This window comes from Populus nigra, chromosome 1 (assembly GCF_951802175.1).
Source record: "Populus nigra chromosome 1, ddPopNigr1.1, whole genome shotgun sequence".
NCBI lineage: Eukaryota > Viridiplantae > Streptophyta > Magnoliopsida > Malpighiales > Salicaceae > Populus > Populus nigra.
Window position 1 is genome coordinate 9,910,712 of NC_084852.1, and position 123,962 is coordinate 10,034,673.

The 123,962-nt window shown below is 32.5% G+C and overlaps 12 protein-coding genes across 24 annotated transcripts in view; 10 read left to right on the plus strand and 2 right to left on the minus strand.

Moving 5' to 3' along the window:
* Positions 1-3,156: 3,156 nt before the first annotated feature.
* On the minus strand, positions 3,157-6,691 carry LOC133691960 (trifunctional UDP-glucose 4,6-dehydratase/UDP-4-keto-6-deoxy-D-glucose 3,5-epimerase/UDP-4-keto-L-rhamnose-reductase RHM1). Its single transcript, XM_062112591.1, has 3 exons — positions 6,533-6,691; positions 4,055-5,656; positions 3,157-3,950 (listed from the first exon to the last, which is right to left on the minus strand). The coding sequence occupies exons 2-3, from the start codon at positions 5,621-5,623 to the stop codon at positions 3,507-3,509; spliced, it is 2,013 nt and encodes a 670-aa protein (XP_061968575.1). The 5' UTR covers positions 5,624-5,656; positions 6,533-6,691; the 3' UTR covers positions 3,157-3,506.
* Positions 6,692-33,865: 27,174 nt separating this feature from the next.
* LOC133673200 (bidirectional sugar transporter SWEET2-like) lies at positions 33,866-39,903 on the plus strand. 3 transcript variants are annotated; one of them, XM_062093927.1, is made up of 7 exons: positions 33,866-34,164; positions 34,621-34,657; positions 34,759-34,975; positions 35,068-35,226; positions 35,310-35,429; positions 38,133-38,269; positions 39,482-39,903. In XM_062093927.1, exons 1-6 carry the CDS (start codon positions 34,104-34,106, stop codon positions 38,244-38,246), a joined length of 708 nt encoding a protein of 235 aa, XP_061949911.1. In that variant the 5' UTR covers positions 33,866-34,103; the 3' UTR covers positions 38,247-38,269; positions 39,482-39,903. The 3 variants fall into 3 exon arrangements, with proteins under 3 accessions (XP_061949911.1, XP_061949904.1, XP_061949897.1); XM_062093920.1 differs by having other exon boundaries at positions 39,537-39,903; XM_062093913.1 differs by having other exon boundaries at positions 39,541-39,903.
* Positions 39,904-52,261: 12,358 nt separating this feature from the next.
* On the minus strand, positions 52,262-52,834 carry LOC133704896 (uncharacterized). Its single transcript, XM_062129989.1, has one exon. The coding sequence runs from the start codon at positions 52,832-52,834 to the stop codon at positions 52,262-52,264; it is 573 nt and encodes a 190-aa protein (XP_061985973.1).
* Positions 52,835-58,805: 5,971 nt separating this feature from the next.
* Positions 58,806-66,695, plus strand: LOC133704783 (protein FLX-like 1). 10 transcript variants are annotated; one of them, XM_062129787.1, is made up of 7 exons: positions 58,808-59,134; positions 59,340-59,983; positions 60,063-60,226; positions 60,611-60,754; positions 60,859-63,551; positions 65,151-65,204; positions 66,247-66,695. In XM_062129787.1, exons 2-5 carry the CDS (start codon positions 59,376-59,378, stop codon positions 60,891-60,893), a joined length of 951 nt encoding a protein of 316 aa, XP_061985771.1. In that variant the 5' UTR covers positions 58,808-59,134; positions 59,340-59,375; the 3' UTR covers positions 60,894-63,551; positions 65,151-65,204; positions 66,247-66,695. The 10 variants fall into 10 exon arrangements, with proteins under 10 accessions (XP_061985795.1, XP_061985827.1, XP_061985804.1 ...); XM_062129779.1 differs by having other exon boundaries at positions 60,859-60,958; XM_062129834.1 differs by having other exon boundaries at positions 60,611-60,693; positions 60,859-60,958.
* Positions 66,696-73,418: 6,723 nt separating this feature from the next.
* LOC133700068 (uncharacterized) lies at positions 73,419-75,519 on the plus strand. The gene is made up of 2 exons (XM_062123634.1): positions 73,419-74,891; positions 74,993-75,519. Exons 1-2 carry the CDS (start codon positions 73,851-73,853, stop codon positions 75,044-75,046), a joined length of 1,095 nt encoding a protein of 364 aa, XP_061979618.1. The 5' UTR covers positions 73,419-73,850; the 3' UTR covers positions 75,047-75,519.
* Positions 75,520-78,234: 2,715 nt separating this feature from the next.
* On the plus strand, positions 78,235-83,322 carry LOC133705192 (protein SRG1-like). Its single transcript, XM_062130327.1, has 4 exons — positions 78,235-78,770; positions 82,045-82,292; positions 82,395-82,719; positions 82,815-83,322. The coding sequence occupies exons 1-4, from the start codon at positions 78,519-78,521 to the stop codon at positions 83,055-83,057; spliced, it is 1,068 nt and encodes a 355-aa protein (XP_061986311.1). The 5' UTR covers positions 78,235-78,518; the 3' UTR covers positions 83,058-83,322.
* Positions 83,323-87,612: 4,290 nt separating this feature from the next.
* LOC133705176 (probable xyloglucan galactosyltransferase GT17) lies at positions 87,613-89,539 on the plus strand. The gene has a single exon (XM_062130314.1). It carries the CDS (start codon positions 87,884-87,886, stop codon positions 89,345-89,347), a length of 1,464 nt encoding a protein of 487 aa, XP_061986298.1. The 5' UTR covers positions 87,613-87,883; the 3' UTR covers positions 89,348-89,539.
* A 12,152-nt stretch (positions 89,540-101,691) lies between these two features.
* On the plus strand, positions 101,692-104,847 carry LOC133705181 (protein SRG1-like). The gene is made up of 4 exons (XM_062130321.1): positions 101,692-102,298; positions 103,487-103,734; positions 103,839-104,163; positions 104,400-104,847. Exons 1-4 carry the CDS (start codon positions 102,050-102,052, stop codon positions 104,655-104,657), a joined length of 1,080 nt encoding a protein of 359 aa, XP_061986305.1. The 5' UTR covers positions 101,692-102,049; the 3' UTR covers positions 104,658-104,847.
* A 1,101-nt stretch (positions 104,848-105,948) lies between these two features.
* LOC133704977 (uncharacterized) lies at positions 105,949-108,509 on the plus strand. Its single transcript, XM_062130094.1, has 4 exons — positions 105,949-106,185; positions 106,793-107,425; positions 107,615-108,130; positions 108,209-108,509. Exons 1-4 carry the CDS (start codon positions 105,949-105,951, stop codon positions 108,344-108,346), a joined length of 1,524 nt encoding a protein of 507 aa, XP_061986078.1. The 3' UTR covers positions 108,347-108,509.
* Positions 108,510-108,887: 378 nt separating this feature from the next.
* On the plus strand, positions 108,888-111,760 carry LOC133683348 (ALA-interacting subunit 5-like). The gene is made up of 8 exons (XM_062106767.1): positions 108,888-109,148; positions 109,345-109,403; positions 109,518-109,592; positions 109,682-109,798; positions 109,901-109,971; positions 110,283-110,583; positions 110,681-110,970; positions 111,227-111,760. Exons 1-8 carry the CDS (start codon positions 109,016-109,018, stop codon positions 111,288-111,290), a joined length of 1,110 nt encoding a protein of 369 aa, XP_061962751.1. The 5' UTR covers positions 108,888-109,015; the 3' UTR covers positions 111,291-111,760.
* Positions 111,761-117,423: 5,663 nt separating this feature from the next.
* LOC133705061 (uncharacterized mitochondrial protein AtMg00820-like) lies at positions 117,424-117,765 on the plus strand. The gene has a single exon (XM_062130189.1). The coding sequence runs from the start codon at positions 117,424-117,426 to the stop codon at positions 117,763-117,765; it is 342 nt and encodes a 113-aa protein (XP_061986173.1).
* A 5,546-nt stretch (positions 117,766-123,311) lies between these two features.
* LOC133704765 (uncharacterized) overlaps positions 123,312-123,962 on the plus strand; it is a 2,179-nt gene continuing 1,528 nt past the window's right edge. Inside the window, exons 1-2 of one of the 2 annotated variants that reach the window (XM_062129733.1) lie at positions 123,312-123,588; positions 123,726-123,962. The exon at positions 123,726-123,962 is cut by the window's right edge and continues 348 nt beyond it. In XM_062129733.1, coding sequence (XP_061985717.1) covers positions 123,346-123,588; positions 123,726-123,962 — 480 coding nt within the window. In that variant the 5' untranslated portion in view covers positions 123,312-123,345. Of the gene's footprint in view, positions 123,589-123,720 lie in introns of both variants that reach the window. The other variant, XM_062129742.1, reaches the window with a different exon arrangement.

Here is a 123,962-nt window from a genome sequence, read left to right on the forward strand (position 1 = left end):
AAAACATGGGGAAAAAAATCATATGACATCTAAAAACACATTCCTAATCACAAAACATTTTACTTGAACAAAGAAATTTAAAATCAAACCAACATTTAAAAAAAAATAATAAGTCGTGTAGAAACTATATTTATTGAGTTTTTATCTTAAAAACGAATCCAAAGACATCAAAATTATAATTATTGGTGACCGGAATTTAGCTATCTTAGAGCTTACTTTTATTTTTTTTAGATGACTTTCTCTCTCATCTATAGACATCCGGGGATTGAAATGCAAAATAATAAACTTAAAGACCAAATCCTAAAAATCCTAAAAACAAGGATATGTATGAAAAAATTGAAACCTAAAGGACTAAACTTAAAGAATAGATTTCAAGTCCTATTTGATGGGACTTGATTTTTTTTATAAAAAAAAATTAGTCAGTTCAGTGATTAAACCTTTTTATATTATTTCTTTAATGAATCCATTAACAGAAAAAAAAAAAAAAAACTTTCTACGGTACATCAAAAATTCTAGCAAGGGTTCCAAATATATGAAAATAAATTTAAAATCTTTTTAAGACCTTATTTGTTTCTAGGAAAATCCCTTTCTAGAAACTATTTTTTTTATTTTTCTATATTTGGTAAACTTATAGAAAGTTAGTCGAAGAAGAATGAATTCTAGTCAAAAAAAAAGTTGAACCTTTATTCCAAGAAAGTGTTTTCATTTTCTTATTATTGGAAAACACTTTCTTTTCTTTACAAAAAAGAAAACATCTCATACGAGTAAAGTGTGGCTGTTGCAAATCTCTCTCTCTCTCTCTAATCTCTTTACTGGAACAAAATCATCATAATTTCCTCTTTTTTTTCTCTGCAACAATCTTCATTGAAGCTCATTGACTCCTTTCATTTCAGGTACCCATTTTCCTCAAATGTCGCTCTATTATCTACTTTATGTTTTCCTCTTTTTTGTTTGGATTTTTAGTTGTGATTGTGGCATAAATCTTATGATCTTGTTAATTTGTTGTGTTTTTAATGTTTTGTTTGGTTTTTGGGAAAAAAACACAGAAATTAGTCGAAGAGACACTTAAAGAAAAACAAGCATTCTTCTACCTTTAAAGCAAAATCTTTTATTAAGGTGACTACAGAAATTAATCAAAAGTTCAATGTGCAATGTGAAGCTAAGCTATTAGACAATCATCTCAAAACTATGGAAAAAAAAAGAGGAATAATAACCAAACTTTAAAATAAAAGTGGTTTTGGTTGGGATGATTGTTTGAAGATAATTACAATTTTGAAAGATATATATGATGAAGAAATAAAATTATGATAAATAGTATACTCTTTGTAATTTTTACATTTAATTTTGTTTCCAAAACTTTATACAAGGAACTAAAAAATTCATATTCTAAACTTTATGAACAGATACATCCCAATCACATCCCAATCAGGACAAGTATCTCAACAAAAAACTTGATATGTATCAAGCAATGATAATTGTTGTTAGAAAAGACATAACAACTGGAAATTATGCCAAATTATATATTGATATCAACTTGAAAGAGAACACTGAAGTGCAATTTATTTGAATTAAAAATGAAAACAAATAAGAAAAAACTTGAAAAAGAAAGAGACATCTTCCTCTAATGCACAAAAGAGACAACATAGGAAGATAAATCGTATGTTTGAAGATGATGATGTTGAAAAGTTATCTAAAAAAAGTTGGAGATGTAGCGTTTGTAATTCAAAACCTAAACAAAAATCAACTTGATATTAACGAGTTATATGCAGAAGTGATGAAAATTAAAGGTTTTGATGAGATCACTCTTGATAATGCTTTTAATTACTTGATCCAAAATAAAATGTTGGCAAAAGCATTTATGGCAAAAAAAATGCTAATTTGAGGAAAATTTGGGTTCAAAGTTTTGTGAACCAACACTACTATAGGTCTAATTGCTAAAATAATTTTACTATGATAAGGAAGTCTATGTTTATTATTTGACAAGTATGTTTATGTTTGTTATTTGATTTAGTATGTTTATTTTTGTTAATTTAAACTAATATGTATATGTATGACATCAAAACGTAATATTTATGCATTACTATGTTTGATGTAAGATATTTATATTTATTTCCTAATGCTTAATTGATATATATATTAAAGAGATATTAAAGGGATAATTACCCATACCCTTTAAAAAAAACAATCTTTTATCAAAAAAAAACCCATAAAAATATTTTTGTTTCTATTTATCTCTAAAAAAATCTCCATACCAAAAAATTCAAAAATCTAACTCTTACTTAATACCATTAACTAATTTGGCTTTTTTAATATGAAAAAAGTTATTAATAAGTTTTACTTAAGAAATATTTCATAAGGTTATATATCTATAATATTATATTTAAAATATTTATATTACATATATAGTTATATTTTATAAAATATGCTATATATAAAATTCATAATTACACTTTTTAGATCTCATTCTTTTATTATAAGTGATTAAATATTTTATATATATTCGATAAACTTGAAAAAAATTAAATATTAATAAATTATTTTCTAGTTTATTTTCTATAATATATCTAAATACTAGAAAGTATTTTTCAATTTATTTTTTTATAACACTATCAAGCATAAAAAAATCTTTTTTTCAAGAATTTATTTTCTAAAAACTAAGTTTCCTAAAGGAAACACTTTCAAGCAGAAGAAATTGGTTTCAAAGGGCAAAAAATCATATTTACTGTTTGACGGCTGCTAAAAAGAAAAAGAAATCCCAGCAATTAGGGGTAAAAAAAAAAGGCAGGCAGAATGTAGAATATCTTGACTCTTGTACGTGTGGTCCTAGAAACCACAGGTCCTCCTGTACTCCTTGTAGCCTTGAGTGAATTGGAATTTCGAACTCAAAGCATAGATACCCCTTTAAAGTATTTTTTTAATTGAAAAGCATCAAAATAATATTTTTATTTTTTAAAATTTATTTTCAACATTAATATATCAAAACCATTCAAATAAACTAAAACAAATTAATTAAAAATAAAAAAATTCAAATTTTAATAAAAAAAACAGATTTAACCTCAATTCCAACATGGAATTCTTCTACCACATGTTTATTTGCTGACTCCCAACTGGATGGAAAGTAATGATTCCTGTCAAATTTCTTGAAACCCGAGAGCATAACAACAACATAGTGCCAATCTTATATTGAGAAGCTCAGCGATAAAGAATCATAACACAAAACATTTGTCTAATATGCAAGATAGCATATGACCACAAATTTTAAGAACTTATTAAGAGTTTCCTGTGGAAAGGGATGATACTAGGCAAATAAAAATACAAACCGAGATAAGTAACTGAGATAAGTGTTCCTAAAGTAGTGATAGAATTAACCTCCTTCCTCTCTAACATGGCAGAAACAATGAGATGAATCTAATAATGAATGGCAGGTAGACCAGAAATTTTTTAATATAATTAGGACACTCGGAGGTAAAGCAATGCAAAATAGGGTCTGCAGCTGAATCTTTGGCTTAGGTTCTCTTGTTGGGTTCAAAGACATACTTGATTAATGACTCTTTGATTGGCAGCAACTCAGGGAACTCGTTCTTGAGCTTGGACGCATCCATCTCATTGTTGCTCCGGGGGGCAACTATCACCTTGGCTTGCTCCTCCAAGTCAAAGTTAACCCATGTAAAGTCCGGGTTGATGTAGTTCTTGTACATCTCCAAAATCTCATTATGGCTCACAACACCAGGGTTTGTGAAGTTCCATATGCCTCTCAAGTTCCTCTTTGCCATCTCAATTGAAATAGGTAGAAGTTCGTCCAGGATAGTCATGCTGTTTGGAATGTTCACCACCTTATTATAGCGAGAAATCTTTGTAATGAAGTTGCGTGGGTTGTTTAGGTCTGATGATATTGGCATTCTAACTCTGAGGGTGCACACATTGTCATACTCTTTCAAAAGCTCTTCGACCTGGTTAAAATTTCAAAGAAAATACATGCAAGTTAGAAATATAATTTCAAAAGAGAGAGAGAGAGAGCGAGAGAGAGAGAGAGAATCTAAAAGAAAATAATCACCATGGCCTTAGTCTTTGAATAGTAAGAACCAATGAAATTGGGCTTGTCTTCCTCGGTGAAACCAATGCCTGAACCTTCTGGATGACCAGCATTATACTCAAATATGCAGCCTGTAGCAAAATTCATCATCAGGAGGTTGTGCTCTCTGCAAAGATCTGCTAATGTCAGAGTTCCAGTAACATTGGTGCGTATAGTTTCTGTCTTATGGGATTCACACCAATCAACATTGGGTCTGCCAGTGACCCCGGCAGCATTAAAAACATGGGTAGGCCTAACATTCTGAATATCTGACAAAAGTGAGGATCGATCTTCCAAGCGCCCCTTTCCATATTCATAGGAAATTCCTTGTTTCTCACACAACTTCCCAAGCAAACCCCCAATCCACCCAGTCCTGCCATAGATCAGGAACTTAAGCAAAGGTTTTCGAGGAGAGCCAGAGCCGCTTCCTTTTGAAACTGGAATCACCATCCGGGTCTGATTTGAATTCTTTGAGACATAAGAGGCATCTTTCTCTTCAGACCCATCAAAATGTCTCCCACCAGGCATCATGAGCATTCTTGGATGAGGAAGCAGGGCTCCAGAGACATCACCCCACCAATCAGGATTTTGAGTGTACCACTCCATAGTCTTTCTCAACCCCTCCTGCCATGTAGTATGTTCTGACCATCCCAAATTATTCAGCTTCTGATCATCCAAAAAGTACCTCTGGTCATTGAACGGTCTGTTGTCTACAAACTTGATGCTCGTATCAGGGTCCCTTGAGAAAAGGTTGCAAATATCTTTGGCTACATCAATCACTCTCCTTTCCTTCTTTGTCCCAATATTGTAAACATGGCCTACCTCTCCCTTGTGAAGAATGACTTCAAAAGCCTCAGCAACATCTTCACAATACAAGTAACTTCTCACATTAGAACCATCACCATGGATGGGAAGATGCTTCCCTTGCATGGCTAAGAGAATAAACTTTGGAATTAATTTTTCAGGGAACTGATTGGGACCATAAACATTGTTCCCACGAGTGGTTATCACAGGCAGCCCATATGACCTTCCATATGCCATAACAAGCATTTCTGCTCCAGCTTTGGTTGCAGAGTAGGGGTTGGTTGGGAGAAGTTGAGAGGCCTCATGATTTCCTACAACTGCGTCTTCATCAGTCTCCCCATATACTTCATCTGTGCTCACATGGATGAACCTCCTGATCTGACCAGTGACTTTGCAAGCTTCTAAAAGGACATGAGTTCCATATATGTTGTTCTTGGTGAACTCAAAGCTGTTACCAAAAGAGTTGTCCACATGGGTCTGGGCTGCAAAGTGCATAATTGTGTCAATCGACTCCGTGATCAGGAGGAAGTTGACAAGGTCTGCACTTCCAACATCACCCTTGACAAACTTAAAGTTAGGGGATGACTTGGAAGGGAGGAGATTTTTCAGGTTTGAACAATAGTCAAGCTTGTCAAGCACAACTATTTTATAATCAGGGTAGTTACGGATAAGCCGATTGCAAACATGGGACGCGATAAACCCAGCAGCTCCAGTAATGAGGATGTTCTTAGGAGTATAGGTAGCCATGCCAAAACAACTTCAAAAAAATAGATCCTAGAACTGCAAGTTAAAAAATATAATAGTTTAGCCCAGAATTTATCTAGAAATGTAGATCTTGATCACCATATAAGACAAAGTAGAATGAATGCTATCAAATATGGGTCCACAGTTATATTTTTCGAGAGAAAAACAATAGCCAACCACCATAGCTCACATTAAGTAAAGAATAAACAGAGAGAGAATGAGAGAAATGGACAATAAATCCAAGTGAAATCTAGGGAGGACGTCCATCATCAATAAACCAAAGGAAAACTAAATCTCATTTTTCCCAGTTTTCCTTTCAATATAATGAAGCATTAATACAGTTCAACTAAATATAAAGCAATGAAATTTCCATGTCATCAAGAAACTACCTATATACTTCGGTTATATATGCAATCATCTCAAGAAAAGCAAACATTAAGAACAGTTAGCAAACAAGAAAGCAAGATGACAACAAGATCACCAGCCAATCATCAGAACTCATATATAGTAAATAAGGCAACAATACATCAAAGATCCACAAAAAATGGCACGCAAATGAATGATTCCAAGGGGCAATTTCAACAAAACATGCATAAACCTGATATTTTACAATAGTTCTAAATTATATATTCTTAGTACAAAAGATCCAGATCCAACTAAGCAACAAATGTGGATCATCCAAATCTAATAGCAAGCAACAGATAATACATAAAGGTTCCACCTTTATTACAGATCTAACAAACTGGAGAAAAACCAAGATCATAAAAAAAGCGTAAGCAGCTTGAAAACAACAACAACAGATCAAGATCAAAACTTGCATAAATCATGCTCCAATTTAGTAAAGAAAAAAAAGCATTTCAAGACCAAAAAAAATAGAACTGTTAACAGAGAGAAGTGACAGGATAAACTTACAAATCTAAATCACGTGAAGATCAAGCAAATCCCAGGAAAAAAGAATGGAAATTTAAGAGACAGGTGGATGAAATCGGGACAGAAATAGTGTGACAGAGAAGGATGTTAGGGAGAGTTCATGTATATATAGTGTATGTCTGTTAGCTAGTATTAAAAAATTGAGACAATTAAGGACGACCATTTAATTTTTATTACATGACTAAAATACCCTTAATTGTCAAGTTTTTGACTGACTAGTGTCATCACTGTATAGAGTGGATGTTGAAGCATGCTTGGGCTGGTTGAATATTCAGGAGAGAGAAAAGGAAGGTAAATTACCACTATGGCCTCCTAAGTCTTATATTTAACTCTTTCTACCCTAACTTTGTAACATGCATGTCCTCTTCTAGAGCTTTTAAAACGGTGAAATTTCGGTTCAAAATGCGTGTTTGTTGTGAAATTAGTATAGAATAAATATATTAAATTAGTGTAGAGTAAATATAATATACATTTTAAATGTTGTTTTTTGTAGATGAAAATACATTAATCAATTAAAAAGTATATGTCTAAAAACTTAAGTACATGTGATTTTGAAATTGTTTTTACCTTTAAATTAAACTTTTTAATATTTTTGCATCATTTTGATATTTAATATCAAAATTAAATAAAAAAAAATATTATTTTAATATGATTCTAAATAAAAAATATTTTAAAAAATAATTTTTATCATACTTCCAAACAGGTTCTAAAAGAAATCTTTTGTTTTTTTATTATAGGCCTTTGAGCTCTAACCATACTTTCAAACTTATGTGTAGGTTACACTAGGGGTGATTATTTTTGTTCGGTTCGGTTTTTATAAAAAAAATTTAAAAATTAAAAATTAAAACCGAACTGAAACCGGTTCAAACCAACCGGTTTTGGTTTGGTTTTTGGGACAAAAACCGGTTCAAAGCGGTTTGACTCGATTTTAGCTTGGGGTTTTTTCCAGTTTTTTTTGTTTAAGTTCGTTTTTTTAATTTCAAGCTTATAAAATCAAACCGAACCCGTCGATTTTTAATATGTTTAATCAGTTTTTTTCATAACTTGATTTTTTTTATTATTTTATTTTCTAATTTTCTTAATTTAATTAATTTTTTGATTTTTTTACTTGAGTTTACACAAAGCAGGTCTCATGAACAAAAATGGATGGAAGGAAGGATGAGGTATAATCACGGGGTAGAAAGTTGTAATATCCAAAATCTTGGTATATAGATATTCAAATTTAGAATTTGAGGGGCCGCAGATGTAAGAAGCTGCAAAAGAATTATTATCGTCAGCCTTTCACGTGAACATAAATGAATGATGATGTCCTTTTCGAACTAATGAGGTTCTGCATGATTGGTTCCTCCCTGAGAACACGAGAAAATGCCCTGTTTTTAGAACAAGTCCTCGTGCTAGGATTTCGTGCACTCATTATTAACATTAGTGTTATTATAGAGTGCTGTGAATTGTATTAGTGATTTTTTTTTATCCCCGTTGTCTCTTTTTTATTCTTTATTTTTTATGTGATTAAATTGATGGTTAATTATTTTTGATTTGTTAAAATAAAATAAAAAAAGAAGCATAATTTAAAGACTTTGGGTCAAAGTGGGGAAAAAAGTGTCGATCTCAAAGTTTACATTAGAAATTCACTTTGATGCTAAACTTTTGATCCCTTTAGCTTTCGAAAAAATAATTTTAGTAATTCTTTTTTTAATTACCAGTTTGTAAGAGGATAAAAAGTCATTGAATTCTAGTTAAAGAGAAAGAATATTTCAATTAACATCAATTCTAGTTAAAAAAACACTAATTTTAATGTCAATAAATTTCACTTGATGGGATTGGTTTTACTTAAGTGTTATTTTTATTTATTATTTAAAATGATAGATTTGACCTTGAAAAAAAAAATCAAGTTGATCTAGGGTTTTTTACTTATTTTTATAGGTGGTTTGATCTCTCCATTCACACACATCCCATGCATACCTACCCCCTCTCCCTCTTTATTTATATATATATATATATATAGAGAGAGAGAGAGAGAGAGAGAGGGGGGGGGGGGGGGTAGGTGTGAAATATAGCCTCGTTTTGTTTTGTAATATTAATGAGCACTTTTTATTTGGTAGCACTTGATGATTATTTTTTTTAGATTTTATTTGATCGTTTGATTGATTAAATACTGTTTGATTTTTTTCATGAAATTTATAACATTATTTATTATTAGCGGGGGTTAGGTAACGGTTCTGACTCATGAAAAAAATGGACCCACCATAAAAGAATTTCTTGCTCATTGCAACACTTTTTGTGTTTTCGCTACAAAAATTTTATACTGCCTGCAATGAACTAGTAGTGTTTAAACTACATCAAGGCGTGGTTCCTTGGGTAAAGTTATTCGGTCCATTTATCAAAAAGGGAAAATAATTTTGTGATCGATTTCAATATTTGGTTTCTCAAAACTATCCATATTTTCTAGATTTATTATTTAAAATGCTAATCTTCTTTTTTAAAAAAATAACATAAAATAGACTTTCTAAATTACTCATTATAATTTATGTAGTAACTTATTAGCAGCATTTTTCTTTGTTTTCTTTTATTATGGATTGTGAGATATCGTGGATTGCTATAATATTAACATGATTTTAAGTCTTACAATTCATTTCAATTCTTATACGAATTAACATGAAACATCTCAACATTAAATTAAAGGTCAACATTACAAAAATGAATTTAGTTTTATAATTTAAAAAATAATTAAAACAAAAGGGACCAAAGTTAACACTTATTGAAAATAGCTTTTTTGTGTGTTCATGGGCCTAAAAAACTATAGTTTGGCATTTGTAGTTTTAAATCTTTATATGTTTAGTCTTTGTTGTTTTAGGATTTTACATGTCAATCATATATGTTGAGAGATTAGAGAGAAATTCATCAAATAAAAAATAGGAGAGAGAAAGTGTTTGATTCATCCCATTTCGGTTATAAAAAGGAAAAATAATTTTTTGATTAACTTTATAATCAGAAACTATAATTATGTAGTTATATTTGTTTTCTCAAAACTATCCATATTCTAAAATTTTATTATTTAAAATTTTAATCTTTTTTTCTTTAAATAATATAAAATATACTTTCTAAATTACTCATTATAATGTATATAGCAACTTATTAACACAATTATTTCTTTTACTGTGAGATAATTTCATTATGCACTACTATAATGCACGTAATGGTTTCTGTCTCTTTTTTTGATCTGTCATTAAAAAATTATATAGTTATAATTACTGATTTTTTTTTAAATTTTATCCTCCTATATTCTGTTGACATGATTTTAAGTTTTATATAATTTTTTTAATTTGCATGCTCTAGCATATTCTTATTAGCGAGAAACTTCTTGAAATTAAATTAAAGGTTGATATTACAAAATAAAAGCTAATTTTATAATTTTAAAAACAATTAAAACAACAAGAACCAAAGTTAACACTTAAAAAACAATTGTTTTATTTTTTTTGTTCAGGTGCAAAAAACTATAGTTTGGTCTCTACAATTTTTGTTTTTTATGTTTGGTCCTTGTGTTTTTAGAATTTACATTTCAATCCTAAATTTTATTTTTTTATGCTTCATTCCCTAGATATTAAGATATGAGAGAGAATCATCAAAAACATAGAAAGAAATGAGAAAGTGTTTGATTGATCACATTTTGGTTAAAAAAAACCTATTTTGGTGTGAATAAATTTGTCTTGGAGTGGGGAGGTTTCAATTGAGATGGTGTTTTCCATTAAACATGCCATAATTTCTTATGTAAAGTTATTTGGTCAATTTATCAAAAAGAAAAAATAATTTTTTGATTGATTTCATAATAGAAACTATATATTATGTAGTTATATTTGGTTTCTCAAAACTATCCATATTTCCAAGATTTATTATTTAAAATGATAATCTTATTTTTTTTCTTTAAATAAAATAAAATAGACTTTCTAAATTACTCATCATAATGTATAATGAATATAGTAACTTATTAACACTACTATTTCTTTTATTATAGATTGTGAGATAATTGCATTGTGGGCTACTACAATGCAATTGTTTGTCTTTTTTTTGTCATTGAAAAATTATATGTCAACAGTAACTCTAATTTGTTTTTTTCAAATTTATTTTTCAACATTATATTGACATAATTTTAAATTTTGCAATTTGTTTCGATTTATATGCTCTAAGCATTTTTTTGTTAGCAAGAAACACCTCGACATTAAATTAAAAGTAAATATTAAAAAGTAGAATTTAATTTTATAATTTCAAAAACAATTGAAACAATAGGATCAAAGTTAACACTAAAAAACCAACCCTTTTTGTTTTTATTATTCATGAGCGCAAAAAACTATAGTTTGATCTCTGCAGTTTTTTATTTTTTTTATGTTTAGACCTTGTTGTTCTAGGATTTTACATTTCAATCCTAAATTATTTTTTTATATTCAATCCTTGTATATTAAGATATGAGAGAGAAAGTTATATATATAAAAAGAGAAAGAGTGTTTGATTAATTAGATTTTGGCTTCAAAAAAACCTATTTAGGTATCAACAAGTTTTTCTTGGGGAGGGCTCAATTAAGATGGTGTTTTCCTTTCAACACACCATATAAAGGTGCTTCTAATTTTTGCTGTGGTCAATTTCATGATCAGAAACTACATATTATGTAGTTGTATTTGGTTTCTCAAAACTATGCATATTTTCAAAATTTATTATTTAAAATGTTAACCTTCTTTTTTCTTTAAATAATATAAGATAGAGGTAATTGCATTTTGGACTACTAAAGTGCAATTGTTTATGTCCCTGATATTTTGGTCATTGAAGAATTATTTATATATAATCACTTATTTTTTTTATTTAATTCTATCCTTTCTTTCTTTAATATTACATTGACATGATTTAAGTCTTTTTTTTATTTGCATGCTTTAAATATATTCTTGTTAGCCAGAAACTTCTCAACGTTAAATTAAATGTCAATATTATAAAATAAATTTGAATTTTATAATTTAAATACAAATTAAAATAACATGGACCAAATTTAACACTAAAAAAATAGCTCTTTTTATTTATATATTTCATGGGTGTAAAAAACTACAGTTTGGTCTCTATAGTTTTTTTTTTAATTTTTGGTCCTTGATAGTCTAGGATTTTATATTTTAGTCCCAAGTTATAATTTTTTGTGTTTCATACCCTTGATGTTGAGAGAGAAAGTAATCAAAAAATAGTAAAGGAGAGAAAAAATGTTAGAAAAATTATTTGCTTCCTATAAAAAAGCCCATTTTGATGTCAATAAGTTTGTTTTTAGAGAGGAGGTTCAATAAAGATGATGTTTTTCTTTGAACATACCATAAAAAATAGACCTATGTTTTTAAAGTTTGTTTAATAGGGGTTTATTTTAATTTGAAAATGTTTTTTTTTCCTGAGGTTTTAAGGATGTTTTTTTGCGTGTTTTTAGGTAAAAACAAATTGAAAATTAGTTTTGTGGGATCGAAAACTCGGATTCTAACTTTTTTGCTATTAAAGATGGTTGAAATCTCAATTAAAAGATGATGTGTCATCTACCAAACAGGCAACTTATCATTTACCCAGGTAAGCAACTCGTCGTATGCTATAATTAAAAAAAAATAGAGAAATAAAATGAGTATTTATCTAATTGTGAAAAAAGCCAAGCACTTGGGCTAACTTTCTAAAACCATGCAAACCTAGACTTTTTGTTTAAAGCCAAATGCCTCTAGCTTTTTTTTGTTAGATGCCCCATTATTATTATTTTTGGATAAATTCTAATAAAATTAATTTATTAAAATAATATTTAAGGAATTATCCAATTATATCATTGTTTTTTAAGTAGGTTGGAGCTTTTTATGATGATATTAATAATTTATTTATGAATAATTATGTATTAACCTCATATACATATTTTTTAAAAAATAATTTGCTAATTAATATTAAATGAGAATAAAATATGTCTTTTGATTGTTTTTTTTATATAATTTTCCCAGATTTATTTTTTATATATTTTTCATAAAGGTTCATAAAAATAATCAATTCATTATTTTTTTTTATTTTTTTATTCAATCTTTCTTTCATTATTATAATAATTGTTTGCTTAAAAAACAATGCTTCTAAAAAACACATGTTTTCATCAAAAACACATGCTAATAAACGAGTCATTTTATTGTAAAAAAGAAAAAGAAGAAGAAAAAACCCATATTTAAGCACCGATTACTTGGTGCAAATCATGTAAACAGAACTTCAAAAGAATACAAAACCTTTACCTTGAAAACATGCTACCTTTTGTCTTTCTTCACATTGATGAATGACCCACCGTCAATGATTAAATATTTTTTTTTAATAATTTACAAAAACAAATGGAGGTGTAAATAATGGAGGTGGAGTTTGTGGCGCTCTCCACTCAAACTCGATCACCACAGATCTCTCCTCACCATTGTTTCTATCACTGTCAACATCTTAATGTTTTTTTCAAATCAAAATGTTGAAAATTAGGATTTTATCGCGTAATAAACTGTCAACAGAGAAGATGTAATCATTGTTTGGACAAGTTGGACTCCATCAAGTTTGTGATTGATTCATTCTATTTGCTTCACGGGTGCTTGATAGTTGTAAAGATTATTTTTTTAAAGTATTTTTTATTTATAAATATATCAATTTAACAGTTTTATCGATGAAGTTTTTTGTCTATATTTACACTCACAATCTTTCGGTAAGTATTTTACTAACGAGCTCATGGACGAAAAAGATCGTAAAAAAAACTCTCATCGGTAATTTCTACAATGTTGGTGAGTTCTTCGGTAGTACGTTTTTCAATGAATTTACAGATAGACAAAGCGCGCCAAAAAGTTTTTAATTTGCTTCATTCCTTCAGTATTTCCCTCAGGAAGTTTGTCATATAAACGACAGAATATTGTATGCAATTTTATCGGTGTTTATATTTGTCCATCTATAAATCCGTCAGTAAATATAATATATCACCAACAAAATACCATCTGTAATTCCGTTAGAGAGTTAACAGTAGCAATGACATTTGCAGTAATTCTTTACCAATTCTCTGGAATATATCGACGAGTGTGGTTTGTCGGTAATCCCGTCAGTAATATTTAAAAATATATATATTTTTGTAAAAAAAATTATTGAATAGAAGTAGAAAGATAAATAAAATAAATAAAAATCAAATATATAGAAATCAAATATTTATTCCAAATTTAGACATTTATTCATTCGAATACAATAAATCTAAAACAGATGCAGTGCTGGCGGAGTAGGTAGGTCATCGTTGGGACTGCGGGGCCAATAACGAGGAGCATATGGACCATCCATGTGTGATCTCATCTCCATTACTACTCAGTGAAGTTCTTCATAATTCTTAGTGAGTTGTTCATATTTTTCATTAAGATGGGTCGTCCGATCCTATACTCATTGGTCTAACATCACCTCGAACTCGGGAGTTTGAGTGCTCGGAACTGATTGCGAGCATCCAACGGTCAAAACACTATAGACCATCCGCAAGTTCTCAGCCATAGTTTTAGAGAGTCCGTCCACCCGATTTCTATTGGACCCACCAGACAATCCTCCCTTTAACCACAAATCTGGATCAAGATCCAGATGGGTCAAATGATCGTCCCTGTATCTATCATTCAAGCGATTGTTATATATATTCTGGAAAGAAAAAATAAATTCATCAAATTAAAGGAAATTATAACTTAATAAAAAAAATGATTGAAAACCAACATACCACAAAGTGCAAAGCTCAGCTATTTGCAAACTGCTGCACCCCTTTTTAGCGATCATCACTTTGTACATGTGTTTCAACAAAAAGCTCGGCTATCCGCAAACTGCTGCATCCCTTTTTAGCAATCATCACTTTGTACATCACTTTTTAGCAAAGCTTTGAGCTTTGCTCGCGTCCAAAAACCATAGCCTACAAGATTAAAAATAAAAATGTTGTCAGTTAAATATATTTATAAAAATTAACAAACAAAAAAAAGAAGTAATAAAAAAAATCTTACCATCCGCTTCGCATGTGAAACAAATGGAACGAATCTACCAGTATGCGTGGTAACAGAACCATGAACACATTGGTACTAGTTCTTCGCATCAGATTGTAACCGTCGAGTGAAACACGGATGTCACGTGTTAAATGTAGTCTGCCTATACATCTTCCGAGATATATAGCGGTCTAAAATTCTTTCAACTGCTATGTCATTCTAGGCTGAAAACTCGCTTTCTCTCACATATTCTTTTGCTTTCTTTTGCGCCTCAAACAAAAAATCACACAACCTATTTGTTAGTAAATGAAAAATAAAATTTTAATATTTGGAATAAAAAAATTATCTTGATTTTGATCTTACCCAGTTGCAGTGTGATTCTCCCAAACTCTCCTCGCAACATTATCATCAACTCTATCTCATTCAAATTTTCCCCTATAATAAAAATTTATAAAAGGAAAATTTCAGTAATTGTAATAAACCAACCAAATTAACATAATAAAAAAATATTTAAGTTAATACTAACCTTAAACCTTGAAAACTATGCAATGACTTGTGGTTTCCATTCAAGATATTTGGAAACCCAACTTTATTGAAATAATAAAATTTTCATCGATGATTTAAATGCGATGTTACCGTTCTTGTAGCCTCAATGTTTGTAAACCTGAAATTACATTTGTTCAATAAAATTATTTTAAAAAAATTATTAAACATGCTGTTGTGAAAGCAAATCAAACTTACGTTAAAAGGTCATCCTTTTACTGGGCCTCGTACTTATAGGTAAATAGATCCCACTATGAAGGGACCCCTCTTGATACTGTAGCATTGCACTCGACGACCTCGTGTTGTGAGTCGATGCATGTTCTTGGTCAGCACCTAAGAACTCATGGTTGTCAGCATCAGCACTAGAAGAATTAGAAGTGATCTTGTCCTCACGATGTGCAATAGACTTTCCCCTAGGCATTTACATAGATTACCAAAAAAAAATTAGAATAATTTAATTTCAAATAAAATTCTCAATTTCTAAGTGGTAATCTTTTTAATCCTAAATTTACAAAAAAAAATCTAAATTAAAAAAATTAAAAACATTAATTAAAATTAATCTTACACATTTAATTGAAATTGAACAACAAAATTGGAAAAAAAAATAACTAAAATTCTTAAAAATAATGAAAAAATTATTTAAATAACCACTAAAATTCAACAAAAAATTGAACAAAAATAATGCAAAAAAATAAAGAATAAAAAGAAATGAAAAAATCTTACTTTTATGACGTGTTTAGTGTTGACTAAGCATTAAAAAAAAATGAAAAAATGAAAAACATTCTTAAAAAAACCCATAAAAAAAAGAAAATAAGGAGAAAAATAAAAAGACAACATACTTTAGGATGAGAAAAGAATATAATGCTTGATTTTGGCTCGGGTCATGAAAAGAAGGAAGAAAATGAAGAAAAAGAGAGAGAAAAAAAAAGATGAAAAAAGAGGAATGGAGAAGATGAAACCTTGTCTGTTGTGCTAGTGGTCTTTATGTTATATTTTATTGACATAATATTAAATATTAATATCTTTAAAATTTCTGTCGGTGATTCCGTCTATGAAGTCAAGTTGAAATTTTCAATTCGTAAGAAAAATTTCAGAAACCCCTTTAAAAATTACTGATGACATTTTCATTTCATCGGTGATTCTATTGGTAAAAGAGTAAATAGTCAAGAGTAAAAAAGAACATTAATTACCAATGCTTTGGAATTCTCATTTCGTCAGTGATTTCATTGAGGAATATGTACCATAATAAAAAACATAATTAATTGTCAGCATGTTGGAATTCTCATTCTATTGGTGATTTTGTTGGTAAAAAAAACATTAGTTATCAGCGCCTTGAGAAGTGAACAATTCCCATCACCATTGGAATATATCAACATAAATATTTTATCGGTATATTTATGTGTAATTAACACCATGAAAAGTGCCAAGAAGAAGAGAAACAATTCCCATCACCACTGGAATATACCGATGGACACATTCTATCAGTATTTCTATCGGTATAAAACAATGTCTGATGTTAGAATGTATCTGTATTCCCTATCTATCCATCCTGCAAATACTTAAAACCACAGTTGCATGCATGACATAATAACACTAGTTCACATCATAATAATAAAATAAATTTTTTCTTGTCATTCAATAATATATTAACATAATTGTCATTATATTGAAGTGAATTTTGTCCATAGATATTACATTATAGTTTATGGCATTACAAATTCATGGTGTGAAAATTAATCAGAATTGTCTTCTTCTTCGTCAAATGACTCGTCCTTATCTTCATCGCAATCTTCTACGTTGATTTCGTCGTTATCATCATCTTTATCGACTTGTGTATGTCCATTGGAGCTCAAAACATCATTCAATTCCTCATTGTCCACATTAACAAAAATATTATCGGTGATGCAAAAATTTGAATTTTCTTCTAAGTCATTAGACGGAGCAACTTGATAGGGATCAACTAACTCACCAAGTTGAAAGACATCATCTTCCATAATTAATTCATCGTTCTCATCCTGAATAACCTTAACATGACCTCTAAGTTTGGTTTTCACTACAAATAACCAATCAACTCTTGAATGATCATTTTTAAATGAAGGAGTGTATGTGTAATAAACTTATTGGCATTACTTGATGAAAATAAAGATATCATCGACGTTGTGGAGTCTAGCCTTTGAATTAATTTTGACCAAACTATGATGGGGATCTGCTTTGATTCCTCTATCAGTGATGTCATACTAATATTATTTGAATAAAAAAACTATATTTTGTTCGCTATGATATTGCAATTCAATTATCTCTTCTAACTTTCAATAATAGTCAACTTCAAACTCATTAGAAGTCAATCTCTTAGCACAAACCTCATTGTTATATGTCTTTCTACCATGCTTATATTCTTCAGTATGAAACACATGTCCATTGAAAAAATAATTATTATAACATTTCACCTTTCTTTCAAGACCCAGACTTAGTAAAGATAAGGTAACATTAACATTCCTTCCCAACTGATAAATATAGTACATGAAGTACAACCAGGAACATTTAATGAGAAATGTGTAATAACATTAAGTATCTTGAGGGATGAAAATAAGTAAATAGTACTTACATATGTTCTAAACCATGTGGAAAATTATTCATTTTATAATTGAAAGATTTGAGATTCAGTAGCTGTGAGTCTTAGGACAATAATTATTGATGATGATGCCTTTAAGAAATTCAATAATGTATCATTTTATGATATTATAAGAGATAAATTGTTCAAAAATAATGACATGTTAAGTAGCATATTTATTGAATAAAAAGTCATAGTTTATCACAGTTAAATAACATATAATTATGTGCTTGTCTGAATTCTATTTCAGACAAATATCTTTCATTTACAATATTTTTTTGGTAAGTGTCACACCTGGACATCGTAGTAACCAAATAAAAATTTTATGATTATTGATTGGACAAAGAATGAAATTTGTTATCTCGTTCTTTGGGGGTATTGTCTAATTCAATGAGTTGTCACCTAATATTATAGTCACTAGGAACCTTAACTGGTTAACAGAGATTCTATGATATGAGACTGGTTACACGAAAGGGAAGATGTTATCACCCATTAAGCGTCTTATCTAAGGTAGACTGCATTACTGATTTTGTCTAAAATTACTAAGAATTTGTTCTCTTTTTTTTTCTTCCTATCATGTTCCTAGCTCTAGCGTCAGTGAACAGTACTTACGAATATTTTCAACTCTTGGTAAATATTGCACAAAGCCAAAAAAAAATACGATATTCCTAACTTAGACGCTAGTTAATAAGTTTTTAAAATTTTGAATTTTTAATGAAGAAAAAACAATTTTTCTATTCCCTTTTCTTTTTGTTTACCCTTTTTATTATTTACTCTTTTTAGACAATAATAAAAAAAGTATTGCATAATATATTTGCATTTAATAGTAATGGTTCACAAATTAAGTATCTAGCAGAAAAAAAACTCAAAGAAAAAAAATAAAATAAGGCACGAGAAGTCTACAAATAAATCAACTAAGATTCTCAAATATTTCTGAAATTTTTTTGATATAAAAAAAAACTATTTGGCTAGGTATAAAAATAAAAGGGGGATAAAATACATGGAAAAGAAATAACGGTTAGCAAACCTAATTTGAGCTGGCTGGGCCTAAGGCCCAGACCCACCCCAATCTTTTTTTATCATTGTGCATGATCCAGCCAACCTTGCGCGGCCAAGTTACGTGGAAAACAAGATCTTGCTACAGTGATAGTGAATTAAATAGGCAGGGAGGGAGCGGGAAACACTTACTTGTTTTGCAGATGGCCTTGGGACGAAGATCTTGCTCGACCGCCACTGGATGAAGCTTCTGTTCTTAGTTTCCCCTTTTGCTCCCTGGCTATTCTTGTTCTTCCTATTTTTTTGTCTCTCCTGATTTCTCTCTCTCTCTCTCCCTCTTCCTCTTCTCTGCCCTGTCTCTACTTTCTCTCCTTTCCTTTTTGTTTTTATTTTTTCTTTTTTTTTCGTCCTCTTCTCCTCTCTCTTTTTTTTTCCGTCCCCTGCGATAATTGATTTTCTTTGTATTTATAGGGATCCTTCTTCTCTGCCTCAGCCGACGTCTCTCCTCCTGATAAGCATGGCTGGGGAGTTGGTTTGCTGCAAGGACTCGGACGCCAACAGTCCCGCCACGGTTGGCCTGTTGGCGATAGGTTAAATCCGAACTCCAGCTGCGTGTTGAGGGAGACCTGATTGGTTTGGGATTCGTGGAAAACTGAACGATCTACATGTTGCCTGGGTTGAGTTGACACCGTCTAGGCAGCATTTCCTTTTTTTTCTTTGCAGGTCGTTTCCTCTGTTTCCAGAGGAAGAAGATGAAGAATCAGGAAATGTAAAACGACATCATTTTGGACTGAGGGTTATTCTTCAATTTGCCTCCTGAAGTATCAGCACCTATTCAATTTGGTCCCTGAAATTTAATTTCTTGCAATTTGGATCCAAATTGACCCTGAACTTTAATATTTCTTCAATTATGCTTCTGATTTCATTAATTAAACTAATTGAAAGTTTAATTAAGTCCCCAAACTTATAAATTCTTTTAATTTCTATCAAAATTGAATCCCAAATTTATAAATCCACCCATATTAGTCTTCAAAGCTTCCAGTTTGTGTTGTCTTGACCCAAACTTCAAGTTATTCTTCATTCATTTTTATTTCTCTCTCTCTTTTTTTGGTAAATTTATGTTGTCAAAAATTAGGTTATGATAGTACAGGTCGTCCATTATAGGAGAATATTGATAAATTCTCACTCGAAGGCACTTTCTCACCATCGTCATACCTTGGAACATGGTTGATTTTTTCTCTCAATTAAGACTTGAAATAGTACGAGATAAATGCTGAGATCTCTTCAATAATATAGGTCTCGTATATCGAAGCCTCAACATGCAACTTATTTTTTACTTTTCCTTTAAGGTTGAACAAGTGCCTGCATGAAATTCAATAAATGTTTTGAATTATGCAAAAATTGACAAAAAAAATTGTAATTATAATGCATGTGTAAACCCTAACCTCTCGAATGGGTACATTAATCTATATTAAATCGGGTCTCCAACTTTTATCGTAAATGGTAAATATATAAGTAGATGCTCCATCGAGTCAAAAAATGATTGAGAAAATATCATCTCAAGTTTGCATATTGTTTGGATGATATTCGTTTCAAGCCTCTTCATGTGTTATGTATGTAACTTCTTGGAGCATATATCTCTAAAGAAATTACTGATCTGCACGAGTGCATCCCATATCTCATTTGACAATGAATCTCAGTAATCTAATGGAATGAGTATTTGTATAAAAACATGGCAGTCATGGCTCATCATTCCATATAATCTACAATCCTCTAAATTCACTAACATTGATATGTTCGAGACATGTCCAATAAAAAAACACAGACTTTTAAGCTATTGGTAAACTAGTAATTGTGTATTTTTATCTAAGACGAAGCTGGCTTAGGGTTTTGAGACCTGTGACCTAACATAAACCGCATCCATATTTTTACAATAACAAAACAATGTTATATTCATTCTAACCTTGATGTTATCATTTGTCTTTCCCTTTACGTCTATAATAATGTTGAAAATGTTCTCAAACACATTTTTTTCTATATGCATAACATTAAGGTTACGACGAAAAATATTGATCTTCTAATAAGGAAGCTCCCAGAAAATATTTTGCTTAACCTAATTGTGGGTCAACCCAAAACTAGGAACTTCTGCTTACCAGATTGAAAACCAAACACAATGTCACCGTACTCCGACATCACACCATACAATTCCTCACCCGAAAAAAGTGGCAGTGTAAGATCCTTTTCAACTTTGCCAACAAACAAGTCCTTCTTGTTCTATCTGTACTTGTGATACATTGGCAAGAACCATTGATAAAAGTAAAAAAAAAAAAAGATGCTTTACCGACATTTGTTAATGTGAGTGCCTTGTTATTTTCCATACAGTATGGACATACTAGTTTTTCATGTGTGCTACAACTAAAAACCATTCATAAGCAGGAAAATCATTGATAGTCCACATCAAAGCTATTTTCATAAGAAAATTATGTTTTCTCGATTCATCATAAGCTAAAGCCTTGGATGACAACAACTGTTTCAACTTATTAATCAACGGTCGAAGACAAACATCTATATTCCAACCCAAACTATTAGAGGATTGATCATAGATAAAAACATGAACTACAGTCTCATATACATCCTCGATGATAAGTTATAAATTGTGAGCATCACCGGCTAACAAGAATAAAGAGCAGCAAATGACCTGAATGGATTTCATCTATTTGTATATAACCTAAGATGTAAGTTCCATGATTCCACTGAAAACTAAGGATGCACATTATTAAAGTGTTTCAAAGCTTCACCATCAAAAAGGTGCACCATTACTCTATCTACTGCATCATGTGATTGGTGTCATATTATGTGCTCAACAGTTTTTAGTGACATGAATAATTTCTGCAGTCTAGGTATGATTGAGAAGTATCTAATTTTTTTGTGTGCAACAAGAATCTTTTCTCTACCAGTTCTGAGTTTATAATGAGAATGCCCACATGTTTTGCATATAGTCGAGTCTGCGTTTTCAAAGTAGAACAACATGCAAAAGTTTAATCACATGTCAATTTAATGGTATCCTATACCGAGAGGTTTCATCATGGACGTGGCAACATAGAAGTTCTCTTTCATCTTGTTCCCTTAAAAAAAAATGCTTCTTTCCCATTCAACAATTCTATCATAATTGGCCTTACTCAACTCATGATCTGACTTGATGATGAATATGTGTGGAACGACTAATAATATATTATGATTTGTGCAACCATTTCATAATGGTTCGTCAGAATCTTTCAAAAGATTGAAAAAATTGTCTGTGTCTGTATTAGATTCTTTATCTATGATTGGACATTAACCGACATGACCCTGATTCATTCTCATCGTACCCAAAACCATATTTCTATAAGGATTACTATTATCATTTACAACTCTATGCACATTACTAACACTAGAAGTTGACTCAACCATCCACTGTATAATGATATCTTGAGAAACATATAGTTTTCTATGTTCATACCAATACAAGTATTTCTCCATGAACTATTTTTGTAGTAGATACATCGTTACAACATCTAGATCGATAAATTTTTTATTCTTACACATCTTGCATGAACATCTAATACCGCTTCCACTAATATTTCTAAGATTAGATAGTATTCAATTAATAAAACCCTGAATCTCCATCACGATAACTCATCTTCTGTAACCTCTAGGTAAATCTTGATACATCCATGAAACGATCATCCATTACTTATATCAAACCTATTTAAATAATGATGACAACATGTATTAATTAACTACGTTAACTACATAAATTTGCAAAAATATTGGTTTAGCTCAATTTTATTCAATCTATTTTAATAGTTCTCTTAATTCATTATCAATTATATATCTACATAAATTCAAATTTCTACATATTTACTGAACATTACAACTAGGCTATAAAATTGAAAAAATATAAAATGAACTTATTAAATAAGCCATTATTTATTTCATCACAAAACACCGAAGTTAAAAATTCAACATAAGTTCATCAATTTACAAACAAATAAATTTTTTAAAAAAATCTAAAACAAACCATAACATGTACAAATCATAAATCCATACAACAAAATTATATGAGAAAAAACTATAAAACAAATAAACATAAAAAAATAATACTTATACTACAAAAATATGCAAAAAAATTAACATTTAAAAATTATGTTCAAATAAAAAAAGGTAGAATTGCTTACTTGAGGTGGAGAATCCTCAATAAAATTTGAATAAGAACATAAATGTTGACAAACCAAGTGTTGTGGTGGCCAAATTTATTGTGGGAGGTTGAATTCTGTTGTGGTAGCTATTTGTTGCAAAAAAAAAATACATAAGAAAGAAAAGGAAATGGGGGACGAGGAGAGGAGGGTCGATTATCAGGTTATAAATTAAATACTACTAATGGATTTATCGATAAAATAATTCTATTGAGCATGCCATTGGTTATTCTATCGGTAAAAAATATCACATCACTGTATAATTTGCTTTTTGAATCTCACTATAAAATTATATGTAATTCCATCGGTATATACTGAGAGATTATTTTCATTGGTATATTTACAAACAAACTTTACCGTTGGGGGTTAAAACCGTTGGTAAAAGTTACACATCATCATACCTGATTTGATTTCATGGTTTTGGACTTTTTTGGGTTGATGGTTTGGTTTCTAAATGTTCTAAGGGTGATGGTAAGGTGTTTTTGGGTGCAATGTCTTGAAAACTAGGTTTTTAAAGCAAAAAAACTAATGCCTTAATTTTTTAATCAGCATAGTGGTGGCTGGAATGTAGGTTGGTAGATGACATGTTACATATCTTTAAAAAAGAAAAAGAAAAAGAAAAATAAGGGCAGATAACAAGTCATCAAATGGTTTAAATTTTTTAAATTTTAGTTTTTTTTGGGCGATTCCAACCTTTTAAGGCCAAATTAAAGGATAATTGACTCAAATTTATTGACAAAATAAATTATTGAAAGAAAAAGGATCAATGTGGAAAAGACATTAAAATAGGTGGTGGGAACTTTGAAAAGTTCAATTTAGTCATCTATCTTTCCATATTATACCCATTTAGTCCCTTAATTTTTTTTATAATTCGATTTTGATATAAAAATTTATTTTTATTATTTTTAGTTCCTGTTTTAAGAGAAGAGAGAGAGAGATATTGCTAGATTTCAATGTTGAGAGAGAAAGTTGTTGTTCACACCATTTTTACCACCAAAATAGTTGTTTTTGGTATCTACGAGTTCATGCGATGAGAGGATCTTAATGGTGGTTCTTTAGAACTTCAATGTTCCATATAAAAACAAATTTAAGTCATGGAAGACAAATTTAACCTGGTTTTATTTCAATTTTTTGGACCTTTCTTTTTAGGTTTTTGGGTTGATGGATTGATTTCTAGATGTTTTAAAGGTATTGATAAGGTATTTTTAGGTTTAAATAACTTAAAAACTAGGTTTTTAGGGGGGAAACCAATGCCTTGATTTTCTAACCACCATAATGGTGGCTGAAATCTAGACTGGTAGACGACATGTTATATGTCTATTTTTTTTTAAATAGGGTGGATGACAAGTCTTCAAACAATTCAAAGTTTTTCTATTTTTTTTTATTTTGACCTTCAAACTTTTTTTTCTAGCAATTCCAACCTTTTAAAGCCAAATTAAAGAATAGTTGATTCAAATTTATTGACTAAGGATAATATTGAAAGAAAGAGGACTAATGTGAAAAAGAAGCAGAAAATAGGGGTGGGCTCAAACTTGTGAAAAGTTTAATTTAGTCCTCTTATTTTCCATATTATACTCATTCAGTCTTTTATTATTATTATTTTTGCAATTCAATTTTGGTTCAAAAGTTTATTTTTATTATTTTTCATTTTTTTTATAAAGAAAAGAGATAAAGATTGTTGGATTCCAATGCTAAGAGAGAAAGTTATTATTCATACCATTTCTAACCACCAAAATGATTGTTCTTGGTGTCCATGAGTTTTATACGATAAAAGGATTTTGATGGTTGTTGTTTAGAGCCACCATGTTAAAAAAAAAATAACTAGGTTTGGTTTCGGGGTCCTGGATCATTTTTTTGAGTTAATGGGTTTGATTTAGATGTTTTAAAGGTGTTGATAAGGTGTTTTTGGATTAAAATGATTTAAAATTTGTTTTTAAGGGAAAAACCCACTGTTTTGACTTTCTATCCACCACAAATATGGTCAAAATATAGAATGGTAAACAACACGCTATTTTCTTTTTAAAAAGAAAACAAATAAGATCGGACAACATGCCATCTACCTTTTAAAAGAGAAAAAACTCACGCCCACACACGTGGGTCTAGGCTTGAAGGCACAAATGCCTAGGCTCTTTTTTTGCTCTTTTTTTTCAAAATTTCTTATTTGATTTTTAGGTTAAATATAAAATTTTAAAAATAATTTATTGAACCAGGTTAAATCCATGACTCAGATTACATGTTTGCCAGTTTAAGCCACAACGTCCGGGCTATTATTATTTTTTCTTTTTTTAATGCATTTTTGTCCTTTATATATATATATATATATATATATATATATATATATATATTCATTATTTGTTATCAATGATCTATTTTTTTTTATCTAACTTGAAACTAAAAAAAAATATAATTTCATATTTTATTATCAATTATCTAATTTTTTTGTTCCAATCTCACATGTTTGTCCTGATTTTTTTCTTAAAAAAATATTTCATATAAAAACAATTCACATGTGTTTTATTTTTGTATGATTAAATGAAAAATAATCTATGAAATAAAAAAAGTTATTGAACTTGATGACGTGTATGACTTGCGTCGTTAAGATAGTTGGTTGACTCGAGTTCACTTGTGTGTTTTTTTTAAAAAATTAAGTACTACTTTTTACCAATTTTATCATTTAATATTAAGAGCATGTTTAGGATTGAGATGTTTTTTTTAACCACAAGAATATAGTATTTGGTTATCAAATAAAAGTGTGGCTTAATTTGTGGGGCCTACTATTAAATGAGATCTAACCTAAGTTATGATAAATCTATTTTTTCATGCTTTTTATAAACCATAGTTATGCTTTTATTATCTTCTTTTATTTTTCTTACCATTAAAATATCCATTGAGCATTTTAAGCTTTGTAATTTAAATGCTCTAGCATGTGTTTAAAGAAACAAAAGTTTGGTTTTGCTTATAATAAACACTCCATTAGATCTACACAAATCATCCATATAAGGTTTGGAGAGTTTTCATAGATGGATCTTCATGCATGCTTGATGTGTAGTAATAAATAGTAATATACACATTTTTCTTATGTATTAATAATCATATGCTTCTTATTTAATTTGAAGCTATGAATTTACTACTTGTTCTTTTTAGTTATTTTACATTTAAAAATAGTTTTAACCAAACACGTTTGAACTAAACATATATAAAATTCAACTAGTAACAACTAAAAGTGCTTTTTATTAAACCTATTTTTTTTCAAACCGCAACTATAAAGGCTACTACAATGCCAAATACACCCTAAGTTAATTCAAATTGAGCTTCTATATTTGTTATTTGCAAGATTATTCCTACAGGTTTCTTAGGTCAACCCGGGTTGACTCAAGTAAATCCAATATGCTTCTGTCTCATGATGCAATCATATTATTCGATAGTTTCACCCACATTTAACTAATGTTTTGCCTATTTTTTTTATATATAAAATGCCTTGATATTCTTTTTTTTATGTTTTGAAGGCACTTTTGGATGAAAGATGCAAAAAGGAGTAAATTGGAGGTAATTGACAGATTTGACCTTCAGTCAATGTTTTGTGCAGAGCATGAGCTCTAGAGGTCGAAATGCAGTAATTCCAGTGGCATTAGAAAGCTAACATCCATACCTTTCTGGACATCTAAGGCAAGAAAATAAAATAAGGAAAAGCATGGAAATCGTAGCCTTCAAAATCAAATCTCGAAATCTGCTAGTGTTGACCTTCATCCATTCCGACTTGAATATCTGGAGCTACAGAAGTCCAATTGATTCAAACTCAATTTTGTTGGATTCCTGACTCAAAGGGTCCAAATTTCAACAAAAAAAGATGTTATATGAGGGAGATATGATTTTGCAAAGATGACAACTGAATTCTGCCAGCAAACAGGTTTCGTAAAGAAAGGAGTCTAAATTATGTTCCGAAGCATCTAAACCGATATCCAAGTTTTTATTTCAGCAATTTAGCTTCTCTAAGTCAAAACTTGAAGATTTCATGCAAGACTATTTCTCTTTTTTTAAAAAAATAGTTATTGAAGTACTTAAATGTAAACAGTCTACTTAAGGGAGGATTATTTTGTAAAATAGAGATTAGGGTTTCCTAGGATATAAAAAGAATGAGAGAAGAGAAAGGGGGCAGCCAGCCAAGAGGAGAAAAACGCCCCCTCCTCTAATAAACTCAAAATTATACATTCTTTCTTCTTTTTGATTAGTTGTTCAACAAACATGCAAGGCTAAACACATTTTCTTGGTTGCAAGGACACCAAAACCTTCAGATTTCAAGAACTGTGAGATTTATTTTACCTTTTCTTTTCTGTTTATATGATGAATATGTTTGTTCTTCTATGCTTATTTTTTCTATGATTGTTTATTTTAATTGCTGAGCGGGCTCTAAGTTATTATTGTAGACAATCCATTGCTAAGTTTGATATCAAAACTGGAGTTGTGGTATATGAACTTATGAAGCAATTGAGTTTAATAATTATGGTGAATCTACATTATTAATCTTAGGGAGAACATTCAATCAAATCAAACATAAACTGCGGACATTTATGTTCTCTTGATTAATCAACTTATCTAGTTCTTAAGGCTGCCATTGAATTAAATTATTAGTACGGACATTGTGGTTGTTTGATGGTTAGGGTTAGTTATACGGCGGATCCGTTAACTAACCAATGTTAAGAAGAGATAAATATTCAGAATATAAATTGATGTTTTGTTTCCATGATCAGTTTTGATTTCTGTATGTGGATGTTTACTTGCGACCAAGATTTGTTCTCTTGATAATTTTCTGATTTTATTAAATTTTATTTGATAGCTTTCTGTTTTCTTTTGCTTTAGCCTAGATAACGTCCAACCCCCCCTAAAATTGCATATCATCTAGCATAAAAATTTGACTTGAATCTTCATCGTGGGATCGACCCCTTGCTTGCTCTATACTATCTTGTGTGTTGTGTTTGAAGCTAGGGTAATTAATTTGTGCGACCCCGACATCACAACATCTCATTATTTGATAAAAGTATTGTCTATTATATAGTTGGTTTTGAATTCATGGCTAATATATATTTCTTTTTTTAGGAAACATGTTTGCAATGCCTCAACATTTTTGTTGGCATTTAAGGAAATTTTTCTCTGACTCGTGGCATAACGCGGGCAAATTCTAATATTGTTTGACTAAATAAAGAACTTATTATAAGATACAAAGTTATTAGACACAACTAAATACATGGCTCATGTTGCAAGATCAAATATCTCGATCTACATCTATCTCTTTATTTTTTGAGTTTAATCTTTAGTTATTTTTAACAACTTTTTTTTTCACATCTTATTAGTATGAATAATTGTTTGATTAGATAAAAAATTTATTCAAAGAAACAAAGTTATTGAACATAAATGGGTATATCGGCCACATGTTTTCTCAATATTTTACATTGTGATCCTCTCTCTTTTAATTTTATATTTCTATTATACTTCTAAATTTTACCTCATAAATTTTGATCATAAAAAGATTTAATTAAAAAATATAAAGATGAAAATGAGAGAAATATGCCATTTCTTTAGCACATCCTAGTTTGTTTGGAAGGTAAACATAAATCTTCATGAGCTTAAGTTAGTACAAGAATAACACCGACCAACCCCAGTGTAAAAAAACAAAAGTCTATTTATCGGACTGCTTCAATGATTAAAAAAGGAAATTTATCCAAAAAAGATGATGAGAAAATCAAAGTCCATAATGTTTGCATGATTTATGATGATCGATAATAACTCAACCCTAGTATTGTAAGATTTTATTTAGATTTATTTACTAGGTTTAGTTTAGTTATTGTTTTATTTAAGTTTATTTATTAAATTTAATTTAATTATTGTTGGATGTTTATAAACCCAATTATTTGTTGTAGTTAGAATTTTATTATTTATATTATTATTTTTTTAAATGTTAGACAATTGTTAATAACTTGAATAAAAATCATAAAATTGAACATTTTTCCACCTTCTATTCTTTCTGTTTCTCAACGTTTTCTTCTCTTTCTTCTGTAGCTTTACAGTGCTGCAATCGTGGTCCATAACAGGTGTAATAGGCCCCCAATTGACCCAAACCCTAGCCACTGGTTTGAAGACGGTTCAATTGACCATCGCCGATCCCCTGTGGCTCGTGTCCACAGAAAGCGAAATGACCCTTGCGTTCCCATCAAAGTACAACAAGACACCTGCCGTTTTTTTAAACATAAATTGGATTCCCACGAGCTCTATCCACTTGCCACCTTTGTAGCTTTGAATCTCTTCTGGCCCGCATCCATGTGTTAAATGCCTAAGATAGAGGACAGGTTAATTAGCAGAATCCTTGATTCCAATGAACACAGGTCAGGTAAAGGGCCAGCATCAATCATCAGTAAACAAAGAAGCAAAAGAAAAACATGTTGATTTGTCAAGTTTTGGGGATATTTAACAGTAATTATATTGCACTTTCGAATTTAATTTCTAATGAGAACAGTTTTGGCACCATCCTCTTGCGTATCTTCTGGGATAAGATTTTCTTGAACGATACAGCTCTAAGGTAAGCCACTTGCTGCAATTTGTATGATATCCAAGGTATATAATATAATATAAGGCCATCATTTTCCATGTTGATTACGAGTCGAGTTGATAGAAAAAAAAAGAAGAAGAATACTCCTACAAAGTTTACAAGGTCATCATTTTCTTTCTTATCTTGTCCAGAAAGCTCAACTTACGGGTCTCCTCGAGTTTCATGTATAACACGGCCAGTTCTTTCCCAAACCCTAAATACCTATATCATTTTCTTTCTGGATTGATTAATCAATTTAAAAATTGTGTAGAAATAGAAATCCCAAGTGTTATTTCATCTCTGCTGTGCATGAATGATAACTTTCTGCTCAGGTACAGAGGACAAGGTGAAGAAAGGTGTCCACCACCGACCAAAAGTAAGAATAAAGGAGAAGTAAGGCCTGGCCTGCACATGTTCTCTGCAAACTCGAAGCTGGAATTAAGCTTTCTTTTCTTTTTCTTCTTCTTTTTTCCCCTCTAATCTTAATGGTATATATCACTTTCATAGTTAAAAAATTAACACATATATATATAAAATTAAGCTAATGATCAGTCGTGCAAGCATACATTTTATTTTATTTGTTCTAATTTATTTCATTATAGGCGTTGCTCTAATGATGTCTCCTGTACACATCAATGAAAAATTATCATCGTGATTTATTCACAGTACAATTTTATTTTTTTTAAAATTAATATGGGTGTCTGGATTAGTTTACCCGTGTTTCGACTAATTCAACAGACCCTGAAGTTAACGGCTATGTAAGCCTCCAGTAGTCATCATATTAGCAATCATAAGGCTCGAACCTGAGATCACATGCGGAGCAAACCCTTTAGTCCCAAACTCTTACCACTAATCCTTAGTAAAAATTTATTTTAATGCTAGATGTGGTTGAAGATGCCCCCCCCCTTTTTTTTTGTAGAGAAAACATTATATTGACAAGTCTTATTAATTAACGAGATGACATGCCTACGCGCTGCCGCGGACTTATAAAACAAATGCATTTGATAGTGTTATAATTATGAACCAGCGCTAGATAAGTAATAAAAATTAAAGGTATGATGGAGCAAATATTTCATGATGAAAAAAAAAGTTGTGTTGGTGATCAAAAACTTAGAAACTGATCAAAATGATTTTTAGCAATTTACAGTGTTTTGTGAGAAAAGATACAGTGCTTTCGCCACATGATTTAGCTTTTCAGTTAATAAAAAGAAAAAAAATTACAAAGCTAAATTCTCTACCAACTTAATATTAAAAAAAAAACCAACAAAGATAATTTTGGAAGGAAAAAAACCCATGAGAAAAAATATTGTAGCAATTGACAATGTTTTGTGAGGAAAACTATAGCGCTTTTCCCAATAAAATAAAATAAAAAACCATTTAGAGAAATATTGTAGCAATCCATAGTGTTTTGTGAGAAAAACTACAACGTTTTCCTCATATGATTTAGCTTTATTGTAATTATAATTCTTAACCAACTCAATATTAAAAAAAAATTCGACAAAGATAATTTTGGAAAAAATTATAAAAAAATCACATGGAAAAACAATGCAACAATTCATAGTGTTTTAAAGAAAAAAATTATAAAGCTAAATTCTTAATCAGCTCAATATTAAAAAAAATCGACAGAGATAATTTTAGAAAAAAAAATAACAAAACAAACAGTAAAAAAAGAAAAACAAATCATGTTGGAAACATTGTAGCAATTCACAGTGTTTCGTAATGAAAGCTACAGTGCTTCCCCACATGATTTAGCCTTATTTGTAATGACTTATAATTGTAATTCACAAACAACTCAATATTAAAAAAATAAAATTGAAAAAGATAATTTGAAAAAAATTATAACAAAAAAAACCATGCGGAGAGATACTATAGCAATCCACAATGTTTTATGAGCAAAACTACAACGCTTTCCACATATGATTAAGCTTTATTACAAAGTTAAATTCTAACCAACTCAATATTAAAAAAAAATCGACGAAGATAATTTTGAAAAAAAATATCACAAAAAAAGAAAACACAAAAGAAACTGGAAAAAAACCATGTGAAGAAAAACTGTATCAATCCATAGTGTTTTGTGAGAAAAAACTTGTATTTACTTGTAATTGCAATTCTTAACCAGCTAAATATTTAAAAAATAAAATTGATAAAGATAATTTTAGAGAAAAACATAACAAAAACAGGAAAAAACCATGTGGAAAAAACACTGTAGCAATCAACAGTAATTTTCAAAGAAAGTTACAGTAATTTTCTCACATATTGTAATTATAATTTTTAACCAGCTCAATATTAAAAAATAAAATAAAAAGAAAGATAATTTCGGAGAAAATCATAAAAAAAATCATGCGAAAAAACACTGTAGCAATCAACAATGTTTTAAAGAAAAAAATTATAAAACTAAATTTTCAATCAGCTCCATATTAAAAAAAATCGACAAATATAATTTTAAAAAATAAAGAAATAAAATAAAAAAAATTACGTGGAAAAACACCGCAACAATCTACAATATTTTAAAGAAAAAAATTACAAAGCAAAAATTTTAACCAGGTCAATATTAAAAAAGTAAAATCAACAAAAATAAGTTTGGAAAAAAAAGAAAAAAGTAATTAAAAAAAAGTAATTAAAAAAAATAATTTTGAAAAAAAAAGAAAAAAAACAAAAAAAAAGAAAAAAGTTAGAAAAAAAAGGAAAAACAATATGAATTATTATTGTAATCCATAATATTTTGTGTGTGAGGAAACAATAATTCTTCAACAACACGGTGTAGTGTAGAGTATGTTGTAATAGTCCATATTGTTATTTGAAAAAGTGATAAGAAAGTTATCCTCTCCGACAAAAAAGAATAAAAAAGAGGAAGAAAAATGAGGCATGCAGTGGATCGATCATCATTGATAAGTAATGCAAGTTTATCTTATCTTTTCAGCTTGTTTTTTTCCAAAAAAACAAGCTGAAAGGTTAGGACAAACGGGCCCTTAATTAATACTGGTAGAACAGCAATCTATTAATTAATCCCATCATTTACAAACGTATGCATACATTGGAAAGAGGTAGTCAAGACGGCAAATACAAATTTATATTATTAATCATAATTCATGTATTCTATCCAGTATTCTGGTTTCGTATATCATAAAATGAAAAGCTTGCACATATATATTTTTATTTTTTTATTTTACCACGTATATTTTCATAACTCCAAGAAAATAATGTTCAAATATAAAATTACACTCAATTCATGGCTAGTTAACTCTTTTTCCCATCTTCATTGATACCTGAATATAGTATCAAAATCAACTCTTTCCCACCTTTGCAAAAATAAATAAATAAAGATTAATAAAGAGTAACCTCATGTTTTTTATATAAAAAGTAACCTCATATTAGTCCCCCATCTTTTCTAATTATCAATTGGATCCCTAACCTATACATCAATTCTCAACCATGTCCTTACATACAAATCTGAAAATTGTTTACGAAATTATTTGTTTTTTCAGCTTTGAATTATTTATTTTTAGTGTTTTTAGGTCATTTTGATATACTAATATAAAAAATAAAAAATATATTATTTTGATATATCTCCAAGAGAGAAATACTTTTCAAAACAACTGCTATCACACTCCTAGACAGCCCCCCCTCTCTCTATATATATATATAAAATGATTTTAAACAGAAGGACTTGATGGAGGATTGTTGATAGATTGGGAACCAAATTGATAAAAATAAAGTTAGGGGATCCAATTGAGAAATGAATAATAGTTGGGGGCACTAATATGAGATTAGGCGAAGAATAAAAAGTTAGAAGGGTCGGATGTTTGAATAGAATAGTAATAGAAAGCAATAGAGACTTGAGGAAATTTAGTGTGGAATCTATCTATGCCTAATTCCAGCTAGCAAAACAATAATCATCGAACAACTTTTCAAACTAATTATTGGAGTAAGGTTTGCTGGCTGAAGAATCTTCCAAGCACACTTCCTGTTTTGAAACGACCGTCCTACCAACGTTTCATAAATAAATAAATATATTTTTTTATTTTTTGATATTATTTTAATATAATAATATTAAAAATAAATTAAAAAAATTAAAAAAATTATTTTAATATATTTTAAATAACAAACATCTTAAAAAAACATACCATACCAGATTCTTTAAACCGTATCCATGAATTAAAAAGAAAAAAGAAAAAAAGGTACTGATCTGATGAGTCGTCATGATATGGATGAGGATGATAAGTGGATGAGGATATCACCAACCGGACCCTGCCAGCTCACCCCAGCCCCCTTGTCTGAAGGAAAGCAAGGGTCCCCTCTCTCTGACCTGTCTGCCTATTTAACAAAAATCTTACATGATTTGTCGTACTAGTTTTAATGGACTAGAGGTTGAGAATCCCCCCCCCCCCCTCTCTCTCTGGCTATTATTTCGAAAACGTGAAAAATTTAGAGAGATAAAGACTTTGCTATATACATATCTAAAAGAGAGGGAGGCGGGCTTTGTTTGTAAGGCTGAGATAAAAGCTTAAGGCTGGGTTTTAATTGGTGTTAAAGAAAGAGAGGTTGGTTGGTGTTTAGTGAAGGAAGGAAGGAAGGAAGGAAGGAAGGATTGATGAGTGACTCTGTTCATAATCCTGTCTGGACCTCTTGCAAAGATGCAGCAGGAATCGCCGGTACTCTTCTTTCGATTCTTACTTCTTTCATATGTTTCTTGTTTAAAGCAAATGGCCCTTTTGTTCTGTTTTTCGATATCAATTTATTAGATTCAGAAAAACAAGATATCTCATATGGTTGTATTTGGGGGTTGGTAACTGCCTCAGATTTCCCCTTTCCATCTTTATTTCTTACAATTTGGATTGCAACAGGAACCCATGTACAGTTTGTTCAGAAAGGGAAGGGAAAAAAAGAAGATATGTGTGATCTTAAATTCTATGCATGCATTGGATACTTTATTTTTGCTTAATCAATGTACCAGCCCCTTTTAGATGCTTGCAATTCCCGTTCTGGAACTCGAAGCAAATGTCAAATTAGATGATATGAAGTATGAAGTTAATGTATTTTGCTATATGAAATAGAACTGGAATATCATTTGAGAATTTTTCTTTGACACCAATACTTGATTGTTGCAGGGAATATCTTTGCTTTTGGGCTGTTTGTATCACCTATGTAAGTTGTTCTTCTGTCCTCAGTGTTCTTTCACTACAGAGATTGATATAATTCATCGCTTTGACTAGCAATTTTTTTTTCCTTGATGTTGAAAATCTCAGACCAACATATAGGAGAATCATCAGAAACCGTTCAACGGAGCAGTTCTCGGGGTTGCCGTATATATATGCACTAATGAATTGCTTGATCTGCATGTGGTACGGCATGCCCCTCATATCTGCTGATAATCTATTGGTTGTCACTGTCAATTCTTTCGGCACTGTATTTCAATTAGCCTACATTATCTTGTTTATAATATATGCCGAGAGAAAAATAAAGGTATTTATCCCCTTTTATTTGCAGAACTTATCAACATTTTATGGGTTCTATGTGCTCATTCACTTACATTTGCTATCACTTGTTGCCGGCAGGTTAGTATGTTAGCTTCGCTGCTAGTGGTGCTTGTCCTATTTGCAATCATAGTAGTAGGAAGCTTGCAAATCCATGATCAAATGATACGGTGGATCACTGTTGGGTCATTGACTGTTGTTTCTCTCATATCAATGTTCGCTTCCCCGTTGTTTATAATTGTCAGTAAATCAACTATTTCCTTTTAATTAAATATTTCCTTAAATTGCTTAATTTCTTATTGCTTTTTTACTTGTATCTCCAGAATTTGGTGATCCAAACAAAGAGTGTTGAATTCATGCCATTTTATCTCTCCCTTTCCACTTTCTTGATGAGCACCTCTTTCTTGCTGTATGGAGTATTGAATTTCGATGCCTTTATTTATGTAAGCTTCCTCTGGCACATGCATTTCCTTTTCGTGCAACCTTGACCTTTTCCCTCTATATTTTAACACTTCAGATTTAATGTACAAGCAGTTATAATTGTTGTGCAAAACCCAAGCAAACTAACTGATAACACAAAATAAAAAGGAGGGGTTCGGCAAAGTTACTCCACAAAACTTCACTATTAAATATTAGGGATTATAACCACTAATCAAGAGCACACTTAAATACCTCACTACCGAAAAAACTTGATTACACAAATACCACACTAATTCTGTTGACAAAAAAATCACAAACAAAGGTGGCTGTTACAAGTTACCAATTTCTGCAGCATAAATGTGTGCACACACACACACACGATTAAAGCAAGGTTACACAAGTCCATATCCAACTAGGAAACAAGTATCAAGCCAAATTCCAAAACTTCTTATAATTATACGAGGGTTTTCTTGGGAATGGAACAGTGTATTGTAACTGTACTTAATCAATCAACCAATCAATTAAAGCCACCTCATTATTCAATTTAAGCCATTAATTTTAACAAATCTCCACCTTGGTTTAAATAGGGACAAATCATCTTCTACTTCGACCTTGTTTTTGTTAAGTATGAAACTCCACTCTTCTTCACACACTTTCTTTTCCACTATCTATCAAAGCAAAACTAACTCTCTTGTTGGATGCTACCAAACACTGCTTTTTGTATATTTAACTACACACTTCATTACATGCTCCACCTTGAATTGCACTACCTATCAACTTATACAATTTATTATGCATAAGTTTTCCTTTTGTCACTACCAAAACACCGTGACTAACTTTTATATTGCCACCTTCAACTGAGCATAACCACGTGAATCAAGTTTCTCAATTGAAATTAAATTCTTTTCAAATTTTGGCACGTGTCTAACATCACCAAACATCTTCACTGTACCTTCATGCATCTTAATTTTAACAATACAAATTCCATCAACTTTAATTTCATTATCATCTACAAGCACTACAGAATCTCCATCAAATTCTTCATAATTATCTAACCATTCTTTCTTTGAACAAACATGGAAGGAGCATGTAAAATCTAAAATTCATGGAGTTTTCAAACTTCCTTGCCTTTATTAACCATGAAAGCATTGCCATCATGGCAATCGCAGCATCTCTAGACTTCTTGCAGTTTAGTTTCTAATATTCTAAGTCGGCTTTCATCTTCTCAAAATGATATTGAAAATGGCCTTTTCCATGACAATAAAAACATTCCCTGTTACTGCAATTGACTCTAGGTCTAGAATTTGATCTAGAGCTCTTTCTATCAAGTCTACCTCCTTGTTCCATATCTCTACCACGATAATCATAATTTTGTTTTCGAGACAACCAACACCTTATCATCTCTGACATTATTTTCTACTCCTAGGACCTATCATTCTCTAGTAAAATTGTACTCACATCATTTAGACCCAAAGTTGTACTTCCAACTAGCATTGTTTGTGCCAACGACTTGCACGACATGCGAAGATGATAGTAGAAGGAGGCATTGCTCTTCATTCTCAGTCTTTTCTCCAACGTTAACTACCTGCATCATCAACCTGTTAAATTTTGAAAGATGGTTGTGCATGCTCATTCCTTCATCTATCCTTAACGAATATAAATCCAATTTTAAAAGAAAATGATTAGTTAATGACTTGGAAGCATAAATACTCAAACTTTTCCTAGATGCCTCTATGTGTCGACTCGCCTAGGACATTGTACTTAACCTTTGAAGCCAAAGCCAATTGAATCTAACTTGCTGCTTTCTTCTAAATTAAGTTCCAATCAACATCCTTCAGTTGTTCAGGTTTAGTCTCTTCGACAACAATATCAAGTTCTTAAGTTGTTAAAACATCCTTTATTGTGCTTTGCCAAAAAACGAAATTGTTTTTCCCATCAAACAATTTGATCTCAAATTTCGTTATGCCAATTTATGTCCTCATCATCTTCATTTGATTTGCTTAAGTCTTCAATCAACTAGAATTTGATACCGCTTATTGTGCAAACACCTAAGCAAACCAAACAATTTGAAACCGTTTAAGTCTTCAATCAACTAGAATTTGATACCGCTTATTGTGCAAACGCCTAAGCCTACTATACAAAACTTCACTATCAAATATTTGGGGATTACAATCATTAATCAAGCACACGCTTAACCTCATTAACCAAAAACCCAATTACATCCAAGAAATCACTCACACGAAAATACTACGCTAATTCTGTTGATGGCAAAATCACAAACAAAGGTGATGGCCACAAGAAGTTTTGGCTATACTCCCTTTAAAATTTATGCAACATACATATGTGTATATATATACACATCAAAGTCAGGTTACACAAGTCAATATCCAACCAGGAAACAATTGTCAAGCCAAAGTCCAAATCTTAGGGTTTTCTTGGTTGTGGAGAAATGTATTGTAACTCAATTTACTTAATTAAATCGACAAATCAATTCAAGCCACGTCATTTTTAGTTTAAGCCATAAATTCCAACGATAATGTCCTCTTTATGTAACATAAATTTATGAGAGTGTTTTCATAACTATGTAGTTGTATATGAATGAATTTATATTTATGCTTTTCATTTATAAACTGATATATGTGTGTGTGTGTGTGTGTATATATATATATCATATTATCTTGGGTAAGTTTACCCACTAACAAGTTTGATTTCCATTTGAACTTCAGGTTCCAAATGGCATTGGTACCATTTTGGGAATTATACAGTTGATGTTATACCTTCACTATAAGAAGAAATCCGTACAAGAGTCCAAAGAACCCTTGATAGTTTCGCACGCATAAAATTGACATACTGGCAAAAGAAGGTGAGGAACAAGCAATGTCTCAATTCAATTGTTTTGTTATTTGTGATAATTTTCTATTGTTTGAGAGATGGATCTTTCTTGATGCTTGTGGTATATAATGCTGGGGTGCCAGGGCATGTTGATTTGCCTGGGCTATGCTTCAAATAGGAGTGTATTCATAACTTAGTCTAGATAATGGATGCTTTGGAACTTCTTGTTTCAAGGAGACGCCCAATCTTTATCAAAAAAGGGCACTTTGTGGGCTGTCTTTCTTTCCATATTTTGAATGATTTTAAATTGATATGAATCCATAGGTTTATCCAACTTCCTAATTAAATGATAATCTAGGCTTCTGGTGCAACTGATATAAGAAGAGTAAAGGCCCTAGAGGAACATATACATGACCAACATGATCCAATCTCATGCTCTTCGGTCACTTTTATGATCCAATCTCATGCTCTTCGGTCACTTTTGTGTGTGCACGCATGTTGGTAATCAAAATTCAATCATCCAGCACCGTTTATTTTTTTCTTTTGTTCATGTTTTCAGTGCACTGCTGGTGTGTGTCCACTATTTCTGTTCTTGCCTTGAATCTTCAAATCTATTTCCCTGCCCATCCTTTTGATATCAGGGTTGATACACATCATTCTAGCACATGCTTGACCTGAATATTCATATTTTGAACCTCTTCTGCTGTAAGACATATATGAGAAACACAATCCCCTTATCTTAAACCTGTAATTCTAGTAACTTTGAAAAATCCTTTATACGATATCACATGGAGTGAGATGTAACATTGAAACATGGAGTGACTGCTTAGAGGCATGTAGACAATTTTCTTCATTGTACAATAAGTCTTATTTGGCATATGAACAAAAAAAGAAGAAAGAAAACCAACTATTGTGTATTTTTTTTAAAAAAGTCAGACTATAAGCGTAAAATTTTTCTTATCCTTGAAATAAAAAAGAGGTTAAGGCCTCCATTGTACAGTCAAAAGTCCATTGGATTGCTGAATGCAGAGCAGAAAAGAAATCACCTTATAATTCTCACTCGCTCGACTTTCAAAATTTTAGAGAAAAGGATGCTAACTCATGATTTTAGTCGCTTTGCTCTCCAAGTTGGATAAATATGCCATTAGTTGTTGATGTTTTGAATATATATTTGTTTCATATCTAATGTTAGGAAAATCCAATCCATTAACAGCTGTTCTTCTTATTTCTGCATGGAATTCAGGGTTGAACTAGCAGTTAGTAAAGTTAACGCTTGTTCTGTTTGCTTGTTATCCAAGACAGTGACTTGGATCGGTTGCTGTTGGCTTTTTCAAGGTGACCGTGGTTTTCGAGATGTGCGCGCAAGAATCCTTGCAATTACTGTGTTTATTGGGAGCCTGGACTCCTGAGAATAATTTTTCTCCCTGGTGATGGCATCCATTTATTGAGGACTGCTTTCCCAAGTTGCAGCCTTTTCTCTTCGGTTACTCTACTCTTACCTTTCCTCCTGATCTCCTATTTTAATGTTGTTTGATCAGTTGCCCCTCCCTTGTTGCAATGTTGTTCCATTTGTGATGAGCATCATTGTTCTTCCAAAAATAAAATCTAATTTGATGCCCTAACACAGCACTGCTTGGCTCACTTAATAATGGTAGGTGTTCGTAATGTCTTCTTCTTCTTATTTTTTTTAATTTGAAAAAGTAAATAGATCATGCATTACACTTGTAGGAGTGTTAAATAATTAAATCTTGTGTAAATCAAGGTCGGAAAATAAATAAATCAATTAATAAAATTAAATAATTTCTTTAGAATGGAAAATAAATTTTCTCATTTCGTATTCATTTGTCAAATATATCGAGCCCTTCCCTCACTCCTTCGATATCATCACCAACGATACGGTTCCAATTCCAGAAAATGAAATTATCAGTAATATGTATTATATAAAAGGGTCCAGATGGATAGATTTTTTCGTTTTTTTGTGTTGGTCAGAAAATACAAAAACAAAAATCCTACATTTGGATTCAATTCCAACCACGCACCTAAAAGATGTTACAATTCAAATCTTCTGTTTCAAGGATTGCTGGGGAGATATGCATTGGGCTTGCACGAGAGGACTGGAATGTATTGATGATGAACACCACTGCAATCCAAAAGCTTAGACCATTGGATTGCATGACCATCTTTGTATATAAACACCTCAAACTTTTCATCGTTAATGATGTGGGATTCTCAACACTCAAATGTAGAACTCTACAAAGGATTTTACTTTTCATCATCACCTTCCATGAAGCTGACAGGAAGCGCTCACATTCGCACATGTCTAATAAGAAACAACTGCCAGCCCAATAAAAAAAATGCTAATATCAACACAAACTCACCAGTGCAGCTCAATGACTGAGGAGGAAAGTCACAATGAATCAATTGAAATATCCTTCGGTCTCTCTTACTTTTGTATAGTTATTATATATATCAGGTCAGAGTTCCATGTGCTTTTATGATGCTCAAAGTAGTTGCATTTCATGCCGGCAGAATCCTTGATTGTAAGTGTTTTTATAAATGAGGTTTATTAAATACCAGCAATCAGCATCCATGGATATTTTGAGGAGAACTGAGGAAGTTTATGGCTTTGCCTGGATGAATGAAGAGATCAGTTCCAAAAGCAAATTTTGGAGGGGACAAATCCTGCTATAAGACAACCACAAAAAGCAAAAGCTTAGCTACGGGTGACAGAACAGAAAACTGAGCTACTAACTACATAACCAACTGCTGTTCAAAAAAGAAAAAAAACGACTGTCAGCATTAACAAACTACATAAACAACTGCAGTTCTCCTCTGTTACCTAAGAAATAAATAAATACAGTCTCATTTCAAGGAATAAAATAAGAGATTGATACGTGCGTGTGCCTTCCAGAACAAATGGAGGTATCCAAGCAGGCCCTAAAGCAATAGACGAGCATATAATTGAAATGGAAGAAATAGATGTCAATCTACCTGTTGTGCCACAAGAACAGGATATTTCTGAGATCACCGAGGCAGATACAGAAACAATTGTCCTACAAGATAAACTGACCCTGGAGAATGAGATTGGGACTTGAACTCCACTGAGGCAGCCTTCCTGTCATCTACTTCCCTGCAAGCGCTATCTTTCTCATTTTTATGGCGAGCATTTTCAAGTGTGCATGCTAGGACAGATACAAGTGGAGATGATCCAATTACACGAGACACAATCATAATCACATGCTTTGTCAAGCAAATTATGATAGGCCAACAAGTTCAGCTCTGTAACTTTTTGCATTATAGCATAGCATTACTTGTGATTTCTAAATTACATATCTGGCATGAAAGCAAAACATAGATCAAAATGAAAAGGCAAATATGCACTTGGAATAACATTACTCACAGATGCACAGTAATTACGTATTCCCCGGATGAGAAAGCTGTGTAACATACCTGTAATATGCCAACAAAAACAGTTTAAACTCGATTCTGCAAGACCAAAACTTAATCCGATTACTTATGAGTAAAGAGCGAGTTTGGTCCTTCGATCATATAGAAACCACAATCCAATGCAGAAATTTAACAGCTTAGAAATGCAGCCAACATCACATAAGATTTAGTAAGTAGGAAATATATTGGTAAGTGCAGAAAAACAGCATTCTAAACTATATCGTTATCTAAGGATTTGCATAGAAAACTCGTACATGTGCAAGTGAAAGAAAAATATGCAATAAGAATTCAACTTAAAATAGTTGGCGGGGAGCTTCACCAACTAGCAAAAACGTATCGACATGGTTCAAGATTCGTCAAATATATGCACAACTTGTTATAAAAAGTTCTGTCCATGGAAATAAGTGAACTGTGTAGAGAAGCTAATAGAAAAAAGAAACAAGAACTAAAAGAAACAAATATATGCACAACTTGCTAGGGGTTTTAGAGGGTGATTTTTGTATAGAGTTTTTGTAATATGTCAATGCAATAAATGTTTACAATATGCAAGCTATACTGAAAGACAAACTTCATAGCATAAAAGGGGCAGCCGATTTGCCATTACATGTTATACAACATATTATCCCCACCCCCTACAGGGCTTTGTAAAAAATAAAGAATAAAAGGGAACACCAAGTAAATTACCAGCACTCCTACAACAATATAACCACTGATTTTGTTGCTGTTATTGTTGTTATCATGCAGAAAAAGACTACAGCTTCCATTATTCACACTGTGAAAAGCTTATTCTGCTTTCTGTTTTAGTCCCAGGTATGAAGACCTCACAGAACACAACTATGACGCAATCTCAAGCCTTTCAATTAGTCAAACGCCTTTGGAAGGAAGTCCTAAAACGAGATGACCTGAAGGCTACAATCAGGGAACCTACACACTTATTATTTGATGCAGAAAAAGCAGGGAACTTTCAATTCTTGGCCGAACTTACCTCTTCTTATCCTGGTTTAATATGGGAAACGGATGGAAAAAAACAAAACATATTTCATATAGCAGTACTGCATCGACATGCAAGTATATTCAATCTGATATATGAATTAGGATCAATGAAGGATGTGATAACAGCATATAAAGATCATATGGGTAACAACATGTTGCACCTAATGGCAAAATTACCAGATCAGAATCGACTGAAAATGGTTTCTGTTGCTGCTCTGCAAATGCAACGAGAGTCAGTGTGGTTCAACGTACATGCCACTTTATCAAAAATCAATCTCCATTTTCTTACTATTCCCCTTGAAATATTTTCTAGGTTCGATTAAACGAGTTAAAAGTTTCATTCCACAAATCACATCAATTAACATATACATTGAGAACTTCAATCCTAAGAGCTTGCTATATATTGTTCTAAGAATCTTTGTTTTTTAAATTTCAGCAAATTCAGGTAGTTTAACTGATCTTGGGGGGATTTCCTTGAAAAATCTTATTCATTTGCTTTTATGTTTCACAAAGATATAAAAAAAAATCCATCTGCTGATGCAATAATATAAATCCAATATGTAATAAATACAGTATTAATGTGTCATCCTTACTGTAAGAAATCAAGTAAATAAGTAAAAATGGAAAGAGTCGGGGACAATAAAGTTTTTCAAGTGTACTATAAGCTTCAATTAATCAAGCACTAGAAACTATATAGGAGCATTTGGTATAGTGTATGTATCATCTAACAAGTTTCAAAAAACTTCAAGCATATTAAACTATGCTGCAGTTTCCCAAACAAGATTTGAGAGCAAACATCAAGAGAAGAAAGCATTCTATTCCTGCTCTTAAAAATCCTTGTTTTCTTTGATGAATTGATTCTAGGTCAAAAGGAAGTAAGTGTTGGGGATTCCGACTCCCCTATGCGCGAACTGGTGGTCGACTCCCCCATACGCGGACCGGTGGTGTATTGATAGTTACTCATGGGAGGCTAAGCACACTGACACAATATTTAACGTAGTTCGGCAAAACCGCTTACATCCACGGAAGAGGTTCATTTTATTAGAGATTAGAGAAAGGATACAAAACAAATACATAGAGGAGGAGGATCACTTCACTCTAACTCAACTCATCAACTCTCATTGTTGCTCTTGCAGCTGCTGCCATTGCAGCTCTCTCTTTCTCTCTACTCTCTTGCACACACTCACCACACTCTCTCACTTTGCTCTCTCACGTATGCCTATTTATAGGCAAGTATGGTGGCTGCATTAATGGTGCCAGCACATGGGTTGCACCATTTTGTCAATGGTTGGTGCAACTACCATTGACAATGGCAATCCTCTCTTCTTAGGGTAGGCTGCACATGTTGTTGCCCAATAATGGCAATATCCCAACAATCACCCCCTTTACCATTCATGTGGGGCAACTGTCCTCTTGCTTCTTCAGCATAGGCTTGTATCTTGCAGCTCTTCCAAGCTTACCATTCTGAGAGTATCTCCGGTCAAGTTTAAAGACACCTTTCAATCACCAGAGTTACCAAAGCACACCTTTTCTCACACAAAAGGATCACTACAACCAGATGGTCTGCCACATCACATCTGAAGAGTGTTAATGCTTGTCTCTAGGACACAACATTCCCCTTGAGCGTATCAACCATGCTCAGTCCGGAATGATTCATCAACCCTCACACTAAGGCTTACAACACCCCCTCAAACAGAAATTTCTATTTCCAAGTGCGACAGTCATTATCTGAGTATCTCAATATGATCACGAGTTCACCACTCTTCCAAGAGTCTACTCATCCAGGAGTTGTGTCTGCCCTCTGTTCCACCCTAGGAACCACGCCTTATTTCTCCGTGAGTCTCTCGCTCTTAGTCCTAAGAGTCCAGGTAACTTTCCATCTTTACTTATGGGGACAACCTATTAAAGGTTGATCCATATATGTCTTGATACTCTGAGTATTACAATGCCTTTACCGAGCTCACCACCTTGACAAGAGTCAATTTGTTCCCGGAACCTGCACATGCCCTTCTGCTTCTTTATAACAGTCGCGTCTTAATGCTCCACAAGTCACCCACTTATTGTCCAAGGCAAATGTCTTGTGGCTTATTGATCTTTAGCATGGGGGCAATATCCATGAAAGTCAATCCTGCATTTGTCTTCATACTCATCATAGCCACTTCATTGGCTATACACCTGTCCACTCATATCCAGCAATCACATTGGCTCTGGGGCGTTCTGAACTGGGCTCATATCATGGCCCATACACCTTCTCTAAGGTGTCTTCACCCGTTGTCATGGGGTGATCTGATCTAGGGCTCCTTCATAGCCCTCACACCTTCTCTAAGGTGTCTTTGCCCGTTGTTATGGGGCGGTCTGAACTTGGGCTCCTATCATGACCCTCACACCTTTTCTCTAAGGTGTCTTCGCTTTTCATAGGCGATCGCATCCTTCTTCAACTGAGATGCTTCAAAGTGGCTCTAAACAATTCTCTACCACCATGTGGACTTGGGAGAGATCACTGCCACTGATTACATAGAAAGAGAAACTTGCGGTATAATCCTCGCAATCCTCCAATTCGATTTCTATGTTTGGAGCTTCTATGTCTTTCTGCTTGCCAGCTCCACCTACACCAACTCTCTTTAGTTTCTTCGCCTTTCATCATAGGCGGTTGCCTTGTATCACAGGCATTTGCACCCCCTCAATTAGGTGCTTCTACAACAACTCTCTTTCCATCCTTGCATGCATTGGAAAGGTCTTTGCATGTTGTCTTCATCAAGAGCACAAGAGACTTTCTATTGTACAACCTCTAACAGTCTCTGCTCTGAGCTTCATCTGGGAACTCTTTTTCTCCTTGCACATGTTGTCTCATTACAGTACCTCCTACGGGTACTCCTGCACAATCTCCGTGTGCCTTCGTGCAATTTCTATTCTCCAGATTTCTCCCTATTCCTTGCTTATGTTTGACAGTAGCTCATCCTGTCACAACACCTATCCAAGTCAAAATAGGGTGCCAATCTTTATCCCCTTGCTGTATTTCTCTTCCATTATTAGGGTCTTCATTAATTCTCCCCTCGAGAAATCACAGTCACCGAATCTAACTTCTTTGGAGAAATCACCACTCTATCAGATCCTTGAACATACGGAACCCAATTGTTCCTTTGTACCGTCATATTGCTAGTCTTCAACCGTTTCATTACAAACTGTTATATATACAAAAATAGTACCGTATGGATAATCCTTCCACTAAGTAAGTTTCCAGGAAAGATTGGAGGGGTCACACTGGTTCCGCTTAAAACCCAATCTCCTAGCCAGAACTTCTTAGGCCATATCTATCCATCATATTGTCTTCCCGTATATAAAATCATTTGCTAGCTTTGTTGTGGCTTTCCTTTACAATTGATCTGAAATATATTGGTTTAATACATGATTTCTCAACATCTGGCGAGACTACCAGTGCTTAGATTCATCAAGATTGGTCTTGATCAATTTTCACTCTACACCTCTAATTGTCCACTTGATCAGATGTCCAGAGTGTCCCAATTTTGCCTTCCTTCAAGGCAGTTAAAATTCTCCCCACTTAACAGTTTAGCACATGTAATTGGGTAAACATGTGCACCTTCTTCCTCTTCATCTCCATCGACCACCACGATGACTTTCAGATACCTCCTAATCGGGCAATCTCTTTTGTTAATTCACCACCACCACTTTTGGTCTCAAATCTCAACGATCAGACCGTACCATTGCATCCGAAACGATCAAATTAGCTAGAAACAAGTCTGAAATCATCTAAATCGCATTTCAGACGGCTAAGATTTGATCAAAATAATTTTGTCCTGATGAGCGACTCAAATTCAATCCCAGATCCGGTTGCACGTAGATTCCGTTGTACAGAATCTTCTCCCTCAGATCTCGGCTCGGCTCAGCTCATAAATAGCTCTGCTCAATTCGGCTCGGCTCAAAAACAGCTCGGCTCAACTCGACTCGCGGCTGGTGATGTGACAGGTGGGTCCCACTATGCTGACGTGTCTGCTGACTGGACGCTGACATGTCATGCTAAGTGTGTATGCTGGCATCATGATTACGTCATGATGATTTCATCCTTATCCGGGTCTGGCACGTGGGTCGGGTCGTCTGGTATCCGGGTCGGGTCAGCTCATCCGGGTGAAGAAGACGTGTGTGACGCATGACGCGCATCTGTGCACGTGGCCAACAACCTTGCCGGTGCATAACGACGCGTGAGGACGATTCCGACATCTGATTTAGACGTGGTTTTCAACAGTGGCTTCGTCTCTTCCTCCTCTACATAGTGGTATGGTCAAAACACAATTTTGACAACTTTCATTTTTGAGCAAAATCAAACACCCCTTTAAACCATGTGCTCTGATACCAATTGTTGGGGATTCCGACTCCCCCATGCGCGGACCGGTGTTGTACTGATAGTTACTCATAGGAGGCTAAGCACACTGACACAATATTTAACGTGGTTCGGCAAAACCGCTTACATCCACGGGAGAGGTTCATTTTATTAGAGATTAGAGAAATGATACAAAACAAATACATGGAGGAGGAGGATCACTTCACTCTAACTCAACTCATCAACTCTCATTGCTGCTCTTGCAGCTCTCTCTTTCTCTCCACTCTCTTGCACACACTCACCACACTCTCTCACTTTGCTCTCTTATGTATGCCTATTTATAGGCAAGTATGGTGGCTGCATTAATGGTTCCAACACATGGGTTGCACCATTTTGTTAATGGTTGGTGCAACTACCATCGACAATGGCAATCCTCTCTTCTTAGGGTAGGCTGCACATGTTGTTACCTAATAATGGCAATATCCCAACAGTAAGCGTACACAATCACCTTACCATTACGTTCATGGTTTCCTGTAGTCTTTGCTGCAGCCCTTAGCTTGCCTTGAGGCAATGATAACCATAAAGGAACTCCTGTATATATAAAGAGAAGTGCATTTAAGGTTTTTTCTATATCGGATGCTGATGATCGGCCTCTTTACGCTTTTCATCTCTATGATAAGCATGATGGTAGCCTTTAGCACAACCTTTTGCTCAGCTTGTTAGTATGGACTTGATTTGGCCCCTGCAGTTATTTTTGCATTTGCATCTGTACCTCCATTTTTATTTGCTTTTCTGCAACATCCCCTCTTATCTGATGTATTCTACTCAACCTATCGTTTGAGACTTTTGTTTCAACCAGGTGATTCTATGATTTATTAGGCGACGCAAATTTGTACCAAACTTAAAATGTTGATCGACATTATCTGCCATGAACTATATAGCATATTTTTCACTATTTAATACCACAAAATTAGACTGGAGAAAAATGATATTGAGTTTTAAAATTGTTTTATCTATTCATTCAAAATAAAACGCTTTAATTTATTTGAATATAGAGATTGGAGGTTTTAGCAGACAACCAAAAGCATTTCTAACCTATTAATTACATGAAGTAGTTTCTCATGTGTTTCTAACCATTTTTTTATTCTCTTTATATGTATTGATAAGAGAATTGTAAATAGAAATCGAAATATTAATTATAAAACATGGAACTCTAATTTCTCTTCGAAAAACACACATTATGTGTATGAATCGATCATTATATTATGTAATAAGGTAATTGTAATCAGATTCAACCGGTAGCAAATGTTCGTGGGTGTTTAAAAGTGTGATAATTATTATTTTTCAAAGTGTTTTTTTTTAATGTATTAAAATAATATTTAAAAATATCTATAACCACAGCAACGAAGATACAACCACACATACATTCATATAATCAACATTTTGTATATTAACGTGGGTATCCGGATCAGGTTACGCGCACCTCGACTAATTTCATGAGCCTGAAGTTAACGACCATGTAAATCTCCAATGGCCCTGAGGTTTGTGAGACTCAAACTGGTGATCTTTAGAAAACAAATCTAAAACCTGATTAGTTGAGCTACACTCCTCAACACAAATATATAACATGTGCTGAGAATGCTCTCTAGAGCCGCGGCAAGCCTAGGTTCACAAGACACACAAGCCATGGTATGACATTATCATTACAAAACATATGATATCATCATTCTTAACCAAACCAGAATCATATAGTTTGGTCTTTCATATTTTAATTATGTATAACAATTAGAAGCAATTTACCATAGCCACAATATAATCAAATTGAGAAGAAAAACATTTGAGATTAAAAAAAAACAATGAAATATGAGAGGCTTTATAGTGTATTTGCAAAGTAATTTCGCCTTGCATTTTAGTGTTTTACTTGTAACTTGTAATTTAATTGTAACTGTAATTCTAATTTGTGCGCCATTTTCAAGAAATTTTTGTTATATGTTCACTATAATTTATGAAGCGGTGAGCAAAGAAGATACCTAGCACCTCTTCACTTGTAGCATTAAAAAAAAATTAAAAGTTATAGTAAGTCATTATAATCCAAGACATAAATCAATATGAATTGAAAAATAAAAATTATTTTTTTATCCTTTTTAAATAAAATTATTGAACTTGTTATTGGGATAATATGAACTTTTTTTCTAGGGTTTATTTGTTATTATCAAATTTATCAAGGACAAATATACCTTTTTCTTTTTTACAAAACAATAAAATGATTTAATTACCTATAAAAGCAAAATTTATTTTGCTAGCTTCTATGAGCTTTTTAGTCTTTTCATTTTCAAATCATAGAGCATGTTTGGCTCTACAACTGCGGCTGCGTTTTATTTAAAATGCAACTGCAACCGTTTGGTTAAAGAAAAAGAAGGCATACTGTTCACTAGGTCCCACCTCTTTTCTGCGTTGGAAACACAGTATTTGAAAAGCAAGAATTCCTTGCTTTTTTTGCACTGTTCACGTTAATTGCACTGTTCAATGAAAAGTGCAATTAACATGAACAGTGCATGGTGATGCACTGTTCACTTTGCACTGCGTGGACACTTTTTTTTTTTAGTGTGTTAATTTTTTTTAACATTTTTTTTAAATTAGTTTAGAGTGAATTTTATACATGATAATATTTTATCTAATTTTATTACACAATAAAAAATTATAAAAACTGTAGTCCTTGTCGGATATATTTCGTACGCAATGGAATTATAGATGGTTTCATGGAATAATAAAAAATATTTTATATAAAGTATGATTTATTTCATGATATAATAGAAATAGTTAAATCCATAATATTTAAATTAAAAATCATCAATATTAATATATATTTTTTAAAATTATTTTATAACCCCAATTTTAAAAGAATTCTTAACCAAACAAATTAAAGTACTTTTTTTTCAACCTCAATTTCAACCACATTTTTAACCAAACACCTATTTTTTCAAACCAACCTCAACTAAAAGTACTTTTTATAAAATAACTTTTTTTCAAATCACAACCACAACAGCTACCGCAATACAAAACACACTCATAGTAAAATAACTAAATTATTTTTTAAAAGCAAAACTTCTTTAACTAGTGTCCAATGACATTTTCATCCTAATTTTTTTTTATTATAATGAATTTGACTAGGGACAATTTAGTATCTTAACAATTAAAAAATATAATTTAAACAAAAGGTTGGTGCATGGGAACAATCGCACCCTTTAAAGGGAGCGTGAGGTATTGTCTAGTGAGCAAACATCGACTTTGTAGTGGAGTTGGAAGCATCGTGGTGCTTTCTTCCTTATAAGGCAATGCATTATGATGTTTTAGGCAATGGTGTGTCGCTGACGACTTCGTCTTCTTTCTTCTTTGCATCTTTTCTCTCTCATCCTCTTGAAATTCATGTTAGCCATTCAAAATTTCATATTTGTTATCTTATTTATTGATATCAATTTTAGTCCTTATATTTTTATTTCTAATTTTGTTTGTTTTTCTTTAGTCAAATTTCAATATGTTTTCAATTTCATCTTTTGATCTATAATTGTGATTTGTTATTTTTTCAAATTTGATCCTTATTCTTTTGATTTTTTTTGTTTTGGGTTCTTTTATGAATTTGATTTTTCTTTTCAATTTTCCCTCTTCAATTTAAAATTCTAAGTTGTCCTCTTATTTATTTTTCATTTTAAATTTGGTCTTCATTCTCATAATTGTTGTTTTGTTTTTTTTTATCATTTTGTACAATTGAATTTTTTTTTTCAGTTTTATCATTCGATATTTGATTTATTAAGAATTGAGCTTTGTGATTTTTTCATATGAGGGTGCTTTCGATTTAGTAACTTGAATCACGAGTTTGAAAAGTTAATATGAGTTGACATCGTTTTTTTTTTTGCACTTTTTTTTTCAATTTCATCATTTGATGTTGTTTATTTTAAAAAATAGGCTTCATGATTTTCTCCAGTTTTCTTTTAATCAAGTTATCTCAATCTCATGACCTATGCAACAAATATGGTTAGTTAACCTGAGCATTTTTTTGGGTTTTTTTTTAATATTTTTTTTGGGTTTTGTCCTTTAAAATTAAGTTCTTTTTAAAATTAAGCTTTATTATTTTTCTTGTTTTGCATTTTATTAGGTTATCTTGTTCATATGATCCAACTCACGAGATTTGACGGTCTTACTTGGGTTTGCAAATGTTTTATTTTTCGAGCTTTTTTTATTGCTTTTTTTTATTTTAGCCTTTCACATTGGGATTGCTGGGGATTGACAATCGTTATTTGTTTTCTATTTACTTTCTATAAGGTTAACCCGATCTCATGATCTAGATTGTGAGTTTAGCATACTAGCTCGATTTAATTCGAGGTACTTTGTTTTGTTATTTTTTTTATATTTTTTAATTTTATGTTTTAACATTGATTTATTTTAGAATTTAACTTTGTAAATTTTTTTCTTGAAAATCAATGTTTTTTTTTACACTATCACTTTTTTTTAGGATCCAGTCCATTTACAATCGTTATCACCTTTTCTATTATATAATTGAATAAACATTGATGTTTTTTTTTTTTAAGAGAGTATTTGGCAGTGTGGTTGCGGTTACTTTTCAAATAACTTTTTGTACCGAAATGTTTGTCAATGATATTTTTTCAATTTTAAAAAATTATTTTTGACATCATCACATCAAAACGATCTAAAACATATAAAATATATTAAATTTTAACAAAACAAAATAATTTTTTAAAAAACACAGTTCACATCGCATTCCCAAACATATCTTAAAGAGCGTCCGAACATCATTTTCTTACGTCTCAGAGAAAATGGCCGCGGCTCAAATATCTAGTGATTAACTGTCTCTAACTAACACAGGCAATCACTAAGGCACATTTTTCCCACTTTAATTAATACACTAAAGTGAGTGATATCGATTTTATTTTATTTCCTTATTTCACTGGGTTAAGACAATTACGAGAAAAAACCATTTATTTTATAGTACTAATTGGATTGGTTGATATTTAAATCATATTGTTACCCTGTCATTTTCTTATTTAGATGACGCAAAAAAAATTAAAAAAAAAAAGCTTGGTCACCAGAGGTAAGAAAGAAGCAATGAAATACAGCTATAGCAAATCAACCTTAGGAGTTCTCAGAACAGCTGCTGGTTTTTCCTACACGACATAACAAGAGATGAAACCATGTTAGGAAGAAGGACGTGTCAATCAAATTTGTTAGCTCTCAAATTTGGTAAAGAGAGATGCTCCCTTTCTCTATCTCATGAATATTTTCTTTACGAGATGATGTGAGAGAATGATCAAGTAGCCGACCTCTTTCATCATAGAGAATAAGCCCGCTATGCCTTGGAAGCTCACATTTCTCTCCCATGAGGATAGGCCTTTGCCACACTGCAGGTGACAAAGAGTTCTGGCTTTGCCACCCAATACTTGAGTCGCACCTTTCTAGCCCGAGAAGTGTTGGTGGTCGTGGCATCTCTCCCCGCCTCCCACTCCCACTCTCACTCCCACTACCTCCCTCCTCCCATTTGCTTGCTTCACTCCACCTCATTGACTCCATCAACACCGTCTTTATTGTGATCCAATCATTAGAACCAGGCTCAGGCTCAGACCATCTTATTGAGGTACCTGCGCTAATTGGGCCTTGGTTCACTAATTTTGGCTTTCTCTGGGCCTTCCTCTTAAGCATTGTTGCAGTGCAGAGCGCAATGACTGCGAAGGCAGAGCATACAAATAAGAGGACTGCTTCTTGGGTCGTCAGCTTCCATTTGTCCTCCAAATTCCACAGTGCTTCCATAACTGGTTAGTATGAGTGATTCTCGGTGTTACTGATGATGATATCTAGCATGCTAAGTTGCTAAGCGTGTAGTATATAGCTAGTGTTTTAAATGCCTATATCCGGGTGTGTATGATGAACTTCACGTGAGGTCCACCGCTAGCAGGGGTTAGACCCGGTGGCTGCTCATGTATAGGGTTCACCAGTGTACTAGCCGTTGCGAGTATCTCACCGTTTTGAGCTAATTAAAGCAACTCACGAGGGATATAAAGTTTGCCACAGTAAGTTTTGATGATAAGCAAATATACATGACAGTGCAGACGCATGCCTGCCTTCTTGTGTGGTTCGTGATGACCAAATTTAATCCACTGCTAAGCTTTGAGAGATGAATTATATATACTTTCCTGAAATCAAGCCAATAGTTAAAGCCAATTTTCAGTTCATGCTGATTTCTGACTGCTCTGTTGAACTATCAAAAACTGCATCTTATATTTTGCTGCAGAAACAGCCAACGATAATCCACTACACTATGTGACTTAATTTGAAATAAAAACAAGAAGTACGGGTATATAATCTGAACAGGATGATCACACTGAGGTAAAAGAACTGGCTTGGCCTGGCCCTTCTTTCTCACCCAGAATTGAAGCGCAAGAGAACCAGTCTACTGTCTGCAAGTAGTGAAACTATGCCTTTCCAATGCTCTACTAGGAATAGAAGGATCCACTCCCTTGATCAGAACTTGGACAGCTGCTTGGACGAGGGATGATGACTAGATAGGTAGCCCGCAGCGTATTGCCTGCCTACTTGTTAAAGCAGTTGCTGAACACAGACTGGAAAGGAAAAAAAAAACTACAGGGTTGTTAATGCGTTTTGTAGCGGTCAGAAATTTTTTTAAACAAAAATCGAAACATGCACTTGTTTACTGGTATTTTAAAAATATATTCCTTGTAATATTAAAACAACTATATATTATATTTAGTTAGATTAATTTGGGTTTACTAATCACATACACAACTCATATTATAAACACATCTTGGTTTAATTATTTTAATTTGTAAAACTATATTTTATTTAATTATTAGATAATAAAAATAATCTCTTGTAAAAAAGCAATTAGATATTTTTTAAAACAATATGATCTTATCCGAGAAAAAACTAAAATTTTAATGGTATTATATAAATATATTTTCAATTACTATAAGAAATTAATAAAGCAATACATATCAAATTTTACATCAAAGATATTTTAAAAAACAAAATAAAAATAAACAAAATAAAAGCAAAAAAAATTCAGATGCACGAGCCTGTGAGGCCCTGCACACCTATCCCACAAAAAATAAAGCTTGGCATATGGGCATGGTAGCACAAACTTGTTAGCTCATTTCTAATTTCAATGAATGAATAACGAGTCATTCATTTATTTTTTTAATTAAATTAGATGACACGTTGTCTGTAGTGACAAACAATAAATCACAATATAGTTTCACCTCCAGCCACCTTGAATCGTTGGAAAATCACCCGCCTTTTTTGAACACAAAAACATTATTTTCAAGCATTTTTTCATCTAAAAACATAGAGAAACATCTCATAAATATCAATGACACTATATCTAATTTCAAAACAATGTTTAATCGATAAAATACTTAAAATTTATCTTCATTCAAAAAATATTCCAAAAGCATGATCTGCATTCCTGTAATATGAGATACAAAAAACACCTTAATAACATTCGTCAAAAAAAATAAAAGTCGTTGATACTAAAAATAACGCATATGGGCATGGTAGCACAAGCTTGTTAGCTCATTTCTAATTTGAATGAATAGATAACGAGTCATTCACTTATTTTTTTTAATTAAATTAGATAACACGTTGTCTGTAGTGGCAAACAATATATCACAATATAGTTTCACCTCTAGCCACCTCGAATCGTTGGAAAATCACCCACCTTTTTTGGACACAAAAACATTATTTTTCAAGCATTTCTTCATCTAAAAACACAGAGAAACATCTCATAAATATCAATGACACTATATCTAATTTCAAAACAATGTTTAATCGATAAAATACTTAAAATTTGTCTTCATTCGAAAAATATTACAAAAGCATGATCTGCATTCCTGTAATATGAGATGCAAAAAACACCTTAATAACATTCGTCAAAAAAAATAAAAGTCGTTGATACTAAAAATGACGCATATGAGCATGGTAGCACAAGCTTGTTAGCTCATTTCTAATTTGAATGAATAGATAACGAGTCATTCACTTATTTTTTTTAATTAAATTAGATAACACGTTGTCTGTAGTGGCAAACAATATATCACAATATAGTTTAACCTCCAGCCACCTCGAATCGTTGGAAAATCACCCACCTTTTTTGGACACAAAAACATTATTTTTCAAGCATTTCTTCATCTAAAAACACAGAGAAACATCTCATAAATATCAATGACACTATATCTAATTTCAAAACAATGTTTAATCGATAAAATACTTAAAATTTGTCCTCATTCAAAAAATATTCCAAAAGCATGATCTGCATTCCTGTAATATGAGATACAAAAAACACCTTAATAACATTCATAAAAAAAAAATAAAAGTCGTTGATACTAAAAATGATGCATATGGGCATGGTAGCACAAGCTTGTTAGCTCATTTCTAATTTGAATGAATGGATAACGAGTCATTCACTTATTTTTTTTAATTAAATTAGATAACACGTTGTCTGTAGTGGCAAACAATATATCACAATATAGTTTCACCTCTAGCCACCTCGAATCGTTGGAAAATCACCCACCTTTTTTGGACACAAAAACATTATTTTTCAAGCATTTCTTCATCTAAAAACACAGAGAAACATCTCATAAATATCAATGACACTATATCTAATTTCAAAACAATGTTTAATCGATAAAATACTTAAAATTTGTCTTCATTCAAAAAATATTCCAAAAGCATGATCTGCATTCCTGTAATATGAGATACAAAAAACACCTTAATAACATTCGTCAGAAAAAATAAAAGTCATTGATACTAAAAATAACGCATATGGGCATGGTAGCACAAGCTTGTTAGCTCATTTCTAATTTGAATGAATGGATAACGAGTCATTCACTTATTTTTTTTAATTAAATTAGATAACACGTTGTCTGTAGTGGCAAACAATATATCACAATATAGTTTCACCTCTAGCCACCTCGAATCATTGGAAAATCACCCACCTTTTTTGGACACAAAAACATTATTTTTCAAGCATTTCTTCATCTAAAAACACAGAGAAACATCTCATAAATATCAATGACACTATTTCTAATTTCAAAACAATGTTTAATCGATAAAATACTTAAAATTTGTCTTCATTCGAAAAATATTCCAAAAGCATGATCTGCATTCCTATAATATGAGATGCAAAAAACACCTTAATAACATTCGTCAGAAAAAATAAAAAGTCGTTGATACTAAAAATGACGCATATGGGCATGGTAGCACAAGCTTGTTAGCTCATTTCTAATTTGAATGAATGGATAACGAGTCATTCACTTATTTTTTTTAATTAAATTAGATAACACGTTGTCTGTAGTGGCAAACAATATATCACAATATAATTTCAACTGTAGCCACCTCGAATCGTTGGAAAATCACCCACCTTTTTTGGACACAAAAACATTATTTTTCAAGCATTTCTTCATCTAAAAACACAGAGAAACATCTCATAAATATCAATGACACTATATCTAATTTCAAAACAATGTTTAATCGATAAAATACTTAAAATTTGTCTTCATTCGAAAAATATTCCAAAAGCATGATCTGCATTCCTGTAATATGAGATGCAAAAAACACCTTAATAACATTCGTCAGAAAAAATAAAAAGTCGTTGATACTAAAAATGACGCATATGGGCATGGTAGCACAAGCTTGTTAGCTCATTTCTAATTTGAATGAATGGATAACGAGTCATTCACTTATTTTTTTTAATTAAATTAGATAACACGTTGTCTGTAGTGGCAAACAATATATCACAATATAATTTCAACTGTAGCCACCTCGAATCGTTGGAAAATCACCCACCTTTTTTGGACACAAAAACATTATTTTTCAAGCATTTCTTCATCTAAAAACACAGAGAAACATCTCATAAATATCAATAACACTATATCTAATTTCAAAACAATGTTTAATCGATAAAATACTTAAAATTTGTCTTCATTCGAAAAATATTTCAAAAGCATGATTTGCATTCCTGTAATATGAGATACAAAAAACAACTCAATGACATTCGTCAGAAAAAATAGAACTTGTTGATACTAAAAATGACGTGTTTTAGTTATTGAAACATGATTAATGACAACTTTTTTCTTCTTCAATGTAATCTAGTGACTCTCTTTTTCTCTCTTTTCACAAACTATGGGGCTGGAATGTGAATAAAATAAATCTAAAAATGATTGTCATTTCACCAAGGTTTTAATTTTCGGTCCCCTAATTTTTAATTTTTCTCAAACAACAAAATTGATTTTTTTTTTGTAAAATTGAAAACCAACTCAATCTTAGGATATTTTTCTAAGATTATGATAACTCAAAAGAAAACAATACGAGCTAGATCATGAAATCAAATCACCAAATGTGAAATGATGGTAATTTTTTTCTAAAAAATCATATTTTTAAATAAAAAGCTAGCATTTTACCTAACTTTCAATTTTGATCCCCTCATTTATAATTTTTAACTATCAAATCAAATTACTTTTTGTAAAATCAAAAACCAATTTAATGTTGAGATATTTTTTTGAGCCATGATAACCCGAAAAAAAAACATAAAACAAATCAAGAAGTTTAATTCTAAATTAATAAACTGTGAAAAGATCAAATTAAAAAAAAACTCAAAAAATTTAAAGATAAAATAAAAGGAATTACTATCTGAATTTACAATGAATCCTTTCACAATCCACAATATTTTACTATGGCTTTTAGTTTTAGTTTTTCAAAGAATATTGGCCCAGGCTACGCGACGAGCCGACTCATATTTTTTTCATAAATTTACAATCCACAATATTTTACTATGGCTTTTAGTTTTAGTTTTTAACATAATGTTGACCCATGCTACATAACGAGCCGACTCATATTTTTGTCATAAAAAAATAATGCTCTAATGTCTCAAGCACATCTTAAAGCATGAAGAAAAATCTATGACTCGAGTTATAGATCCTACTAGATCAAATAAGATAATTTTATTTTTAATTAAATGATAAAAAAAGCAACAACAATAAATGAATCAATTAAAAAAATGATCAAGATAATCTAAGAAATTGTTTTTTAAAAAATAAACAATGCAGCTAAATTCTTAGACAATTAAACACGAAAGACAAAATAGGATAAGAAAAGGAAAAAAAAACTAACATGAACTTACTCGAGTTAATATGACAAACTTATAACCTTGATATTAAGAGCGGAGCAATCCCGGGTCAACCTGTCAAATCTATAGTTCAAGTGATAAGGTTATGATAACCTGATTAAAGAAAAACAAAGAAAACTACAAAGCCTATATCTTAAAAAAAAAAAAAACCAATGTCGAATAATAAAATTAAAAAAAATAATTAAACAAAAATAAACTCATATTAACTTTTCAAACTTTTAAACCTGGTCATTAAACTGGAAGTCTTTTATTTAAAAAATTCATAAAATTTAATTCTTAACAAATCAAATATTGAATAATGAATAAAAAAATTTAATTTAATATTAAAAGATAAAATAAAAAAATAATTATATCTAAAAAAAATATCAAAATAAAAAAAATAAAGATGGAATCTAACATACAAATAAAGTGAAATTGATATAATATATATATATATATATATATATATATATATATATATAAAATAAAATTAAAAAAAAATTAACAATGAAAAAATAAATACTAAATCTTAAAAAAAAAAACCCTTCAGTTTCATAATCCATTTCAAATAAAATAAAAAAGTATAAATATCAAGGAAACAAATGAAGAATTAAAAAAGAAAAGAACAATAAAAACCTGTCTTCTCTTCTTCCGTTCTCAATCAGTTGGGTTCCCAGACCTTTGTTTTCTTTCTTCTTCAACGTATCCTCTCTCACTTTACCCAGGCATCCATCCATCCATCCATCCAAATTTGACTTTAGGTTTTAATTAGTTTAATTAATTAACTAATTAGCATCATAGAAATAGAATATAATTTTATATATATATATATATATATATATATATATATATATATTCACCCGCTGATTATAATTATCCCCTCTCTTTAGTGTCTTTCAATCAGCCAAATTCCTCTCCTCTCCTCTCCTCCAAAGGTCAGTAATTCTACACTGCTAATTATTATTTTCCAACATTTTCTTGATTCCCCTAATTCTTAATTTATTCATTATTCGATCACACCTATCCTTTTCTTTATTTTTTTAGGGTTTAGTCTGTTACAAATTTGAGATTTAGAACATTGCTATGCTGATTTTGTCTTAAAAATTTATTGCAATAGTGTTTGTTGGTTATAATTTTCAGGTTTGGAAATTTCCTTAATTAATAAACAGTAAAAATATGTCTGGGAGAAATCGAGGACCGCCTCTGCCCATGAAAGGTGGACCTCACCCTTCACTACCACCGGCTGCCATACATGAGGCTCGCTTTGGCAGGGGACTCGGACCATTGCCCCCTCATCCAGGTTTATTAGAGGATATGAGAGATCCCCAGTTTGGGATGGACCCCAGGCGCCTTCCTCCTCATCACGTTATGTTTGAGGATCGTCTTGCAGTCCAGCACCAAGATATTCAAGTTTTATTAGCTGACAACCAGCGCCTAGCTGCGACCCATGTTGCATTAAAGCAGGAATTGGAAGCTGCACAGCATGAGTTGCATAGGATGGCACATTTTGGGGATGCATTTCATGCTGAGAAGGATGTTCAGATGAGGGAGTTGCATGAGAAGTCTCTGAGGATGAAGATGGATCTTCGTGGGGTGGAAGCTATGCGGAATGAGCTTCATCATGTGCGTTCTGATATTAAAGAACTTACTGATGCAAAGCAGGAGCTTACGGGTCGGATGCAGGCGATGAGTCAAGATTTGGCTAGGTATAATGTAGATTTGCAACAAGTGCCATCTGTGAAGGCTGAAATTGAGAATATGAAGCAGGAACTGCAGCGTGCGCGGTAAAAGCAGCATGATCTCTATTATTTAGTGCAATGTAATTTGAGCCCTGAATTTCTTCTTCTTCTTTTTTGCATGTAGAGCTGCCATCGAGTATGAGAAGAAAGGCTATGCGGAGAATTACGAGCATGGTGTGGTGATGGAGAAAAAACTGGTTGGCATGGCTCGGGAGATGGAGAAGCTTCGGGCAGAGATTGCTAATGCAGAGAAGAGAGCTCGTGCTGCCGCTGCTATAGGAAATCCAGGTACTCTCTTGTTTGAATCCTTAATGGGGTTCGTGTTGTTAAATTGATTGAGTTGGTTGGTGAGGTTGGAAACAAGTCAAAATGTACTTTGAATGTGAAAAACAAAGGACAGAAATCACTTGTTCAAACTTGCATAATCCTTTTTTTTTTGTATGTTTTAACTGCTTTTAAAGGCTAGTGTTTTAGGTGATTTTATTCATCTCAGATGATGGATGAGTTCAACTGGTGTGTCTGATTTTAAGTGTCTTAAAGGAGATCAATTTCTTAAACAAGCAATTTTTATGGATTGCCTTTATTTAGTTTCTATTTTCACTCTAGAGCTTGATGCATCACTTTTGTTGACATTTGGTTCTTAGTTTTCATAATCTTAAGTTTTCTCTGCAGCTGCAGCTTATAATGCAAATTACGGAAATCCGGAAACTGGATACACAGCAAATCCATATCAGGCTGTCTACGGCATGAATCCTGTAAGATCTCGATGTGTGTTTCCAAATTTATATTTATGCATCTGTGCACGCATACTTGTAGGTGAGTTGCACTTGTATGCTTGTTTATGTTCTGGGAAATGAGTTTTGATGTTTCTCATTCTGGAAAAACTTCAGGTGCAAGCTAATGCTGAAAGTTTTCCGCAGTATGGAGCTGGACCTGGTTCCTGGGGTGCATATGATATGCAGCGAGCTCAAGGACCCAGATAGATTGGCTTTCAGACCAAGCTAAGATGTGTTTCAAATGGTATCTTAGGCTGCACTTCCTTAGATACTTGGGTTTGGGTTTGAACTGTTTTCTCAGTATGCTTATTTTAAGAGTCGTGCTCATCTGTTTCACTTGATGAAGTTGTACCTGCTAATAATGACAGTTCATATTATTTTTGGGGTGCAGTGCACTACATTGATTTGTCATCTTCTACTGCAAATGTTTGCATAAACTCCTATTCTTTTAATGCATTTTGGTGTGTGTGTTTAGTCCATGCTTGGATTCATGAATTCCAATTCATGTACTGTAAAGGGTCAGATATGCATGCTTCACAGCTGTATATTGGTTATTATGCTTCTCAGTTGTGAGGCATTTGGTTGTGAAGTCATCCAAATTGCTGAGTATCCTATTTTTGAGACAAGTACCATATTCAGGTGCCACTAAACTTTAGGACACCGTGTGTTGGATGAGCAACTGGGTTATGTTAAATATTTTGCTCTGTGATCACCTGAACTTCTGGAGTTTACTCTGAGGCACTTTCTGATAATTGTTATTGTGAAGTTTAGCCTTCTTCTAGCTCCACTTTCTTGCAGACCTTAGTTGGTTTACTTCAGATCTTAGCTCAAAAGCTTCTGCTTAGTATTTTTTTTTGTTCCAGATATTAATTTCTTTCCAAAATATAGAAAGAAGCTTTGATCTCTGGAATCTGTTAACTTTGATCTCTGGAATCTGATGGTAGTTTTAGCAACTAAAATGGTAGAATTTGGATAAAGTTGCTATTTGGTGAGCATCTTCAAGGTTCAAATGAACTTAACTGGGGATGTTTGATCTGCCATTGAGTTGTCGATGAGCCATCAATAATTATCTGTTATAACTTCCAGTAAGTTTACAGCTAGTTTGTTAGGATGCATCCTTGACCATTAGGATGGTGTTGCTGTTTTGAGAGCATCTTCAATGTACAGTATAAGTAAACCTGGGGACCTCTGACCTGCCATTGAGCAGGTGATGAAACCATCTATCCTTTGATTGGTTACTATTTTTATTAAATTTACAGCTTGTTCTTTAGGATGCCATTTTTCCACCACCCTCTTTTCTCCTTTTCTTCTGTCTCTGGAGAAAAGGACAAGTGTTAAGCTAAAGCAATTGACCTGGGATACACCTACATTTCAAGCAGTTCTTGTCTTGAAACCTAATCTTCTTTCGTATTGACCAAGGGAATTACTCTAGAGATGTGTGATCAAATTCAAATCATTACCACTTTTGAGATCTTTGCTTGGTTCTTCAGTTAGCTACCTTGTTGCAGTCTAGTTTTATACTTCCATGTTTCAGTCTAGTGTTTATACTTTATACTTCTAAGTCCATTTGACAACTGCACTGTGGCATTGCTCTGCAAATTTTCTTCTTATTACACTTCAAATCTTGACTAATCTCTAACTGGTATGAGATTCTTACTATTCAGAGTAAGATGCTCTCGTAGTTGTTTTGATGCCAGACTGTCTTGAAGAATCCTTCTATTATACTTTATGTTCTGATTGGGAACTGTATATGAAAGTTCAGGATTTAAGGTTCGGAATGATAGAAGTATGATCTTAGGGCTAGTCTGGTTAGGTTTGAATTGGTTGAGGCTTTAAAGGAACACAGGGGCTGTATTTGGAACTTGATAATCGGGTTGCAGGAATTGCTAGACAAATGAATTTAGGTTTAAAAGGGGTTCCTCATATTGATGGTTGATAGTTACAAAATAATCAGGTTTTAGGCTTCAAAAAGGTGTAAAATTCAGGGTTTAGTCAGTAGCAAGACAAGCCTAAATCAAGCTTAAAATGGTAATCAATTCCAAAATTTCATGCACATATTTCTTAAATATTATTAACCAAGTCCAAAAGTGAATTGACTTATGTAATATTCTAACATCCTAGAGCTGACCTAGTTTTACATATAATTTGTTTATAGCTGTTACTTGCACTAACCTTTTAGGTAATTTAGCTTTTGTGTACATATATACTATCTTCATTTCTTCACCTTCTGCGACCAGGACCATGCAGTCAAGCAAACCTATAGCAGTTTGGCATAGTTCTTAGGTGGCTTGTTTTACTCCTTTCCTTTATGATGGCATTGTATTTATTTCCTCTGGGATCTTGGAGCACTGATGTCAGGCTAGTTATTTGGATTTAGTCAAAGTTTGTTGCTTCTATGAGGGAGAGCTCAATGTTCCCCTCCCCCTTTCAGAAAGGGAAAAAAGAAACACGAAAACAAACTTCCTATTACAGAATTGCATTGTTTGCCAAGGTAGAAGATATATCTCCCCTCACCATTAGATGATTTGTCATTCCTGCAACAGTGAATTTCCCATTATGACTAAGGTGAGAAATAAGCTTTGAAAATGGAACTGAACTTTTAAGTTGGAAGCTCTCAGTTCCTGAATGGGAGGCCTTCTCTACTAGTCTATCATGTGGAGTTGGCTATGTGGAGACACATCATTCATTTTCCCCTTTGAAATGGATTCTATGAATTCATCTCGTTTAAAATATCAGTGGCCGAGTGTTCGTTAGACTCTTATTCGTTGGCCAAGGTATGCTGGTCATTCTGCAAGACATGTTCCACTGTGAAGCTACAAGATGAGGTTTATGGTCAAGTAAGTGATATAAATTTCTGTGAGTATGCTGTCTTTTATTTGTATCTCCTTTCCCTCGTTTTTTTCCCAGTCAAAATGTTTTTAATTTCTTTCCCTGTAAGTACACTAGTAGCTTGGTGCCAATCTCTTGGTTGTAGCATATGATAGGGAGCCTTTTGTAATCAATGGTTGAGGCATTTCAAAGTCAAGAAAATAGACTGCTTGAGCTGTCTTCTGGTAGCCATGTTTGAAGCCATATGGATATTGCTAGCTGTCTCGTGTTCTATTCCTATTATATATTGTATTTCGTTGATTGGGAAGCTGTTGGTTTGCTTCTTTTTTTTGTTCATAATTTTGTTTTTAAGAATTTTTTTTTTTTACTTTTTTGCATGCAAGTTTTAGGGGCACTTCCTGATCGTGATAGTGCAGGAGGATGATAAATAATAGGAGAAACAATTAAATGAAGGGATTTGCATTGATGGTTTGATGTTAACTTAATTTATACAGGCAATAATGTAAGAGTGATGAACTCTCTAGGAAGCAGCATCTTGACTGAGTTTTACTGCTGGAAGGATAAAACTAGAAAATGTGTTGTGATGTCGAATTCATCTATAATGAGTATGTATCCTGACAGATGTGAATATGTTGGCAGCATCATCAGTCATTGTCTTGTTGGTATTAGTGCTTCTTTGTTGATTTTGGATAGGTGTTATAAGCATATGTGAGAGCATATGTTTTGGAGATTTGTCCTTCTTTTCACTCACTACGTGGTTCACATTTGTCTTGACTTGATAAAATCTGAAACTGGTCTTTGTTGGCTGAGTTGAGAGGAGTGTCCTTAGTATGATTGTAAACATTGCAATCTGAATAGGGATCAATCCCTCTTACCTACATATAAAAAAAAAATCTAAACTGGAAGGATTTTAGTTGGCTAGATTCAGATTGAAAAATCAAGTAGGGTTCTGAGCCTGTATAGTTTACAACAACCACTTCAGGACGAGTGATGCACTGCTGTTTTTTTTTTTTTTTTTACAGGCTCATTTCCTGTCTTGATTTTCATTTGTCAATTCAGTATATTGTGTGTTGAATTTGAAAGTTATTTTTCCTGTTGACATTTAGTCTCTAGAAAAGCTAATATTTGATTGAGCAGCATGTGTTTAGCAAAATATTTTACTTTATTTTGCAGAGATGTAAAGTATAAATGTGTGCTTGTATTGATGCTTACCTTTTAATATTTTCCACTATATTAGTATTCCTGGCATTTACTGTAGTTGCATTGTTTTTTACTATATTTTGTAGATGGTACATAGGGTCTTATAAGTTATAATGCTCCATCCATTTCTATTATTTTTGTTAGTGTTATTTATATATTTTTTTTTCCTTGAGAATGGTGTTTAGTTGTATCTCAGGTGGATGCCTTCTATCTACCAGTTCATATTTACATGACAGTATTATTATTTATTTTTTTCAAGCATTTAGGATTTGTTCCACCTTTGACATGTTCTCATGTCTATTTGATGTTTTCTTATTTTATTTTTATTTTTTTATGTTCAGCAGTGCTGTTACCTTCTCTACGATAAGTGTGTTTGATACTTTGATACTTTTGTGTTTCTTGTTTAGGGCTCATGACCTTTTAGCCATCAAATTGTTGCCTTCACCATGGTGGATCATGGGGTATGTTAAATCATTCTCTCTCTCCCCCTCCTTCCCTCTCTCTCTTATAGTTTTGTTTTCTTTGGTTGTGGTACTCCTGTCATATTTTGGTTATGAAACTGACATTATCTTCTGCCCCTGCAACCATCCATCTGAAAGACTGAGGCTTGTATAGAGAAAACAACAATTTTTTTTTTAATTTGATTAAAGATAATGAAACCAGTTAGATTAATTAACATGTACACCTATGAGAACTCTGATAGTGAATTTACCCGAGAGCTTGCTCATGGACCTGGTTATGAGAGTAAATGAGACAGTATTAGTTTTTTTCAAGTTTGGTGCATCAATATATGAGGTCTAAAATCAAGTTTTAAGTTTCTTTTTTGGGATTGATAAGCAAATACAAGTTGATACTTTATTCAGCTGAAATTCAAGGTTTTCATGAGCAGCTTGCTTTGTTTGCAAAACTTGCTGGGTGAACTACTCTGGTTTGGGCACTAGTAGAATGAGAAGCGTGTTTCCAAAACGGAGTTACTTTTCCTGGGATTTGCTGGGATAAGAATGTCTTATTAACTTTTGGGACCACTAATCTGGTGGTCTTTTAGACCATATACATGCAGATCCATGCTGGTGAATTTAAAAACTTGTGAAGATAAGTACGACCTTCCAGTCTAATCTTCAGCCAGCCAATGTTTTTTTCATTCATGCCAGCTCAACTGGCTGGTATATAGAACTGCCAGTTATTGTTTCTTTTCTGGTCAAGTCTTGTTTGGTCAATGTGAGCAAATACTTCATCCAAGTCAAATCTTTGGGTTTTGTATTTGCTCACATTACTCTAGCTTTACAGCAGCCAAAGATCTGCTCTATTGTTCTTTCATCTAGTGTTGCCTCTGTAATTCTTTGTAGAGATTTATCAGGATCTCCCAACTGACCTATAGATTGCTTGCTAATAAACTTTGGATCAAATCTGAATTCTTAAGTGTTTTTTGCGATTACTTTTGCATGGTTATTTTCAGATTGATAGCATTCATCTATCACATTTAACAAGTTATCCTCTTCACAGGTTCTGCTGTCTGAGAGGCACAGATAACAATATGCAACCAAAGTCATATTTGGCACTCTAATTGGGATCAATCCAAGATGCTCTTGTACTCGCAACCTCGGTCTGTCGATTGCGGTGGCAGCCACATCTGTGGTTGCAATAAGTTTTTGAGGCTTCCATCAATTCCTTTAGAGAAGGTTTCTTGGCAAGGATGTGCAAGGCCTTGTTTGATTGGCAAAAGTTCAGTTTGCTATCGAAGAAAGAATTAATACAATGATTTTCTTCGATTCTGTCTATCTTGGATTCTTCAAGGTCACGCCATACATGATACTGGTAAAATTTGCAGGAGTCAAGTAGCAGTCATCTTGAGCATTTTCATGTATAATCATAAAACACGTAGGTTTTTTTCATATTGTATTTCTGAAAAATACAAACAGATACCACTAATGGAAGGAAAGATATTCGAAAGATCCCAGTATCCTGATCTATCTTCTCACGTCTTTATGGGATACCTTGGTTCAAAAACAAAATTCAATGCTAGTTTTTTTGTCGTTCTGTGATGACATATTTTGGATTTTAATGCGAGCGAGGGGGCATGCTCTTGTTTATCATGGCATGCTGGGCAAAGTTATCTTGGTGTCGTAAGCATGCTAATCCAGTGCAAATAATTGTTCGAACTTTTATATATATATATATATATATATATATATATATATATATATATATATTTCCTTTTTGTGCTTGAAATATCTGGTCTATCAGTTCTTGCTTGCATAATTGTTTTGTCAATTCTTGATTATTTTTAAAATTAATTATTTTAGTGCTTTTAAGATTGTTTTTACTTTTTATATATTAATATAAAAAATAAAAATATATATATTATTTTTAATAAAAAATATTTTTAAAAATAATTTTTATTACTGTTTTAAACACCTAAAAAATTATAGGGTTTTGGGAGTTGAATAATCAGGTGGCTTTAGTATTAATAATATCCAGTTTTTTCTTTTTTCGACAACAAAGATGGTCTGCTTGTGTGAAAAATAATGCTCAGAATATATTAAATCTTTGAAGTTATATGTAAGATATGATGGCTCAATTAAGAGAGATCGGTAAGTAGACTTTATTATACCAACATATATTTACTATATTTATTGTACAGCCTGCCGGAGTTCATATATATATATATATAGAGAGAGAGTATACAAGGCTGATATGTTTTTTGAATGTCGATCACTAATAGAAGGTCGGGGTCGGGGGTTTGAGTACTGTGAGGTTAATATTTTTAATTAAATAGCAGGAAAAAAGGTAGTCTGTTTGTATTTTTTTCTTAAAAAAGAAGGTTGATGACAGGTAATTCGCACCTATAAAAAAGAAAAAGAAATAAAAAAAAGAAGGTTGATGACAGTAAAAAGAAAAAGAAAAGGTGGAGCAGGTAATCTGTTTGTTTTTCTTTCTTTTTTAAAAATATCTTGATGACAGGTAATTCGCACCTATAAAAAAGAAAGGAAAAAAACAATACTGGAGGAGGCCCGCCACACCTATTTATTCCATCTAATAAAGAGAAGGCCTAAGCAAAAAGGAGGGCCAACCGATCCACGACCAGAGGTGATTATTTTTTATTCCATTTGAATTTTATCAAAAAATAACTAAACTGAAAATTTAAAAAAAAAAACACCGAAATCGGGTCAAACCGATCAGTTTCGGTTTGGTTCGATTTTTAGAGAAAAAACCGGTTCAAACCGGTTTTGCTCGGTTTTCTCGGTTTTGGCTAAGTTTGGCTCGGTTTTTTTCTAGTTTTTTGGGTTCGGTTCGGTTTTTTGCTTATAAAACCGAAACCAAACCGAACCGGCCAGTTTTTTCAAAATTTTAATCAGTTTTTTTCGATTTGATTTTTTCGGCTATTTTTTTTGGTTTTCTTGATTTAATCGGTTTTTTAGTTTTTTTGCTCTCTCCTAACCAAGACCACCCTTATTGTCAATAATTATGGAAGGCTATAGACTTTATTGCGTCTCTCTCTCTCTCTCTCTCTCTCTCTCTCTCTCTCTCTCTCTCTCTCTCTCTCTCTCTCTCTCTCTCTCTCTCTCTCTCTCTCTCTCTCTCTCTCTCTCTCTCTCTCTCTATATATATATATATATATATATAAAAGAATTGATACTCTTTTCTAATCGTTTTTACCTTCAACAAAGATTTAATAATTAATACTATTTGAAAATGTATGAAACATTTTCTTTAATTCATCTAGGGTTACTTTTACCAAGATAACATTATGTTTTTAATTTTCTTTACAAAATATTTTGTCCAAGCATCCATGAATGAATGAATATCTTTCTATAGATACATGTGATATCTCCATATAAAATTATCAGTTCAATATACATATCTTATGACAATCACTTATATATTAGTTGTAGGTATTTTTTATATCTCAACTTTTGAGAAGAACTGCTTTCTTTCATAAAGAAAATAATACAATATGTATCAGTCTTTATGACTCTAATGAATATTTAAAATTTAAGAGAGCATCGACTAAGAATATTTAAGGAACAATGTTTTGATGCAATAAGAATCTTATAGTTATAATAGCTTTATAATTTTCTTTGCAAAACATTTTTATCCCATGAACTATATCTTTACTCTAGATTCATAAATCAAATATTAGATTCATTAATCTAATATTATATAAATATTAAAAATAAACTAAGTTTTTATTAATAATAAATATATATTTACATAAATATAATAATATTACGCATAACCAACCGATTAACTATAAAATACTGTTAAACTAGCAGGCGACCCAACAAAATGGAGATGAGTCTTGATCAATGATAGCACTTGGCACGTTTGGTTTCTCCAGATCCATGCAAGATGGAAAAAGTAGAGGTTAGTCATTAAAAGAATAATAAAAAGAGTAAATTGATAACCATCAATGTATCAAAAAATATCATGTATCTATGAAGTCGAGTAGCTTTGACATATGCGGTGGCTATGGACACAGGTTGTGCTTCTTCCTGTACTGGCTGGTGCATATCTTAAAACCAATATTTCCAGAGCCTGGTTAAAATTGCACCTCCCTTGCTGCCACCCATTACCGCGGGACTGTTGCTGTTTTATGTGGATTTGCAAAGGCCCAGAGTTCTTCTGGAATCCTTATGTCTGGTAGACAAGTGGTGGTTGCTTCATCTCTTCTTCACGCATCTGGTTTTTTCTTTGGATATTTGCTTAAATCTTTGGTAGTACCATGTGCCGTATCTTGCTTCATCTCTTCTTCACACATCTGGTTAAAATCTTGTTTGCTGCTCAGTTTTTGGTAGTGCTCTGGATGGGATTTGGAACACAGTGTGACAGCTTATAACGAGGATTAACAAACAGTAGAGGGTGACTAGATAGATTGCACCCTAGTTAGTTATAATCGGCTACTTATGAAAATACGCGCTGTTTTTGTTTTTAATTGTGAGATATTTGAAAGGAAAAAAAACATTTTCTAAGCATGTAATCAAGAACTGATAGCATTAAAAAAAATATGATTTGGTTTGCAAGTGACAAATAAGTAATATGTAAAAAAATTACTTAAATTGTCTCAAATTTATATAAGAATCAAATTGTAAAATGAAAAAAGACATCAATCTAAAATATGTATTATTTGAGCAACTTAAAATAAAAAATAGTATGATAAACAAAAAAAACATGGAAACCTAACTTCTGGATGAGAAGTGAAGTCTCAAAAACTTTAGCAAGTAAAGAGTAACAAATATTTGACAATTTCTAATTACTGCAAGGACTTGGATAACTTGGTTAAGTGTTTGCAAAAATATTTTATATATCCATCTATGTGTTTGGATTCAATGTATAAAATGAGTATGGTACATACTTCAAACACTCATTTTAGAAAATAAATCCCCTCCAAGAGAAAGCTATCCAAGTGTACCTAAAACCTTTAAACTTTATAGGGCAAGCATTGGTCAAATAGTTTCCTCCACCAGATTCTATATATATATATATATATATAAACTCCTATATGTAAATTGAAAAACTTATACATGTATATAATTAAACAACCCAATAACCATTGTGTAAAGTAATGAAAAGAAAAATTCATTAAAAATAAACAAAAATGAAATTGAGAAAACCAAACGAAAAATAAAGATCAAATTATCTAATATCGCAGCACGAGTAATTTACTTGGTTATGTTTAATGAACTCCTTTATCAAAATAAATTTGTAATAGAAAAATACATAAAATTTGTAATAGAAACTAACACACATTTAAAATTTATTGAACAATAATTATATATATATATATATATATATATATATATATATATATATAAACAATGCAAGACTACATATAACACATAAAATTTATTGAACAATAATTAAAAAAATAATGCAAGGCTGCACATATGAAAAATCTTATAAAAAAATAAATATTAAAAACAAATTAATCTGTATAAAATTAAGAAAAAATCATAGATAAATCATACTTACCTCTCTAAAAATTAAACACACCCAATATCATTTAAAAATAATCACAATCTAATTAAAACATAAATAAAATTTTTTTTGAAAAAATATACACAAATAATGCATCATTTTTTTTAAAAAGACAAAAAATTAAAAAAAAAAAACCATGTCAGGAGTTGTTGAGTTTGGTAAGCGAGGCTTAGTGCCTAGCCTAATAAAGCAATGACATGCGCGTGAGCCTTTTTTTTAAGTTTAATAGATCGAATGACACGTTATCCGCCCTAAATAGTTAAAAAAAATAACGCGTCGCCTGGGTCAGCAGACTACGTGTCACATGGGAAACCCAAAATCTGGCTACTGTGGTAGTTAGAAAAATGGGGTCCTTTATTATTTTTCATCCAAAATCTCATTTTCAACCTATTTTTTACTCAAAATACCTAGAAAACACCTTAGAGACATTGTTAAATCAATCCATAGCCACCAAAAAGCTAACAATTCACCCCAAGACCCAAAATCTACTCGAAACAAAAATTCTTTCCAAGCTTAGATATGTTGTTTTAGGTGTTTTCAAGATAAAAAAACCTAAACATAACCCCCTCTTATTATATGGAATATTTTGACACAAAAATCAACTGTTTTAGTGGTTGAAATCTTCTCAAACGACCACTTTCTCTCTCTAGACCGGAATTCAGGGACTCCTTCTCTCTTCTCCCAACAGAAAAAGACTGAAAAAAAAGGAAAATGAAGTTAGGTACCAAAATATATTGTCTTGAAATTCAAGAGATAGATCACCTAATATCTAAAAAATATGGGGGATTAAAATGAATATTTTAATGAAACTTTCAATCTACCTCCCATGTTACTTAAGAGTTTTACTTCAGTCCCTTAGCTTTCAATTCAATCCTCCCTCCTAAAAAAATATGCAATTGGAGGCTGATTTAAGCTTAAAAGGGCCAAATAACATAAAATAAAAGTTTGAGGACCAAAATAAAAATTATCTAAAAATACATCACTCCAATCCACAATAAATTGTGAGTGAGTGCATAGTATTTTTTGTTACAGTAAAAGGGTGATGCCTTGTAGTTTTTATTCTAATATGCCATTTTTTATGAAAAAAAACTTTACACATAAATTGGGCTTTTCAAGGGTCGGGATCCTAAATTAACACGTGGTAACTTCAAATATTAGCTTGATTATATCTTTATATATATATATATATATATATATATATAAAATAAGAGATTTTTTAATGATTAAATTAGTAAATATAGAAGAAAAAAAAATATTATAAAAAAGAGGGTGAAATGATGAGTTTAAAAAAGTTGTAAGCTATGTCGTTTATCTACTAATATAGGGTATTTATAAACCATGGATATATTGGTTTATCTTGAAAGTTATATGAAAATTGGTTGGTGAATATAAATGACATGTTGGCTAGAAATATTCAATTAGCAGAGATAAGAAATTTCTTATTACATAGAAAATAGCTCATACTTATAAAGCATAGTTTAATAATTAATCATGAAATATATTATGTGTGTAGGCAATATAAAGCTGTATTCTTACTCCTCGTAGCTCGAAAAAATACATTGTAACATGCTGGGAAAAAAAATAATAAGTCCGGGGCAGCATTTGTTTTTTGGGAAAGGCGGCCATCAATTCATTGTCGATATCAGAACTGTGGGATATCGGACTTTCATCCTTGATGTCAGGAACGTGTAGTGCTTTAATTTCCGGTATAATTATGACAGACCAGAGATTCAGAGAGTGGCTTTGCACTGGACTTCCTTGTTTCTTTATAGAATTTGGCATTTTACATTTGATTTAGGTTTCGTAATTTCAAAATGCTATTTTAAAGGCGCTTGCTGGAAGTTCTTGTACATTGATCTTACTAATGCTCACAGAACAGCAAGATGTTCTGAAAGGGCAGGGCAGGGCAGGATGATCAATTTTTTGGCCTTTTAAAATTGGTAATTTTAAGGGGTGTAGTTTAATTAATCGAGTCATAGATTTGTTTCTCATAGATCACTAATTCGAATGCCATAAATCTCATGGCTACTAGAAACTTATCTGGTCGTTAACTTCAGGGTCTCGAGGGATTAGTCGAGGTGCGCGTAAGCTAACTTAGACACTCACGGTAACTAAAAAGAACCCTAGCACAAGTTGGTGTTCAAAGTGTTGGGATTGAGGGTGAGCAAGAGCCTAGAGGGTGTTTGAAAGTATAGTTGTGATTATTTTTTAAAGTATTTTTCACTCATAAATGCATCAAAATAATGTTTGTTTATTTTTTTAAAATAATTTTTGATATCAGCGCATCAAAACGATTCAAAAACATTAAAATAATATTAATTTTAAATAAAAAAAATTCAAAAGTTTTTAGAACATTGGTTGGACTACGTTCCCAAACGGTAATAAATACATAAAAATGTGTGTTTAGCATTACAATCAAAACGATGTTCGATTAGAATTTGAGTTTTTTTTGTTTCAAATTAATTTTTTAATATTTTTGAATCATTTTGATGTGCTGATATTAAAAAAAAATAAAAAAATTATTTTAATACATCTTTGAACTAAAAAAAACTTTAAAATACAATCTTTACCACACTCCTCCAAGACAATCACATATCATCATGAAAACAAGTACAAGAATTGCCTAGTTTTTAAACCAAATTATACATTTCCTTGCTGCCTCTAAATCATCCTCTCTATTTTCTCTTGCTTTGAAGTGCTCGGTGTATTATACGCAGTCTGGTTTTCTCTTTCAAAGAGATTTGCTCTTCAGCAGCCAATCAAAGATGTGTATAATGCAATGGCAGCATCCCCAGAAATTGATCAACCATTCATTCATTTAAAATTACCAGAAGTATGAGGACCTAAACGAAACCTTCTGATAGTCAGAGGGCCGGACTTCAAAGTTTTTTATTAGTAAAGAAGTTCTAAACCTAAATTTTCATCGTTCAAATTATAGGACCGAAAAAATGGAGGGGTTACAATTTTAGCTTCCCGCCACAACAAACTTCCCTTCCCGGGTTCTCTTCTCTTCCCCCCGCAATCAATTTGCCTTGATAATTCAAAAGGAAAAAACCCCACCAAGACGAAAAGCCCTCTCCTCCCCATCTCTCTCTATCTGCAAAATCCATAACATACACGCAGAAACAACAATGGATACCAAATTCCAAGCCTTACCTCCTCTCAAAAGACACAGGCTCTTACAACAGCATCAGCAAGAAAACAAAGAAAATGTGCCCATCGCTTTGCAATTGCCTGCCAAGAAGCGAAAGGAGTCCCGGAATCCACTTCTTGCTGATGCTGCTCCCCAAGTCACTACCACTGCTGCATATTGTTTGCCAACCAAGAAGAGGGTTTGGGCATTGCATCCTGATTTGGTATCCGGTGAGCCACTCTCGCCTTTCAATCTCAATGTTGAGTATAATCCTTCTTTCAATGAAGAAATCAAAGCAAACGAGGAAAACAAGAAAACCCCACTTCATATTATTACTGATAAGTCAATTGAAAGTGAACAAGAAGATTTTAAAAAAGAGGAGAAAGTCACAGTTCTTGATGAAAACAGCCAAGAGGAGTGTCAAGAGGAAGAGGAAAAAGAAGAAGAAGAGGAGGAGGAGGAGGAGGAGGAGGAGGATGATGGGATTTTGTGTGCTATTTGTCGAAGCACAGATGGGGATCCAACAGATCCTATAGTGTTTTGTGATGGGTGTGATTTAATGGTTCACACTACTTGCTACGGGAATCCTTTAATAAAGGGTGTTCCTGATGGTGATTGGTTTTGTATTCAGTGTTTGGCTTCTAAATCTTACAGGTCAGAAAGTAAGCAATCCTCCTTATCTTGTTGCTTTTGTCCAACAAAAGGTGGCGCTTTGAAACCCACCACAACAAAGGGTGTTGATGGGTCGTGGGCTCATGTTGTGTGTGCACTTTTGATTCCTGAGGTGTTCTTCGACGACCCAGATGGCCGTGAAGGAATTAATTCTTCTAAGGTTCCTAAAAGGAGATGGGAAGGGAAATGTTATGTTTGTAAGAGTAGAACAGGGTGTGTTATTGAGTGCTCTGAACCTAAGTGTCCTCTGGCATTTCATGTTACTTGTGGGTTGAACGAGGATCTTTGTATCGAGTTTAAAGAAGGGAAGAAGAGGGAGACTATAGTTGCTGGGTTCTGCAAAAGCCACACTGAATTATGGGATAAGGTAAAAAAAGTTGCTCCTCTTGCTTTTTAATTCAAGATTTTAATTGGAAGACTGTATCGTATTTGTATGGTTTTTGATGGTTTTTCTTCCTATTTATGCAGCAACAACAGTCAGGGAAGTTCAAGATTGTAGCCAGAGAAGAGCATAGAAAGTAACTGTTTCAGTGGAGGCTATAGGTCTGCCATTGAACGACATATCGATGAAGGTTTGAGAACGTGTTAGTCCTCGATGGAAATTACAGTTTTTTTACTTTTTTTTTCTCTCTCAATGTTGTTAAGATAGCCATCTTCTTTAGATTTTAGGGTGCTAGTTTTGATGCTTTGGACCGATACAATTAATTTTACTCTCTGTGATGCATCTAATGGTCTAGTTGATTTCTTCTGAACATCAGTGATTTGTGGCTAGCCTTCTAACTCTCAAGATTTTCTTCTCCATTGAATTACTTGGTGATTGACATAGCAACTTCGCTTGCCCTTTTTCCATGTTGACTGCGTGGGGATAGTTTCGACTTGGAGACAGTAGGCATTTTAACTGGATTTTACATTTTTCTTTTGTTTGATCTTGTTGAACAAATATCTGGCATTCTTGAAATTGAAATGGCAATCTAATTTGTTGCCTTTTATCTTGAGGGTGGGAATCAGTTTATACTGCTATGACATTCAAAGTACTATGTAAATGTTCAAAGGGCAAATCAAGATTCAGTGGATGTATACGTGATCATCATAACGTGCTCTTGCCAATGAATAGATTGATGCTTGAAGTGTCACCATCCTTTGGGCCAGAAAAAGTAAAAACATATGAAAAAGGTTAGGGTTTTGTCTGCCAATGTATGGAGGTCGAATTTCTGTAGCATATGAAAAAAGACCAAGAGTCCGGATTCAGTGCCTGTAATTGACAATTAAACACTTGATATAGAAATGGATTTTGAACTAATACAGTTTTATATTAGTGATCTTGTTTTTTTCTGGTAAAGTGAATCAAATTGTTGACTGATAGCTAACAAGGACGGCCATTTTCCATTAGCTATTGAATTTTTTCTCCGAAGAGTCTAATGATGTTTACATCTTTTGTGCTGGCATCGACCAACTCCTGAATTGACATTTGACAAAACCGAACACCAGAGCCATTCTATTAGGATAAATCTAGATTAATTTGGGACACGCAAGTCAATTGTAAAATAGCAAAAACATTCTATTTGTTAGGGAGCAATTAAATAAAACTTAATATAATATAATATGAACCAAAATCATACATAGACACATTAATTTTTACTCGAAAAGCTTCCTTAGTGTTGGAGGATTAATCACGGGATAATAGTCCACTAAAAAACTTCATTATGAATGAATAAAATAAGTTACAGCTGTTTTTTCTAGAAAGAACTTTCGGGTAGAAGATGCAACACTGCAATTTTAAGAATTTGTACGGGTCAACTACGCTGTTTTAAATGATAATATCAACACTACAACACCATTTTGATTATTTTTTCATTTTAAAGTATTTTTAAAAAAGTTTAAATTTTATTTATTTATTTTTATTTTAAATTAATATTTTTTTAATATTTTTAAATTATTTTGATTCGTTGATATTAAAAATAATTTTTAAAAAATAAAAAATAATATTTTAATATATTTTTAAATAAAAAATATTTTAAAAAATAACCATAATCTCACTCCTAAACATATACAGCTAAAACAAAAAATACAGCTAAAACAAAAGCAACACTTTAGGATTTTTTTTTTTTTTATGAAAAGTCATAATTTGTCTAATCCACATGATGGTATTTTGTTTAGACTAATCTCTTCATTTTTGTCTCAGAAAACCACTCACCACCATATTATCTTCCCTAAAAGATGTCATCACAGTGTCAGCATGATAAAATTAGAAAATTCTGCCAAGAAAAAAAACAACTTTAGAAATGCTCTCCCAAAGAGATAAAGGAGCCTGGCTCCTACTCAAAATGACAGTGACCTTAGAGAATCATTAGTCAAAAGGAGAAAATTCACCAGCATCTTCCTAGCTATGGAGGTGGTTGAGAGTTTGAATGTTTTTTTTTTTTTGACATTTCACAAATTTCTTAAGTCAAGCTTCATATTGCTTGACCTTTCTTTCTTTCTAGAATGGCTAGATATTCATACACATTCACACAAGCATATGCATCACTGTGTGCATACGTAGGCATGCATCTCATCCACTTTGGAGGAGGAAGATACTGCCCTTGTCTTAGGAGTCAAAGGAAACAGAAGTGAAACATGCGGCCGTGGCCGGATCACGGAGGACATCTGGTCGTGATTCGGAATTTTCAACTGGATAAAGAGTTAACATCCTGTTGGCAAACAATAAAGATAAACTCTGTTTCAGATAATGTCAAACTTCTGTTCTCAAAACTGTCTGGTTGTTCTAAAACACATAGTTATGGAAGCTGTTTCAGAAAACTCCACAAGTCGCACAAAAAAGGGCACTTTATGAGCTAGGATCAATGCGTCCAAAGGCATTGTGGATTTTCCCTACTTCTTGAATGGTGTTTTCAGCTTGAGAGCAGGCATACATCTTGTAGTTTACGTTTAACGCTAAATATTGCAGAAGGAAAGAGGAATCCTCTGAGGTCCATGCCTTTGTCTTCCAACTTCTTCCTGGTTTGATATTTGGCAGTAATATTGTTTGAAGATGCAAAAAGACAAACCGATTTCTGAACGATAATATGAGACGGCTGGAATAGTAATATGTTGATGAAATGGTCATGCTCTCACACAGTGGAATCAGAGAGGATTTAGTTTTTTTTACCTGGCAATTAATCCATTTGTTAACAGATTTCAAAGACTTTTCTAGAAATGGGAAGGGCTTGTTCTTGTCTGACAGGTCGGGTTGATTGTGAAGTTCCAGTAATTCATTATATTATATCTCACGTCTTCAAAGTTTTTAGCATTTTACTCGTTTTTTTAATAGTAATTATGCAGCACATCATCATCATCACATCATCATCATCATCTTAACAAATCTCTAGAGATAATAGACTTGGCCTTGCAACTACCACCATGTCTGAATGGATAAGAATTAAAGAGCTTACTAAAACATGGAAATTATTGGTCCCCAAAGCGAAAGAAGCTCTTAAATATTTACAAACAAAATATCTACTCTTCCCCACATTCATAAATGATGGCAGATTCTCAGTCATATTCATCATCAAAATGCTCACCCTTTTATATTTGTTTTCCTTAAAAAACTCCTTTCATTCATTTGCCCCCTTCACAAAATCCTCTTCCTTTGCTGTTCAAATGGATTCATATTAAACATATTTGGACCGTGTGATCATATATATATATATATAAGAAGAGAAATTTTATTAAATATATTATATGACTTCTAAAATATATTAGTGTGAAAGGGTTGGAGATTTTGGAAGATCTGGCCACATCATTTTGACATTTCTGCTCGTGCATATCGATCAGATAACGATTTTCAACCTCTGTTTCTAGAACGCCTTTTTTTTTTTTTGAAGTCTGAAGGGTATTTGCCGGATGCTTCATTCATATATTACTGCATAGGAGAGTGGTGTTTTCTCCTCCTATATATAAAGAAAGAAAGTTAGAAACCTGCAAAAACCAGTACCGCTAATACAAATTAAGAAACATGGAATCAAAAGTTGTTCAGTTCGGAAGCTCTCTTATTGTGCCCTGCGTCCAGGAATTGGCCAAGGTAAACACGGCAGCCATCCCACCAAGATATATCCGTCCTGATCAAGACCAGCCCACGATCATTCCCAGCTGTGCTTCGGTTAATGAGATCCCGGTTGTTGATATGCAGAGGTTACTAGATCTAGAATCAATGGACTCTGAACTGGCCAAGCTCCATCTTGCTTGCAGAGACTGGGGTTTCTTTCAGGTACACACCACACTCACTCACTCACTCATGTTTGTTTAGTTTCTTCCTCGTCACCTTTGTTTTTTTTATTCCATGGCAAGCGATTTCTTCGAGCTCCATTTGTGATTCAACCAAGATTAAAAATCATCTCCAAGGTGCATTAAGCTTAAATAAAAAAGAAGAAATATTACTGAAAAGGCGAGAAAATTGCATATAATAACAACAAACTCATTTTATCATTATCCACCCCTGCTCACAGTCATCAACCCATTAATTCAAGGTTTAGCCCTAGCCAGATCAGTGAAAAAACCTAATTTCTTTTACTAAAATAACATGGATTTGTTTTTTTTTTCTTTTTTTCTCAAAAACATCAAAGGTTTTGTCAGCCATTGACTTGTGATCCTGGATTCGGATCGAGTCGAAACCCCTCATAAAGCAGACATAAAGAAACAACCGAATCAACAAATATTTTCTCAAAGTAACTTTAACAGCACATTTCATGTGCAGCTTCGTCTCCATAAATGTTATGAACTGTTTGATAATCAGTCTTAGACGGGCTCTACAGGGTTGCTGTCTACGTCGATAAACTTAGGTAAACAATTATAAATACGAAGTCCACTGTAATATTAATCAATTGGGATCAACACACTAATTAATAATCGAACTATAGTGAAGAGCAGTCAAAGAAAAATACAGTACTGATATTGAGTTGGCCCATCGTTGTTTTTGTGTTAAATTCGAACCTAAAACCTTTGAAAAATTAGAAAGATGTGAGTGTTAATTGAAGAACAAGTTCATTAGCAAGTTAACATACATACATATAGCTAATTGCTTTTTTAATCCATCTTTCCCGATTGGTGAAGGTCATCACTGATAATTAATTTGTTAATTATCATCCTGAGAGTGAAGTTTAATTTTGTTACAAGAGAGTAGTATGCTGACTGCCTCTCCTGGTCATATATATCCTCAACTGCATAGTAAATTAACAAAATGCTAATGGATGTTAGAAATTAGTAGTTATACTCACAGTATAAAATAACATATATATTTTTTTAATTTTATCATTCAATAATTTTTTTATTTTTTGTTTTAAATTTTATCATTTAATCTTGAATTTATTTGAAATTATATTTTATAATTTTTTTAAATTTTCTTTCTATTAAAAGATATACAAATTTCATAAATTTAGTTTTCTTTTCTTGATTTCAACCTTTGGATTATATAAAAATTTTATAAATTTAGTTTTTCTCTCTTTTAATTTTAACATTTAACATTAGATCTATTAAAAATAAAATTATATATATTTTTTAATAAAAATCTATCCTGATTTCATAACTCATGCATTACTTTAACAATTTAACCCTGGTTAACATTAGATCTAAGGGTTGACTTTGTTTATTGTTTAGGTCCTTTTTTGATAGATTTTTTTTAATTAAGCTTCATATTTTTTTTCAATTTGACTTATATGTTGTTATCATAATCTCATGACTCGGATCACAGGTTTGGCAAATTAACCCGAGTTATCTTGATTTATTTTTTTTTGTAATTTTTTATTTGAATATTCTTTTTCAATATCAACCTCCAACAACTTAATTTTTTTTATTTAGTTTTTTTATTTATTTTTATCCTTCAATATTAAGTTATTTTAGAATTGAGTTTTATAATCTTTTTTAAAAAATTATTTCTTATGGAGTTATCCTAATATCATGTATTTAGTTTTTTTTTATTGATTTCAACATTGTATATATTAAAAATGGAGTGTTGTATTTTTTTTCTATTTGTTTTTATAAAGTTATCTCAGTCTCATGATCCAAGTCGTGAGTTTAATAGATTAGCTCGAGTTGACTTAAGTTTTTTATTATTTTTTATTATTTTTTATTATTTTTATTTTTTTCATTATGTCTTTTAATATTGGATTGATTTTCATAATTTATTTTAATTATTTTTTATTGAGATATCACGATCTCATGACCCGAGTTACAGATTTGATCAATTATATATTTTGATATATAAGCATCTCAATATTAAAAAAATATTATTCAACATAATATCGTATCAATAGTTTAAAAAAATATTATTCAATATATATTATATTTTGAGTTTATAATTGTATTTTTTTAATTAAAAAAATATTATAATTTTTTAATTAAAAAATTAATCCGGCTTGCATCACATCAACACCAATTATCCAGTAATGAGTAAGAAATATTATTCAATATATTTCCTTTTCTTGTTACGTTGATCATTGAAAAAACATATATAAATCGTCATAATCGTCATCAGTACAATATCATTAAGTGCACGGATGTGTTTATATTATACACACACATATCGTTTGATTATTAATATATGCCTAATCATGTAATTAATAATAATTAAGATGATGTCTAATACTGCATTAAATAAAAGGTTATTATTGTGACTTGACATTTATTAGTATTTTTTATATATAATTAAATACATAATTACAATACCTAGTTCGGCTTCACCGGTAAACCCAATAATTTATTGATTTAAAGTCTAATCTAATTAGATGACTTGTTGATATGAAGCTTCGCCTAAGACATGTCAACGCAAAATTTTGATTTTTTTTATCAAAATAATTTTATTTTGAATTCTTTTTAAAAAATCAAACGTTGGATTAATTTAATTCAATTATAATCTATGACCAGATTCGGCCGTCTCATAATTACAATTATAATAAAGAAGTACAAGTTCAAACATTTGATGGAGATTATTCAAGATAAATTGCTTTAGCTTGTTTAATGAATATATTTCGTAGAATTAGTTAGAAATGATTATTTTTTATTTAATTTAATTTTTATTAAAAACAAAATAATCAAATTGACCGAAACTAAACTAAAATCAAAATTGGTTCAAACTGACCGGTTTCGATTTAGTTCGATTATTTTAGAATAAAAATTGATTTTTTCGGGTTTGACTTAGTTTTTTTAGGTTTGGATTTAGTTTTTTCAGTTTCAGACTTATAAAATCAAAACCAAACTAAATCAGTTAATTTTTTAAAAATTATAATCAGTTTAATCAAACTTTTTTATAATTTAATTTTTTTAGTTACTTTTTTATTTTTTTAATTTAATCAATTTTTTAATTTTTTTCTTCACCAGAAATAGTTGTCGCCACAAAATCATCTTTTCTCTCGTAATAAAATAAACCAAGAGAGGCAAAATTCCTGTCACGTGCATTGACTACTACCAAACAAATCCTACTCGACACGGCACCGTTTCCAACCAAAAAAGAATTAACATATACAGTGATCGATTTTTCTTCCTCGTAGTTGGTAAACCATGAAGTGAGCGCTTCGTTGTTGGAGAAAGTAAAGACTGATGTTCAGGACTTCTTTAACCTGCCAATGGAAGAGAAGAAGCTCTTTTGGCAGTATCCAGGAGAAGTAGAGGGCTTCGGACAAGCATTTGTCGTGTCCGAGGAGCAAAAGCTTGACTGGGGTGACCTTTTCTTCATGGTCACCCAGCCAGTTCATGCAAGGAAACCCCACCTGTTTCCAAAGCTGCCTCTTCCTTTCAGGTCTTCTCTCTTTCTCTCTGTCTTTGTATACTGTGGGTTTTTTAAGGTATTTTTGTTTCTTAATTAGTAACCTAGCTACTAGCTCTTAATTTCTTCTTGCAGAGACACCGTGGAGGCATTTTCATTGGAATTGAAAAACCTAGGTATTACGATCCTCGGAAAGATGGCTAAAGCACTAAAGATAGAGGCAGAGGAAGTAGAAGAGCTCTTTGGAAATGGGTTTCAGTCAATGAGGATGAATTATTACCCTCCATGTCCTCAACCTGATAAGGTTATTGGCCTTACTCCTCATTCTGATGCTGTAGGTCTCACTATTCTCCTGCAAGTCAACGAAGTGGAAGGTCTCCAGGTAAAGAAGGATGGGAAATGGGTTCCTGTCAAGCCCCTCCCAAATGCCTTCATTTTCAACGTTGGAGATATTTTGGAGGTAAAATACATACATAATTGCAAGCGATGTTAGCTTGGAACTTGGATATTGATCATAATGTTCTTGCGATTATCATTTGCACATCATTTCTGCAGATCATAACGAACGGGACATACCGTAGCATTGAGCATCGGGCAACAGTGAATTCTGAGAAAGAAAGGCTCTCAATTGCAACATTTTTGTCCCCGAACTATGACGGCGTAATTGGACCAGCACCCGGTTTAGTCACTGAACAGACTCCAGCAATGTTTAAGAGTACAACAACTGAAGAGTATTTCAAGGGCCTCTTTGCTCGCGAGCTTCATGAAAAATCATACCTTGATGTTATGAGAATATGAGTGGGGATAATTGATAGCAGGGAATTTGGGTGCATGGTTTGGGAATTGTCAAGATATTTTAGCATTAAACGACATATGATCTTGCTTTATTACTGAAAGGATGTCTTTAGTAGGTGAGAGTTGCTAAAACATATATCATCCATGTTTATATCTGTTAGTTCTAGGTGTGGGTTTATATATATATATATATATATATATATATATATGATATTGTACTGTTCAAGAGATTGATCATATAAAATAAAATAAGTAATGTTTTATATCAGACCTTTATTTCCCATACGTTTTCAAATAAAAAGAAAGGAGAAAAATAGCAAATAAAAAAGAAAGATTAGAGGGTGACATGATAAGTAAGGGAGATGAAGAGATGAAGAATAGAGTCAAGAGACCATACAAGTAGAGAGAAAAACAGGAAAAAATCACGACAGAAATAGGAGGAGAAAGTAAAAAAGAAAGAGGAAAAAAACCTTTCTCTACTAAAAAACACCAATTGCCAGCGTCCCCGTACCAAACTCTCTTTCCACCATGGAACAGCCCTTCTCTCCTCCTTCATACAGTTGCAGCAACCCTTTCCACATCGTCAAATCCAGCAACACCAACTCCCTTCGTCGCCCCGCAACCCTCCACAAACAAATACGCCACTGACACCAACTTTTGCAACAATCCAGAACAACCACCGAAACACTTACACATCGAAACTGATCTGCCTTTTTAACCCTAACCAACAACCACATCAACCACCAAAAATCAGCCCAAATCCCAATCATAAACACGAAAAAAAATTCATTTTTTGTGTTTTCTTATGGATCCAGTGACGGCGAGTGTGATGCACGCGCCAAGGAATCCACAAACGCGCGCATGAATCCACAAATCCTAGTCACGTTCCAGCGAATGTCTATCATGCGCCACCGCTTCCTAGTTCATTTCCAAGGCTATTCTGTTGACTCCAGCAGCTCCCAAAAGTGGTTACTGGATTTGAAATGTATTCTTGTTTACTGCATATAATTTGTGATATGTTATTATTGATTTTTATATTTATCTCAAAATAATCGAAGTTTTGGAGTCTATACCGTTGTTTAGCAACCCCATGGGAATTACGTCACTAAGATTTAAGGAGACAAAAAAATAACTAAATCGAAATTAAAAAAAATTCAAAACCGAATCGAAACCGGTTCAAATTGATTGGTTTCGATTCAGTTTGGTTTAATTTTTTAGGACAAAAACCGGTTCAAATTAGTTTAACTCGGTTTTTTACCGGTTTTGCTCGGTTTATTTTTTGGTTTTTTTCAATTTGGGTTCGGTTCGGTTTATTTTTTCGATTTTAGGCTTATAAAACCGAAACCGAACTGGCCGGTTTTTTCAAAATTTTAATCGGTTTTTTTCACGATTCGGGTTGTTTGGTTATTTTTTATTTTGATTTTTTAGTGTTTTTGCTCACCTCTACTAAGATTTACTTTTCAGTGTGATAAGATTGAAATCAATACTGATTTAGAGATGGGTTATGAAAGGCAAAATAATTTAATTTTTGTGAATGAATGTGTTTGATTTTGCAAATGGATGTTTTTAATTTCACTTTGGATTTCAACATTTTTCAATAAAAAAATACATGTAGGATTATTTACATATAAAAATTGTGTTTTTTTTTTTACCTACCAATCAACACAGTAGCAATACGATTTTTAAAGGAGTTTTATCACTCAGATATTGATACTTTGTTATTTTCACATAATAAAAACAATAAAAAAATATTTTGAATTTGTTTTTATATGATATATGTTTTTTTTTTTTAAGAATCAACATAAAAATAGTATAATCCTTAAAAGGTTCTGTTCCTCCAAAGTCAAACATTGTTGAAATGATATGTTTATTGGGTTTTTTATGGTTTTTGATGAATTTCCATATAGAGTGATCAAAACTCGGCTATTTGATCAAAATAAGAGAGCTCTGGATAAATGTTAACAACTAAAACATTTGTCCTTTAATGATTTTTAGAGATGATGGTTTTGTCTAGGTGGTTTTCTATTTTTTAAAGACAAATACAAGCATTTCTCGTCTTCTGATCTTGAATGAAAGATTTATAGTCCTTGATAAGAACCATCTGGGAGTTTTTAAGTGTGAACACATGAAGAAGTTGGGTGGTTTTGCATAAATGAATTTAGTTAAGGCTGACAGAGTTGGTCACTTTCAAGGCTTTGTCGAAGCAACTCCGATGAAAATGTCACTGAATACCATCTGAACTTGGTAAAGAAAATGTATACCTTTTGTTTTGATCCATACTTGCTCAATTTAGAGGTATGTAGCTCCACATTCATTTGCTTGAAGCTTTCAACTTGATCAGTCAACAATCTAAAAATGCAGTGATAGCTAATCATGGACAAGATGTTAGAGACTTCTATGGAATAATTGGGATGTAAACCTCCAATTTCATGAAATTTGAGTTGTAGAAAGGATGTTCTTCTTCCATTTACAAGAACTATCTTATGCTATTTAAAAGTCTAGAACTCCACAACGAGCTCTTGATATGTGCCAACTCGATCATTTAAAATTGTCAAGGAAAGGGATAGATAGTAACTGAACAATGTGTCACCCATTCCTTTAATTAAACTTGAGTGACGCGTCATTCAAATTAAACTCTAGAAATTAGGGTTTTTACTTTGGGATTTGATAGATTTCAATTTATTTTATGTTCTTTCAATTGTAGCATATGCACCCTTAATTGACTCAAAATCTTTTTAATCCTTGTAATTTCGCCCCTAGAAATTTTGATTTGAAGCCCCCAATTTCAGCGCCTTCTTCATTTTGATTTTTGGTTTTTGATTTGTGCAATTTAACCCTTAATTGACAATTGAACTTTTAATTTTCTTTAATTTGGTTCTGATTTGGTCAATTTTAGCTTCTGAAGTCTCGCATCTTTTACAATTTGGTCATTGATTTTGAATTTCTTAAATCAAACCTCTAATTGGCAATCAAACTTTAATTTTTTCACAATTAAGCACCTGATTTGACCAATTAAACTTTTTGAAGGTTAATTTCAATCCCTAAACTTCAATTTCTTCCGATTAACACCCAAATTGACTCCAAAAAACTTATTTTCCTTGCAATTAAATTCTCAATAAAATTAATTAAGCCTTTCAAAATTCTTATTGAGTCCTTACTAATTCAAATTAGTATTTTTTTTTTATCCCAAATAAAACATTATCACCAATAGAACCTTTTGTCAATCAGAATTAAGTTGCTAATTTGTCAATCTTGTACATTTTAGTCCTTCAACTTTTCCACTTGTTATTTTGGTCTTTCAACACCAACTTGTAAAATCTTTTAGGCTTTTTTCATGTGCATCCTCTTGAATTTTTTGATTTTTTTTCTATATTTTTTTGTGGGGTTAAAAATGAGTAACAATAGATGCCCTCTCTTGTTAGGCAATCTTTTACAATGTTTATGAAGAAAAACTCTTTCTTAAAAAAATTGTTTGTGTTTAATTTTTGAAGATATTATTCTGATTCATTTATAATTTTTTTTTGTTATAGATGAATTTTATTTTTAAAAATAAAAAATATTTGTTTTTAAATGATATTTATAACATGTTCGGCTTTGTGTAATATTTTTTCCTTTTATTTTACTCAATTAGTTCCATGTGTGTTTCTATTTCTATTATCTTTTATTGATTTCAATAATCAAACTCAACAAACATAAATGAACAAATATCTTGTTTTATAGGATTAAATATCTTGATCTAAGTTCATTTCTCAATTTTTCAGTTATTTTTATAGTTATTGTTAATGATTTTTTTTATTTATTTATAAAGAAAGTTATTGATTTATTTAATTAGATACTTGTATAAACTTTTTAATATTTTGAATTTTTTATATAAAAAACACTTTGAAATAGTGTATATATCTTCTTCTTTTTTTAAAGAAAGTCATGAAACTAATTATTTGAATTAGAGAAATATTTTCAGTGCCCATTGGTTCATATTTTAATTGGAAGCAATCATATGAAGATGGGAGGGTCTGCTGCAGTGGGACAACAGATAGGGTGCTGGAAATGGACTTGTGAATCCGTTTTAGCATTGCTGGGAAAATGACTTGCAGGAAACCTAAGATATCATCATCAGAGGGCCAGCAGAGCTCTAGAATGGAAGTGCTCTTCGCTGATTATTTCAACATTGAAGAATGATCTTCAATCTTGAAAGGTACATGTTTGTTTGGTCAATGATTGAAAGTTACCAACGACAGAAAAATGAATATCAGAAGAATTCTGATTTTTTTCAGGGCCCGCCCACTGGTAGTCGTTCTAGTAATTAATTTGAGTAACGTGTATACCACCGCATAATTAATTGAGTGATGATGTGCACGTATTGATTATATATAGCATTGATTACCGGGAGAATTCAATCTACTCGATTTTCTAATCCAAATTATGGTAGATAAACTCCGAGTAAATAGTAAATCCTTGTTTTTGGATATAGATTTGATGAGATTAGGGCACGTCAATGGAGATTGCTCATGAATATATATGGAAACTTGTCCTATATATTCCGATTCGTCTACCATAACTTGTCCCAGTGTTAATAAGTTCTCCAGCTTTCTTTCCTTTTCTTTTCGGGGGGACGACAACTTTTTCCTTCTTTCATTAATGGAAATTTTGTCCTCACCAAACTCCATACAGCTCACCGGTCTTTGACTTGTTCCGTCACTCACGCCACCATTTTTAGAGGTTTCATCTCCCTTTTCTGTCCTGTTTGAAACAGATAAAGGCTTCCACTCCCCACCCTTCGAATCCTTCTCCTTCCCTTTCGCTTTGTATGGTCGGAGACATCTACAGTAATGGTTGTCAAGAAAAAATCTATATCGTCTGCATCTCCATGGACGGAGAAAGGGAAGTACTCTAAAACCAACGAAATACATTACTCATTTCTTAAACCACAGTTGAGACACGCTCTACTACTCTGTTTCTTGCTTTCTGTTTGGTTTGTTATTCTAAGATGTTTTCTCTTGTCCTCCTCCACGAGCGAAAACAACATCGAGAAACTAAACGTAGATGAAAAGGCGCCCATGACAACATCGAAATCATCTGCGATATCCAAGTGTGAAGGAGGAATGTCAGTGTATTTATATGACATGCCCGCTGAGTTCAACAAGGGTTTACTTAAAGATTGCAGCCATCTAAATGCTTACACTAACATGTGTCCTCATGTGGCAAATCGCGGATTAGGCCAACCACTCTCCTACATGGTAGGGTCCGCCGTCGCCACCACATGGTTTGCCACCCACCAGTTCATTGCGGAGATGATTTTTCACGCTCGTATGGAGAACCATCCATGTCGTGTTTTGGATCCTATAAATGCCAAGCTATTCTACGTGCCATTCTATGGTGGACTCGATGCCTCAAGCAAGTTCCACGATGCAAATCTCACGGCACGCGATGAACTGGCCGTCCGATTAGCAGATTATCTCCGATCAAAACCATGGTGGGAGAGGCATCACGGTAAGGACCATTTCTTAGTCCTAGGAAGGACCGCATGGGATTTCTTGAGAAGAAATAACAACTTTGGAAACTCTCTCCTAAATCTGCCAGACGTGCAAAACATGTCGGTGCTGACTGTAGAGCGAAACCCTTGGGATCCAGTCCACAACCAACATGGCATCCCTTACCCTTCCTATTTCCACCCGTACACGTCACACGAGATGATGACGTGGCAGAACAAGATGAGACAATCAAGTAGGCCCCACCTCTTCTCCTTTATAGGGGGGCCACGTAGAGGAGTTGAGAAAGCTGCTGTAAGGGACGAGTTAATAAGGCAATGCAGCGAGTCAGGTCGATGCAAGCTTCTAAAATGTGGGAAAGGACCCAGTAAATGCCATAACCCAATTGAGGTACTTAAGGTGATGTCTCAGTCCAGGTTTTGCTTGCAAGCTCCCGGTGACTCGTTCACTCGGAGGTCAACTTTTGACTCAGTGTTGGCAGGTTGCATACCTGTGTTTTTCTCACCTCACACTGTGTATACTCAGTATGAGTGGTTTTTTCCAGCTGGGGATGCGAGAGAGTATTCAGTTTACGTAGATGAAAATGCTTTGAAGACGGGAAATGGAAGCAAAAGGGTAGTTAGCATTGAGGAAGAGCTTTTCAAGATTGAGAGAGAGAAGGTGGAGAGAATGAGAAGCACAGTGATAAATTTGATGCCGAGACTCACCTATGCACACCCTAATGCGACTGATCTAGGGTTTCAAGATGCTGTGGATGTTGCCCTTGAGGCATTGTGGGCCAAGCGTTTGAAGTTGAACGTCTAATCAAGGGAGCCTCCTGCCTTCAGTGTTAACTAAGATAGTCGAATCAGGTCTCCTAAAGGCAACACACAGCGCATTCTTTCTGAACCTTTATCATATAAGGATGGAGATTGTCACAATATATAGTTTTACTGCTGCAATTTCGTGTTTTTTTTTCTTTTTTGCAGAAATATTAGCAGATTATTCATTATTGTCTCTTTCGCACCTTCGGTGTTTCTACACCTATAATGTTTCTCATTGAATTTTTTACAAACACTATTGCATTTAGTTGCAGTCGTTTATACAGGTGAATAAAAAAAAATATCATTTTACTGTTTTTATATTTTTAAAATATTTTTAAAATTTTTAAATATTTTTATTTTTTTATTTACTTCAAATTAATATTTTTAGATCATTTTAATACGTAAAAAATAATTTTTTAAAAATAAAAAAAATAATTTTGATTTATTTTTAAATAAACAAAACTAAATAATCTATTTTTATGAACATAAGTCTGCATAATCTAGGAGAAAAGTAAAAAGATCACGATAAAAAGAAGTAAAAAAAAAACTTTTAGATTTTTTTAAAAAATATTTTTGCCTTATTTTATATAAATCTTAATTATTTATTAACTAAAAAATTACAATTAACTTCTACCCATAAATCACATAAGCAATAGAATTTATAAACTGTAATCAATTTTCAGAGCTCTTTAATTTTCCCAAGTTTCAGCATATGTGTGAAGCTTGCTAAACTATAACTATCACCACCAAACAAAAAAAATTTCATCCGTACTTCTTGTTATTATATAATTTTTAACTTATATTTTTAATAAATTTTTAGAAAATATTAAAAATAATAAAAAATATTAAAAATCTCAAAAAAATATATTTTTAATATATTTACATCATTTTTAATATTTTCAACATCATCTAGAAAAATTTAATTTTTAAAAGTATTTTAAACACGTTTAACTTTACTGATTTTTTTTTGTTAAGAGCTTATTTGATAGTGTGGTTGCGGATTCTTTTCAAATAATTTTTCATGTCAAAATACATGCCAATGATATTTTTTATTTTTTAAAAATTATTTTTGACATCAACATATCAAAACAATCTAAAACATACAAAACATATTAAATTTTAATAAAAAATAAAAATTTTAAATATTTTAGAAACGCGGATTAAACCATATTTCCAAAGTCACGTATATTTGCCTGCTTTAAAAAAAAAAAAAATTTTGAGGGACCGATGTGATTATGATCAAGCCGGCGGAGAAAATTAACGCGGGGAGGGGGGGGTTGGGGGCAAAAAAAAAAAGACCCTAAACCTAAATTAGCCCGATCTCTCACCACGCAGCCGCCGCCTTCCCCTCTCTGTGGGGACCAAAACCAGAGAACCTCACTGGTGTCTCTCCCTACTGGCCGCCCCCACCTTTTGGTCTGCGATTTTTGCTCCTGAAACAGCCCCATCTCCCTCTCACCGAGACCGTCCCTAGGCTCTCCATCTTCCCTGAAAAAGGAGAGAAACCCAACTCCCAGCCAACAAAAGCCAGCCGGCGGCCCTCTGCCTTGACAAAAAAAAAAAAAAAAAGCCAACACCCCTTCACCTGATCGTCCTTCTCCCTTCAGCCACAGCGCCCCTCTCCTTCATCTGCCTCACTCTCCTCTCAGCCGGTTTTCACCGCCAGCAGCAGCAGCGCCGTCCTCGCCAGTGAGCCAGCGGCCCACATACGGCAGCGCTAGGGCAACACTCTTCTTCATCTTCTGCAACCGGCCTCCAGCAGCAGCCAACACACGGCGGCGCCCACAGACCCGCAGCTGTTCCCCGCGCCCAGGAAACACTTCCTTCTCCTCCCAGCCGAGACCTTCAAGCACTGGCAGATCCGTTCACTGCCACGGCCACCGCCAGAACTGTCACCAGCAGGAAGAAAGAACAGCAAGCCGAGAAGAAGACAGAGGTTCACAGATCTAAAAAGGGAGAAATCCGAGAACATATCTGAACTAAAACAGACCCGCTTGTTGCGTTTTTGAGTGCTTTGCAGGTCACCGCCGGCGAGGAGAGGAAGAGGAGAAGAAGCCGCTACAGACCCCCTGCTGCTTGGATTTTCTTGCGGCCACGCGCCGCCGGTGGCTGTGACGCGTGGAGGAGACGCGCCGCCACTGTTCAAATACCCAGAAACCTTCCAGCCACTGTTCCTGCAGTTGCAGAAGGCCTTCCCTGCAATTCTTGTAGATTTTTGGGGTTTATTTTATAATTTTTAAATTGTATTTGATTTTTTTGATTTTTTGTTATTTTTTGTACATGTAAAAGATGGTGTATGAGAAAATCATAATAAAAAGAGATGGGTGTAGTTTGAATTTTTATTTATGTTATTTAATTATAAAAATAAAAAAGACAAAAGAATTTAGTGTTTAATTTGAATATGGATAGATATTTCAATAAAATTATGTTGTATTCTGAAAAATGTAAAAACATGATTTTATATATATTTTGGAATTTAATAACTGATTTATTAAAGTTTTAAAATTTGATTATATTTCAAATCACATTAAACTATAAAGAGCTTACCTTAAGTAGGGGTGCTAGTATTTTTTGTAGCTACAACCAGTTTCTTACCCTTGAATTTTTGACAAAGACCAGTATATCTGGGTTTCCTAGTAACTTTTAATGGCGGCTCCTAAAGAACTAATCAAGCAAATAAACAAAAAAATCATTATCGGACACCGCGCGGGTGACGTGCAACACTTCTAATAATTATAGCGATGGAAATTCCTGATTATAATCACGACAAAATTATTTTTGTCAGTAAATACAAATAGACTAAATAATTAAAAAAAAAAGATTTTCTATAGTTGAATCCATCTTCAAAATGACATGTAATCAATAACCGATAGAATTACCGACAGTACATTCCATCGCTATATTTCATAGGCAAGTTTGTCAACAAATCTAAAAGTATTATAATTGGCAACATCCCCATTATACCCTTTTTCTTATTTTGTCTTCGCAAATCAAAACAACAATCTCTCCCTTCTATTTTGGCACAAATCTAAGTCTTATCATTACAAATTTCAACCACCCAACATTTCGTAGTGTCAACATCATTGTCTTAATACAATTTTCTCTAAATATTCTCTACGCCAAGTAAGAAAACCTACTTATTGATATTTTAAGTTAATGTATTATTTTTTTTAGTATTTGTAGTGTAGTTTGCTTGTGTATTTTAGTGTTTTACAACCTCTTTATAGAGAATTAGAGTTTGATTTCTATTTAGGGTTTGTTTGTGATTTGGACAAATTTGAATTTGTTTGTAATTTGATATAATTGATTGTGATTTTATAACTTAGATGTGTTATACTGAAAGAAATTATGAGTTATTTGATTAGTAACAATCATATTTTATCAATTTTATTGTTAAGTTGAAAATCTTGGAGAAATTGATTTTTTTATGGAATTGATAATAATTATATTATATTAATTTAGATTGAAAAAGTTTGAATTGAACAAATGATATATAACTAGTTGGGTTATTGATTACTTGCAATTAATTGGATTTATTTAGTTGATATTTTTACACATCATTACATTTTTTGTACAAAAATAATAATTAATTATTAGATTGTGAATTAATTTTTAATTACCAAAGTTATATTTTGAATTTATTGTTGCATTATTAATAAATGTCATCATCATTAATCTATATAGGTTTTCTAAGTAATGAATGATCATTCATGAATATATCTAGATTCATCTCAAAAGCTGTATAGGGAAGATTATTATAGAGGGGTTAAGAGTTTTATTAATTTTACACTTTCAAATCCAAAGAATATTAGTGGAAGCAAAATTAGATGTTTATATGTGAAGTGTAATAAAACAAAAAAATTAGATGTTGTGATAATGCATCTCCTAAAAAAAGGGTTCGTTGAAAAATACTTGTGTTAATTTGCACACAAAAACCATGTTAGAAAGGATTGTTGGCTCAATATTTAGTTCTAGAAATATACATAAAGTCGATAATAATAATTATTATTATAGGAATATGATGACAGAAGGAATGAGAATAAATTATTGTTATTCAGGTAAAGGTTCATGTGTAAATAAAGAACCAAATGTAGATGCAACTAGGGTTTTTTTTTTATCTTTTAAAAGATTCTAATAAACCATTATGGAATGGATACACAAATTATAATAAATTATCGATCATTGCCTGAGTATTTGTTATAAAGTCAGATTATGGTATAAGTGAAGCCGGTTTTGATAACATAATCAGATAGGCAAAAAATATTTTACTTGAAAAAAATAAGCTGAAAAAAAACTTTTATACTACAAATTTATGATGAAACTATTTGGCCAGAGATATCAAAAAATTGATATGTGCCCAACTTTTTGCATGTTGTATTATGATGAAGATGTAAATTTAACTAAGTATAAAACATATAGGTATATTTGGTATAAACCCAATATAGGTAGGTGAATGACACTTATGGCATATAAAAAACTAAGATATTTTCCTATCACTACCAGGTTGCAAAGATTATCTATGTCTTTAAAAACAGTTGAGCATATGATGCGAAGGATGGAGTAATTGTGTATTCTTTTTAATGGTGAAGCTTGAAAGCAATTTAATAATTGCATCTTTGGTTTTCAATGAAACCATGTAACGTGCATCTTAGTTTGTGTACAAATAAGTTTAATTCATTTGGGTCATTTGTTGCACCCTATTCTTGTTGTTTAATTATACTAACAGTTTACAACTTGCCCCTGGGGATATGTATGAGGCAAGAATTCATGTTCTTATCTACAATAATATCCAGTCTTTATAGTCCAGGTAGGAATATAGATATTTATCTTTAACCGTTGATTGATGGGTTGAAAATTATAGTCATCCGAGGTTTTGACATGTAATGTTTTAAGGAAACAAAATTTCCAAATAAAAATAGCTTTGATGTGAACTATAAATAATTTTATTGTGTATGAGATGGTTTTATGATGGAGTATACATGGAAGATTAGTTTTTCTATATTATATGGAAAACAATAAAGCATTCACCTTAACAAATGGTGGTAAAACTTCTTCTTTTTTCGCCAAAGGTTCTTGTCAAATCATTATTGATACAGAAAAAATAGAAATGACTTTTTAAAAGATAAAGCTAAAAAAGATGTTATACTATTGATACTATTGGGTAAAGAATTATATGATGTAATATCACGGTATAAGAACATTGTATTTGGTTTTCAATTCGGTAAACAGAAGTTTTCTAGTTTTGGTGTGCCCCATGATTGGGTGAAGTGAAGTGTTTTTTGAGAGTTTATGTGTTTGAAAACATTTTTAACACGGTTATGGACATCAAAGAATAACATAAAAGCAGTATAGATATAATTTGTTTTTTGTGAGTGTCATAATATAGATAATATAGAGTTGTTTAGTGATTGATTACGTATCGTAAAGCTCAAATCCATTTATACTTTAGATAAAAAAAATCATAATTTTTTGTTTATGAATGGTTTGAGAGTATGCAATTTTCTTATGGATAGGTTTCGAACATAGCTACATTGATGAATTTGGAGGAATGCAGATTGTATACAATGAAGAATTTTGACTGTCATATATTTATGTAAACATTCATTTCAATTGCATATAGGGATTTATTGTCAGAAAGGATATAAAATACACTCATAGAAATTAGTTATTTTTTAAAAAATATTATCTCAAACAAGTTGTGTTCACAACATATAAAATCACGTTTAATGGTTTCCTATCAATTTAAGACTCCATTAAGACTCCATTAGTATAACACTTACTCCTTAAAAATGATTTAAAAAAAACAAATATCATAAAAGCCCTAATTCCTAAACATTTCTTGATAACCTTAATATGCATACAAAAACTCAATTAAAAAGTAAAGATAGAGAACACATAACTTAAATTGATTTAAAAAAAGATATTTTGATCTTAAATTAAATCTCCTCATTTATCTTCTTGTTTCTCTTTTGTTAATGTAGGTTTTAATCTTCTAACAAAATAGAGTAAATTATTATAGGATTTTATTTTTTTAATTCTCTACATTACTATGTAATTAATAATATTCTCCCTATTAGTTATAGTACCCTTAATTAATAAAAGGATTATAATAGAAAACCTAATCAATTAATTTTTTTTCTTGCGCTTTCACACCAATTGTCCCTTAATTATTTTAAGAACTCTAAAATTAAGCCTAACACAAAAGAACCCGAACACCTCCTCAAAGGATAGGGAGGTTAACTCTCCTATGTATAAAAAAGCTTAGATGGAAACCTATATTTTTTCCATTTCTTTCTGTTTTTTTATTTTTCATTCAATTATCTTTTTATGCCTTTTATTGTTATTCTATTCTAATTTTAATATATTTTTATTACTATTTATTATTTTAATTTAAAATTTAATAATAAGGCCAATATAAGATTTCAAAGTGGACATTTGTTAGGCTTTAAAATTAGAAGCACCGAAAAGTAGATAAACTCAAATTGAAAACAAATAAAGTGTAATATATTTATGTACACTTGGCAACTACATCAACTTGTCAATGTAATGACTACGACAACATGTATTTGATGAAATTTAACATAAATTTTTTATTAAAAAAATTAAAAGTCCACACACTTAAATAAAAGAATAAAAAATCTTACATTAAAATATAAAAATATAAAAAATCTCGCATTAAAAATATAATTAACTCATATTTAAATATATATTTTTTTAATGTACTAAAATAATGCAATGGGAGTGTTCTTGATATTGTCTAGAAAAATAATTTAATTTAGGAGGATGTGCAGTCTAATTCAAAAATATTATTAACCATCCAACGAAAAAAATTGGTGTCGTGATATGTAATTGTCGTCAAGTTTTATCCCTAAAAGTCGTGCTGCCATTAGTTACCCAAGGGAAAAACATACGTATAATTCTAGTTTGGTGTCGTTTATCCGTTTGAAACCAGGTGGACAATCTGGGGGCGCAGATTTATTCATAGTAAGGGACGAGATGGCTAAGCACAGAGTTACTGTTTGTTTTAAAGTATTTTTTTTTATATATAGATGCGCAGACATGTTCTCTTCCACATAGTGCGGCGAATGTAAAGATATTATGATTGGATTGCCGCCGGTGATCAATTGTTTGTGTTTTTTCTTTCCTTTCTCTCTCCTAACAATTAAAGTGCACAATTATCCTCTGTTTACTTGTTGTATGCTTGGATCTGGAAAACACGTCAGACCCAAGCTACTTGGGTCTAGCAACTATGTTTGATGCCAAACCTGAGCGCGGGCTGACAACCATGTTTGGTGTCAGATCCAGGCACGAGTTTGGCATGGTTGCCAGAACAAAACACGGTTTTACCAAAGTTTCAAGACCCAGGCGTGGGTCTGGCTTGGCTTCCAGACCTAAAACACTTATAATATTCTCTGTACTTTTAATATTTTTTTTAAAAAATTTTATTTACTCACTACAAAACAGAATAATATAAAAAATATTAAAACAATTAATTTTAAACAAATAGTATTTAACCATAGTATTACAACCACATGCAAAGCAGTATTATTAAACCCGGACCGGTCAGGGCAACATAAAAGACTGGTGCAAGGAAAAAACCGGCCAGACCCGGGTGACCCGGCCTCACCCAGGTGAGACCTGGAATATATATACTAACTCACCTGTCTCGGAAAATTTGGGAAAGCAAAAGGAAAGCTAAATTTTTACCCTATTTCTTTCTTTGCAGTTTGAACAATCAAATTATATTCGTCTGCTAGTATCTTCTATTGGTAGCTCTGCTGGATTTCTCTCTTTTTTTTCCTTTGAATATTCTAGCCCCTTACTAGATCTTGTCATGATCTTGTAGAACTCAGCAGTCTGCACCAGTGGTCCAAAAAAGAAGGTAGATTCCACTGTTATAAGCCAGATACTTTCTTTTTTTGCAATATTACAGCTCTTAAATTGAGTTAACTGTTGTTCCTTTCAAGTTTGAGTGGACAATGTTCAGTTTTTAAGAGCTATTTCAAATTTGTTAATGGTATTCTTTTTTTTTTTTTTCTGTTAATGATTTCCATTCCAATTCCCAAAAACTAACTAAACAATTGTAGAGAAAAATCATTAAACAGTTCAGACGAACAACATAATCAAAAGATTACCTTTTAAAACAGGTAGAGTTTGTATATTTAGAACTTTTTAATTCTACGTAGAAATGAGTGATTGGATTATGAGTTAGTAGTTTTCAACAATTACCCTATCTTATGAAACATGAAAATAAAATTTACAATCCTTCGTAGAGTGGGGAGCATGGTTTCTCTCAGCTTAAATGTGTCTCTATGAATACTGACATTAGTTAAGTCCTTTCAACTTCGGCTGAATGCCTAACAATCAGCAGTTCATAGTTTTTTTTTGTTTTTTTATTTATTTTCCTTAACTTTTGTAAAATCCAATGTTATAATTAGCCACTGCCATATTATGTGATGCTTGCTATTTTGTTATATTTGCAATCAAATTTTATTCTATTATTTCTTTTGAATCTGAAGTGGCTTAATTTATCTATACGTGGGTGTCTTCTAAATATATCATCAATTAATTAATTTAGCTTTTATTTTTTTAGCTTGATACAAATGTATCTTACATATTTTTAGTATTTTTTATGGACCAAAAAGTTTAATGCAGATTGTTTGTTTCCCTTAATTGACAAGTTTTTTAGTATAAACTTGGATTGGTTTGGTTAACTTTGACAGGTGAGTTTTATTAAGCATCACCTACATCAGCAATTTAGTTTTAGTGTTTGAGAGATGCTTCTATTTCAATTACTCTTATGCATGGGCTCACTTTCCCCCCCAATAATGAGCATAGTGTGTAATACTGGTAATTTGAGAAGTGAATATGGTCCGAATGTAAAACTTCCTGATCTAACACCATGTTGAATAATTACTTCTAGTTCCTGTTCTAAATTATTGTTCATCAATAATGTTTGGTGTGTCTAGCTATTCATCATATGATAGATTAATTGTTCTGGAATTGTTATCCTTAAATCCGGATTATTAGTTGAACATGATCAATACATCCTTTCTTCTGAAATATGCTGTCACATTACTAATTCAAGTTTTTTCATATGCATTGCATACTGCAAGTACCACTTCCAACACATGCAACCTTTTTATTCATCATGTTAGTTTGATTTGATTTACTATAGGTTTGTAAAATAGCTTCTTAACATGATAGCACTTCAAATAGCACTCCTTCAACTACTCAATCATCTAAACCTTCAATTTCCATATCAACATCAAGTGGTATAAGAGGAAAAACATATTGGGCATGGGGTCATTGCAGAAAAGCTCTTGAACTTAGTGTGGGATGTAAGAAAACCAAATTAGTATGCTTATATTGTGCCAAAGTTTTTGCGGGTGGAGGCATTAATCGATTCAAGCAACATTTAGCTGGAACTAAAAGAGAAGTGGAACAATGCCATAAATGTCCTTCGGATGTTCGTCATCAAATGCTTCTGAATCTTTAGGGGAATGTTGAAAAGAAAAGAAGAGCTAGAGAAATGGAAGTAAATTTCAATCCATATAGCGCTAAACAAAGAGAGCATGAGGAGAGGATGATTAGACAATTAGAAAATGATTATAAAGGCGATGATGATGATAATGACGATGATGATGATGAAGTTGATGGTAAGAAGCTAATGTTACCACTGAAGGTTGCCAATAAAGGAAAAAGTAAAATCACTGGTGCTGTTAAACAATCATCTGCTAGTTGTGGAAAACAGAAAGAAAATATAACATTAGGGGCATATTTTATTCCAAGAACAACTCATGGTGCTCAAAAATCTCTCTAAAGTTGTTGGAAAAACAAAGAAGTTATCGAATGATGTGATCTTGCTATAGCAAAATGGATGATTGATGCATGTGTGCCATTTAATACTGCAAACTCTGTTTACTATCAGCATGCTATAGATGGTATAACAATCATGGAACCTGGTTATAAAGGACCAAATTTCCATGTTTTTCGTGGTTATTACCTAGCAAAGGCGGTTGATGAAGTGAAGATTTTTGTTGAGAGCTATCGAGAAACTTGGAAGAAGACTGGTTGCACATTAATGGCTGATGGATAGACAGATCAAAAGAGGAGAACTTTAATTAATTTCTTAGTATATTGCCTTAAAGGAACTATTTTTTTTAAAAACAGTAGATGCATCAGAGGCCTCAAAGACTGTTGTGTTGTTGCATAAATTGTTTAGAGAGGTTGTTTTATTTATTGGGCCTGAAAATATTGTGCATATGGTGACTGATAATGCTTCTAATTGTGTTGTTGCTTGCAAGTTGTTGGTGGAAGAATTTTCTTCAATATTTTGGTCTCCATGTGCTGCTCATTGCATCTACCTCATACTCTAAGATGTTGGTAAACTACAGTCAGTTTGTTCTGTTGTTGATCATGCTTCTAGTATTACAAAGTATATTTATAATCATTGTTATCCACTATATTTGATGAGGAAGTTCACTGAAGGGAAAGAAATACTTTGACCTGTTCCTACTCGCTTTGCTATTAATTTCATAACTTTGCAAAGCATTTTAATACACAAAGATAATTTGAGAGCTATGGTGACATCTAGAGAATGAGTCTCCTCTACTTATACTAAAGATAACAAAAGAAAAAGGTTTGTTAATAGTGTATTGAACTCTACTTTTTGGGAAGAAAGTGCATCAATTATACGAATGACTGAACCATTGGTTCGAGTTCTACGAATTGTTGATAGTGATGACAAACCTACTATGGGATATTTATATGAGGCTATCCATTTTGCAAAGGAAGAAATGTTGAGGAGATTTCAAAAAAAAAAAAGAACTAAGGTGCAACCTTTCATGAACATCATTAATAATACATGGGATGGACAATTGTATATGAAGCTTTATACAACGGGATTTTGGTTGAATCCTCGATTTTAGTATGATTTCAATCTAATGGATAGATGTATAAACACCATTTCTGGACTTCTAGATGTTGTTGAGAAGTATGCAAATGAAAATGCAATTCTACTAAGCAAGCTTACAAGTGAAATGAAGTTGTTTAGGAATGCAGAACATGACTTTGGTAAGCTGTGAAAAATGATCGCACCCTTTTACCTCCAGGTATATTATTATTTTCATATTCAAAGTAATTTAAAAATATTATCTTGATATAATCTAACTTATTAATTTTGTATATAGATGAATGGTGGGTGTTGTATGGAACTTGTACTCCAAATCTCCAAAAGCTAGTTATACGAGTTTTGAGCACATCCACTCTAAGAAGAGAAATCGATTGGAGCATCACAGACTTAATGACCTAGTTTATATCCATTATAATATGAAATTAAAACAAAAGTATTTTCTTTTCTCTAATTCATCAAAAGTTGTTTATATTATTACATAGCATCATTGATACTTATATTGTGTATCTTAACTTTGATTTTGTAGAAATTATTGGAAAAGACAGAATTATGATCCAATTAATTTTGAGGCATTTTCTGACACTGAAAATTGGATAGTAAAAGATGATACATCATCTTTAACAACTGAAGAAATAAAGAGATCTTTCGTTTTGATTTATCAACCAGGACTATTCAAGATACTTTAAATGAAGGTAATAAAAGATTTAATCTTTCACTTTGTGTCATGACTATAATGTTTATTGATTAAGTATGTTTCAGTTGTAGATTTGATAAATATAAATGAGATTGAAGATGACTGTGATGATGAAGATACACAAGAGCATGATGATGTTTCAATTGGCATTAATGAGGTTGGCTCAATTCCATTGGTATTTGATTCAAATTTTGCTCCTATGGACACTGAAAAACTCAATGCCTATATTCAACTAAAGTAAAAAAATTGTGTAGAAAAGTGTGGTTATTCCAATGAGGTCTTGTACTTTACCATTCTTTTTTTTTTTCATTATATTAGTGTTAAGTGTTCAACATATTCGAAAATCTTTTGTTTTCTTTATGCAGTTGAAGATGTTGATTTTTGGATTCTAATGCAAAATGGAGTTAAAATGTTGATTTATAAATTCTAATACAAACTAGAGTTTGAATGTTGTCACCTTATATCTATTATGTTAAATTATATATCTCTAGAACAACTTGTTATTTTATTATCTTTATCTTTAAATTATATTAAATGTTTATTTATTTGAAGATAAATGCACCTTCTAATCCATTGATGCTAATTAATTATGCTAGTACATATGTTAATGTGATATTTTCTTGTTAATTATGCTAGCATATATATTAATGTGAGATTTTATGTTAAAAGAACTATATTAAAATATGCTTTTATTTTTAATCCAAGTTGACCTACAAGATTCATTACCCGATCATTACTGGGTCAACTACCTCATCTGGTCTGAGAACTATGGTGCAAAGCGGGCTCAAATTCTAGAAACAAGCAGTTAGGTTAGTCCAGCACAATCTCATCGATATAAACAAAGTCAAGCCTCCAAATCTGACTCCAAAGAGATAAAGAAGAAAACAAGGACCCAAAATTTGTAGAATTGGAGGAGGCAGTTTGGGGTTGATGGTCCTCACGGACAAAGCAAGGATCCAAGTTCAACTGAAGTTGACAAAATTGCAAGCCATGAAGACTTGGGATTGGGGCTTTTTAACCCTTGACTTGAGATGTTTTAAAGCAAAAACAAGGGGTGTTCAGTAAAAAAGCTAACTAAGTTATTGCGTAAAAACATGGCATCCAAACCATCAAGTCTTGGAAGCTCCCTTCTTGTGCCCTGTGTTCAAGAATTGGCCAAGGATCCTTTGGTCGCTGTTCCACCAAGATACATCCGTTATCACCAAGAACATCCCATCATTGCTAGTCATGATCCGGTATCTGAGGTTCCAGTTATTGATATGCAGAGATTACTTGATCAAGAAACGATGGATTCTGAATTGGGCCGCCTCCATTTCGCTTGCAAAACATGGGGTTTCTTCCAGGTACATCTTGTATACCCACTTTCATTTCTTGGGTTTTTTTTCTTTATCGAAATTTAACCGAAGTCGTGAAAATTGTCGTAGTTTTTATGAATGGACAAACTTTCTTTCGAGTTATTAGAGAAAGAAGCAAGAACAGGAAGAATATTTGGACACGTGAAGCTATAATTGAAACCGGGATTCTTATCAACTTACATATTCCGTTGTGAATTCTTTATGAACAATTTCACTCTCTGTTTTGTGGTTATAGCCAGAGAGACATGACATAGCAAGATAATCAGAAACAGGGGGCGGGTTCACTGAAAAAGAGCAATGGAAAAAGAACAATTCGGCTAAGCCTAGAATTGAACTGAATCGGATCCTAATTGGGTACCCCATGAGGTCACCCTCTTATCATTATGGGCTGCGGCCTTATATTTTTAGGACCTTCATCCCACTATACCCGAAAGGATATGATAAAGAAGAAGAATAACAAGCAAGTTTTATTGTGTTGAATGTAATTAAGTTTTAGAAATTTGTATGAATTGCTAAAATTTTGAGTCCTCAGGGAGATTATTAAGAAACGCAAGTGGTATAGTTAATGGCTCTTAGAAATACTGACATAATTAGTACTTAAACAGAAAACACTTTGTGATTTTGGCTTGGTATGCAGGCTGTGACATGTTCATGTGTATGTGAACAACATAGATCATATATTGTTTAGTTTTCTTTATTCGGCATTTTGCGAGATGACTACCTTAGCAGATTGTTCCCCTATAATTCGTTATAAAAGAAGGCTAAATTCCAAGATTTTCCTTATTTTTGCTTAACCATGAACCTTTGGATCGTCAAGGCTACCTGGTTTGACTAATGTTTTCTATCTAGCATTAATTTTTATCCTTTCCATTTTTTTCTACTTAGTTGGATCAGTTAGTTGTTGATCGTCATGAAGAGATCTGTCTTATCAGAGCTGACAAAATAGGATGGAGTTTAACTGATATATGAGAGATATAATGATAAATGACACTAAGTTTGTGATGATGATGCATTTAATCGGATGTGATTTATGCTTTTAATTAGTTTCTGTCTCTGATTTAGTTTTTCTCAAAAGTGGCATGAATGCTAGAAAAATTAGAGCTATCCAGTTACGTAGTTCAACAAAGGTTTTCTGACTAACATAAACTGCTATACAATTGCATTTTCTTTTTTCAGTTGGTAAACCATTGTGTAAGCTCTTCATTGTTAGACAAAATGAAGACACAACTTCAGGATTTCTTCAACCTCCCAATGGAGGAAAAGAAAAAGTTCTGGCAGTATCCAGGAGAAATAGAGGGTTTTGGACAAGCTTTTGTTGTATCTGAGGAGCAAAAGCTTGATTGGGGCGATCTGTTCTTCATGGTCACCCAGCCAGCTAATTTAAGAAAGCCTCACCTATTCCCAAAACTCCCTCTTCCTTTCAGGTCACATCTCTTGTTCATAGTTTATGCTTGTAATTTTTGTAAGTGGTTGCAGTAGCATTTCAGTTAATTCAGCATGTTTCTGAGGTAACCTTCGTTCTATGCAGAGACACCTTGGAGAGCTACTCCCTGGAAGTGAAAAATCTAGCGTCTGCTATTCTTGAACAGATGGGAAAAGCTTTAAACATTAAAGCTGAAGAAATGAGAGACTTCACAGAGGGCATAAGACAATCAATGAGGATGAACTATTATCCGCAGTGTCCTCAACCAGAGCAAGTTATTGGCCTTACACCTCATTCTGATGCCACCGGTCTCACAATTCTCCTACAAGTTAATGAAGTGGAAGGCCTGCAGTTAAGGAAGGATGGGAAGTGGGTTCCCATAAAGCCACTCCCAAATGCTTTTGTTGTCAATGTTGGAGACATTTTGGAGGTAACAGATGTTTTACAATTTAAGAAAAGAACTTAACTGCAAATTCCAAGTAATAAGCATTCAGTCAGTGGTCCATTGCTCTTGTCATTAGGAGAAGTTGATGTAGCTTAAGTTACAGGTGGTAATTAACTGGCGTTGACATTAGGAACCTTCAAATTTTAAACATTAACTTAGCTTGACAATGAAAGAAAGATGAATGGGCCATTTAATTCAACTTTTGTACATTTATGTGGCAGATTGTAACCAATGGTGCATATCGTAGCATCGAGCATCGTGCAACAGTAAACTCTAAGAAGGAAAGACTTTCAATTGCTTCATTCCATTCCCCGAGGTTTGATGGCAAAGTATGCCCAGCTCCTAGCTTGGTAACCGAACAAACACCAGCATTGTTTAAAGAAGTTACAGTTAAAGAGTACTTCAAGGGCCTGTTTTCTCGTGAGCTTGTTGGAAAATCTTATCTTGATACATTGAGAATACAAGATGGTCAAGCCTAAAATTTGGCCGAATTCTGTCCTATGAATATGTAAAATTTGTTATGTAAGAGGTGCTTTGAAAGTTGTTAGAAATAAATGAGCTATAACTATATAGTTCAGAAAATTTCTGTAAGACTTGCAATACTATATGTAAAAACAGATTTATTAAACATTATGTTGAATGGAGTGACGAAAATGTGCTGTTGATTTACTGTTATGGAATCGGACCAACACTGTTATACGAAAAATATGATAGAATTTGGAATATGAAGGCAGAAGATGCATTTATTTGCAATATTATGTGCTGAACTTCTTGAATTTTTAGTGCAAGATGGGATAAGTTTTCAGAATGCCTTTATTTGATAGCTTGTTTAAAACATATATATATATATATATATATATATATATGTTTGCTGTTGAGGATGTGTTGTCAGGCAATTTACAGATTGAGAGGGGAACTTTTTCTGGTATTGATTGGCAGATGAAATCCTTGAATTTTTCCCCCCTAGTCCCTCCCATGTACTCGGCATACATATATATGGGATCATTGATGCATTCATGATGCTTTCGAATGGCTCTGGAGAGGAGTAAAAGGTTCAACTAAGCTTCAAACCCAATCAAATTGGAGACTAGCGGGATTGATCTGAGAAAGAGAAATACAACACAATAACTACTATGACATGAGCTACCATTTAGAAATGGATAAGTTTGGCATTTACGTTTGTCTTAGCCAACCCAGTTGCCTAGTCCAAACAAACCAACGATGTTCCACTGCCATAGGATACTGCTTGATCTAGGAAGCATAGCTTGCACCTGGTGAAGTTATACAAGAACTCAACTTACTATCATCCTTACCCAGATTTATATTATCATTATCCTTCTAGATGCTATCAATAGAAAGGCTGAAGTCAAGCATACAGCTGTAAATGCTTAAATAGGAATATAAATGCCTAAATGCCTAAGTAGGAATATAAATGCTTAAATAGAAAATTTACCTTACTATATTTAGCTTCCTAGATTTCCTCTTTGTAATTACTATGTACAGCACAACTTTTTCTATATAATGAAAGCCTAGTCGAAAGGTGAAGGTAATTCAAACCAATCTGTTAGTAACGTGATGCATTACCTGATTTTCTCTTCAGCTAGAATTCAATGATGAATAGAACAGAAAGGCTAAAGTACTCACATATACAAATTGTATTGCCCTCGAATAATCAAGGAGCACTTTCTTTTGCACAACTTTACAGAGATGACAATGGACACATGGAGATTTTTTCAACTCCTTTTTCTTGCTTGTTTCACTTCTGTAGTTATGGCTAGCAATGATGATTTTATATCAGCTGTTGGTGATCCAGGGATGCGAAGGGATGGCCTTAGGGTGGCAATTGAGGCATGGAATCAGTGCAATGAGGTTGGAGAAGAAGCTGTCAACATGGGAAGTCCAAGAATGGCAGATTGCTTTGATGTTGACCATTCTACATCATCTGGTGAGAAATGTTTAGTTTCTCTGCATCTTTGCGCTGTTACTTATTATGAATACAATTTCTTAGTATATGTCGCAAGAAAAGAACACGAGGAACTAGTGGATTGTTTTTTTTTTTTAACCCTTTCACAGATTCAAGCCAAAGCTACGGATTCATTATAAGAGAAGCTTTCCATAGTTAATATCAATATTTTTCTTAAAACCTTTTCTCTGCAAAAACTATTTTACTTAAGCTTGTAATCATGGCCGAACAAACCCTATTAATCCTAATTAACAATGTAATTCTACTAATAGTATCTGTTAATTACTTAGTCCACGTGTTTTTATCACATTACTCGTTGGAATTTCACCATGCTCTTTGGGCTTCATGCATCTAGGTCAGTGCATGTTTCTGTTTAGGAAAGGAGTGCAGACTATGGAAGATCATTCCGAGTTTTTTATTTATTTATTTCTTTTTCCCTTGAATGACCAATACTAACAAAAAGTTTGGAGGCCCCTCAATTCCATGTTTCTGCATGTTACCAATTAACTAAAGAAAGACTAATAACGTGAGATAAAAATATGTTTTAAATTGTAACTCATTTGACAGACTTTTTGCATTTGATGCCCGAAGAAACAACAAGATCTTTGAAATCATAGGATTATGTTTTCTGTGATAGGACTTTTTTGTTAGTATATGGTTGCTAAGCTCTTTTCCTTTCTTCTTTCCATGATTCTTGATGAAGTCAACTTAATTCACAAGGTGAGTGAGGATGAGAACAGGCTGGGCTTATTGAATGGTACCTACGGAAAAATAAAGGCCAGAAGTTATGACAGTTATGCGCCTAAGAAGCAGCTGTACTTGGGTAACAAATGCCAAGTAAAGGACTATCCGAAACCATGGCAATTCTGGATGATCATGCTCAAGAGTGGTAACATGGACACTTTAGCTGCTAGATGCCCCGAAAATGGTAAGAAATCAGAACCCTTTGCACCGGAATCTCGTTTTCCATGCTTTGGAGAAGGGTGCATGAACATGCCCAAGATTTACCATAATTATACCGGTGTGCATGGAAACAATACCTTGAGAGGAAGTTTTTATGGGACTTGGGATTTGGATGCTAATATCAAGAGTGGAGTTGTCGACAACAGCATCTCTTATTTCAATGTCACTTGGCAAAAGGAGTTAGGGAAAGGAAGCTGGGTCTTTCATTTCTACTTGAAGACATCCTCAAAGTATCCATGGTTGATGCTGTACCTAAGATCGGATGCCACCAAAGGATTCTCCGGTGGTTATCACTACCAAACAAGGGGCATGTCAAAAATAGTAAGTTAAGTTTTTTTCCTTCGTTCTCCTCTCATACTCGTTCTTCTGAATTTTGGACTTTTCAATTGAAAATTGCATATTCAAATTCTTAGATAAGTACACAATACACAGATTTTAACATCATTCTTGTCAAAATCCAATGATCAATCAATGTATCATATTTTCAAAACATTTCATATATTCATGCAGGTGCCAAAGTCACCAAACTTCAAAGTAAAATTCAAGCTAAACATTACACAAGGAGGTGGACCAGGAAGCCAGTTCTACCTGATGGACATTGGGAGCTGTTGGAAAAACGATGGCAGTCCTTGCAATGGGGATGTGAGATCAGATGTCACTAGATACAGTGAGATGATCATAAATCCCGGAACAGAATCATGGTGCTCACCGGAGAAAGTCGCCGGTTGCCCGCCTTATCACACGTTTCCTAATGGAACAAGAGTTCATAGGACAAACAATGCCAGCTTCCCCTTCGATGCATATCACATGTACTGTGCTCCTGGCAATGCTCTGCACCTTGAGGAGCCCTATAATTTATGTGACGCATACAGCAATCCTCAACCCCAGGAAATATTGCAAATCATTCCTCACCCTGTGTGGGGTGATTATGGGTACCCCGCAAAGAAGGGTGAGGGTTGGATTGGGGATCCAAGAAGTTGGGAACTTGATGTTGGGAGACTATCTCAATCACTTGACTTCTACCAGGTACATTCAGCACTGTCCTTGTCTTTCTTCTTCTTCTTCGTATAAAGTTCATTCATGTCTTTTGTCATGACGATGCAGGATCCGGGTACAAAACCTGTAGAGAGACACTGGCCATCCATCGACTTGGGAACTGAAATATACATAAGCAATGATCAAGTTGCTGAATGGACTGTTAGTGACTTCGACATTCTCGTACCAAAAGAACAGATTCACTGATCAGTTCGTTTCTTATAATATCAGAAGTTTCAACTATTTATCCTGAAATGGATGGATATATAGCTGGTTAGATTATTATTTTTTTCCCTAGAAGGAAAAGAAGAGGAGTTTAGAGATGATGGTAGCTAGAAGAGGCCTTCTGCTGCCTGGATTTTCCTGAACATCAAGCAGTTTTCTTATCATATCAACTGCTGAATTATTCAATTATTATTTTGGGATATATATTATTATTATTATTGTTATCATTGATTTCACTAATCATATGGAATCACTCAATCCTAAAATCGTGCTCGTTGCCTAATGCCAATTTAAGCCTTTTTTATTTTCCACTAGTCAGACGTTTGGCGCACGCATGTTTTGCACCTAATTCATGATGATTTTTATTTACAGGAATGAGTCAGTAAATTCTTATTATAAATTAAATAATCAATTAGACTTACAAATTGGAATTTGATCCTCATCATTAATCCTCTAATAATCCAAAGTTTACGACAAAACTTCCACTATTTACATTTAAATCCCCAAACAAATCAAAATTGTTTTCAAAACGAAGCAGACGGATCCTATGCTCCCCAAAATGGAAAACAAGAAAGCGTGAAAATGTAGAAAGGGAAATAAATAAAGAAAGAGATTCTCCATTTCCTTTGTTTGCAATTGCGACTTGTAAGTATGGCCATGTCTCCACTCCTCGAGGATGATACCACGTTGTTTGACGTGAACCTGGATGGCACAAGCACCAGCGAAGGTGGTGGTTATGAGCCAATTCCTGCCTCCAAAACAAAATCCGAGAAACCACCCCCGTGTACACCTTCCCTTCAATTGACCCTCTTTTTGTTTTTTGTTTTCTGTAATGCACAGTCTTGTATGTGTTCTTTATAAATTAACTGCTAACTAATTTAAGATTGTGTCAGAGATTTGTAATGTTTGTGTAAAAACATGTTTTAATCATGTGCAACTGAGGTTGCTAAAAATATAGAATTGTTTCTTCATTGTTGCAGATTCTAGATTCACACAACAAGAGCTTCCTGCTTGCAAACCAATCGTAACTCCGCAATTAGTATGGTTACATCGTATTCTACTTGATTTTTCTATTTTGAATTGTGCCCATTTCCTTCCTTTATATTTTCAATAAGAAACTTTTTTGTAATTTTATTGTTTATATGGGATTCAGGTCATTGCAGCATTCACTCTTATTGGTATTGTCTTCTTTCCTATCGGTATAGCAGCCTTGTCTGCATCAAACAAAGTAATATAATCCAATCCTTCCATTATCTTGGTTACTGCAAGGTTTTTTTTGGTTGCCAGCAACCATACTTTCTTTTTGTGGAAATGTAGGTGGTGGAGATAGAGGAACGCTATGACAGAGAATGCATTCCTCCCATTTATAGCAATCGCATTCTTCAATATATCCAGAGTGTTGGAACAGACAAGACATGTACCAGGAGATTGACTGTTAGTCCAATTGTTTGAAGTTATATTCTTAATTACTTTTCATTTTTTCTTTGTAATTATTTTTTAATTACAGTAAAATGTGCATTAATTGGCTGTTATCAGGTTCCAAAGCACATGAAGAGCCCTGTTTTCATCTATTATCAGCTCACTGATTTCTACCAGAACTACCGCATGTGAGTATAGGATTTTCTGTATTGTAGATTATGCAGAATGAGCCCTTTCTTTTCTTATTAATATGCAGAAGAAGCTATGATGTCCCTCTTCTTTCTTTCTTTTTTTGATGTATTTCTCTGGTTCATAAATTAAACTCTTCCGAAATATATATCGGAACAATCAAAAGATTTTCCTTTACGTACACTAATGCAGAATCCAGGACACAAGTTGTTTACAATACAAAGGTTACTTCATCCTGTCATTATCCTTTGCTTCACTTCTAAGATTTCTTAATCTTTTCCCTATATGACTTTTGAAAACCTACTTTCAGATATAAAAGTAGTCGAAGTGATTTGCAGCTGAAGAGCAAAGCAGATGAAAGCAGTGAATTAGAAAATTGTGGGCCAGTACAAAAGGTGGGCGACAAGCCAATCGTTCCTTGTGGCCTTGTTGCATGGAGTATGTTTAACGACACATATAGTTTTTCTGTAAAAGGCAAGGTCTTGATAGTCAACAAAATGAACATAGCATGGGAAAGTGACAAGGAGGGTAGATTTGGATCCGATGTGTATCCAAAAAATTCCCAGACTGGGGATGTGATTGGAGGTGCAACACTGAATTCGAGCATACCTGTATGTATATTCCTCCTCTGTGTGACCTGAAAGAATATTTTAAGGTTTTTGATTCGTCATTATGAGTAATAGCCGTTGTTGGTTCTGCACATAACAGTTAAGTGAACAAGAGGACCTTATAGTTTGGATGCGGCCAGCAGCACTGCGGAATTTTAGAAAACTTTATGGAAGGATAGATGTTGACCTTGAAGCTAATGAGGAAATTAAAGTTGAAATAAAGAACAATTATAACTCATATGGTTATGGGGGCGAGAAGTTGCTAGTCCTTTCTACCACAAGTGCATTTGGAGGGAAAAATAAGTTCCTTGGCATTGCATATCTAACTGTTGGTGGATTTAGCTTTGTCTTCGCCATAGTCTTCGCGATTATTCATCGCTTCAAGCGAAGGTGAGTTAAATGGTCCAAAGTCTTTATTCATCAGCGTGAATGAATCCAGATAAATATTGTTGCAGAAAATTCTTTGCCAGTTTAGTTGATCAGTAATGCTATTATGAGTTGAATTTCCTCCGTTTTCATGCTAGAACGTGCTAGATCAAGTTGAGCTCCAAGCAGGACTTGGAATTTCCTAGGAATAAAATTATTTACTTATAAGTTTGTGTTTGATTCTTGTTTTAACTTCTTTTTGTGTCTGCTCTTTCTGCAGGGATATTGGGGATACTGCATACTTGTCTTGGAACAGATCTCCAGTAGGATATTATATAAAATAAGAGCGTTTATTAGGGCATCAAAGCATTCACTAATTAATCCATCCAACCTCTCGGAATATCCCCGGAATAGGCTTCATTGCGGTATCAGTCTTCTGCATATTTTGTGTGCAAGAGCTTCCACTGACAGAAGGATTCAAGATGGATTCGCAAGCATCATCAAGTTGGATTGAAATATTTTCGTGGTCAAACATACTTTGCGAGTAACAAATTCTATACCTTTTGGACCTGACACTGAGGGCCATGCTCCATAATTAAAAGATTTTTATAAACTTCTGTTGTCATCATCTTTTTCCAGACATTAGTTATCGTTGAGTGATTATGATTTGAGTATGCTTCAAAAACTTAGAAGATTAATATGTTAGTGAAGTAAAGTTCCATCTCGATGATACAATTCTCTGTTCCCTTACACACATTTCATTTTCATTTTTTACCACATTAAAATCAAGAAAGAGCACAAAGCCGATTCTGATGGAGCTGCAAATAGGAGCAATATTCGATTATTTATATGTTTAGCTTATAGTCACATTTATCCCTTCATGGAGATGGCAAAGAAGCTCTCAAAGAGAAACATCTAGATTTATCTCTGTTCAACACCCCTGCTAATATTGGTCAAATTAAAGAAAAAAGAACATCCTCCAATAGAACTTGAAGAACTCAATTTTCCATCATTGAAGCCCTTGATATGTCAAGCTGTAGCTTCTCCGAGATGTTGACTACATTAAAGCCAGATTTGCTCATTCCAGATTTCTTCAGCCATGGGTTCTGGCAGAGGCTTTATCGCTCAATATTGTGACCGTTCAGTTCATGGTTAGTGGCACCATGCTGTATTTTCTTCAGCTCAGCGCCTTGAGAAATCAGGAGATACTCTTCTTCTCTTGCTGTCTAATTACATACATGTGATCATGAAAATGATAACATTACCCTTAAAAGAACGGATTCTTCGATGTCCGAAAGTGTCCTCTTATCTAATGTTGATTAGAAGTCTTAAAAAGAACCAAGGAAAATAAAAGTAGCCATGAAGAAGGTTGTGCTAGTTTATCCACTTGTTCAAGACCTTAGTGAAGAACAGAACTCACAGAATGGCTTGACAAGAAAGACCCATCTTCAATCTCTGTTTGTATCATCTTGCTGTAAGTGTTATATGTCCAGGAAGGACAGAGAAGAGCTGCTAGCACTTGCCCTACAGCTTAGCAATGTTTTTTATACGGGTTTTCCTCAGGGAATGCAAATAAGTGCAGAGAAGCATTTCCTGAGGGATAGTTGGAGGAAAGGGATTAATCATTGGCAACTAAATTAACACAGCATTTTCCTGTCTTCACGATGAAGTTTTAAGACCTGAAACTTGTTCTGCTTTAAAGGGAACAGAAAGAACATATAATACAGAGCCTCTTTTTTTTTTTCTGTGTATATTTCAATATAACAAAAGAAAAGAATTAGCGACACCGTTTAACGTGGAACAAAAAGAACATTTAAGTAATAAATGTCAACTATTCAAAGTATTTTGAAAAATTAATGGTTAAATTATAAAAATATATGTATAATTCAGCATTTTAATTGATAATTAACTTAATATTTAGCATTATAAATTAGAATCATAAATAATTTAACCTTCACTTTATCGAAGTAAACTCTTTATAATGAGAAAAATATCAACACATCTACTAGTTAGTTAAGAAAACAGGATGATTTCTTTAAATATTATTGTAATTGTTAATTTATAGAAATATTTATTTTAAATTAAAAAATTATAGGCCAATAAAACTAGACTCACGTGCCTTGCTTAGGCACGTGTGTGTTTTGTATTGTGATAGTTTTTATGGTTGTGGTTTGAAAAAAATTGTTTTATAAAAAGTATTTTTAGTTGAGGTTAGTTTGATATTTATATATGTTTGGTTAAAACTGAAGTTGAATTTGAGGTTGAACAAAAAATAGTTTAATGTGATTGGTTAAAAAATTGCTTTTTAAATTGAGGTTATAAAATAATATATATATATATATATATATATATATATATTGATGGTTTTGAATTTAAATATTGTAGATTTAACTATTGTTATTACATCATGAAATAAATAATACTTTATATAAAATATTTTTTATTGTTCAATTAAACTATCTACAATTTCATCACGTATGAAATACATCCGACAAGGACTACAGTTTCCTTGGTTTCTCGCGCAATAACATTAGGTAAAATATAATCAGGAACAAAATTAGAATTGCGATCAAATTCTTCAAATGTTACGTCATTAATTAAAAACAAAAAAAATAAATTTTAATTTTTTTTACTAGGTCGGACCCGATTCAATGCATTTAGCTTTGGACCAGACTCGGTCCCACCGGAATCATGCACCACTGTTCACGTGAACAGTGTAGCATGGTTCAGCGTTTTCATCCGCGCAAAGCAACTCCTAGCTGCTTTCCTTCCCCCTGCGTTTCAAACGCAAAAACACTGTGGGACCCATGAACAGTGAACTGTGTTTTTTTCTTTACCAAAAAGGTTGCATCTGCGTTTTAAACAAAACACAAACGCAATCACATTACCAAACGACGTCTAAGAAAGAAAGGGTAGGCGTAAATGGGCCAAGACCTAGTGCCTTTAGACCTAGCCAAGACATGCAAGCCTACACCCCAAACATTAAGTTGGCAACGCGTTGTTCGCTTAATATAAAAAAGTAGCAGTTGACTACACATCTTATTCTATAACACTTTGTAGAGGATTACACATCATTTTTTGTAATATTTTATAACGGATTACGAGTTGTCTAGAAAAAATATCATGTGTTACAATAATTTTATAGCATCAAAAAATACGAGCTTGACTTTTGTTTTACCCAAATATCTCATTTTTTTAGCCTATTTTAGACAAAAACAATACTTTTAAAATATCTTAGAAATCTAAATTATCTCATTCCAAACCTCAAATACCTAAAAATCACTCCAAAATCAAGAATCAAACTAGATTTAGAAAATCTTTACAACTCCTAATCTACTTTTTTTTTAAAAAAAAATGTTAATTATAATGGGAGAAAAAAGAACATTTAATGAATAAATGTTAATTATACAAGATATTCTGAAAAACTAATAGTTAAATTATAAAAATATATGTATAATTCAACATTTTAAATCATAATCAACTTTACATTTAACATTTTAAATTATAACCATAAATAATTTAATATTCACAGTATGGAACGAAACTCTCCACAATGCGAGAAACATCTACACATCTACTAGTTAATTAAGAAATCCTTTTTTTTTTCAGTTAAAACTTGGTTGTATGCCCATGCGACATTATAGGGTTATTTTTAAAGCTAATTTTTATTTAATTATATGATGATTAAAATAAACATTTATATGAGTTTGACATATTTAAACTGTATAAGAGAAAAATATATTTTTTTAAATTAAAGAAAACATTCTTTATTTATGCTTTTTTTTAATGAAAAACACCTTCTTTTATTAAGAATGTTGTTTTTGATAAACTGTTGAAGTATTCCAAGTTGTTAGGGCTTTTTATTTTTAAGATCACTTCTAACTATGTTGAATAATTCCTCATGTACTTGAGGAACAAGTTTTTGCTTTTCTATTTAAAGTAATCAATCACGATTGTATCCTGTAAAATTGTGGGTTTGTTATTTCCTTTTTCATCTTAGTGTAAGGCTATTTATTAGATACAATAGCTGTTCAATTACTAAGAATTATCGATCTTTTTTTTGATTCTAACATTTGGTATCAAAGCATCATCACGGGGCTTGATCAAAGTTTGCAATACAGGTACTAGAGTGAAGAAACACAGATACGGCATCAGAGAATAGCTTTGTACAACCTATTATCCCACGGTTTGATGGTCATTACGACCATTGGAGTATGCCAATAGAGAACTTTTTGCGTTCTAAAGAATATTAGAACCTGATAGAGATGAGAATCACTACTGGAGCACAAGAAAAGGATCTCAGTGATTAACAAAAGAAGGTCATTGATGATCAAAGATTGAAAGATCTAAAGGCTAAGAATTACATGTTCCAAACTATTGATCGCTTAATACTGGAGACCATCTTAAAGAAGGATACTGCAAAGGTTATATAGGACTCCTTGAAGCAAAAATATCAAGGCACAACACATGTAAAATGTGCTCAATTGCAAGCTCTTCGCAAAGAGTTTGAAGTGCTGCATATGGAGACTCGAAGAACTCTCATCATAGCTAATGAGATGAGAATTCATGGGGAGAAAATGGATGACGTTGTAATGATTGAAAAGATTTTGAGGTCTATGACGTTAAAATATGATTACATTTTATGTTCTATTGAGGAATCAAATGATCTTGACACCTTGTCCATAGACGAGCTTCAAAGCAGTCTTTTGATGCATGAACAAAGAATCAGCCAGCATATGGTAGATGAGCAAGCCCTTCAAATCAATCATGGACCCTAACAAGGAGGTAGAGGTGAAGGCCGAGGCACTTACTGTGGAAGAGGAAGGGGTAGGTTTGAGTTTGAAAAATCTAGCAAGGAGTGCTACAACTGTCATGATTTAGGTCACTTTTAATAGGAATGCCCTAAGAGAGCCAAGGAACATACAACAAAGTATAGAAGCAAAAGAAGAGATATTGTTGATGACACTTGTGGATTCCAAAGAGGCTACATCTAAGCATATTTGGTTTCTTGATTCTGGCTATAGTAATCATATGTGTGGCAACAAAAACATGTTTTGTGATCTTGATAACAGCTTTAGAGAATCAGTGAAGCTGGGCAATGATTCAGGGCTTATAGTACAAGGCAAGGGTATGGTTCGATTGGAGGTAAATGGGATTGTGTTTATGATCACATGAGTATTCTATGTATTAGATTTGAAGAACAATTTATTAAGCATCGGTCAGTTGCAAGAAAAGGGGATAGTAGTGTTTATCCAACATGGAAAATGCAAAATCTTTCACTATAAGAAAGGTTTAATAATTGAAACTAAGATAACACATAACATAGTGTTTACTATGATCAAGCAAACCTTTGGCATTGTCGATATGGACATCTTAGTTGGAATGGACTCAAAGTGCTTCAACAAAAGAACATGGTGAAAGGGCTACCTCAGTTTAGAGCCTCTCAAAAAGTGTGAAGATTGTTTGGTAAGAAGGCAACATCGTGATCCATTTCCCAACAAAAGCATATGGAAAGCCTCTAATATTCTTCAGTTGGTACACGCAAATACATGTGGACCAATCAACCTAATCTTTAACAGCAAGAGAAGGTATCTCCTTACCTTCATGGAAGATTTTAGCATAAAAATTTGGGTTTATTTTTTAGTGGAAAAGTCAGAAGCATTTGATATCTTCAAGTTCTACAAAGCAAGAGTTGAAAAGGAAACTAAGACATTCATTAAGAGTTTTAGAACAGATCGCAGGGGAGAATTCACATCACAGGAGTTCAAAAATTTCTGTAATACAAATGGAATCCATAGACAATTGATAGTTGCTTATACTCAATAAAACGGTGTTGCGGAGAAGAAAAATCATACTATTATAAACATGGTGCGAAGTATGTTGTCAACAAAACAAATTCCCAAAACTTTCTGGCCTGAAGCCGTGAATTGGACTGTGCATGTGCTAAATAGATATCCAACTCTTGCTATGAAAAATAGAACACCTAAAGAGGTATGGAGTGGGCTCAAACCATTAGTGGATTATTTTCGTATTTTTGGATGTGTTTTCCATGTGCATATACCAAACAACAAAAGAGTGAAGCTTGATGCCAAGAGCTTCAAATGCATCTTGCTTGAGGTAAGTGAAGAATCTAAAGCTTATAGGTTATCTGATCCTATTTTCAACAAAATAATTGTCAGTTGAAATGTAGTGTTTGAAGAAGATCAACAATAAAGTTGGGATGATGCTCACAAGCAAGACATATTGATTGATCATAAGAGGGACACTAACGAGGTAGCAGGTATAGAAGATGAGAATAATATAGAAGAGTTTGAAGCTAATGTAGAGCCTAGAGAAATTGAACCTAAATTTGATACTGATGAAGGAGACACTTCAAATAGTGATAATTTACCTTCTCAATGACGAACTAGGAGGCCACCAGTTTAGATATAAGACTATGAATCTAGCCAAGGTCTTTCTGATGAAGAAAATGCAAACATGACACATTTGGCTTTGTTAAGTGACAGTGACCCTATGACATTTAAAGAAGCAGTAAAGTCTGAGAAATGGAGGTATATCATGGATCAAGAAATGCAAGCCATAGAGAGGAATGATACATGGGAACTCACGATGCTGCCATTAGGAGAAAAAACCATAAGAGTGAAGTGGGTCTTTAAAACTAAGTTAAATGAAAATAGGGAAGTAAACAAGTACAAGGCAAGGTTAGTTGCTAAGGGGTACTGTCAGCAATATGAAATTGATTATGCTGAAGTATTCGTACCAGTGGCTCGCTGGGACACCATTCAAATTGTCATATCTCTTGCTGCACAGAAAAATTAGGTGATCTACCAACTTGATGTTAAGTCAGCCTTTCTACATGGGGAAATTAATGAAGACATTTATGTTGATCAACCTCTAGATTATGAATAGAAAGGGCATGAATCCAAGGTCTATCAACTCAAAAAGGCTTTGTATGGACTCAAACAGGCTCCCAGAGCCTGATATAGTTGAATTAAGGCATATTTCATCAAAGAAGGCTTCACCAAATGTCCCTACAAGCACACTTTATTCATTAAAATTGTTAGTGAATGTAAAATGTTTTTTATATATCTTTATATTGATGATCTCATCTTTATTGGCAATGATCAATTGATGTTCGAACAACTTAAGAAATCTATGATGATTGAATTTGACATAACTGATCTTGGAAAAATGAGATACTTTCTTGGTATTGAAGTATTACAAAGAACATATGGTATTTTTATCAGTTAACAAAAGTATGCTCAAAAGGTTCTAGAGAGGTTCAATATGAATCAGTGCAACTCAGTACACAATCCGGTGGTCCCTGGTTTTAAACTCACAAAAGATGAAGAGGACATTGAAGTTGATAATATTTTTTACAAGTAGATAGTGGGAAGTCTCATGTATTTAACCGCCACACATCCCGATTTGATGTTTATTGTCAGCTTGATTAGTAGATACATGGAATGTCCTACTAAGTCTCACTTGCTAGCATCAAAAAGGGTTTTGAGGTATGTAAAAGGCACAATTAATTTTGGGATATTCTATAAGAAGGGAGGAAGTGAGGAGCTCTTTGAATACACGGACAACAATTATGCTGGTGATCAGGACGACAAAAAAAACACCTAAGGTTATGTTTTTTAATGAGCTCAAGAGCTATTTCATGGTCCTAAAAAAAGCAACCAGTTGTTTCTCTTTTCACTACTAAAGCTGAGTTCATAGCAGCAACATCAAATTCATATGAAGTCGTGTGGATAAGAAGAATTCTGAAGAGTCTCAATCAAGTACAAAGCACTCCAATGAAGGTGTACTGTGACAATATCTCAGCGATCAAACTCTCAAAGAACCCTGTAATACATGGCCATAGCAAACACATAGACATCAGGTTTTATTTTCTTTGAGAACTTGCTAATGATGGATTAGTATAACTAATTCAATGTTCAACACAGAAGCAAGTTGTAGATATTCTAACAAAACTATTAAAGCTTGATGTATTCCTGAAGATGCGAAGGTTACTGGGTGTGTGTGAATATCCAGATATAAATTGATTATCAATGGAATTCAGTTTAAGAAAGGATAATAAACTGTTGAAGTATTCCAAGTTGTTAAGGCTCTTTATTTTTAGGATCACTTCCAACTATGTTGAATAATTCCTCGTGTACTTGAGGAACAAGTTTTTGTTTTTCTATTTAAAGTAATCAATCATGATTGTATCCTGTAAACTAATGGGTTTGTTATTTTTTTTTCATCTCAGTGTAAGGCTATTTATTAGCCACAGTGGTTGTTCAATTAGTAAGAATTATCGATTTTTCTTTTAATTCTAATAGTTTTTTTAATAAAAATCCAAGATAATTGCAATAAAATTCTAAATAAACTCAATAATTTAAATAAAGGAGTGGAAAAATTATTTCTATAGGTAAAACTCTTTTTTTATTATTAATTTATTTTTGTGAAAACATTTTTTTTAATTTGTAGCATGTTTTTTTAAACAAAAACTCTGTAAGTTTCAAACAAAAATAATTAAAAAAATGCCTTAATAAATTTTATGTGGCTATATGAAACCCATATAAAAATTAAGAATCAAAAGATTTAACTCTCATTGATTATTCATATCCGTTTTTTGTTTACAATTTAATGCATATTAGACTTATATATAATTGTTAAAAAAGTTATTTAAAACATAAGCCTAAAAGGTACAATCTCATTTAAAAAAATATGAAATAACTGGATGATTTTTTAAATATTATTATAATTGAATAATTTTTTAAATAGTATTATAATTATTAATTTTAAAAAATATTTATTTTAAATTAAAAAAAACATGGACTTGGTCAACACACCTGGACTCCAAAAAAAGAAAAAAAGCATGTGCAAATGGATCTAGACCCAATGTATTTAGGTCTAAACAAGACTTATGATCATATACCTTAAATATTGAGTTAGTAATGTGTTCGTTCACTTAATATAAAAAAACTAGCAATAAATCCCATGTCATCTAGAAAACCTTTAAAAAAGATTGTAGAAAACAACACGTAATTTAATGCAATAATATTCGAACCATAAAAAAACTAAGCTTTCTGTATTTTATACCCCATGTCTCATGTTTTGGCATATTTTAAACAAAAATAATAATTTTAAAATATCTTAGAAATCTAAAATACTTCATTCGTAATCTCAAAACACTCAAAAATTACGTCAAAAAACAAGAATCAAACCGTACATCAACAAACGTGAAAATTATATTGATGATTTCATTGGTAATATAAGCTTATTTTTCTTGGATAATTACAAAGAATTGTGAATTATTTTGATAATGCTGGTTGATTAACTGACTGAATTTTTATGTTGGGAATTCAATGGTGAGACATGATCAATTACCAAAGGGTATTTCTTCGTTGATCCATCGGTAATATTTACCAACGGATTGGTTGAAAGGGAAATGGTTGCCATTTTTATTTTTTTTGCATGAATATTATGTTTGTGTTTTTGTCGGTAAATAACTTCACTGATTAACGACCTGATATTTCTGACAAGAAACTCGCTGACAGTAAATTTTCATCAGGAATACGTCAATTATTTATATACTACAGAATATTTCATCCTTGAAAATCAATTTTCAGATCGTGCAAGAAGTCAAATTCTTCACTTAATTCCCAATTATTTCTAAACAAAAGTCTTCCAAATGAATTTATTTGAATGAAACAAAACTCAAATCAATTTCAACATGAGTCCCTTCAAATCATTCATTGCGTGTATGCAGATCAACAGATGATGTTCGCGATCACATCATCAAGATCCATTGTCTTTCGCCCATCATCTTTTGGCCTGGCTCATGAAACTCTAAATCTTGGTGTTACAACTTCCTAATATATATATATATATATATATATATATATATATAACAGCTCCGTTTTCTTGTAATATGAAAAAGCACAAGGTCTTTGAAATATTTTGAGATGAAGCTTGCCTGAAATGGAATTTACCATGCACACAACTTATTTGGTGTTTTGCTTGCATGGTGGCGTATACACAAGGTATGGGACTGACTGGTTTTCCAATCTTGTATTTCAGCTGCTCAACTGCTGAGTAAGGAAATCCACCATGAGCATTCTTGGTATAAAAAATATACTTTTTATGCTGACATTACGCTTTTTCTGCTAATATATGCTTTAGAAATCTGGAGTGGGGTTTATAAGAAGTTTTTAAACTTTTGGATTGTCGCTATAATTTAATAATAACTTAGGGATTGGTGTAATTTATCCAAATTAGAACATAAAAGGATGTGATTGGAACTTTACAAGAAGTCTGAGGATTTCATTGGCCTGTGAGGACAAGACTGTTGCCTCCACTAAACATGAGGGATCAGAATATACTTTAATTCCAAAAAGCATGATTGTCAAAAGTCATGCCAACTGTCCACCCAACAGCGACTATTGCATCATAGTGATTGTACAGATTCAATAAAGGAGTCAAATAAAGCCACACGACTCACGGCGGGCTCGTCCGGTCGACTTTTGAAATTTAAAATTATAATAATTTTATTTTTATTTATATATTAATTCAAGTTAATTCTTTTAGCTCATTGCTCGGATTTGGATTCAAGTTGTGCGGGCTATAATATTAATTATTTTTATTTTTATATTAATTTAAAACAGTTTAGATTCATTCTTTTGATCTGGAACACGGACCTTGCTTCAGATTAATCTCTTAATCAAGTTTTAAAATTATAATTATAATTATTTTTATCTTTATATTGATTCAAGTTAACTTAGGTTTACATTTCCAATCCATAAGTTGGGTCTTGCCTTTAATTGACTTCTAAGTTAAATTTTAAAATTATAATAATTATTATTTTTATAATGGTATATCTTGGATAATTTTAGAATTAACAACTTTTTACAAGATATTTTAAAAATAAAAAATAAAAAATATTATTTCTGAAAACTTCTTCTCTTTATATTTCTTGTTTTTTAAATATATAAATTTACTTCAAAATTATTATTTTTTTATAATTATAGGATAGTAATTAAATAATACCTAAAATTTTCTTGGTTAAGCCCGGTGTTTTATGAAACTAAATTCATAATTATTTAATTAATATTACGTTATTGGAAAACCAAAACCAGTTTAAAAAACAACAAAATTAATGTCGAATTGCTTGTCACTTTCCATGTTTAAATATGCCAAAATTTTCTTTTTATTTTAGAAACCTCAGTTTAATTCCAAACTAATTAAATACTCATTAAATTTAAGTTAATTCTCAAACCTGTAAAATTTTATCAAACTAAACCTGTGATTTGCAGTCTATGACTTTATAGAAAAAAAAATATTCATTAATTCCATTATCTCTCTCTGATTACTATTTTTAGAACCATATTCCGATCCAAATTATTAATTAGTGAACAACTAGTGTGGTTGGATGATCCACCAGGACCTCCGTTAACAATTAGCAATATTCTTGAATATCATATGAATTTTTTTTCTTTACTCGGGTATTCTCACACCCTTTTAAAAGGTAAGACTAGTCCTGTTTGGGATTCGTGGCTACTCCTTCCAACAAGTGTGTTTTCTAGAAATTGAGCTTGTATTTTTATATATTTGTAAAAATATAGCGGTGTCTTAATAATTGTTAGACCAACACTTCACTAGTTGTATATCACATGGATGTGCTTTGATGAATAAAATTTAAAGTTGAATAATTATTTATTTATTTAAAAATAATTCGAAGAGAGGTCCTCCCTTGATGAGTAAAAAAATAATTGTTTGACTGAGAGAGATGGAATTTATTGGAAGAAAAAATACTTTTGATATTCACTTGTTTGGAAATGTGATAATTTTTATTTAATATTTTTTGAAAGTATATTTATTTTGATTTTGTTTTAGTATTTTTTAATAATTTTAAAGTGATAATATTAAAAATAAAAAAACTAAAAAATTATTTTAATTAATTTTAATAAAAAATATTTTTAAAAAACATACCTTCATGATACTAAAAAAAAGGATGTAAATACTGGATGGAGTTGCTAATATTTGGAGGGTTGATTCGTGATCATTTTGGCAAGTGAAGTTGACGAGCTTCTATTGTTTACAAGAAACAAGAAATTGACACTAAAGAGAGGCGAAGGTTAGCTAATTAAGGAAGATAATGAGCCCGCAAGGCTCAAACATTCTCACCAAAACCCTAGTCGGGTCAAGTCCTGAATCTTTAAAAAACTTTCAGATTAACAAAACTTGTAGACAACAGCAAGCCTCAGAATTAACAATCTTTGAGCCACTTGCTTAAGCAAAACCTTAGCTTGCCAGGATAAATATTGTCATACAATATGCTTGGCCTTTGTTTGTGATATATTTAACGTATTCTATAATCAATCATCTTTCTCCTAGCTAGTTGCTAGCTCTATGGTATTAGTTATGGAGAAACTAAGGTTTTGTGTGTTTGCTTTTTCCCTCCTTGGATTTTATGTCATAGCTAGGGAAGAATACATGTCTGCAATTGGAGATCCTGGAATGAGAAGAGACAGCCTTAGGGTGGCAATCGAGGCATGGAATCAGTGCAATGAGGTTGGCGAGGAAGTTTTTGGCATGGGAAGTCCTAGGATGGCAGATTGTTTCGATGTAGATAATTCAACATCACAAGGTGCTGTGTGTGTGTGTGTGTGTTCTGTTTTACTTTAATTACCAGATAAAATTCATAAATTCTTACTTTGGACTTTAAGTCTATTTCTTTTTATTCCTCGCTGAGGTTATGTTTATGATCATGACTGTGAAATGCAGTAAAGCTTATTCACATGGTAGACGAAAGAGACAACAAGCTTGGCATTTCAGATGGTTCGTATGGAGGCATTAATGCCTCAAATGTAGATGTGTATGCAGCCAATAAGGAGATATACCTGGGTGATAAATGCCAAGTACAAGACAATCCTAGACCATGGCAGTTTTGGATGATCATGGTCAAAAGCGGAAACATGGACACGCTAGCAGCTACATGTCCCCAAAATGGCAAGAAATCGACGCCG

Coding starts and splice junctions, on each gene's coding strand:
- LOC133705061 (XM_062130189.1), top strand. CDS start 117,424: ATGACACATTTGGCTTTGTTAAGTGACAGTGACCCTATGACATTTAAA.
- LOC133704896 (XM_062129989.1), bottom strand. CDS start 52,834: ATGGAAGCACTGTGGAATTTGGAGGACAAATGGAAGCTGACGACCCAA.
- LOC133705181 (XM_062130321.1), top strand. CDS start 102,050: ATGGCATCCAAACCATCAAGTCTTGGAAGCTCCCTTCTTGTGCCCTGT. Junction 102,299..103,486: donor AAACATGGGGTTTCTTCCAG/GTACATCTTGTA, acceptor TTCTTTTTTCAG/TTGGTAAACCATTGTGTAAG. Junction 103,735..103,838: donor AAACTCCCTCTTCCTTTCAG/GTCACATCTCTT, acceptor CGTTCTATGCAG/AGACACCTTGGAGAGCTACT.
- LOC133700068 (XM_062123634.1), top strand. CDS start 73,851: ATGGATACCAAATTCCAAGCCTTACCTCCTCTCAAAAGACACAGGCTC. Junction 74,892..74,992: donor ACACTGAATTATGGGATAAG/GTAAAAAAAGTT, acceptor CTATTTATGCAG/CAACAACAGTCAGGGAAGTT.
- LOC133673200 (XM_062093927.1), top strand. CDS start 34,104: ATGAGTGACTCTGTTCATAATCCTGTCTGGACCTCTTGCAAAGATGCA. Junction 34,976..35,067: donor ATGCCGAGAGAAAAATAAAG/GTATTTATCCCC, acceptor TGTTGCCGGCAG/GTTAGTATGTTAGCTTCGCT. Junction 35,430..38,132: donor ATTTCGATGCCTTTATTTAT/GTAAGCTTCCTC, acceptor TTTGAACTTCAG/GTTCCAAATGGCATTGGTAC.
- LOC133691960 (XM_062112591.1), bottom strand. CDS start 5,623: ATGGCTACCTATACTCCTAAGAACATCCTCATTACTGGAGCTGCTGGG. Junction 3,951..4,054: donor ATTCAAAGACTAAGGCCATG/GTGATTATTTTC, acceptor AATTTTAACCAG/GTCGAAGAGCTTTTGAAAGA.
- LOC133705192 (XM_062130327.1), top strand. CDS start 78,519: ATGGAATCAAAAGTTGTTCAGTTCGGAAGCTCTCTTATTGTGCCCTGC. Junction 82,293..82,394: donor AAGCTGCCTCTTCCTTTCAG/GTCTTCTCTCTT, acceptor TTCTTCTTGCAG/AGACACCGTGGAGGCATTTT. Junction 82,720..82,814: donor ACGTTGGAGATATTTTGGAG/GTAAAATACATA, acceptor TCATTTCTGCAG/ATCATAACGAACGGGACATA.
- LOC133704783 (XM_062129770.1), top strand. CDS start 59,376: ATGTCTGGGAGAAATCGAGGACCGCCTCTGCCCATGAAAGGTGGACCT. Junction 59,984..60,062: donor CAGGAACTGCAGCGTGCGCG/GTAAAAGCAGCA, acceptor TTTTGCATGTAG/AGCTGCCATCGAGTATGAGA. Junction 60,755..60,858: donor CTGTGCACGCATACTTGTAG/GTGAGTTGCACT, acceptor AGTTTTCCGCAG/TATGGAGCTGGACCTGGTTC.
- LOC133705176 (XM_062130314.1), top strand. CDS start 87,884: ATGGTTGTCAAGAAAAAATCTATATCGTCTGCATCTCCATGGACGGAG.
- LOC133704977 (XM_062130094.1), top strand. CDS start 105,949: ATGGCTAGCAATGATGATTTTATATCAGCTGTTGGTGATCCAGGGATG. Junction 106,186..106,792: donor ATTATGAATACAATTTCTTA/GTATATGTCGCA, acceptor CTTTTTTGTTAG/TATATGGTTGCTAAGCTCTT. Junction 108,131..108,208: donor AATCACTTGACTTCTACCAG/GTACATTCAGCA, acceptor ATGACGATGCAG/GATCCGGGTACAAAACCTGT.
- LOC133683348 (XM_062106767.1), top strand. CDS start 109,016: ATGGCCATGTCTCCACTCCTCGAGGATGATACCACGTTGTTTGACGTG. Junction 109,972..110,282: donor TTCTACCAGAACTACCGCAT/GTGAGTATAGGA, acceptor ACCTACTTTCAG/ATATAAAAGTAGTCGAAGTG. Junction 110,971..111,226: donor ATTCATCGCTTCAAGCGAAG/GTGAGTTAAATG, acceptor CTCTTTCTGCAG/GGATATTGGGGATACTGCAT.